Source organism: Sander lucioperca, chromosome 8, assembly GCF_008315115.2.
Source record: "Sander lucioperca isolate FBNREF2018 chromosome 8, SLUC_FBN_1.2, whole genome shotgun sequence".
In the NCBI taxonomy this organism is placed as follows: Eukaryota; Metazoa; Chordata; class Actinopteri; order Perciformes; family Percidae; genus Sander; species Sander lucioperca.
In genome coordinates, this window is record NC_050180.1 from 28416767 (window position 1) to 28560945 (window position 144179).

The 144179-nt window shown below is 40.1% G+C and overlaps 1 protein-coding gene and 1 long non-coding RNA gene across 6 annotated transcripts; one reads left to right on the plus strand and one right to left on the minus strand.

The window, feature by feature from the left end:
- The first annotated feature begins 1970 nt into the window (after positions 1-1970).
- dscamb (Down syndrome cell adhesion molecule b) lies at positions 1971-121077 on the plus strand. Of its 5 annotated transcripts, none has more exons than XM_036004320.1 (33): positions 2126-2941; positions 19900-20217; positions 21125-21271; positions 76592-76738; positions 77327-77605; positions 78729-79004; positions 80024-80320; positions 81446-81718; positions 83671-83949; positions 84217-84336; positions 87115-87294; positions 97304-97500; positions 97950-98046; positions 98325-98453; positions 98596-98763; positions 99592-99662; positions 100308-100551; positions 101578-101724; positions 102503-102658; positions 103074-103207; positions 103464-103617; positions 103858-103975; positions 104126-104292; positions 105702-105800; positions 107245-107433; positions 107885-108175; positions 109779-109955; positions 111388-111418; positions 111664-111779; positions 111939-112103; positions 114023-114223; positions 114539-114841; positions 119642-121077. In XM_036004320.1, exons 1-33 carry the CDS (start codon positions 2899-2901, stop codon positions 120187-120189), a joined length of 6261 nt encoding a protein of 2086 aa, XP_035860213.1. In that variant the 5' UTR covers positions 2126-2898; the 3' UTR covers positions 120190-121077. The 5 variants fall into 5 exon arrangements, with proteins under 5 accessions (XP_031146707.1, XP_035860213.1, XP_035860214.1 ...); XM_036004321.1 differs by having other exon boundaries at positions 2127-2941; positions 111939-112088; XM_031290845.2 differs by having other exon boundaries at positions 2128-2941; positions 119639-121077.
- A 7137-nt stretch (positions 121078-128214) lies between these two features.
- LOC116043887 lies at positions 128215-132317 on the minus strand. Its single transcript, XR_004103566.2, has 3 exons — positions 132169-132317; positions 132131-132134; positions 128215-128226 (listed from the first exon to the last, which is right to left on the minus strand). It is a non-coding gene; the product is annotated as an uncharacterized LOC116043887 (long non-coding RNA).
- Positions 132318-144179: the final 11862 nt, after the last annotated feature.

A 144179-nucleotide genomic window follows, 5' to 3' on the forward strand; every position in this document is an offset into this window, starting at 1 on the left:
TAGGGTACGAATAGGCTTTGCATGAATAGACTTTGCCCTTGAGCATGGCACTTTACATTCACTTTCCCCACTATAATTGTTCAGTGGCAGTAGAAGATAAAGGTTTCTACTACAACAGAGCAGTGCTGAAAAGCGGATTTGGCATCCTGTTTTTTTAACATCTTGTTTTTTTAAGATTATTCTTTGGGCATTTTAGGCCTTTATTTGTATAGGACAGCTGAAGACATGAAAGGGGAGAGAGAGAGGGAATGACATGCAGCAAAGGGCTGCAGAGCGGAGTCAAACCTGCGTCCACTGCGTTGAGGAGTAAACCTCTATATATGGGCGCCTGCTCTACCAGGTGAGCTACCTAGGCGCCCGGATTGTGCATCTTGTGAGGAAAAACCAAGGTCTGAGCCAGGCTGTTATTGCATCCTCCCTCTTACATGATCATATCTCACAGTCTGCTGCTGCTAATCAACTTACTTGCCCGTCCATGCCAAGAATCCAGAGCTGAAACACAAGCACAGGGCTCCTAATCCACTCTAAATGACAGGCTCTCTGACCTACTGCCCTGATTCACCCATGTTTTCTCCTCAGCGCCACAGAGACTTCAACTTGTTTGGGTTTAACTTACGGCTTAGGGAAAAAGTAAGTAAAAGGATCCTCTTACTCAAGTAAACATATATTTTGGTGTAACAGTACAAAACGAGGACATCTGCGATTAAAGAACAATTTAATGTGGGCTATTGCTAATACAAACTGAAGTAAATGGAAAATAAAGAGCCATACCTTTTTTTCTTTAAGATAATTTTTTGGGGCTTTTCCACCTGTCATTTTTGACAGGACTGCTAGGTGAGAATTACAGGTCGGATTCGAACCCTGGACGGAGGACTTGGTGCGCCTGCTCTACCCACTGAGGCAACCCGGCCACAGAGCCATACAATTTTAAGGCAAGCTAGAACAGTGTGTTCTGGTGCAGACTTCAGCAAATGCAGAGCAGTGTTTGTCTGCTGCACTGAAGTGAACACTGTGAGATGAACACTGTGAGAGAGACAGGCAAACAAGTGGACAGATATTGTCGACAAACAGAAATACAGAAAAGGGGCTGATCAGAACACCAGGAGAAGGTAGAGCCATCTTTCCCAAACCCACATAGATTAGACTAATTAGACAAACTGTGTTTTCTTTTTTCTTTTAGACAAACATATACAACTACACACAGACATAGACACCTGAGCTGAGCATTTACATCACCAGGAATAAAATTAGGGCAGACTGAGTATGTAATCCACACCCACATCATGTATTGTTTTTTCTATTTATTTTCATTGTATACACATTCAGAATTGTAAAGATACTCTCCTCAGTTCTGATATAAGAGCAGAATATTAGTATCCTGGGGTAAATAAACAGGATTTCACTTTCAATATATTCTGTCATGTGGAATAGAGAATGAAATGCAGACTGCCCTGCTGGTTATATCACATTCAGTGTAACCGGGTTCTGTGGACAGGCCCACAGGCTTCCACTGCCTACTACAGCTACACCCTTGACTTCAAGGCAGGCATTAAAATGGAGGGATGGTGGTGGATTACGGGGTTGAGGGAGGCATATAGAGTGTTTGTGTGCGTGTGTGTGTGTGTGTGTGTGTGTGTGTGTGTGTGTGTGCGCGCGCCTTTGGGGTGGGGGATGCTTTAGTTTAACCCTGTATTTTCTGATTTTCTGCAACCACTGGCAAAATGTTGCATTTTCTTTGTTCTATTCACACAATTGTTAAACCACTTCAATCATTTTTAAAGTATGATTTAAATTTAATCAAACAGAAAAGCCTCATTCATGTACTTAAATGAACACAAAGCATGCGTCATTGGATGTCCTTGATTTCCATTCCTTCAGGGAACTCTCGTCTGTTCTTATCCGTAGGAGAAATACCCTATTGGTTTAATTCAAGCCAGATCTGGTATGTAGTGCGGTAGACTGACTGCACCTGCACACCAGCAGACAGCGCTTTCTGTTTGAGCCGGTATCTCCGTGCGTAAAATGTTATCCTAGGTGCCTCGGTGCGTCAGGTGCAGCTCATTTCCTTAATGCAAATGCCCCACTCACTGTGTGCTCTCACACTCTCACCTCCAGTAGTACCTTGCCCTCAGGACCGACCGGTAACCGCCTCTGCTCCTTTAAGGCAATGAGGAATTAAAGCGTCTGCAGGGGCAGGGATAGGGTTATTCTCTGTAATGCTCAGAGTCAGTGTGGTGCGATTAGAGAGCGGCAGCGGGGAAGATGCGCTTGCTCGCCTCTTGCTGGACGCTCAGAGGCGATGAAGATGATCTGACTTTGGAGTCTCAGAAAAAAACTGCTTTTCGTTCTTATTCTACCACCCTCTTCCCCATGTTTGCTTCTTTGCTGTTTTAGTTATTTTTATTTTCTAAAATTTAAATTTCCTTCCCTCTAAGAATGATCCGTCAGTCAGTCTTACATTTAGGAAATCGGAGCTTTTTTTAAAAAGATTTAGTTTAGCCATTTTTTTTTTTTTTTGCATTCATTTTTGTTTCAGGATCCGGTCGTACCCGGCTCTGACTCAGCATCACACACACCTGGGCTTCACCCCTTCAGCATCCTTTTGAATAACAGGGAGAAGCAGCAAGACGCGGAGCAGAGGAGGAGAGTCTGAGCACAGCTCTCCCCAAGACAATCACAGGCGCATTTATGTTCCAAGCGCAAAGACAGGACTCAGAAAAAAATCAGTGTAACGAAAAAGTAGGAAGGAGATATTAAAAGTAGAGACTTGGAACTGTTTGCATAAAGACAGTGGCAAATGTTTAACCTTACCCCAAGCGCACAGAAGAGAAACCCAGGGAGGCACCGGTCGGTGGAAGAAGAGAAAGCATAGCTTGGGGGGATTGAACGGAGCAGGGCATGTGGATATTGGCTTTTATCTTTTTCCAGAGCATCTTGAATGGTAAGTTTCACCGGCTCATCTTTTTTTTTATTAGTGCTCATTACCTATTGCAGAAGGCAAATCACCAGCAGACAGCTAAGTGACTGGAGAGGGAGGATGGAGGTCACCTGTGACCCACATGAAATGGATTTTATATGGTTGTCAAAAGGCTGACACCCTTGATAGAGGGAGAGAGACGGGCGAGGCTTGAATTGCGTTTTAAATCCTTCAAGCTCTCCAAACCATTAGACACAGCTCTGGCCTTCAGATATACATCCTGAGCCAGATGAAATAAAACGGGTAAATGATGTTTGTTGTGGGTTGGAATTCAATTAATTGGTTTGATTGTATTGATTGGATATGATTTTATAGGTTCAAGTTTACATTGTTTTTAATTTGCATCTAATTAATGTGATTTTGTTTCTTTTTTTATTTGATGCATATATGATACTTATTCTGTCACAACCTTGCTCCACTGTGGCCCTTAGTAATAAGTGACGTATTTGATATAATGGACATTTGGTTTAACCCCTTCCCCCTCCCCCACAGTGAACATATTCTTCAAGTTTAAAGTGGCCTAAATGAATATAATGCATTAAAATGGTCAATTTACACACATATTTCAGAATCAGTAATCCATATTTTCATTTTGAACCTATTGGATGTAAAATATTGAATTTTGTTTATGGCTCGGTCAGAATGTTTCCAACATCTCTACTTTCAATTTTGTCACTAACTTGAACACGGCTTTATGTTATTTACCTTTACATTTAGTTTGTTTAGAGAAAATTAGCACAATTGGTACAAATTGTTCATGTTAGTAATAAAAAAAGTGTAATGTTGTTGATAAGACACATTCCAAAGAGGTCACAATTTTTACACAAGTTCACAAACACACAAAAAAAGTAAAATAAATGTTCCATTCAAATAGCTGAAATTCTCATTCTCCATTCAATTACTGTATTCAAACAACCAGATTTGGTTGTGCGTCTTGTCTGTTTTCTTGCACATGTGTGTTTGCGTGAGTGCATGTTTACCAGCGCACACATGCATGCACCTGACACCATGCAGGCATATTTGTGTGCTCATATAGTGTATCTATAATACACAGCAGAAAATTGATACCGTTTATTGCATTCACTTATTGGCTAGAGCCCGTTCTACAGGGAGGGATTATGGCTGACTGGGTGTGTACGAAAACAGGGGAAGAAAAAAAGGTGGAGTCGAAGAAGGAGAGGTAGAAAGAAAGAAAATGGAAACATGTCTGTGAGAAAACACATTAGGGTGACAAGATAAGGATTGTTCACACATTAAAACAAAATCAAGCCTGCGGTTGGCTGCATTTGTATTAAAGGGTCAAGAAAATCTGAGTTCACAAAGCAAAAATTTGGGGATTTACAGATATAAATTCATTTAACCACATCGAGGGGCTGTGATATGATATGGCGTGTCCACAAAAAGGATTTTCCCTTCTGGCTGGGATGATAAAATAAGGCTTCGAAATGGATTTTTGTTTCTGTGTCGTCGCTTGTTTAGTGCCGAGGCAACCCTCAGTCGGTGCCATTTATTGACACTGACTCTATATAAAATGGTATCTCCCTTAGCCCAGCTTGTGCTGAAACTCATAAAGGAACAATAAGGAATCCTCATTAATCATAATCATCTGACTCTGACATTAGATCAACTGCTATGCAAGATTGTGTCCGTTTATTGCATAAGGGATTATTGAGGAGGCCTGTGGCAAACAACTGATAGGGATTAAGCAGTAAGACGGCGTTGAGTGTAGACATTACACTTTTTGTGTTCGTCATTCACGCCGCAATCATGGAATTTTTATCACTTGCTCTTGCCTTGTCATTTGATTTGGTTTCTCTATCCCTTTACAGGAGCATAGCTATACGACTTTGTCCTCTGCCTGTTGGATGTTTTGTTGATTATCATGAAAATGAGGTGTTCGTCAGCTGAGCAGGCGTTGTCAGAAGAATGAATGACCTTGTAGATAGAAACCAGCACAGCGATTGGATTCTAGACAATTCTTGCTGTTTCAGAGTTAGGCCTATCATATGCTCGCTGGCCTGTCTCTATGGTAACCTCCTAATGGGTGTCAGGGGCTGCGTCCGAAAGCGTTCACTTATTCACTCTATATGGGGGTAGAAAACTATATGGTGTGTTGTTGTCTGGTGGCAAAATAAAATAACATCAAACCTTATTCTGATCATTCAGAATCTATGCTGGTTGTTGGTTAGTGTCTGGTTCTCGTTCATCACTTACTGCATTGTATGGTTTTTGTCCACTTATGTTCTAAGACAACTCGGATACCACTACAAAATGGCAGACCCAGGAAATAGTGGACTATATAGGGAGGATTTTGGACATGGAATTAGGAGTCTGGCTCATGTCAAAAGCTGAGTTGACCCAGAAGTACTTCATTAGGAGCTAATCGCATCCTGTTACATCATTGTGTCCATCCATAGGTGATAAGTGGCCAAATGGCTTTTCCACATTGCATTGTGGCCATTTTGCTGTACTTACGTTATCTTACTGAATTTAGCAACCAATTGAAAAAGAAAATACAGTAGATACACACCTACACAATATTTACAAAATGGCAGGTTTACATTGCATTCATCATGGAAATCATTGCAAGTTACATCAAAAGGTAGCCAACCACAGATTCATTCAACATTTCAATTAAAAATGTTAAATATGACATGTTGAACAGCCAACAGGCACATTTATTTTTTGTATTCTATGAAAAAAAATGCCTATCAAAGTAGAATCTATAAATTCAGTCATCAAGTACAGGAGAGAAAACATATTAAATATATCTCCCTGAAAGCTGCCTCTAGGCAAAACCACAGCAAGCTAAACTGGCCTATTCAAATTCTCATTGCAAATATATAACGAGACAAGGCTTCTCGCACACTCCCCACAAAGACTGCAGTGATTTGTAGACATACACGCGGGTTAACCTGATGCTCGTGACTTAAAAGGGCTTATCTCGTACATCTTCAATAAAATGAACATTTACGCAGAGGTCAGGGGATCACGCAATCAAATTTTGATCTCAATTAGCTGTGACATTTCTCGGGGTAAAGGCAGATCCACTTTGAAATAAGGAAGCTCTTCCAAAGCGTCTAGCACAGTGTAGCTTACAGTATAGTAAATAGCTGCCAACATCAGTTAGCCTGCCAATTTTACATGACCCTACATTATTAGCAACCTGAAACACTGGTTGAAAATGCTACAGGGACCGGGATGGATAGATAGATTGAACTTGGCTGCGAGTAGAATTGGGGAACCGGATTTTTGCATGGCAATAAATCTACATGAAGGCAATGAAGGCAGCGCACTGATGAGAGCCCCATTTGTTGGAGCTGTGAGGTGATTCTCAATCCTGTGTATAGATGTCCAAAGATCAGCGGCCTCCCAGTGCGGCCACAGTGGTCATTCACAGGCCCCGTAAGGCAATGGAGTGAAACCTGACCAGGCGTACGCTGCACTCACAGCCATTAGTCTGTTTACTAATTACCAATTAGGGTTTGGTTGCAGAAGCGGTATCACAGCTCATGAAATTAAATTACCCCTTGAAAACACGTAGTGTACAGTCAAGTGATAGATCATCCTGTGCAGTCTTACTCTGATATGAATATCTAATAGGCTAAATTAAGTTTACAAACCCACTTAACTCTTGCTCACTTGTGTGAGTTATAAGAGGGTTTGTTGGGTTACATTTTGAACTCAGTGTGTGATTCCAGTTGAAAGGGCTGCTAATGTTGGGTAATGGATACCCTGATGTGTGATCATAATAGATATCTCCTAGTTCATACATCCCAGCTGTATAATGAGGGCTACTCTACTGTACCGTACCTCCTCGAGCCTGTCTAGCTCTCTAATTAGGAGCAAGCTTTGGCGACTGGTGTGTGTGTGTGTGTGTGTGTGTGTGTGTGTGTGTGTGTGTGTGTGTGTGCTGCGTTCCACCCAATGTAAAATCTAATTACCGATCACACTGTGTCTGTCTGGATAGCACTGAATCAGAGGTGTAATTGCGCAAGCCCACATGTAAATGTCTCTTGCATTAAAATGTTAACGATATCATTTAGCATCTGCAGGGAAGAGCAGAAAAGCCCTCAGCACCCAGATGTAGGTGTTTGATCATGCGTGCAAAGTGAGGTTGTACATGTAGTACATCTGGCGGGGGTTTCCCACTCAGACAGGGTTCTCAGTAGAGAGGATGTTTTTAATTCACTCAGCACCTGTCAAAGTGACATGTTATATTACTGTGCTGCACTGCACAGGTACTGTAGCTGAGGAACCAGTGTAAAAGCAAAGTCAAGAAAGAGGCACTTCTGCTCTCCTATGCAAGAGAGATTCTATTTTGAGTTTTAGTTTCAAGATTTTAGGAAAAAGAGTGTAGAAGTTTAGAATTATTTTGTTCTAACTGTAACAATATCAAGATTGTGGCCAACCAAATAAGGTCTGTATTGACAATACATAATTACAAAGCTTCAGCATGTTATCAATACGTACTGTATTGTGAGATAATACAAATTCGATCTTCACTGAGACAGTGTGTACATCCAGAGATATTAAAGGGATAGCTAGTCATCTAAAAAAGACACTAACAGCTTTGATATGTGAATTTTCAAATCAACAAGTCACAGAGCTCCAAAGAGGCCAAATCATCAGAGCCCTATCTGCCGGTGCATCGGTAAAGTAACCAAAAGGAATATGATTGACATACACAAAATATAGGGGGTTTATAAATACCTAAATTAATAGGACAGTCCTTCGTGGCATTGCTTAGAGTGGTGATGGATTCACTTCAAAGTTCAAGTCATTAATTTATTTTGTATATCTGCTGAATAAGAAAATCCTTTAAATATGCGGCATTAGAAACGTATTGCCTCAGCACGAGGAAACATTGTTAATTAACATATCTGCCAAATCATAAAACGTTGATTCTTAACATATCTGCAAATCATTCACTCACAATATGCCTTATGTTTTCCAACAACACATACTCATAATAAGTAAATTGTGATTACAGATACGATCACAGCATTTGGTTAGGGTATGAGAAAGATTGTGGTCTTGGTTAAATGTTGATAAGTCAATAGTGACTTAAAGGAGACACATCATGAAAATTCACTTTTTCAGTGCATATACAGTACATTTGGGTATCTGGAGTGCAAAGATGCCTTTGCAAAGGTGCACCATATTTTTCTTGCAAGCCAATCAGAGCAGAGTCGGCTTTTCAGAAAGGGGACTTAAAGAGACAGGCACTAAAATTGAGCGTTTCAGACAGAGGGTGAAATATAATATCCAAACAGACAGTATGACAAAAATAATGTGTTTTTTGAACATTAAAGTATGTAACCATGTTCCATGTTGTAGTAGAAACCCAAAATACAAGTGTGAACCTGAAAATGAACATGATATGTCTCCTTTAAAGGATGCAACAAGCTTTCCCCAACTTTAACCAAATAGAGGTTGTACATGCACACAAGATCCTGTAGTCCATGCAGTGTACCCTCTGCTAGTATGTGTTGTACACTGCACACTAGGCCCCAGTCCTTGTGTTGAGCTCCCCGCCAGAGCTTTTTTTCATTGTGGAAGACAGGTGGCGGAGGTGTGATGAGTTTGCTATCCATCACCTACCAAGACAAACATTCACACAGGACCTCATAAATACTGCCTCTTAATCCAGTCCTCCACATACCAGGGCCAGGCTTTTAATTCGACACACTCCGAGGCCCAAGGCTGAATTGATCCCTGTGACTCTGGCCTGGGCATGATACATGTGTCTGATGTATTGTGGCTCACTAACATGTTGACCGCTCTGTCTCTTTCTTTTTCTTCCTCTCATATTTCATGGACTTCTCTTATATATGGCGACCTTAAACAAAAATCACACAGCATGTCTCTTCGACCTCTCTGCAGTTTCCTAACCATTGCATCTTTGCTGGATTTCACATCCACATCTCAACCAGATTATTCAACAGGAGATATTTCACCATGTTTCTGATGCTCCACAGTCTGAATATTAAAGTAGGCTAAGGGATAACAGAGGAGGCAAAGCTGGATAGACAGAGTGACAGTAAGACAAATGGGTCCAGCTTGGTTTCTCGACACTGCTCTTTATTTTTAAACCTGGCACAGATGCTAAGATTTAAGACCAAGTTTGTGGCGGTTATTTTTAGCCAGCCATTTTTAAAGCACTGTCATCTTGTTGGAGTTGAGGTAAGGTGTGTGAGAGCGTGTGCATGTGTGTGTAAAGTGGTTGCTTTAATGTGTATTTGCGGGTGTTTACATTCAAGTACCTATATATATGTGGGGAATTGCGGGGTTTACAGAGTGTGTGTTCTTGTATGCATGCATGCTCGCCCTGTGTTTGGCATTTAATTGGGGATCTGGGTGGGTGGGTTAGGGTGTGACATGGAGTGGAGCCACAGGAGTCTGATTTATGTCCTTCTAGCCACTCATCGATCCCCCAGCCCGGTGTGAGACTGAGTGCATTGTCAATAATCTTAGCACTTTGTGGTATTCCTAGAATTCCCAGACCTCTTCTGCTCAGACCACGGTGTGATGCTGCAGTAAGCCATCTTGTCCAAGATCAAATAAGCGGGCGCAGGGTCTGGCAGCAGTGCATTTGATTGAAGGTAGCCTAGCAGTGAATAGATCATTTTGCAGTGGCTGCGCTGTTGAAGGAAATAGAGAATTGGATGGATTGTTCGTACAAAGGGAGGTAATTTGGACAGAGTCCCGCATGGGTCCCTGGAAGCATGTAGCTGTTTACATGTTGCTAAATGACCCCGTACAGTGTTGCCAGGATGAGGTCTATTATGTGTCACTCTGTGTCTCTCAATCCAGACCATCCATCCCCACAAGTGATTATGGTAATTAGTGTTTGATCAGATGATTAAATTTAAACTCAATTCATCCAAAGTACTAAATGCTCAGAATACATTTATGTCTGCTCGGCTGCCTGGCTTCATACAGGTCCCCCGGTGTCCTAGCCACTGAGGGAAAGGATGACCGGAGAGGTGAGGAGGAGGAGAGGGAAGAAATTGTACAAAAATACCTTTTAATTCAGGCAGTGGCACATAGAGAAGGAGGGTTCTAATAAAGCAAGCTGGGGGATGAGGGAGTGTGTGTGTGTGTGTGTGTGTGTGTGTGTGTGTGTGTGTGTGTTTGTTTGGCGGGAGTGGGGAAGGGGGGGGGGTGGTGGTGAAAGGAGCCGTGCTGTGGTCCCCTAAGTGTTGAATAAACATGCTTGGTTTAGGGAAATGGCTGCGATAAATGTTTAATATGATAAGTCCATAAAGACGGTCAAATGAGTCTGGAGTATTAAAATGAGCATGGCACGCAGCAGCAGCTTTAAAGGAGGAGGAGGAGGAGGTGTGTGTGTGTGTGTGGGGCCTGATAATGGCAAGCAGAGCTAACAGGATGAGAGCAGCCAGCTGCTGTGACATCAACATTAACACACTCCACCAGCTGCTGGTCACAGACGTCTCCTGGACAAAACAGGGATGGCGGAATATCTTCAAAGGGTTGCCATGGCCATGACATTATTACCTGTACAACATTAGTAGTAAGTGCAGCATATTTGTACAGCATTTTGAAAATAAAGTCAAAACTCCAGTGAAAAAAAAGCTAGAAAAAACAGACTTGCACTGGTAGTTCAAATCAAACAAATGGCACATGTAAGAGAAATTACAAAAAGAAAAACTGGATACAAGAACATTTTATTTGGAATATACAATATTTACAACCAACCAAAGAGCAAGCTGTCATTTTGATATCAAACAGCTAAAACTACAGGGATATTATCCTAAAGTCACAGTAATACCTAATAGTAATACCTAATAGCAGCCCTGTCATCAAATTACGTTCATATACACTACTCATTTGCAACAGCAAATGCTACCTGGACTATTATTTCAATCCAGCAGTTTCAATTAAGGTATCTGGAAAGTCCCTAAATGTTCATACTGAACGTATCTGTAAATATTCACTGACAACATATTTAATTTGTTTTTCCTACAATATCCGCTCTAGCGAAACAACATCTGCTTGCAGTGACTAAAGCATGATTAACGGTTGTTATGGTTGTGTTTTGTCACTCACAACACTTGGTTAATGTTAGGGAAAGATCATTTCTTGGTTAAATATTGAAAAAGTCCAGACTGAACCACATTGGACTTAAACCCCAAGCTTGGTGTCAAAATCCTGCATTTTGTAGGGCCATCATCCTCCCCAACCATACAGTATTCAAACTTAGCACTTCCTCTACTTGAATAAATGTTGCCACAGGATATAATCCTAGCAGCAATTACATTTCCCTCAAAGCTAATAGCTACCACAACATATAAAGTAGATTGAGGCAAATCTTAATTTCGTGGACTTTGGCCTGTAAGCATGCAGAAAAATAAAATTCAGCACACGGTGACAAATTGAGTCACCACTTAATAATTCAAAATATATAAGAATAGGGATATAAATGCAGAACTTTAAGTGAAAAAGTTCTTTTTGCCACCATTCCACAAAGGAATGTTGTGCCATGGCTAGCTAACAGATTCAGGTAACACAAGTGAAATAAGATCCTTCAGGGCCAAAGGCCATCAGTGTCACATCATTCTCTTCAGCAGCCTCTCGTCACAGCTTGTGTACATTGAAACCTCCATGGACATTGCGGTACCTTAGCTGGCATGCAGGTGGACAGCGGCCATGTTAAGACACCATCATCAGCAACTCTTTTGAAGGCCCCTAACCTAAATGTTAGGTGACATAATGAGGGTGGTCCAGTATGTGCCATGTCTACTTGTTTAACTGAGGTAAGGCCTCTGCGAACAGGCATCTGTGCAATAAGAATGCTGCTGCTTAATCGTGTTATCAAGAGAGGCCGTGTATGCATCCATTAGATTAGTTTAGAGGGGATTCGATTATATCCACTCAAGTCTCAATGAGCCATGTTTAAGTATAATAGTAAATTACAAGGAGAATCTTAAAGCATAGAAGATTCTGATGCATTGGCCAAACTATACTTGTCATCCAAAATATAGCATATGTCATAATGACATAAACTACTGCATTACTGACGCGGCCCACAGCAAAACTGAGCTTGAATCATAGCCATGACAAAAGTTTGAGAACAAGATAACTCATTAACAGGTAGTATTTGTTGAAATGTGTTTATGCTGCATAAATAAGCACATGAACGCTGGACATTGTTATTAAATCATATAGAGAACTCCATCCATTCATTTACTATGTGTTCAGCAGTATGCAAAGCGTGGGTTGTGTGATGATTCTGTATTATTGTGATTTTCTGTTAGTGGAATTATGCCATGGCAATACATTTATGTTGTCTTATATGGTTACTTAACCACTTTACCTTCAATATTCTCGATTATTCCAAATCATTTTATTGTGATAATCTTTAAGATTGTTGTGATCTCCACCATACATATATCAGACACATTTTAAAGCTACTGCTTTTCTTTTTGGCTGTCTCTGTGTTACCACCAGTGATGCACCTCACAAGAATAAATCTACCGTAAACAAATATTTATAAATATATTCATGCTGTTTGTCAGAAGGATTAGCATTAGTTTTCTATAAATACAGTTTTCATTCTTGTTAATTAGGTTGGGGAGAGGCAACACCACAGTGCTGCTCTCCTCAGTTCTTGGTAAAATGAGAAAATTATTTTAATTCATAGGTATGATTGCAGGTGTTGAAATCTTAAAAACTGTGTAAGTTCCTTCTAATTGCAAAGGCTGCTGTAGATCAGTAGGTACGTTTTTAGGTCCAAATTCATAGTAAACATACAATGAAACTGAATCTAAGTGACACTTCGAATGTAATCTTTGTTTTACTTACTTTATTACAGACATGAGTTTTCCTCAGGTTTCCCTACACTTTCTAGTGTGCTGGTTACATCATATAGAAATATTAGATTTGTATTAGTGGACGTTTTTATTAATCATCATCAGCAGCAGCAGAGGGAGCTGCTATAGTACAATATAATCCCTCATCAGATCCTCTCTCATGCACTCATCATCAGCAGCACTAGCATAATTTAGACATCACTGTCTTTATTGCTCAGTTTTACTGAAGTGAGAAACAGTCCAGGGTCTCTGGCCTCCCCTTGATGAGACAGGCAGCCACTCTGGCCCATTTAAGACGTGAAAATAGATCAGGGAGAAGGAGGCTCATCTGCTGTGGGGGCCTCGTTTTAGCGTTGCCCGCCCCTCATAGACATTAGAGGACAGATCTGTCGGTGTGGATCAGCAGCTTGCATACAGCCAACCCTTTCTACTGTCACAGCACTGCTTAATATTCATGAGAGCAAATTGGAAGACAGTCATTTAACTTCTGTGCATGGTGTATTGCCTCTGGGCAGATCAGATCAGTGGGTATGCTTACTCATACTGGACTGCCTGGCCCGGAAGGGTTGTTGTCTGCCTGTCTCAGAACGTCTAGCTGACATATAATGGCCTTTAAGAGGAATTAACTTTGGTAAAAATAGGATTTTTAAATTATTTAATTAATTTAAATGAAAAAGAAAATACCTGTACACTGTATTTCAAATTTGGGTCATGCACAGGTCAAAGTCCTATTTTTAGCTGCTGTTAACACAGCTTGATCAGATGCTTTATATCATACCAATGCTGCTATCCACAAATCCACTAAGTAGGAATAGGAATGTGTTAAGTTGGAAAATTGCTGTGGCTACTGTGAGTCTTGAATGTGAGGTATGAGCCAGGTATGATCTCCACATCCCAGGCAGACTTGCCCTGGGGGCACAGAGCAGAGAGTTGCTTTAATTACCCAGGGTTCCTGCTGTCACATTGTCACTGTGAAGCACCCGGTGCCACGCTGCCATGCATTGCTGAGTCCACCTACCGTGGCGGCTATGATAACTCAGACAATGGCTCTGCTTGCTCAAAAGATGCAAGTGCCCTCTGACATATGGGAAGCTGAAGCAATCCCACTGTCTCTCTGATTCTCTCTTTGCTTCTTCTTGTTTGCTCTCCGCGGTTCTCTCTTCTGTCAAAGAGAGTTCATGAAATAAGTCAGTGGCTGCATGAAAGATAGAATATGTAACTATGGAATGAGAGTTAATAGGTTGTCACTTGTTTCCCATGTTGTCACTAAATGCTGCAGGTACATGAGATGGTGAAAATCACACCAATGTGACTTTTACATGCTTTGATCAGGTGTTCTAGTAGTAGTTTCCCCAAAACATATGGCTGTGAATACAACATTGAAAATGTGATTTTTGTGGCAACATCTTTGTTGTTGTGATTCTGCAAAGAGCCAGTTAGTGAATTCATCTTTACCTGCTTTTCGCTCCCATCGGCATTGATTGCACGTTTACTTAAATGAAGCGCCCCAGTGGCTCTGAAAGCACACTGTCATGGTTGGTTACACCCTGTCAACTAATCAGCTCTGTTGTGTGAAGGATCACAGTCCTGTGATGATGCTGAACCATAGGTGTTGTTTGTCATGTACAGTAACTCTGTGAGAACGCTATTGCGGCTGCTTTCCAAAATCACATTTTAAATAATAAATCAGTGTAAATATTGTGAAAAACAGCTCAATTTAGGAGTTCACACCAGATTTTTCTTCTCAAATAATAATTAGTCTCTTAATATTTTAAAACAAACAACAGATATACTTTTGCCTTATTCTGGTCCAAATGACATAAATGAGTCTGCTCAGGCTTAAGTAATCATTCTGTTTAAAAGTTCATAAATACCCAGCAGTTACAGTATGTATTTACAGTACTGTACAGTTGTAATGCAGCATTCAGTTCAGATGATGTAAAGCCTAAGATTCTAATGCAGATCGGCACAATTGTTAAAGAGTCCTGGCATCTACAAAAAGTAAAATATATTATTGGCCGTTGGATTATTGTAATGTCTTTAGAAACCCCAATGCAGATGTCGAAGTGCTATTAAGCAAGGCACTGTCTTTCTTGAACTAGTCAACCTTGAACCACGAATGTGTTTACTGTATAAATATGTAGCAAACACGCTCATCCAAGGCTCAATAGTTAAAAGCTCAGAAGTAGTACCACACTGTCCTATTCTATGTGGATAGACAAGACTGATAAATTATGTTTCAAATGAAATACTAGAAAAGGTTGCTTTACTCAATATTTCTGTATATAATGTGAAGGGGTCACCAGTGATGAACCCACAGAAAATGATCAGCAACTGTAAGTCATTATAGGTCTTTTTGCATCTTGTACCTGATTGTTTTGGTTTTCTGCCCCACAACTTTACTGTTTTGGTTCACTTTCATTGCTCTCATCAGTGTTGTTTTCAGCTGCAACAGGCAAAAACTTACTGTACCAACGATTAACAGACAAAGTTCGCAACTTTGCAAGCATTTAGCAGCTAAAGAGCTGGATAGTTCCCGCAGGAGTTGGTGGAGACAAAACTGAGCTAAAAAACTGTGTAAATAACCCAATGTCCATTATGCAGTTGCTGCAACTGTATGCACACTGCAAATGGCAGTAGTGCAAAAGACAAATAATGTAGTATCTCTACACTAATGGTAGTGGGTGCAATTTTAAAATATGCTAACCTAAAAGTATACCAACCAAAATTATGACAATAAAGCCCAAAAACAAAACAGCATACATCTTAAAAAGAATAAATGGAAGAAGAAACGTAGTTACTTGTTACACATGACCCAGAGTCATGTGTACTCCCCACCAATGTTTATACGGTTGGTATTTTTGCATTCCAACTCTTCTTCTGGCCCTGAAACAGAAATATTAAAATTAAACAGCTTTTTTCCTTCTTACCTTCTTTAAGATATTTAAGATATCCCATAGAAAAAAAAGTCATAGTCAATTATAGATGCATATAATGCATTATTGAACAGTGTCATTTATTTCACCTTTACAGTTGAGCTCATGAAAAATTATGCCAATTACTGATTTTCTCTCGGGCAATGTAGTAGTCTAAGTGGTTGGGCCCTGAGGCCGTTTGTTGGGGCATGACACGGTGCTCTTTGTGAGGTCTGAGGGGGTGATGTACCTGCGTCACTGGACCATTTGTGGCCGGGCTCCTGAGCTTAGTCAATTAGGAAAACGAGTAGCGCAGTGATATGCACCAGAGTCCATTTCTTTTTTTAATTAAATCAATCTCGCTATCACTCAGCCAGTCTAAATTGAGTTGCTCTCATGTACTTTTCATATGTGAAATAGACGAATATCAAAACTGCTATGACATAAATCCTAATCCAATTTCTCCGATGCTTGCACAGAATAGAAGCTTTCCAAGCAACCACACACTTCTTTGATCTACTTCTCTCCAGCCGTTGCTATTGTGGCACTGTAACGTTCAAAGTATTAATTAACTAAGTACCCAAATTGTATTTGCAGAAAACTTTGATGTGTCCCAGTTGTGTCTGTCACATTTTTTTAATGAAGAAAATGTTATTTTGTTTTTTTAATGTGCAAATTATTTTTGCAAAACAGTCTTTGTCTTCCCAGAATCCCCACCATATGATTATACAATATCATCAAAGTAGGATCTCAGACAGTGTTTGGCTGACATATTACAATACTAATACATAAGTCACATTTACAAAGAGTCTTTGGTATAATCAGCAGAACATTTTATGTCTTATACACAAAGAAAATGTCTACTGAATGTAACATCAGTAAAGGCTGTGTGTTCTAAAAAATATACTGTACATGAATAATTTCAAAGTGTCTTCTCCTTCTCACTAACCTTGAGCACTGTCCATGAACAGGTAGGGTTTTGATCTCCCCCCCTCATGGCTCCAGTCTGTATTATCAACAAAGCACTGAGAAGATTGATACTCCCCATGCCAGCTGGAAAAAGGAGAATGAATCAGAATTTAATATGACTTTGATATATTATTTTCATCTTGGCTGGTGCCACAGACCCACTGAGAACCCAGCACACGATCCCACCACATTTTAAAAGATTACAATTGGCTAAAACTTTCTTTTTATGTAAGAGACTGTACAGAAGTGTATACAAAAGTTCCTCTGCTGGGAGTATGTATACTGTACTTACTAATATTTTATTGAAGTCAAATTGAAGTTAAATAACCAGTGTGTTACGTGAAATTCACACAATCTGCATTTACTGTATGGTTGTCAAAGCACAACACACTATTTATATTGTTCATTAACAAATTCAGGAGAAACAATATTTTCCTAGTAAAATGTTCAGTTTTCAGTGATTCATTCATATTAGAAAACATTTTTCTTATAAACAGATAAGAAAAAATGCACCAAAACACATCCAGACTTGCTAATAAACATTGCAAGTTGTTTGCAGTATCATGTCTATAGATTAAACATCTAATGTTTAAAGCTATATCCCAGTCGAAGAGTAATTTTGTTACAAGGCTACAAACAACTGCATAAGTAAACACAGTCTCAATATCTGATATTATAAGATTTTGTAAACTTCCAGTATGCATCATTTCCACAAATTTTGAATTAGGCCTATTATAATTACAAGCAGTGTTTTTGTACTGTATGTTAATAATTGCGTAGCCTGTGTGTTGTTGTTATTGTTTTTGTTTTGTTTTTTAATTATTTGTTGGGCTTTTTTTTATTATAGTGCAGATAGACAGGAAAGGGGGAAGAGAGAGGGGATGACACGCAGCAAAGGGGCCGCGGGTCAGAGTGGAAACCGGGCCGCTTTAAAAATAAAATTGAAAAAAAGCAGGCTGCTTCCAACGACTCAGCCTACATGGGGCGCACACCCGCACCCCAGAGCTGAAGGTCGTACCGACTTCAGAGTGACAGAAATGCATCTTTCAGCAGCTGCTAGCTAGCTAAAAGAGGAAAAACTAAGGGTTTGTTGGTCGTTTTCACTTATAGCTAGCTAATGTTTTGTAAAATCTAGCAGATATTTTAAGAGACGCTAAATACAGCTAATGTTAACATGTAGCTATACAACAAAAGTCAGCTAAGTTCAGCGCAAAAGGTTACAGCTTATATTTCCACCATCGAGCTAAACAGTGGTGGAAGAAGCACTCAGATCACCTTTACTTGAGTAAAAGTAGTAACATTCATTTTTACTAAAGTAAAAGTACATAAGTAGTGTCAGCAAGGTGTATTTAATGTATCTGAAGTAAAAGTATAAATTATGCAGAATCCCGTCAGAGGTGATATTATTCTAACATTATATATTATAGTATTGGATTATAGTAATATTATTAATGCAACAAGGTGTAAGCAGCATTTTAAGTTGCAGTTGGTCCAGAAGAAGCAAAAAATGGAAAGTAAAGTACAAATACCTCAAAATTGTACTAAAGTAAGTACAGTACTTGAGTAAATGTACTTTGTGACTTTCCATCACTGTAGCTAAATATTGCCATATTGCTAGCAAAACAACAACAGCACCTTTTCTAGATGTTATGGGTCACTTTGGTATACCAAATGTCAGTGTGTCAATGCATAAGTTTTACCCATATTTAACTCTGTCAATACAGGACTTAATGAGTACAAATAATTGTGCTAATATCTAAGATATTGTGCACATCCTCCATCTTGTGTTTTTCCCCTCTAAAAAAAATCTTTAACTATACCAGCTTGAAATGTTAAGCCCTAGCTAGTGTTACACACCATGGTAAATCTACACAGGTGTTTCTACTCATGGCTGATTAGACCTGTTTCCAGGCCTCCTTTAATAGTTTTGTTGCATCTGTCTTACAGTAGCCTATACCTTTCTCAATGACCTCAATTATAAAGAAAAATAAATAAATACATTGTGTGATATATTTTTTCATAGCCAACATTAAAGTAGTTCACAACATAATAATGCATGTGGTCAGACATCAGTTATTGGACATGGCTACAGCTTCTTTCATGTGGATGAAAACTCCCCACAGTCAGCCCTCATTATCTAAATAGGTTTACCAATGCATACACCAGTTTCTGTAACACAGAGAGTGCAGACTTGTTTGCATTTCAGAAGTGGTGCAAATGTCCAGATATCCAATATGTCAACAAAGAATTTTTGAAAAATGCTGCAGTATTGATCGTTAGTGTGCTAATGATTTTGAATGAGTATTCCTTATTTGTAACAACAAATGAGTGTTATGTGGATGTGCGTGTGTACATAAGCATGTCGTTGGAGTGTCTCATTGCGGTTGAGAGCTGCTGAAGCAGAGAAAAGGATGGAAAACGTCTGCAATTTGAAACCTTGTTAGAAATTTATGAAGTGCTAAAATGTTTTCTCCCCAGGGAGGGTCCAAGCCAACTGCCAGTGCCACTGTAAGCCATTTAGTGCAGAGCCTCTGGGCTTGTCACCAGGCTGAGATGGAAAGCGAGATACATACACAAATACTGTATATACAAGTATTCGCCTAAAATACAAACACTACAAACTGACTTTCTCTCACACAGAGAAGCTGAGATTGCAACATATGCTGGCTTTATCACTCTGAATCAAACAGCTGTAGATTACTATAGAACTAATTGGTCCAACATTGACATTTATTACCCTCCTCTCCTCTGGAGAATGGTCCCGCACAAACTGAATTTAACGTCAGTCTCATTTCTGTGATGTTGGCTTGAATTAAAGCTTGAACATGATCAAGGCAGCTGACCTTATTTCATAATTGATGGTAGTTTATGTTAATTTAATGTTCCCGAGGTCCCAGAGATGGGAATACAGTGATGAATCCTAAACTACTGATCATGTTCCAAAATAGAATCACTTACAGTGACTGACTTTAGAGGAATACTAATTTGTGCTATCTAATTTTTGACATTTTCACTAAAATACCAAACAATCTGAATATAAAGAAGAACAAAAAGTACATGTTTGGCCAAAAGTCTGTGCTCTCTGCTACAGATTTCTTTTGAGAACTTCATTCAATGTTTTGCTTCCAAACTATTAACAGGAAAAGGGATCAAATACAATACATGGTTGTAACAGTGAACATCTTGTGTTTCTCTCTTGCAGTTTTCAGTGAGGACCTACATTCCAGCTTATATTTTGTCAATGCATCTTTGCAAGAGGTAGTATTTGCCAGCACCACAGGGACCTCTGTGCCCTGTCCTGCTGGTGGCGCACCTCCTGCCTCGTTGCGCTGGTATCTGGCGACCGGCGAGGAGATCTACGATGTCCCGGGCATCCGCCACGTCCACCCCAATGGAACCCTCCAGATCTTCAACTTCCTGCCATCCAGCTTCAGCAAGCTGATCCACGACAACACGTACTACTGCACTGCCGAGAACCCCTCTGGCAAGATCAGGAGTCAGGATGTCCACATCAAAGCTGGTGAGTCCACAGAGGAGGGCTTGGTGTAGCAGGAAGAGCTTGTAGTAATGGTGGTGGTGAGGGAAAGAGCAGTATCACTAGTAGTAGTAGTGGTAGTAGTGAGAGCGAGATTAAAGAGTGTCATGTAGTTCTAGTAGCAACACTACTAGTGGTGTGATGCTTTTTGTAATAATACATTGGTAAAATCAAATACTTGAAAGACAAATGAATGTGAGTGTATAAATGTGCGTTGTACAAATGAATTAAGTGCATGTTTCCAAAATTATATCACATGTCCCTTTGACAAAGAGCAAAAGCTCAAAGCATTTGGAGCATGACTTTAATTAATTGATCTGAGTCTGATTGATGGATATCTTGCTCCAGATAAGTGATCGTAAAAATTGTCTTTGTAAGAGCATATATTTAAAAAAATATCTAAATGCTTAAGTAGGTCGGAGACATCAAATTATTTTTAATTACTTGAGTGAACTGATTCAAATTGCACTTAAATCACAATTATGAACAATGTGGTTTTTCTCATCGTATGGTCCACTCAGTATCTACTATAGAGCTTTCCGTTGTATATTCCTCAGCAGATGGAATTGTAGATTTTCATTTTTTCTGAGTACTTTAAGGACTTCTCGTCCATGTTGGCACAAAAATTAATAAAAACTTAATAGTATTCCAGTATAATGTTGCATAATTGTACACTAAAAAGTAGTATTGTGAGTCAATGCCCTGGTGCTGTGAGGGATTTAGTTTGCTCAAGGAGACTCCAGCAGCTTTGAACTTTTCTAGATGAGAGCTTGATACTGTGTCTTAATCGGGACACCAACCCTGTCACAAAAAAATGAAAAAGTAAATAATAACGTAGTTGGTCTGTTATGAATACGACTTGTCATGTAATTTTATTTTCACTGATCTACAGTTTCACGGGAACCCTACACAGTTCGAGTAGCCGACCAGAAGGCTATGAGAGGCAGTGTAGCCGTCTTCAAGTGCATTATCCCTGCTTCTGTTGAGGCCTACGTCACTGTTGTATCATGGGAGAAAGACACAGTTTCACTCAGCTCAGGTAAGACAAGTAATACTTTGTATAAAAAATAAAAATAAAAATAAAAAATCAAGCCAAATGTGTAATATGTAACAGTAAAATGCCAGTGTTTATATTAAAATGACTGTATAGAAGGTATTTCAGTTATTAAAGAGCACACAGTGAAGCCCTTTTGTGCCAAAACTGCAAGATTGAATGTTTGACGAAGGGAGAGGTGTGTTGCTTTTTGTTTGGGGCTGTTTATCCCTGCTCTGCTCCGCTCCGTGCTCTTCGGACACTATGTTCTGTTTCACTGTGAGTCATCTTCTTACCTGTTTTCTGTCGTAGTCTGCCATTACTGAGGCTCTGCAGCTCTGCACAGCCCTGTCCTCTCACTAGCCAGAGGATGTTGATAACTGTCACATTGAATCACTGAGCTTCTCTCTCCTATACACACTTCACCTCAGCCTTCTCCATTTTGAGTCCAGCAAGGGGAAAAGTGGAACAGTTTACATAGCGTCATTGACCTAGTTACCCTTCTTGTTTGAATCCAGTGGCACAGCATGATAACGCAAGACACCAGAATGTTCTGCGGGTTGGATTTTTTTCTCAAGTTAAATGGGATGCTTATCTCTTGATTGCTCCATGTACTGCCCGCTGGCTGATTTCGCTTCATACTGGGGTGTTCAGGGACCTGTAAGTGAGCACTTGATGTCATTTGACTGAGGGCAGAATCTGGGACGGTGTTTTGGTGGCATTTTAAATGTGTCTACTCAAGCATGAAGATGTGTCTTTTGATCCATGCCAGCGACTTATTTACTTGAGGTTACTCGAGTTACTCGCTGCGAGCTACCAGTTGAAGACATTGCCTAATGTCACGGACATTGGACAAATATGCAGCATGCAGATATGATTACATTCTGTAAATGAAATTAATCATGTAGACAAGACTCAGAGATGATGTTTACCTCATCTGTTGCTGCAAAAAGGAGTTCATTATGAGGATAAAATGCTTTCTCTCTAAAAAAATCTCCTCTACATCTTTATCAAAAGCAACGGTCTGTTAGCTTGAATTAGGAAAAACAGTAAAACCATTTCTGTGAATTATACGTGTGTGTGTGTGTGTGTGTGTGTGTGTGTGTGTGTGTGTGTGTGTGTGTGTGTGTGTGTGTGTGTGTGTGTGTGTGCGCGCGTGTGTGTGCATGTGTCATACCTTTACATTGACAGCAATTATTGCCAATCATTTCTTAAATCAGCTCTTATTGTAGTGTCTACAGTGACGTCTTTCCTGTTTTTTACAGCAGGTCTGAAGGCTTTTAGAACATGCAGTGAAGTTTTGATAGATTATATTGTATGCTCAGTGTTCTTTTGAGTTCTTTCGCAAGCGTTCAAAAGAACAACGATATTGGATTGTCCGTGTTTACTCCAATAAGTATTGCAGCAGGCGAGTGCTGTCAAAAGCATGAGCACACTGTCAAAATCACTGCTGCTCTGTGATAAATATTTGATGGTCGATTCTGATGCATGAGCGGATTCACCTTGCACTGTTATGGAGAGGGTATGTTTACTATAGGAGCGAGGGTTAGAGGGATGTGTGTGCAAGTGTGTTAGTGTTTGTGCGTGAGCGAAAAGCACGAGAGAGGCCATAAGGATACCAACAGGGCTTGACAACAGCAACTGGGTGCAGTTCTGCTTCTCCGCCCCCCTTTTCTTCTCTTTTTTTTTTCTTCAATTTTTCATGAAAGAAGATTTGGTCTCAGTGGACACAAAATAAAGCTATCCAACAGCCACACTGAATTATTAATCTTAGGTTTTTTGTTGGGAACGGTAAGATCAAGCGCACTTTCCTACCCTTGCATTGTGCATCAGAATGCGAGAAAGATCAGTCAAGGCTCCAGATATTTCTCGACACCAGGATGGTGTTTTTGAACAATTTAGGTGGATGATGTCACATAATTATTAAGCAAATGATGAACATCAACAGTGTACATACCCTGAAACATCTAAATCTTTGGTCACTACTGATTATTTGTCTGCTTGTTTAATAACGTCAGGTGTAAATGTGCTTTTTGAGATCAGTAACTTGCCCGTAGAGAGGAAACTGGCTTAAATCACTGCCACTGAAATCTTTGAATATCCAGTGATTCACATTAGGGTCAAAAATAGATGCATAATTACAGACTAGGGCCTGTCTTAATTAATCAGCTGTGATTGTAAAGTTAATTACAATATGAATTACCTCTCAGAATGAGGACTGCTTAGTAGTCATTTGAAGCCGCCTGTTTTCAATGTGAATGAGCACGACGCAAGCTCACTGGGTCCTAATGTTGCCAATAATATACCATTAACCCGTCATGAATTTTAAAATGGATCTCGCAGCACGACCTTTCAAATGCCCGGCTCCGATCGCCTCCTTTGCTGCTTTTGATTAACAATTGACAGAGCTAATAGAGAGATGAAAGAGGCAAAAAAACCAAAGAAAGTAAGTAGGGAGGGGAGGAGTCGAGCTGTGTCCTATTGTGTTGCTGCCAGGATTTTATATGGTGGACCTTTATTTTAATGCATGTGTCTGTTGTCACATGCACCTTTGTGTAACAGTGTGCACATGCTTATGTCTGTGTAGTTGTGGCTTTTTTTTTTTTTTACATGCTGTTTCAAGTTACCATGCTTTTGAAAAGGGATGGGGCTGGGATGGTGTGTTTTTTGTGTTTTTCCATCTACCTACCTTTTGTCTCTCATCATTCATGATATGAGGCAGCGTAATGAGGCGGGCGGCCTTGGTTGCAGAGAAGAGCTTCAACAAAACCAAAAAAAAAGTGCTTAGATATGGAATGATCGTTAAAGAACATGCTGTCCCTGAGACATTGCACTCTCCTTTAAGATGCATACAGTTGTATGTTGTGCAATTTGCGCATAAAGTCTTCTTACAGTAACATTTTGGCTGTTTTGAGTCGTCCTGATGTGCGGTATTTGTTGTAATATATGAGCTCAGAGCTGCTGCAGATGATTTTTCTTCTCTACCAAGCATGTACAATTGGGTGTACATCACCCACACAGTGAGTTCTTATTGACTTTTCTTACCTTCTACAGATATAGAAGCAACATTAGCACGGAGTCAACATAATCTCTGTAACAAATGATACACACAGTGCCGCTGTGCTTAGAGAGCTTTTTATGCATGTGTCAACATTTGCATCCATTCAAATCTTGTTCTGTAAGTGTAGGCATCTTGCAAATTTGGAGACCAGTTTAAATCCAATTGAAATTAATTATGGGACAATACCACAGTATAGTGAAAGCTGGATGTTATTATGTTCATCATCTTGACCCATACAACAAATGTTAGTGAGGAATAGTTTATTAAACACACTTTGGTTTAGCCTAGGTAATTAAGGCGAGGTGTTAGTCATATTTAAACAAGAAACACATTTTCTCAAAATTGATCATCGTTTTCAGTAAAAAAAACATCTTACGTATGTATTATTTTAATGTCATATTACTAGCTGTTTCAAGTCATTCTTAGTAGGAAAACGTATTTCTTTTACTTTTCTAGAGCTGAAACAATTGCTCAATTAATGGATTTGTTCATCGACAGCAAAATAGGCAACTATTTTGATAATTAATTGTTTAAGTAAAGATGGCAAAAAAGTGAAAATGATTCAGCATCTCAAATGTGAATATTGTTTGGTTTTCTTAGTCCTCTTTGATTGTAAACTGAACGTCTGGTTGTTGGACAGTTGATCAGACAAAACAAGACGTTTTAAGACGGGGCTAAGATGGGAACTGCAACATACACTCTTCATGCAGAGAGCACCTATTTGATTCATTATGTTCATTTCATAACATTTTAAAAACAACTCATCTCGGGCTCATCTCTTGCTAACTGTGCTAAATGCTAACTCTACCACCTTCATTCAGTCGTTCATCCAGTGGGACGCCTGACACAGCTTTAGATACATATCTGATGGAGACCTAAGACTCCATTAGCCATTCCTACTTCCTGGATGTGCTTCCATCTTGCTATTCCATCCTCTTAATTGTATGCGACTATTTATCACTTTTTCCCCTTATGTTTAACTAAACAATGGGCAATATTATGATATATGCTGTTAGGCAATATACAATTGTTAATCGTCGACAGCTTTATAGTAATTTGTGATTTTATATGAACATTTTTGCATCCATACTTTGATTTGTCTGCTTAAAACAGACAATATCATGTCTGTGTATTTTATTTATGATCAATTTCTCCATTGTTTTTAGAGATAATGTATTATATCATGATATATATTGATGCTATGGTATAAAATACATAATTATAAAAATATAATATATAAAACATACCAATGTAAAGTGATATTGGCTGCCCCTAGTTGGACTTAACTCACACTAAATGTAGAGAGGTTTATATTTTTGTGTATACTGTACATAGGATATCTGTTTTATAATATATGTCAGACGCTGACATTGTATATGTTGCATTTACATTGAAAACAATACAAAGAGATCAGTAAGTGCCTCCTCTTTTCTCTTCCACTTTTCTTCTCTCCTCTCCTCTTGCTTTGTGTTCTTCTTTTGTTTCTTTTTATTTACTCTTCTCTTCCTTCAGTCCTCCATTCCTTTCCATCCTCCTCCGCTGGCCTTGACTATCGGCCTTCTCTCCTCTCTTCTCACCTCATTGCATAACCTGCTTGGCACAGCGCCCCAGTCAATTTCCTCCTGCGTGGAAAATGCTGTTTTTTTATTTGCTTTATGCAAATAAGTCACTCCAATACTCACAGCATCAGTAAAAAAAATCTCCAGTTACATTTTTCAGTCACATTCATGTCAGCGGATTCCCAACTGTGTGTTTAGCATTTAAGTGATGAAAGTGCCTCTGCACCCTCGTATCTGCTCATTCCTCTCTCATGGGTTCTTATTGAGTGCTTATAGAGGATAATTAAAGATTTTGCTTGCTAATAGAATCACAGTCTTAACCAGCCACCAGCCCAGTCGCTGGAATGTTAGGATGTCTTCTAAGGGGCTACTGTAGGTGTTTGGTTTACAAGATCACTGCTCAGCAGGAATTTATCATGCCAGTGATGTGCCACCGCCTCCATTTTTCACTGAGATTGACAGTGAGGGCACTGAGAGGCAGGCGGAGACAGGGCTGTAAATTCAACACGCCCAAAGTCAGGCCAACCTTGAAAGGAGGGCACAGTGATAGAATTGAGCTTGGAAGGAAAGAAGATGCAAGGAAATGTTAGAGGAGGAGAGGGCAGATTAGAGGAGAGGAAGTGAGAAGAGAGTTGGGAAAACAAGAGACTGAGAAGGAGAAGATTTGAAGGCAAGAGAGGAGAGTGGGCGAGGTTTTTTCTTTGGTAAACAAGGGACTGCGTCACATTAGCCACATGATCTTTTCCCTCTGCCTTCTTCCCCTTCCCACTTTCCTACCTCACTCACTTTTCCTTCGCTCTGTCTCTGCCTCTCATTCTTCATCTCTCTCTAGATTTCTGTCTCTCCTTGCACAAACATGGTTTGTTGATCTTGTTTTTCAGGGGCTAGAAAATGGGTGATCCCTGCATGTAACCACATAGCAATTCACAGCAATATCTAGGTATTAATATGTACTGGTACCAGATCACGCCTGCAAATATACATGTGTCTGAGTTTGTGGGTGCATGATGTGTTTTTTTTGCAAACTACTCCACCCATCCTGCAGTGAAACCCTATGAAAACAACACAGCCTATCATTTTGCTCCCCCCTCCTCCTACACAGATCAGCAGTTAGTGAAATGCTGACCCTTGTCTTTCGCTGCACCCCTTTTCCCAGTCCACTCACACACAGCTGCCTGAAAACTAAGGAGATGGGGGGGCGTGCTTATTGTTTGTACAGTGTGTGTGTGTGTGTGTGTGTGTGTGTGTGTGTGTGTGTGTGTGTGTGTGTGTGTGTGTGTGTGTGTTGGTGCGTCTAAAGGTGCTGTAATATTCATTGTCTATACATGTGAGTGACGGAGTGCAAGGTCTGATTCTGTCAAGTAGGAAGTGTTTGGGGGTGGGGTGGGACGGGGGGCACTCTCCTGAAAGAAATAAAAAAAAAGAGCAAAGAAAAAAAAAAAATCAATATTTGTGTGCATTAATCACGCTGCTGCCACAGAGAATTATGGGAACATGAGCTGAAGGATGCATTTTGTGCATTTGCAACATATGAGTGCTGTGTGAAGGAGAGTTTGGGGAATTGGAAGAGGACGAGACAAGACCCTTTTAGTAAGAAGTGAGGTTAGAGCAGAGATAGTTGGGGGGTTGTTTTCTTCATGTATTGTGTGCACAGTGTGTCTCTCTGGTGCATTTTGTAGCATACTAAACCTACTGTCTTTTGTAAAGCTCGCATTAGGATAGCATTTATTCATTGTTATTTTGAAAGCTTTAATGTTATAGCTTCCGAGATTACATTTTTGTTTTAAAGCTTTTGTTTTGGGTCCCATTTTTAGTATTACATTATTATTTTGGTTTCACATCTTCCCTCTGCTTTGAAATTTGCCATTTGGAAAGAAAGAAACCAAGCTCTTCTTTGACTTTCTGTTTGAGCTGTTGCTGTTTGAAGTCTCCATCTTAGCTGCGGTGAAGGCTTGAGGATGTGATACATATTTGATAAGGATCGATAGAAGGGTTACTGAGACAGAGATGGAGGCAAATCGATCTTGGACTGGGCTTCCCAAAAGCATCTTAAACCTAAGGTCATCTTTGGAGTATCCTTATGGCTCAGCGGCTGATGCACACACTTGTAATTCGTGCCGAAATACAATGCACATTTTAATTCTACCTTGCTTTTACAAGGTATAATTTTATAAGACATCAGTAGAACAATCTAGTGAAGTAGAAATACCAGAAGAAGGACTGTTCTCAGCTTTCAGATTTGTTTAATGCTTTACGGTTAATGTATTATATTATGCCATCTACTGACATCCTATTCACTATGCACATAAAACAATAAAGCGATCTGTTTAGTGACGGGAGACTGAACAGCAGACAACGTTCTGGCACGGTAGCTGTGATTCCCAGCTGATACTCCATACGGATAGACAAAATCAACAACTGTTGAAGCGGGCACTCTTCCATCAGTGTTTACTAATAAACAGTAGCAATATGGCAGCCATTAGGCTGTTTAGGCAGGGAATGATTAGGGTGGTGATGGCTGGGCGCATTGGGAGACTAAACATGCTCTCATCTTTAATAGGCAATTTGGCTTTCTGTGATGGGGATGCCCCTTTGTTTTCGACTTGGATTGAAGACAGCATCTTAAATAAGCACTGTTTTGGTAGAGTGTGCTATCATTATACTGCAGGAATCTGGTTTACAGTAATGTCCTGAATTTGTTTTTATAGTTTTGGGCTGTCTGTGCATGATTCAGAGTATAATATCAAGACTACATTCAGTGTTACTTTATTGTGGATCTTACACAGTTTGTTATGCAATCAGGACAGTAAAAATAGGACTGTGCATTTTTAGACAATCCGATACAGTAATAGAAAAAGGTTAATATGAGGACTCGTTGACAAAAAAGTTAGAAATATGTGTTTATAGTTGAGTAAAGCTCAGTTAGTGGAACGGGTCCATCCTGCCAGAGCTTATGGATTACTGTAGAGCAACACTGTGTTGAAAATGGACTGGAGCCGGGCCAGAACTGGCCTGGCGTAAGGCCAAGACACAGATTAGTAATAAGCATGGTGTGAGCTAATTACAGCCGGAACAAGCAATTAATTTCTGTTTATAAACTCTCCTGGTTGTGGGCTGTTGGATGACTGTGGCTGTGTAGGTGCAAACTCCCTCTGTACGCGTCTGCGTCTGCGTGTGTCAGTGACAGGTGGCGTGGTTCATGGAGGAACCTTCCCATATGTTCCCAGCTGAAGCTCTGGGGGAAATGGAGACAAACTGGTGTGCTCAATCACATCCCATAATGCAACAGTGTCTGATCCCATCTTAAAAGTGACTGATTAGAGTAAAAAAGGCACTTAATAACTCAAATCACTCTGCTGACCTAATAGGGATTTTTCACTCCATTCTTTCTCTCCCGTCTTCCATCCAATCAAGGATTAATACATGGTCTTATTCTGCTCCCAGGGTGGTTAATCTGGAAAAATACAGTAAATCATATTGAGCCTCTTTAAACTTTCACACAGTGCCTTGGTGCCTGTGCCCCCCTGTGGGGCATCTGTAACACTGATTAGACATGATCATGGTTTTAGAGCACCTGCTGGACACCAATCAGAGGAAGAGATTTAAGTGAGGTTGTTTTTTTTTTAACTTTGGACTATGGATTTGTCTCAGAAAATGTTATCTTAAAATGTGAAAACCACCAATTTTACACAATAAAGTTCAATTTACATGTCACAAAGAGTACTATACAGTCTAGCAGTAATGAACTTTTTTGTCAACCAGAAAAAGAAGAGTCCTACAATTTTTTGTTCCACGATCTTTTGATCTTATTGGGCAGACTGTTGGTGACAGTAACATCTGAAACATGAATGAAAGCAAATTAGTTCATCAAATGTGGGCTATCATAGTAAGTGAGCTTTGCAAACATGAATTGGATTCTGATAAAATATCATAATTGTGGTTTTTATTCTAATATTTTTATATACTGTACTTGTATGGGTCCATGCCATTAGTCCATCTGTATTAGAGTTTAGATTCTCGGCCCAAGCCCGAGCCCGACCCGAGCCCGACCGGACCTCGGGTCGGGCTCGGGCCGTTATTTTCCGCCACATCCTCGGGCCGGGCCGGGCCCGGGCCGGACCGCGCCTGGGCCGGACCCTTGATCAAGCAATATCCATTACCTTATTATCCTATTTGGGTGGGGAGATAGCTATGCCATAATCAGAAATATTATAAATATATATATATAGGCTATATAAAAGTAACAAATGTGTACAAAAGTTAGGCTGCAGTTACAAAATGCAGCACTTCATGCGCGGAGTCTCCTCCTCTCGCTCGCATCACACCGGGAGCTTGAAGATGTGAAGAAAAAATGAAAAACAGGAGAATTAACTTTGAGCAAGTGTGGAGGAAAGTCGGAGGTATGGAAGCAGTTTAAACAAGTCGTGGGCAGTGACAACAATATGTTGTTCATCATTGTTTCTTTTTTTTTTTTACGTTTCTTCACTCGGATCCACTTGCGATCCGTTCCATTCTAAACAAACAGCGCAGTTTACATGCTTCGTCCTTGTTGTATTATTCTAAACAGATTTCTGCAGTTCAAACAACTCTGAATTGTAGTTGAGAACGTCAGTTATTACGGCCCACGTATTAAAAAATTGTCGGGTTTAAATCGGGCTCGGGCTCATAATTACAGTTAATGTTTCGGGCCGGGCCGGGCTCGGACACAACGTGCTCGGGCTCGGGCAGGTTCGGGCTTGATTTTTTGGGCCGATCTAAGCTCTAATCTGTATCAAGTTGAGCTGAGATTTTAAAGACTACTGTTGTTGGTGAAATTAGCACTTTTAGTACAACATGACAATGAAATATACTTTGACTATATTATTTCCTATCATAAAGTGCAGGTTGACTCCATATTCTGTCTATCTGTTTGAAGACAAAATTGACCAGCGTACCCAAAGCAATAGGGCTGGGTGAAATGGGTAAAATCAGTGTCAGGATATTAATATGAATATTTTTCCAATATTGCAAAATTACATCTTAAACATACACTGTACATAAAAATAAGAACATTTACGGGACAGTCTTACTGCATCACATCAGTTTCAGTTGACTTCTCCTGTGATTTCGACAAATGGTTCTCCAGGTTGACTCCTTCAGTAGCAAATGACCAGCTGACTTCACTGCAAGGTGACCCTCTATCTTTTTCATGATGGATGAGGCATCAAGCATCATTATTTTTCTTCAAGGCTCGTTTTCTCTCCTCTTCTTTGGCATGAGCCTTGAGAACACATACAGACAAACACAGACACTGAGTATACTTGCAGCCTGTCTTTGACCTCACCTTGCCATTGTACAGCCAACGACTGAGATCCAAACAACACCCAAACTCCCTGAAGGCTGCAGACAGTCAGTTTCTGTCATAACTTGAGTGTCTGTTAGATGGTCAGAGCTGTTCTTGTGGGGCTATATGTCTGATAAATTTATGATTATGTTGTTAACATAATTTAAAAATGTGTCCTGCATGCCTGTCGATGATTGGTTCTTAAATGTAAAAGGATGTGTCATGCAGAAATATTAAAGGTGGAATGATCTCATGTTACACTGTGAGCGTGGCCAGTCAAACTGTCATTTGCGCCAGTGACGTCACAATGTTACAACCGTGAGCAGAGTGGCCTTTTTGACAGACGCAGCCTGCAATCTTCACATCAGCACAGTGCGATGAGCCAGCCAATCAGAGCCACACGCCCATCGCTGCACACACTTATCACCTGCATACAGCTGCTGTTGCCCCTCCGAGGGAGCGAGTGAAGAGGAGAGGAAAGAAAGAGCAAGAATGAATAGTGTGCCTGAGACAGAGGGTGATTTGTGTCGAGTCGTAGCACATTTATGCTTGCTTCTTTCTTTTATACAATTTCAGAGGTGTGCGTGTTTGAAGATATCTTTTTCTGGTCACTATAATCCACATTTGCCATTTACGGGGAATTAAAAGAAAAATCATTGTGTTAGTTGTGATTAGTGCTGCATCAGCCGGGCAATAGTTAAAATGTGATTCAGAGTGGAAACGTGCCTTGTAGCCCTTGTGAAATGAGAAGGGAGTGAGAGAGAGGGAGAGATAAGCTCAATCTGAATTGATTTTCCTGTTACTTTCTGCTGTACTTGAGTTTCCATAGCAACGTGGTCAGGTTCCCTTGGCCTCCTAGGGCAAGTATAATTGTTGTCTGTTCCTCCCAGCCAAACTCTCCATTTCTCTCTCTTTCTCTCCTTTCCTTCCTCTGTCTATTTTCTCAACAATGGAAATGTGATGAGATTCTTTTTGGACTTTTCTGCAGTTGGTTGAGCTAATATTAAGCACTTTCAGCAACCAGCCACATTAAAGCACATCGCAGACCTTTATTTTTACCATAAGCAAGCTTTGCTTATTGTTAACCAATGTAAAGTGTATGTTTATCCAACCAATGTGGCTGAAAATTATGGCTGTATTCATTATTGGTAATCTCCATATGATTTGTACAATTCATCAATTGTTTGGTCTATACAATGTCAGAAACTATTACAGTGTCCCAAGGGACATATTCAAATATCTTGTTTTGCCCAACCAACCATCAAAAACCCAAAGCTTACTATATATATATATATATATATATGACAGGACAGCTGAAGAAGTGAAGGGGGAGAAAGAGGGGGAATGACAGCAGCAAAGGGCCACAGGTCGGAGTTGAACCCAGGCCTGCTGCATCAAGGACTAAATCTCTATATATGGGCGCCCGCTCTGCCAGCTGAGCTATCCGGGAGCCCAAAGCTTACTATAATTAAAGAGGAGATAAAGTAGCAAATCTCACATTCGAGAACCTAGAACTGGAGAATGTTTGGTATTTTTGCTCAATTTGTGCTTTGATAAAGGATTAATTGATTGTCAAAATAGCTGATCTTGTCTGTCTAAATAGGTTAAATTAAAAGGCAAATGCATTTGATTTCACAATTATATTCTTTATGATGCTTGTGATGTATTACTGTGTCTCAGTGCTCGTCAGTGGCCATATGCTTAAAATCTTTGCAGGTACAAAATAAAATGCTGCTGTTGTCCCTGGCTGATGCTCACAGCACAAGATCTGCTGAATCTCATGAAACTGCCACACTCTCACATAGTGCCATGCACATATCAGATCAAATGAGAAATGTACAGTATAATGAAGAAGAATTTACCAATAGGTAGCTCATTATGTGTAAAATGTTCTTAGTTACATGATTATTTCAGAAGATCAGAACAAGGATAATAATACAGCACAAATCCATTTTAGTTCTAATAAAACTGTATTGCAGAGGTTTGGAGATAATTAATGCAAACTGCTGTGTCACAACTTTTACTGGGATTTGATGGTAAGCACAAAATGTGTGTCGAACAAGAGATTTTAAATGAGGCCTCCTAGCTTAGACACAGACAGGAAGAGAGAGGAGAAGAAAGCTAGAATATTCCTAAATTGAGTTTGCCGCACATACAAAGATGTCAGATGGACCCTTTTTTATCTGAATTAGATATTACCAGCTCTCTCTCTGACTCCAATGATACACTGCTCTGCGCATAACAAGGCATTCACAGCTGTTTGGAGCCTAATGGCTCAAAGATGCCTTGCCTGCTCAGCAAGAAGAGATGGACTGCATCTTGAGTCTGCGATTAGGACTGCTGATCTAGAAACATTTACATTATGGCTTTTAGGTCATTACAGAAGAAAAATGGTCAAAAGGATCCAGGTGAGATAGCCTAGATCAGCACTATGACCCTGAGTAATGTGCAGTATATTCGAAACAAAGGACTGAGCAACAAAGAAAAAGTTTGATACTAAAATGTTGATGCTTACTCAGAACATACTTGTTGATATCAAATCGAAACTGGAATATTTGGAATATTTGATAAGTAAAAGAATAATTCTTCATTTGTAAAGCAAATATGGCAAAATGTCTTAGTGTTTATATTTGATTGCATAAAACCTGAGAGTATTTTTTTACCTGGAAATTGTTGAACTCATGGTGCATTTCTTTGGATCCAGCTGTCAGTTAGCTGCCTAAAATGTAAAATGTAAATGTATTCTGTTCTGTATTTCAAGTAAGCTCCTGTATCTGTGATAGCCTTGGACCTGTCCCAAGCTGCTATGTGTTTTCTTGCTCCAGATCAATGCTAATTAATACACATCTCCCTTAGGGAAGGCGGGGAGGCCACGCAGAGAATCAGAAATCGCCATCATAGGCTGGGCTTGATCTGGACCGTATATGGGAAAGAAACCTTCAGAAATATTTGCAATGGGGAAGCAGTCGGAGCTTCACCTCATGTATTTCAGTTGTAAACTGTAAGGCTCACTCATGGATGCTTGGTGGACAATCAGAGCTTGTCCAGTTGCATACTTGCATGCTGATTGGTTATTTAGGTGGTGGGAGTGCTATGTCTAAACATGTGCTTTAAAGGACAAATCCAGTGCAAAATGAACCTAGGTGTTAATAACACGTGTATACAGGCGGGCGCCATCTTGGGAAAACAGTCACAACCAGTCGAGCGACGTGCTTGAGCTATGTTACTGGTTGCATGGCGTTCGTCGTTCGACTGGTCATGACTGGTTTTCCCAAGATGGCGCCCGCCTATATACATGAACAGTACTGTATTTCTTTTTTTTGTTATGATTTTTTTTTTTATGGGCATTTCCACCTTTAACCCTGGACCTTCTGCATATATGTATATATGTGCGCCTGCTCTACCAACTGAGCTAAACGGCCACACACTACTGTCTTTCTAAACTATCTTTTTAATAAACTGTCTGTACACTTACAAAGTTCTCAATGCTTTGGTTTACATGTAGGGACCCTCATTCTGCTACCGTGGAAGTGTGGTGCTATTTTGAGCCTTGTTAGTGGTATAGAAATAGCGATTTCTTTTTACTTTACCCTTGCCCCGATGACTAGCGTTATAAGGTAATTAGCGGTTTGCGCTAAAACTGGTCACATTCGATTAGCATGAAAACAAATCCCAGAGAACAATCGACTCGGTACACGTGTTATTAACCCCTAGGTTCATTTTGTGCCGGATTTGTCCTTTAGCAAATCCAGTTCAGATGAAGTTCAGCCACCCTCTTGTTTTAGCAGCCATATTCCAGGAAAACATGCAACACCTAAATGCAGAGTTGAGGACACTTGTGGTTTTCTAAACAAGCCAGAATGGCTGTGCCCATACATATACTACAGTATACGTGTGTTTTGTGCTTTGTGTTTTACTCTCCTGTTTTTCGTTCTCCTCTTTTCTCAACATCTCCCTCTGCACTGTTAAAAACGTAAAAAAGAAAGAAAATGGGAGACATGTTTTTGTGCATGCCTGGCGGACAGATAGGCGCTGCATAACTAGCAGTTTCCTCTGAAGTAGGGAGAAATCTATTTGCTTGTAGAAGCTGCTTGCTTAATCCTTTAGTTACACTTGCCAGCTGTGAGCAAAGATATGGCGCTGTGGGATTTGGCATGAATATCATTGGGAGGACAAAGAAATGAAACTGATAAGTGTTTGTGCACAGGGTCCTTTGCATAATCCAGGATAACCCATAATCTGAGTTCTTTAAAATCATGCCCAAATAGATGTGGTGAGAAACCATTAATGAGAACATACTGTTTGGACAATTTGGTTTGTCCAAAAATAACTCGAGCATTTGAGCTATACTCTGAAATCAGAGATCAGGCTTGCTTTGTTTTTTTTAAAATGTTTTTTAGCATCAAATTTTGAATTAGAGAATTGCTGCTGAGTGAATGACGGTGAATTTAATTTCAGAGAAAAGCCTTTACTGAGAAATGTACAAGGTATTTTCATGGCCATACTACTTTGTGTGTCACATTTCCATGTAGTACAGTCTGGCCTTGTTTTGGTTATTAATTATATGAAAGGATGTTATTCTTACTGAAACACACTTCACCTACAGTATCTCTCTCTTTCTCTCTCTGTCTCTGTCTCTGTCTCTGTCTCTGTCTCTGTTGCAAATCTCTCAGTCAACAGTATGCACAGCAATAACGAAAAAACATCACTCAACAGCTTTCAATACATCTGTCCTTTCTCTCCCCACCTCTCAGTGTGTTTGTTTGCTCAGCCTCCTCAGCCCCGCAGCCTGTGTTTTATACCTCTCTCGATGTGTTATCGGATGGTAATAGACAGCTGTTGAAAGCTAGCATGAAATACCAGCATGCTACGGTGTGTGGACCCATATTGAATAACACAGAGCTCTCACAAGTCCAAAGAATGTAATAAAACAATCTCAAGTTATCACTAAAACAAATAATTGTAAAAGATCATTTGATGTATGGCACCATAATTTAGATCCATCCATAAAAATTCAATATAACAATGAATAAGCAACATGTCAGTAACAGGAGGTAAATAATATTTTGTCTGCAAAGGTAAAATTGTAATTGCCACACTTTTACCTATATTTGGAAGAACAATTAAGCTTAGATGTTTAAAATGAATTGTCAACAAAATAGTCAAAACAACGGACATAGGTAGCATTGTTTTATGTTGTCTCTTCTGACTTCCTCAGCCAACCCCAAGCCCATTTGTTCCTACTGAAGATAGATCTTTAAAAACAAATCACAAATATATAGTGTCATTTTTTTTAAAAGGCTAAATAATTTCATTAAAAAAGCACTGTAGATTTATGCAGACTTTAGTCAAACAGGAGTTCCTTTTTTTGGGGCCTATTTTCAGCTGTGCAATAATACGTTTGCTGCAGTAGTGAGTATTTACGGCAGCAGTATATGAGGGATCCACACAAAGTACACTACAGTGCTTGTGTTCAGCGTAATAAAGGAGTGTGATTTAAATAGTTTTTAAACAACAATGGAGCTCTATGTCACAGAGGAATGAGATACTGTATAACAGCCTTTGGCTACACAGGCAGTACTTTGATTTTGCATCTGCAGTTGTCCCTACTGTATGTACTGTAACTATTAACAAAGTGTCCACTTCAATAGAGTGTGTCCAAATCAAAGCAGCTCTCAAGTCTTGATTTTGGTACTCTTAGAGAGGATCTGCCCATGCAGATGGCCTTAGTTTTCTTGACTTTTGCAATTTAGCTGCCATGGTTGTCTTCAGCCTGTGTTAACAGCATGCCTCTCTTGCTCCCAAATAACATTAACATTTCATTATCCAGGGGAAACAATAGAAATGTACGAAAAAAAGGGGGAAGTCTCCGCATCCAGGAGGGCTAAAATATTGATGCAGTTGTGAGGTAAATGGCTCCAAATCTGAGCAAGAGGGTCAAAATGGGAGCTATGAGGAGAGTGAGCAAGGCGAAGAGGGGAAGACATCACTTGTAAAGCTGGGCTCTGAGGGGCTTGGGCGCATAATCAATGAAGTGAAGTGTGTGTTGTATCTGTGGTGTCAAGTCGGCTTCACAGAAGCCAATCCTATTTTTACAGGGAAGACAGGTCTGTTGCTATGCTCTTTGAGAAGGTCTCCTGCAGCTTGAAAAAGACAGGGAGCATCCACTCAGGGGTCGTATCACACCTCAGGAGTGGACAGAAGGAAAAAGAGCGGTCACAATGAGGGGAGCTGCTTTTGCTAGGTGACACATTAAATTGATTATTGATGATTTGAGCCATTATACACTCAAAGGAACGTGTTGACACAGGCAGATATAGACTCTGTATTTATTCATTTCTTTTTAAGCAGAGGTGTGAATGCAGTGAGACACATGCCGTCTGGCAAAAGAAGAGGTGCATATGAGTGTGTTTCAACTATTTATTAACTATTTCATTATTTACAATTTAATTATTTACTTCCAAAATGTCCCACTTAAAGAAGTAACATGTTCATCGGCATGTTAAAAAGATAACAAAATAATTGAAATTGAAATAATTTGATCAAAAACCTAAATGCCAGACCACCACTGCTATGGGTCCTTGTAAACATTGTCCCAAAGACAAGATAACATTTGTCTGTGTTGTTTAGTGGTAAACATGCGGATAAATTCATGCTTACAGGAACAAAGTTACTGTACAGACAAGATTATCGTTCCCAAACAAGTCAATCAGATTGTCTCCGGGCAATGTTTTCATCTTGTCCAGATGTCGTCTATTAGACGTCAGATTAGGAGGAGTGGTGTTGGATTAGCCAATCCAGAGCAGAATCATTTTAGATTAGATTAGAATTACTATTAGATTATAGTATATGGACATCTGGGTCGCTCCAATGGCTCTGCTCTAGCAAAATAACATTAAGTCAGTGCTGCACAGCTAGACAGTACACAGACTGTAATCAGCAGCCAAGCAGAAGGTGGATGACAGCATTAGGACATAGATGGATGAAAGAATCCTTTGGTTTGTACAACTTCCCAATTACAGTATGCCGACACACTGCACAACAAAAGCAGTGGTGATTCTAAATGTCCGGAAAAAAAATCAAAATTACAAGGCAAAACAAGAAGGGTGTCATCTGATTGCACGAAGCCCAGAACCTCTGAGTGTGTGTGTTTAAAGAAGGTGATCAGGCCTCCAGTGCAGACAGCCTCGTCTGCTAATAATAATGGTTATTTTCTCTCTCTCTCTCTCTCTCTCTCTCTCTCTCTCTCTCTCTCTCTGTGCTCAGCGTTTGTGCCCAGGCCTCCTGGCAGATAGATGTGCAGAGATTACACCTTCTAATTGTTGCTGGCATCTGTGGGCCGGTGTAGTTTAGTGTATTTTAGAGCTGTGTAGACTAGTTTTTATGTAGTGTGGATTTGTAATAATAATGATAATGACTGTAGAATGGTATGTTTGTAGTATTGCAGTGAAATTCATAAAGCATGTGGTCAGGAGAGGCTAAACAAAAAGAATGCATTGTTCCCATTAGTCATTACTTTCCCATCAAATTTAATTTCAACTGATTGTTGATGCACCTAATCTACTCTAATAGGTAGAAGCAAGAAGTCCATATGTATATATCTATCACTAGAGAGATTAGTTTAATTTAAAGAAAAGGTACAGCATCCTCCAGCATATCACTTTTTTAAGGGGTTTAAGTCTGTTAATAATATGCTGGGTATACAATACAATTACACAATACTTGAGTTTCTGAACCAATACTCAAATGTTAAATACTGACTGAACACAAGCACCTGTACAATAATCTAAAATACACTCAAAATACAGTCTAAAATTAGCAGAATTATGATTTTAACCAAAGAATTAGGCAACAAGATTATGAATCTGACTGGAAATTTAATGACAACTTTCAGTACTTATTTACTGCTCGGCACCTAAAGTTTGAGGCTCGATACCCAGCCTTAGTTCACACACACACACACACACACACACACACACACACACACACACACACACACACACACACACACACACACACACACACATATCAACACAAACAAGTTAACTCAGAATATGTCAAGTTTTGTCTCCTGCCTCTGTGCGTTCTTTAAAGCTTCAGCAGTAGTAAACTCTGCATAAGAATGAATCAAGCTGAACAAATACCTGACACAACCCATATGAAGAATGATGAAGTTGTTAATGTGTGACATTATTGGAGGTGATAGTGTGATCTGGTCTCTGGATGATGATGCAGTGGGCCTGGCTATGAGAAGGCATCCCTATTTCAGCTGTGTGCATCAGTGGCTTTCTGTCTCTCCCACAATCCGGAGAGAAGAGAAAGAAAATGATCTGAAAATTAAATATGACGTGTCATTTTTTTGTATTTGATGCACATTTTGCAAAGGGTCCCGCAATGCCCGTCTGCAGGAAAATGACGCCTGCATGCACATATCCACACAGTGTGTCTGCTGTAAGTCATTTGTGCATACAGTATGTGTGTGTGACAGTCCACCTCTCCCTGTGAAAGTGTATCTATGCGAGTGTATGATTCTAGTTGCATTTGTCACTCTTTTTTCCTGGGGTGTGTGTGTGTCATGTCTGATTAAAGTTAACCCCTGTGAGGCGGCTGGTGCACCCTTCCTCTGTATCCCCCATCCCCCCTCTCTATCTCTCCTTCCACTCTCCCTCCACTCCACCCTTCTATCACTCCATCCCTGTCCTCCTTCCTCCTGGCACTCTGACAGCACAGGAGAATATGCTCCCTCAAGGTCCAACCCTCCCTTTCTGGCTCCCGCGGGTGGTGTTTCCTTGGAAACAGTGTCAGAGTTGACTGGGTGGGTGCAGATAGATGGCTGCCCTTTATCGGACTACACCACTGGTCCATTAAAAGCAACCACACTGGACCTGTGAGCACACTTGCACCCCTCTGCTCTCACCCCGAATGGACCGTTCCACCTGACACGCGTGAATATTAGCTAGATCCAGGCTGAGGGTGTGTGTGTGTGTGTGATCTTTTTTGTGGTGTGTGTATATTGAATGTCTGTGTGTATTCCTGCCTATGTGTGTGTGTATGTGTGACTGATCGGCAATATCTCTCATTGAATTGGGCATATTTGGGGAAATTTTCTGTGCAAGTGTCTTCCTTCCTCTGTGTCCTTGGAAGTGAAACAAAATGGAGACTGGTCTTTTCTCTGCTTTGTCTCCCTCCTCCCGAAATGATGTAGCAAAGAAACCCAGATCCCTCCACAGCTAGCTTTTGTGAGAGTGAATTTGACCTATCATTTTAAACAACTGTATTACACTTTCAGATATATGACTACAGTAATTTTCTGTTGAATTATTTAAATGCAAACAGCTACAATTGGCATTGAGGCCACACATCACCAGGGAGCAACATGAACAAACCAAACACAATTTTGTAATACAAATAGGAGCTGTTACAAACAGTTGTTGGTTGTGGCTATAATTGCTGGCGATATTAAAGCAATCTACCATACAGCAGATATTGAAAAATACATATTGTATGAGCTTTATTTGAGTGTAAATACAGTGTTGTTTAACACAATCTAAACACTAAATACATTCAGACATAGTACATAAGTGAACAGATTAAATATATTATATATAGAGTTATCATTTTTCCAATCTTTATTTATAAATCTGTGTTATAGATCAGATTATAACATAGGCATCACTAGTGGAAAACACAGTGTTTTACTAGTTTTCATGTCACCTTCACAAGCTTTTCCAGCTGTAAAACTATAGCCTATGTCTTTCAACACTGGTATGATGGCTTGTCAGTAAACACTAGAAAAATAACAAAATAATAGAACAAAACATTCTTCATGTTTCCCATTATGTGCTTGTTCTCTTCTTTTTAACCTTGCTATCCTATCCTAAGTCCTATTCAGCATATGATGTTTCATTATTATTTTTTAAGTATAACAAACACAGAAGCAGTTGATGTGGGTTACTTTTCTAAACAGGATGTTTATGTTTCACTCAGGTAGGACACACAGGAAGTTTATTTTCATAGTGTCAGAGTGGTTTCAAACTGCTACCTGTAGTCAAGAAAGGTACACTAGTGGAAACTTTCTTTGAGGTAGTAAGCTACCTTTCAAAGGGGACAGAGTTGTGGTTTTGACCCAAATGTTTTGTCAACTGTGGCAGAAAATAATCACAATAACTATGATATTGCAATATCATAGTATTAACACAACAACCATCATTTAAATCGTTCAAAATCAACTGTGCTTAGGCATATTATTGTCAAATTCATTAACACATGCTATTTGGTGCAAATGAATAACAATTAAATACTACTAATCATATACCATAAATTATTGTTTTTTCCCAAGGTTTTCACATTGTAAAATATATTTTACTTCAAAATTTTTATTATTATTATTATTATTATTATTATGTTTTGACTTTTTCGTAATAGCTACTCTATGAAATGTTTGTCATCCTATTAAAATATTCAAATATGTTTTAGCCAAATGCAGTTCTTGGCTGGTGAATACATTTAGGAGAGAGTAATCATCTGCTCATGGACACATGCTTGTCTGTGTTTGCATACATGTGGTTGGCCTCATAGTGAATGTTATAGCCTGCGCCGGCGCGTGCATATAGGCAGACTAGGCAACAGCCTAGAGCGGCACTTTGGCAAGGCGGAAAAATGTGGGCTTATAAAAAATATCAACAGTTTGGTGAGAAATGTGTCTGTCAATCAAAATCACCAGTCAGCGCCCCTGCCCCCATCCCAAGTTTTCACAAGGTCAGGGGTCGGAACACTAACTGTACAGTAGGCTACACAAGGTGATGAGGATATGAAGGATACACTGTACAACCAAAGAATTATTTATTGAAATATATTGATCCCAGTGGGATCTTCAGCCCGGAGATGGGCGTAGCCACAAGCGCTACAGGGAGTGACAGTGACTTTGAGGCCACTGAACATATAACATTAGCGTCGCTACCTGTACACGGATCAGGTGAGGAGGATATAAAAGAGCCCAGCAAATGGCCAACAACAATAACGCAAGAACTAATAGACATTATGACAGAGAGAGGACCATATCAGGTCAGAGGAATTGATTTCCCCAGGTATGATGCGCACAGAAAAAACAGTAAGTTCTCTAGTGGTTTTAAGTTGTGAACCTGCTATAATGCGCCTTGCTGCGCACTTGTGTGTATGTGTGTGTGTCCTCGTGTTTTACACACAAGGTTTTGTTTATATAAAGATTTGCAATATTATTGAAGTCGCTATTTAGATTAATTAAAATTTGATTATTTAGAAAATAGTTGTGCTGTTATGACTCTGCTGTAAAGGGGTTTGGAACCTATTAGATTTATTATGCTGCAGACCTATTGGTGCCGTTGTTGTCATTGAGATATATGCATATGCGTTATGCGTCGGCCTACTTATATTTATTGACACTTTGTGTGTTGCACTTGTCTATTTGCGTGATGTGTATATTGGCATTTGTGTTTTTGCTGTTTTTTGCTTATGGCATAAATTGGCTGTATGTTATTGTTGGTGTAGCCTATTGTACGTTGCAAATAGAGGGGCGGCACAATTGTATTTGGCTTAGAGCGGCAGAAATGCACGCACCGGTCCTGGTTATAGCTGTGCTAATCACTAGGGAAGTCTACATTTTACTACTTTTTACTATTTGTTTGCTATATTTGATAGTCAACACATGAGAGAGTGGCAACAGGCATTTTTTAATGGCTAACAGACCTAACCAGCACAATTGTGTATATTCATCATATACACAGTAATGTTGACCTCTGCTTGCAAAGTAGTGCACACCAGGACTGGAATACTGACGAGTCCACCTCTCACTTAAACATTAATGCTGTGGACAACGGTCTGTCAGAAACACACACACACACACACACACACACACACACACACACACACACACAGTATTATGTATTTAAAGTAATTACCTCAGGCCTGATCCAGACGGAGTTTAGTAGCATGTGATAATCCATGTAAGCAGCATATGGGAGGAGGGGAATTAGAAGTCCAGAAGAAAATAAATAAATTAAAGTGTCCTGGTGGCTGTCTGCAGGAGGGAATATAAGGCCTCTCCATGACACTCAAACGGTGGGTTGCTAGGAGTGTGTTGGAGAAGTGTGATGATTTGTAATTGTGATGGGACGTTTTCTGGATAATTGTGATGGGACTTGTGCATGTCCGAATAATCATGTGTGTGATCAGCATTGAGGATGGAGAAAGAGGGAACGGAGGATGTTGCGTGCCATGTGTCAGACAGATGGTGTAATTAATGACATCACTGGAAAGTGCGTGTGGCTTTATGCTGTAAAAAGGGTCATCATAATATCATCAGAGGAAACCTCAGCTGCTTGATAACAAGAGGATAAAACTAAATCAGCTCCATATTGTCAGAATCACATACTAATTTGGATAACCTCCCCCGCAGAGACTTTGTAAATTGATTGAACTGCCACAGAGCCCATACTTCGACAAATTCTCATCCAATTTCACCTCCTGTTTTTTTTTGGCACCAGGGTATCTTTTCCTGGTTGATTTGCATCAATAAACCTCAGTAAGCAAGACATTGTAATGCCTAATTGGGCGGTAATGAGCTGTCGCATTATGCAGAGTGCTGAGGTTCAAGCTTATTAGTTGCTTGGTTGCCCATAACATTTTTCTGTCTTCCCTCTGCTACTTCAGTGTTGCACGATTGTCAATGCAATCTCCCTTTCTCTCTCGCCTCCTTTTCTCCCTCTCTGCTTCATCCCTATTCTTCTCAGCTATTTCTCTCAATCTCTCTCCCCCCCCTCTCTCTCTCTCTCTCTCTCTCTCTCTGCCATTCTAAAAATAGTCTCCTATTATCCAGGAGGCCGGGGCCATGTACAGTGAGGCAGCAATCAGCATGGCGGCCATGCACATCAAGATTCACAATAGCTGTCATTTTGCTAACGCTAGCTAATATAATTCTCTCTACATTACTCAGGGCCCTGCTGGACTGAACGGAGGGTTATATTCCAGGCTAATCTGAATTAAAGGTTCCCCATTTTTTAAACAAGTTATTACTATTCCCTGAGCTTTAAAAAAGTCTCTTAAGTGTTTAGCAGAAAATACCTCATGAATCCATCATTTTGGTGCCTGTCTAGTCCTTTTGTCTTTCCCTAGAGATGGCTATTTTGTGCCTGTCACTTCAAATGCAGATGTGGCACTGCCTCCCATCCAGAGGCGTGTGCAGAGGCAAGGAACGTTCTACTCTACCTGGCCATAGTGAACTCTGCAGTAAGACTCTACATGTTTAGGGTGTTACTGCGGTACCTATTGTGCGTGGTAAGGATTAGTTATATAGAACTACATGTTAACGCTCATGCGTACAGAACTACTTGTAAAGTTATACATAGGCCTATAGGCAACATCACCTCCTTTGGGCCAGAGCAAAGTGGTGACCCAATGGTAACCAGAGCTATCTCCTTGGCACAGGGTTAGTGGGCATTCAGCTTGAAAACAGCACTGCCCTGAAAACGCAAGGGTTAGAGGGGGTAGCTCAATGCGAAGCACAACCCCCTGTTAACTTAAAAATGGGCTCCAAATCCATACAGCTTGATGAATCACATGTCTTCTGACACAGGAAACCACAGGATCAAGGCAGATATATTCTCATTTTACATGGGTTTTACATGGGTAAGTATCAGCAACCCACATTTACATGCATAGGAAATAAAACATTTCCCACAATATAGGACTTCCTGGAAATACTTACTAATACTAATTAGACACAAATCATTTTTTTACTCTACCCCATGTGGGATGCAGGTTAAAACACTGTGGACTAATGCCTCTGAATCCAATAATGTTGACAGATGTTAACTAAAAAACATTAGTCATCCACTTCCTAACCCAGAAGACACCAGCCAACAAATTGAACATTTCTCTAAGCGCCCCATCCGGCTGCCTCTTGGGGCCTGCAATTAGCACTGTAGGAAAGAGAGTGTTTGTGTGTTAGGGTGGCAGTGGAAGGTGGGGGGGGGTGAGGGGTGGTGGGACTGTGTGAAACATTTTCATCTTTCAATCTGAATGCAATAAGGAAAAAAAACGTACCCTGAGGCAAATGTTGACGTTGCGTTCAGAGCCGCTCTGTCCTGAGCTCCTGCTCGGTATTGTTATAATGTATTTATATAACGCTGCTAATCGGCAAAACCTGTTCCACATACATCTACATAAAGCAGTAATGTATTGCCTAAGGGTCGAAATAGACATGCACACACACAGACACGCAGATGAGATCGTTAAGCAAAGCCCTCCCATTGCTACCCCCAACCCCTCAACACACCCGGCATTCACTGTTGATTCCCCTGCTCACTTGTCACTTGGGATTGCCAAAAAGCAAGGCACCATATGCCACTCTGTTTGTAAGTGCGACCACCCCCTGTGTCATCTTAAATACACACGCATACGCACACATACATATGCACAGAAACACTCAGACACCGCCACATACACCTACATTTAATGAACACCCATATGCACACACACAGACACACATACGCACTACTGACACAATTTTCCTGTCGCAGTCAAAGACAACGACAAAGTGCAATTCCCCTCAGCAAACGACTCTCAGATGATGAAAGTGAACGTTTTCTGCCTCTGATTTTTGATCTGCAGCGTGGATGTGATCAGAGAGGCCTCACATTGCCACTCTCTTCTTTCCCTTTTTTTCTCTTTCTCTGCATTATGCAGTCTATTCTATTCCCCCCTGCTGTAACGAGAAACACACACACACTAGACAAGAGCAAACAGTTTCCAGCTGCTTCCTAATTCTTGATCTGTTAGTCTGGCTAGCAGGTGTTTTCCAGGAAAATGTTGGCTTTTACCTATCAGTGGAGGGTCAAACCCCCCCCCCATCCTTTTACTGTAAAAACATTTTTTACCAATATTGCTGGCTTCTGCAGCTTTATTCCCAGTTGACCAGTTTCAGTAAGATGAATCTTTTTCACGTTGTCACATTCTAAACTGTCTGTAAATGGTTCATCATTATCATGCTGACTGGCAAACTGACAGCAGTCACTGATTACAGTAACATATTGACTCCAATTCACTGTCTGGCTGGCCATCTAAATGACTGACTTCAGTGGAGACTTACCGACCAGCTTACTAACTAACACAGCCACATGGCCGGTTCACTGACTCACTAATTAACTGACTGACCCACTAAATTCCTGACTCTTTGCTGACTGACTGATTGACTTGATGTCTGCAAACCGACCAACTGACGGTCGCCCTGACTCATCTGTCACTGGATGTGTTTTCATTGCCGTGGAAAGAAAAACCCTGCTCCTGATATCGGCATGACGACTGTCTGACTGACAGGCACATTTCCATATTTTCCAATCAGCTCTGATATGGAAAGAAATGGGATGAAATGAAGAGATATGAAAAGAGTCTGGGAAGAAATAGACTGGTGGCTGTGTGTGTGTGTGTGTGTGTGTGTGTGTGTGTTTCTAAGTTCTATCTATCTTGTTGCATATTTGTCTATAATGTGCAATCAGTGTAGAAAAAAATTCGGAACAAGTTGCTGATATTGAACTGTTGCATGATTTGCCCATTCAATTTCTTACTCGCATCCAAGCCTAATTTTCTAATATTTTTAGATTTAATTTAGATTTTTTTTTACATTGTGATGTATTTTTCAATGATAATCTTCTGTTTTTTATCAGTTTCAACTTTCTATCACAGTTTTGGCATGGAGGGGTTTGAGGGGAGGGGGCAAGGAGAGTGTGATTTACATATAATCTGCATACTAAGGAGAGAATGTCTTCTGGACCCACAGCCTGCTCCGAAGCCCGGCATCACCACTTCTACTTGAACTAGTAATTCTTCAGATTGTGGGGGGTGGGAGGGGGACCTAGCATCCATGGGGGACCTATATTCACATGCAACAATTTGGTATTAGTGATTTACATTCACTGGGAATATTTGTGTGCAGTATAGAAAGTAGGTATGAAGTTTATATAGTTCAGCAAAAAGTAAGGGTGTGGAGGTTTACAAGGTGAAAGTGTTCACCTTTGACACACACACCTCAACTTGAAAATTGTTAATATTTACATTAGTAGTATGATCTATCTGCAAAAAATGCTGGCAGTTTTGCAAATGCAGAATAGTTCCTTAAAAGATGATGGATAAGTTCTTGTGTATGTGCATATGTATTTACAGTATTTGTGTGTGGACATATGCTTGTATAAGTGTATGTGCGTCTGTGAATGTAACCATGCATGCGTGTATGTAGAGACTCATAAACCATGGTAACGAAAGCCGTCTGTGACAGCTGCTACATAATCAGATTACTACTGGTTCAATTTGGGCGTGTGTGTGTGTGTGTGTGTGTGTGTGTGTGTGTGTGTGTGTGTGTGTGTGTGTGTGTGTGTGTGTGTGTGTGTTAATGTCTGGTCTTCTTGACTCGACCAAGCTCTGTTAGTATTGTATATATTAAATACATAATACTGTGTGTGTGTGTGTGTGTGTGTGTGTGTGTGTGTGTGTGTGTGTGTTGGAGAACTGTGATGATTTGTAATTGTGATGGGACGTTCTCTGGATAATTGTGATGGGATGTGTGTATGTCCGAATGATCATGTGTGTGATCAGCACATATGCTTACGCTACATGTTTGTAGGTGCAGGTTGGTTCACAGAAGGTATCTGAACTACAACTGCGGAGCTTTAAAGGGAGCGTAGCGTTGTCAGTGTGTCACACAAGCTGTGCTTTTACATATTATGCTCCATTTAATGCAGGCACACTAGCCCTCTCATCTTTTCCTTTCATCTTTCATTTTCCACGTTCCTCCTCTCACTCTCTGATTCTTGTTGAATTCTCTGAAGCTAATTAATGTTGAAAAGGACATTTCTTTTTTAGCAAAGTCCTCCAAATGTTTTTTTTGGCTTTCCCTTGGGGTCACCTTATCACATTTAGATTCTCATTTTTCGTGCATTAATTTTGACTTTTTTTTTTTTTTTTTTAAAGTTCTGTTCCTTCAGTAACATGGTTTCTTTTTTACTGTTGAGTTCAGTATGCGTGTACCCAGACTTACTGTACTTCACATATAATTTAATTCTTGTCAGGGTACAAATCACGTACCTGCATGCGCAGCAGAAGATTACTTTTTCACACAAAGCTACTGTAACATACATGTATTGATGATGGTTCAATGCACTCTTTCTCTGTATAACACAAGGTCATCAACAGTGCATTATAAGTGTTCTCCGTGTCTTTCTTCAAAGTGCCTCAGCATTGTTGCAAGGCATCATATATTTAATGCCAGCTAACTTCCAGCTGCCATGTCTGACCTGGAATGCACCCGGAAAATTGCTACAGAAATTTCACCAGTGACCTCAGTCAAACTATATTTCTAGGCCAGCTTGTTGCCCCTGTGTGTGTGTGTGTGTGTGTGTGTGTGTGTGTGTGTGTGTCTCCAGTGTGGCTGTTGTGTCCACCAATATGGTATTTTGTCATCTCCCAGCTGGTCTTATCAGAGTCTTGCAGAGCTACGTGGCGTTGGAAAGGTCATCCACACCACAGGAGGCAGCATCCACCCTGCAGACTCCCCACAGTGCTGTTTACTCTGTCTCCTCGACTCCTTACAGGCCTCAAAAGACAACATGGACCCTCTTTCTTTGGTTTGGGGGTTTTTATGTGTGTTTTCACTAGGGAAGGGAGTCAGCTGAGGTCAGAGGTCGATGTCACAGTCTCAAGGCGTGACATTTCCTTGTCTTTATTTCCACTCCTGAGCAAGAAGCAGAGACGGAGAGTGAGTAAGACGAGACAGAGAGGAAGGATTGCACAGAATGTCCTCAACTTCCTCATTATCTCCTTGGCTGCTTATGCCCTCATGTAGAGCTGGCTCACTCTGCTTCATTACTGTAAGGAGACTATCTTAAGGGAGGAATGGCAGGCTTCCAGTTGGCTCTATCAACCTGTCAATCACTCTGGTCTAATCTTAGCCTTGCCCCTCAGTGCTGCCCATCATTTCCTGGCACCGTGGAGCGGCAAGCAGATTCTGTGTTCCTAATTCCCCTGAAATAGATAAGGACTTTAATGGATGGCCTACTCAATTATGCAATGATGTTTTGTTGTGTTGTATCTTGTTGTTTGCTGTGGTGCTCCGTACTGCGCCACTCTGGTCTGCTCTTCTCACCTCTTCTGCAAACATATATCAGTTCAACTACTTCAGTGTTTTTTTTAGACAAAATAAGTGGTATTCACTCCTGAGCTGTAGCCGACTTCCAAGATTTTATTTTGCATTGCAAGCGGCACAAAATAGTCACCTTCAGGGACATATACTGTGCAATAGACATTACAATGAATTGAATAGCTTCTTGCAATCACACATACACATCTGCACACCAACACATGCACACACTGCTCTGCCACTCTGCCCGTCATTCTCTGCTGTTGTCACAGTAACCATCTCACCTTCCCTTCACAGTCCCACCCTAATGAGACCACTGGAGGACAGAGAGAGAGAGAGAGAGAGAGAGAGAGAGAGAGAGAGAGAGAGAGAGAGAGAGAGAGAGAGAGAGAGAGAGAGAGAGAGAGAGAGTGAGTGTAGCAAGGGGGTGGAAGGGAGATGCAGACACAGAAAAGCAGAGATATATCACAGGGAAGATAGGCAGCATGGAGGCAGAATTGCCATTGTCTTGTATCTGCTCTTTGCACATAAGGAAACCCACTCTGTCGACTGGCCAGGATCCTTCGAGAAACAAAAGCCTCTGCCCTGCTAGCAACAGCCGCTGATTACTGTGTGTGCTCATGACCACACCACAAGTTCGGTTTGCTGCCTGGGCATTTCCATATAAATCCAACAACGTTATCGTTAATAGATAATTACCCTGCACTGCATGATTTTTGACCGCAAACACAGATTAAAATTCAATTAAAAGTTAAAGTGTGTGCGGGTGCTGCTTGTTCTGCTTTGCTGAGTAGCTCCATTTAAACTCAATAAAATCACATTTGGTGTGTTCGTGTATGTCATAAGACTAAACATGTGCATTTAGTTGATGAAAGTCAAATATAAATAAAACTGAGTTTTATTATCAGGATAATGTTATATGACTGTCTCACATCAAGGTTGATAAACAAATACAGTAGATACAGCATGTAGAAATAAAGACAAAGAGAGAACAAGGCAGAGCAGACTAGTAGTATGATGTTGACATCTGTTCCTTTATGTACTTTTAAAGTCTCTCCGTCTGCTGCAGCACCATAAAAGGCCTAAATGAAGTGAACGAGGCCTCTGGGCTCGGCACAGATTGGCAATTATACACCTCAACATTTCAGGAGACCTTTAGTGGTTCAGACCTGAGTATTTCATCTGGGAAAACACATCTGCCAAATGTTAATAGGCAGGCCTCTTAGACATAAATATAAATGTGTGCAACAGGTTAAGAGGCTCTTGGTTGGATGTGTACATTGTGTGTACTCGTCGGAGAACAAATACAAGGTGTATAAGGATACATTAGTATTTTCAAATTTATGAATATATGACGTGCGAGAAAGCTGCAGTGGTTGCGATTGAAACGGCGAAAACAGAACTATACAAATGTAATTTATACATGTGTTTTTTTTTAAATAAGTAACACCACTACTGTAGTCAGATAGTGAGAAAATAAGCCGGTAAATATTTTGTTGGGCGACAATTGGTGGCAGTAATACTCTGCCCGACTGCAATTTACCATTTAAAAAAAGAAGAAGAACAGTCTTTTTCGGTCAGTGCATTACGGCTGTGCGCGATATGAGACAACATTACCCTGTCAAAATGTACACACTACACAAGTGAGTACATAGTGTACACAGTGTAAGTGTACTCACGGAAGTATCCAAATTGAGACACATCTTCTTACACTCAGTTTTATTGCACCTGTTGGGCGGGAAATAGGTGGTGCTTGGACCTTGGTGACATAGTGAGAAGTCAAGTCAAGTCAATTTTATTTATATAGCCCAATATCACAAATTTCCCTCAAGAGGCTTTACAATCTGTACAGCATACAACACTCTCTATCCTTAGACCTTGATTGGCCCTTAATGCCTCATAACTTTCTGCGTCCAGAGCTTATCGCGCCCAAGACAATTGTGATTGGTTTAAAGAAATGCAAACAACAAAGAGTGTTTTTTGGTCTGGCAATGCAAGACTAGGTTCACACCTACACATACTATGATATGTAAAGATAAACATCATACATTCTCATGTTACAGACACATGGTTGTATTTGTAATTTACAACATGCACACTGAAGTGCACAAACAGCCCACATACAACGCACACATTCACATCATCTGCGTGATGAATGCCCTGACATTGCTTCAGCCCTAACAGTCCTCACCCTGTGATACTGTTCGCTCCCAATCAACTTCCCTTGTCAATATTTACTATCATCTGCCTCCACCGTTTCATCAGCTGCCTTTGCCGTGCTCTGAATTCTCGCCGTCAACTTAATTAGTCACATCTCTCGGTTTAATTACATCAAGTGGAAGGAAGTTGCAATCTCAAGTAGATCAAATTAAGCCCTATGCAAATCCTGGAGTGTCTCATTCCCGGTCTCTGTGGCAACAATGTCTCTATCTCCCTTATTTCTGTTGGGAGGAGTCACACGAGGCTTGTCATCAGTTGCTAAATGAAATCTTACACTGGAAATCACCCCTATTAGGTGGTTAAGTGGTTGACTGTCTGTTTAAGTTCCCAGTGAGAAGTGACTAATCTCCCTGTGTGTGTGTGTGTGTGTGTGTGTGTGTGTGTGTGTGTGTGTGTGTGTGTGTGTGTGTGTGTGTGTGTGTGTGTGTGTGTGTGTGTGTGCGTGTGTGTGTGTGTGTGTGTGTGTGTGCGCCTGTGTGTGTGTGTGAGAGAGAAACAGAGAGAGAGAGAGAGAGAGAGAGAGAGAAAGAAAAGAGAAAGCAGCTTGATTTTCTTTCTTTTTTAAGATTATTTTTTGGGGCATTTTTAGGCCTTTATTGACAGGACAGCTGAAGATATGAAGGGGGAGAGAGAGGGGGAATGACATGCAGCAAAGGGCCGCAGCTCGGACTCAAACCCGGGCCCGCTGCGTCGAGGAGTAAACCTTTATATATGGGCGCCCGCTCCACTAACTGAGCTATCCGGGCACCCAGGCAGCTTGATCAAAAAGTCATACTTTATTTCGATAATCTTGTGTTATTGATATACTGATTTTCAGGCTATTCTCCTAATGTTGTAAAAGAAGCATACAAATATAAAAAAATCTAAACAAATTCAAATATCAGGAGGCACCAAGGTAGCTTCTTTGCAGTAATTCTGGATTACATTTTAATTCACCTTCCTTACACAGGACTAAGCATGCCATGTAAAGGATTTGTAAATGTACGCATCACATCATGTATTGGGCTTTAATCTGCTACACATGCTTTGCATTAACAGGGAGATTTTCAATTATTCCTTATTCATTTGTAGAGACTGTTATTTTGTGTTTTGGTGGACATGTAGTCCTCTATAATCCCATCACATGAAACAACTGGCCATTGCTCACTGGTCACCTGGATGATCCCCAATATTAAATAATACATTATGAGGCCAGCTGTACAAAACAACTCAGGGTGTACCCCACATAGCACCAGAGATGTAGTGGAGGGTAAAATTGTTTACCCATCCTTTATTTTGTAAATCTTAGGAATGACAACAACAAAAGTAACAATCATAAAAACAGTGATAGATGTAACAATTAAAATCGAGAAACAAATTGAGAAATTATACTCTTAGTGACCGTAAAGTGTCATAGTGACACAGAAATGAATGGATATAGTATAAAAACACTGATGTGATGAATAGATCATATAAGTAGAATAACCAAAACAAAAGAAGACTATACAGTATACTGCATATCGTTTGAAGATGATACATTTTCCATATTCATGTATACATACATGATGGTATCTGGATCATCTCCAGCTGTTTTCTCCATGTTCCCTTTAGCATTTGAATCAATTATGTCAATGCATTAAGGAATACAAATATCACTACAAGCCTGTATATTCATATTTATTTGGGCTTTCTATGGAAGTATAGTTTGGACTGAAATAAAATCGCTTTCTTCTTGTGTAGTAGTGTAGCATTGGTTGACACTAAATGGCTCCATTAACGATCAAATAGAGGTAATTTGTGTCACCATCTGACAATAGTGAAGGGCTGCATCTGGCTGCACCCACTCTGTGTATTCAGATGAGCCAGGAGAGGCTGAGGGAGGGTAGACAAGGAAGGAGGAAGGGTGTCAGGCAGAGGAAGAGAGATAGTGTGCAGCTTTCTCAGACAGCTGGGGATGTGCAGCTGTCTAGGAGGCTGGATTACTCCCTAAAGTCTGCCCTCGCAGGGAGATGTGAGGAGGGAGAAGAAAAGAGTGAGAGAAAGAGAAATAAATAGAAATGAAGACTGAAATGGGGACAGAGAATGTGAGGGATGATGACTGTGGAACAAAAGGGATTTGGGCAGGCAAAGACAAGGAAGGCAGTGCAGAACAGCAGAGAAACAGATGTGAGTTATTGAGATAGAGGAAGAGAGTGAGAGAGACATGAGAGAGGGAGAATGATGGTAAAGATCATCTAAGATTAAGAGCAGACAATTAAAACTCATCAAAGCAGGCCTGCAGATGATAATCTATGAATATTTTTAACCTTCTGCATTTAATGTTTTGAAATTGTATTTCAGTGGATTTACACTTTGTTGCAGCAAATTTATAGTTAGTTATATCAGTGTTCAGTTATCTGTCTTAATGCGATGTAAATGTGTTTTATTATGATTATGATTATGTAGTGGTCTTACTGTGTTTGTTTTTACTGTGGACTTTGCAATGTCTGGAGCACTGGACCAAACAAATTTCCCTGTGTGGGATAATACAGGTAATCTGAATCTGAATGTAATTATTGTTTTTACTGAGATATTATCAGGATATTAACTCTGTTATTACCATGGATTAACCCAGTGTTAACCATGTTGTTATTAAGATATTACTCCTTTATGGCATTGTTGTTGCCAAGCTGCAATCTAAAGAACTACCTCTTCTAAGTTTGAGGGCTTCATGTTCGTAATAAAATATAACACACCAACACATTAAACCATCAGTCTAGTTGACCCCGGAAACAGTAGTTTACAAAAACAATTTCACCATAAGGTCCATTAGTAGCTGTTCTGGAGCTTTCGGATGAATCACACCATTTTCCTCAGCAGATGGAGTTGATGTTGAAATGATTCAAAGTTCCTCTTTGAGTCTGGAAACAGCAGTTGACAAAAACAGGGTCCATTTAGTAGCTGTTTTAATCATATCACATGAGCTTCTTCAGCAAATTGATGTATCTTTGTTCTATAATATCCTACTAACCAATACATGTAGGTAAATACATGTCTAGCAACTTTGTACACCAAAGACCAAAACATTGAAACAATATTATTTCAAACTCCCTTTGTTATTATTGGGTTTCCAGGCCTACAGCTTTATAAAGGCTAATACATGCTGAAGATAAATATATGCATGGTCCTGAGTATTTGAGCTTTGTACGGTCATTTTGCTATGTATGCAAGCTTTTTTCTTTGAACCTTCCATATCAGTAACTCAGTGAGAAATGTCTTCCCCAGAAACACCAATCGAAACACTGCTCTACATGGAGTCTGATTCTCAAGCGCCATGTCACTAGGAAAATTTCCTTTGCCTTCGTTGTCAGTTAAGATTTTGATTCTGATCAAAGTGAACATGAGAGATCATGAGATGGATCTCTAGCTCAGAACATAACAGAGGAGTGTGTGAGGCCTGTACCGGCTGGAGATCAGTAGCAGATGCTGCCAAAGAACAGGAACAGTAGCTGGCTGGCTGGTATAATAATCAGACTGTCTTCTGACCATGTGTTCCCCTCAGACTGAACTAATATAGTTTTTGCTGGGTAATGATACCGAGACGCAAGCTCACATTCCCTCGTAATTGATCCTGCCGGCTACCGCCACAGACTAACGAGCTAAACGAGGAGGAAAACCCTCCTAGCAACTGGAGGATGAGAGCAGTAGAGAGACACAGGGGGAGGAAGAGAGAGAAGAGGGATGTTTTAGACAAGCAAATAAATGCATGTGAGTCAAACTAAGGTAAAAAGACAGGGAAAAGCTTCTAATACAAAGACAGTGAGATTTTGATCCGTTGCTATGACGGCGGCATGCTGTAAGGAGATCAAAGCAGGTAGTGTAAAATGGTTGAAGAGTGCAGGAGCTGCTTGAGTATTCACTTTCTTTTTTCTCTCTATTCCAGAGAGAATGAACAGAGAGAGAAAGAGAGAGAGCAGTGCGGACAGAGCACCAGTGCATGCTACCTCTTTCATCTTTGACAACATCCATGGGGGGATTGGGCTATTGTGAATTTGGAGTGAAATATTTCAAAGGGCTGTTGGAGTAGAGCTGGGGCTGGGCTTCTTGGCCGGGTTCAGGCTGTGTTTCAGAGAGATGAAACACACCTGGTTCCCAGCCTTTCCTCTGATTAGACAAGGTTTTGTAGCTCATGCCACGGGCACTCACTGGTCTTTATTTAATGAATGACTGATAGTAACATATAAAATTCTTCAAGCACATTTGTATCTGGCAAATTCATTAAAGGCAGACCTTTTGATGAACTTGTCGTTGTTAACCTTTTTTTTCATATTTATTCACGTTATTTGTTTTTAGAGGCAATGAAGTAGCCTAGAAATCTAGACGCACCCTATCGGCAGCAAATGTAATTTGCAGCTAGGGGCTCTAGCAACTATCCGTTGGCTTGCGAGCTGGAAAAGCCAAACTCTAGCCGGGCCAATCACATCATGTAGAACATCAGAGTCGGTGGTCGGGCTTAACATAATGACGGCAGAGTTACGACGGTTCCGCGTGAATTCCCTGCTACTTGAAAACAAAGAAGATGGCTGCTGCTGCTGGCGAACAATGGTCTTTCGAATCGGCTTTGGCCGCGACTCTGGAGACTTGGAGTTAAGCTTTTCTTTGAGAAAAGAACAAAGAACGGCACTGAAGTCATTCTTAAAAAAGGAAGATGTGTTCGGAGTTTTGCCGACCAGATACGTTTAATCTATCAACTAGCGTTGCTCTGGTTGGTTGTAGCGCTATCCTATTGCGTGCAGAGGGAATTTGAAAGACAACCGTTTATCCCGCCCCTCGGATTGAGCCCTGCCAATGGTGAGTTCCCAGACCCAACATCTTGATGTGGGTCTGGCTTGTCAGGCTAGCAATGAAGAACAATTTGTGTTAATCAGGATTTTGATCAGTTGATCTCAGTGTTAAAGGTTGCATCCTTTGGATTTATCTTAATTACTGTTGATAGATGGTGAGCACACTATAATGATGTTTTTCAGCAGAAAATTACAAAATCGATATGCCTGTATACTGTATAAATATATACCACCACACACTATACATGGTCATGTTGTATTCTGATACTGCAGAGCACACATCTAAACATTTGTCTCTCTCTTTCATGCTTTCCTCATCACTTTCTTGGATACAGGTAAGTCTTATTGATATTCTTAAGTGATTTGGTGTCCGCAGATTGGGCTAATATCTGCACATTGTGAGAATGGCAGTGGTGCTTCTCCCTTGGCTTTTAATCAATATCTCTCAGATATACTGTATATTGCTCATACTGTAGCAAATAAGGGGAAAGAGACAAACGAGCTAAACAATGCCCGTTTTGAAAGAGTGGGTGCAGGCCCTGTCTGTCTGTGTGTGTGTGTGTGTGTGTGTGTGCGTGCGTGCGTGCGTGCGTGCGCGTGTGCGTGTGTGTGTGCGTGTGCGCGCGTGCGTGTTTATGTATTTGTGTGTTTTTCTCTGCAAGTGTGTGTATGCAAGCAATTGCATGCATGCGCCTACTGTTGTCTGCCGAAACGGAGATGGAAGCTGCTGAATATTCATGGTGTCTGTGCTCGGTTGGGGCCGAGAGATAAGACGTTTATGTTCTTGCAGCCAGAGAAGGAGAGAGGGTTTGTGTGAATGGGGGTTGGGGGAAAGAGGCCAATGGGCGCAGTGGAGATGTGTCGACATCAGTGGTTTAATGGTTTGAATCTAACTTGGGCCAATTAAAAGGCATGCCGCGTGCACCGGGGTGGGCTCCCATTCATTTCGGGGGAAATTGAGGTTGAAATGAGCCATTGACGGGCCACGTGGCCACTGTGCATACTGAGTGGCAGGCCTGCAATGGCTCTCTCCAAAATGGTAGATAGAGGACAGAGGAGAGTCTTTGACTGTGGACAAGGAGAGGCAGTGTTTGCTTTAAGAAAGAGAGGAAGGAGAGAGGATGCACACACAGAGACAGGAGCGAGGGATAAAGTCAGATGCGGAGAGACAGAGGGTAAAAGGAAGAAGTAGGGAGAGAATGACAGGAGGCCAGAGAAGAAGGCACAGAAAGAATGACAAGTATATAAGAAAATAAGAGAGAAATGTACAAAGAAAGTAGAGAGAGGCATAGATGATGAAAGAGGAGGGGGGTATAAGAGATGTAAGGAGACAGCGAGAAAGAAAACAATGGAAACTGATATCAAAAGAAAGGGAGACAAGAGACGGAGAGCAGAAAGAGAGAACCATATGGATGCATAGATCCAGAGCTTCTTACATGGCTGTGGATGGGGTTGCCTGGCTGGTTGGTACAGTAGCTCTTGCCTTCCTGATGTCAGCTGGACAGCACATTGTGGAAGTGCTGACTGAGCCCTACACACACACACAAGAAAAAAATGCCTGCCAAGACAATGTCTGAAAATTGTACATCACAGCATATCAAGTGTGGTGTGTGTGTGTGTGTGTGTGTGTGTGTGTGTGTGTGTGTGTGCGTGCGTGTGCGCACACACGCATGCGTGTGCGTGCGTGCGTGCGTTACAGACGGGGAGCTCCAAAATAACAGATGCCCTATCAGATCCCATACCCAGATAGCACAATTCCTGTCTGTGCCGCCACTCTCTATCCTCAACGGTTTGCAACAACGCTCCCAGATGAGTTTCTGACTGCTAACAATCCCCTTGTCAAATAAAACAACCTTACATGTTTCATCATCATGAGTCCTCAGCATCCAGATCCAGATTTGAGCTGCCAGAGGCGATTATGTCACAATGCTGTCCAATCGAGAAACAGATCCACACCGCTCGGTGTGTATCACTTCCTGTTTGGCTCCCCTTTGTCCGCCTGCGTGATTGGATGATAGCGCATATCCCTTTGAGGCTCAGAGACATGGCGGCTGTGGAAGGAGTCTACATGCGACCTTTGGTTAATGTCAGACGTCGCAGACTTTTATGTTACAACCTGATGACAACGTGACATGACAGGAATCTTTAGTGACTTTTGTGTGTGTCTCCTTCACAGAATGCAGGGCCTCATGAAGGATAATTCAGAGCAGCGCAGCAACAATAATTATCGTTGTTAGTGATCTTGATGGAAGAAGGGCAGTAGTACACAAGCGGCAGTGACTGTATATTTATACGAATGTATGTGTGTGTGTGTGTGTGTGTGTGTGTGTGTGTGTGTGTGTGTGTGTGACCCTGAGGATTACCGTAGAGAGCACTGATGGAAGAAAGGGGAGGTATCTATAAATCATCACTCAAAGCACAAAGAAAGGGCCTCCATTATAGGAGTAGCACAGCTTTTGACTGTTTGGTAAACAAAATGGACACAGTGAAGTCTACTGAAGTTCACAAAAAAACAGCATTAATATTTCAAACCTGAAAACTTGAAAAAGATGTATATGATATTTGTTTATGTTATTATAACAGTTGTCATGTAGATGGATGATAAAGCTTACTGAGACACTATTATCGTTGTATAATGGAACATTTTCTCTTTCCAACTTTAACATACAAAGTAATTATGGATAGACCTTTTATAAAAGCTTTAATACAGGTAGTAGCATGGCTAATTTCTCCTGTTACATTTCTGTAAAAGAATTACAAAATTAGCAAATTTAGCTTGGCTGTTTGGGAAATGATAAACATTTTACGAGTGGAACAATTTCCTTGTCGTATACTGTGATGATATCATCTGTAGACATCACAGACTTGCCCTGTCTGAATCTCCTGCTATGGGAGAGGGCAGGTCCATTCCCCATAATGAGAAGCATAGTTGTAAGTGTTTGCGGTACATGAGGACTTGATCTACCATATTGTACAGTATAAACTAGACAAGTTTTACCAAGTGAGGGTTTGTTTTCCAATAGTTCTGTAATTTTTGTACTATATTCCTTTAATTAACATGAAGTTGTAAAAAAAAAGCTAAAGTGCCCATCCAGTCACTGGTGTTACAATTAGCCAACGACCAGTGTGTCTCTTGTTGCTTAAAGCTTAACACATCGGATTTTACAGTTAGCAGAGACATTAAATAGAGCGGAGAGGTTAGAGACAGCCAGCTTCTTTAGAAGCTCATATAGACCTTTTTCACAGCAGACATGTTGACATGTCATAGTAGGAAAAGCACATGTGTATTCAAAACCATTAATGATGGATGCATTCCACGTAGGAGAGGCCCTGGTATTGTACATGCTGACTCACTGAAATAGCTTACTGGGACACTTGAGGGAATTGAGCCATCGTTGAGGTTATCAATTTCAGCTGTGCTTTTCCTACTATGACAAGTCAAAATGTCTGCTGTGAAAAAGGTCCAGTGAAGGCCCACCCTCACAGGTGTTTCACCTATTGTGCCTGATTAGACCCAACAATGTTTTGTTGCACCTTTTTAATATGGGAGAGGTTAAACTTTTATCAGCCAACAGATATTTTTACTTGTCATAGTAGAAAAAGCACAGGTGTTACTAATAACATTAACAATGTCCCCGTACCCATGACATTGTAACAGTTTAGCCAACACGCACAATACCAGGACCATGAAACTGAAGCAGCTAAATGTCCTTTCACAAGATTTCACAAGTCAAAATGTCTTCCAAGAAAAGGGCCCATTGCTTCACAAAGTTTGGTGACCTCATGTAATTCTAGCATAGCTCTTCCCAACCTGAGCAGAATTAGCAAGAATAAGTGAAAACACCTGCAATAATATGCATAATTACATGGTAATAAAAGTGTATATAAAATGCATTGTTTACATGGAAATCTAGTATCTATTTTTGCTGCTTAGCTCCACCTTCTGTGTGTACTGTGCATATCTGTAAAAAGAGACTACATCCTGCTCATAGTACAATAACGTGCCTCAGGCTACAGGTTGTGCTGCTTGAGTGAGATCCTGCACGTTGTGTGTCATCTGTTTCCTTGAGCTCTGATATTCCTGCCCTTCTCCTCTATCCCCTTTCTTCCTTTTTTGATTTGCTCTTTGTCTTTTTGTTGTCTTTCTCGCTCTCTGCAAACACTGACTTTTATTAGCAGCTGCATATAACACAACACACACACACACACACACACACACACACACACACACACACACACACACACACACACACACACACACACACACACACACACACACAGTAGTACTCACTCCTGTCATGTCTCCCTCTCCCTAACACCCCTGTGACCTGCTCTGTCAGGTAAATTAGAGCCTGAATCATTTTCCATATAAGAACAACAGGGCTGCTTACTGAAATGGGTTTTATTGTTGCTTCAGTTGCTTAATATGGAAGCACAGACATGATAATTTCGCTGGGGGCCATATCTGTCAGAAGTGTGATATGCAGTAATGTGTTTTTTTTTAAGTTGCCACGTACTGTACAGTACTGTAGGCCAGATTCAGCCTAGCTTCTTAACAGGATCATTTGTCTTGTTTCACTCTGTTATTGCTCAGTAAAGTTGGGAGATGAAATGGCATTGCTGCATGGATTTTTTGATCAATGACATAGTATTTTGTATCTTTTTTTTGCGTCCAGCAATAATGAGATCTTAACAAAAACAGAAACAAAAACTACATCACTTGCATTAGAGTGTTATTTTTCATTGTGATGAAACTGCATACAAGCCTATGTAACTTCAGTTTAGAAAATCTTGTTTAAAATGTTTTATTAGCTGTATGGCTAAATGTACAATAATTAGGGCTGTGCCACTCATTCAATTGTATCGACTAATCGATTAGTTGATTTAATCGACAAATCTGTAAATCTGAGTTTCTCCGCAAAGAGTCATGCAAAAGCACCACTTTAATTCTTGTGTTTACCAGAGATGTGCTCGTACGTTTCTTGGAACTAAGTCATTCAGCATAGTAGTATGTTGTGATTTTAACAAGACTGCATATATGCTGACCTTTTCCCAAAAGCTTTTAAAAGGGCAACCATTAATACTGATATATTCTCCAATCTCAGTTTAATTTATGACAAATGCTGTCAATACTTTTGAAAGCATGTCTTTTCTCAGTGAAACAATCAATATATATATATTTATATCTTGTTATTCAGGGTTCTTTATGGCACTTTTGCAAGTATGTAGTGGAGGGTAAACCTACTACAACTTGAATTATGATTTAGTTTATACTGGTATTTGTTTTGTGATGACCAGGGACTGGGATACATAATTGAGCCATCCATGAGTTGCAATTATGCTACGGCCCTGAGAAGGGACAGCATCTTACTCACTGAGGACTAAAGCTATTTTCCATTAAAATCTATTGTTGGCATGGATTTGAAAATAATGGAAGATTGTATCAGAGATTGTGTTGTGTCTTGCAGGTGATTGACCCACAGCTTGATAGTGGAGATATTTGAGCAGAGTGTGTGGACGGATCGATGGTATTGTTGCAGCTTGGGGCAGACTTGCTGGGTATGACATTGTGTGTGTGCTCTGTAAAGACCAAGATGTCTGCATGCTAAATCCCTAGCGGGCCTGTTTTTGTAAAGTTTGGAGCAGAGAGGGCTCCAGTCTTCACAGGGATGGAACATGATTTAAAAAGAATGGTGGATGGCCACCAAATTTCCACTATGAGTAGAATACTGTAAATGTAAGGCTAAGTTATTCATTGATTTATTTATACATTTTAGGTTATATTAGGCCTTTTTCACAGCAGACATTTTGACTTGTCATTCGTAGGTGTTTTTTTAGTTTTTGTTGTAGTTTTTATTCATTTTCATTGCAAATACAATTTTCAACAACTAGGCTTTTCTTCAGTGATATGTAAAAATATCTTCCATGAAAAAAAGCCTATCCTTTCATTGAAAGGTTTCCATTTTTTATACTAAATATGGACGCACAGTTTATTGTTATGCCATAGGAAATGATGCAAGCAGTCATTGTTGACCGTCTTATTTAGTCTTCTTTCTTAACATAAAACAATGTCAAGCTATGAATTCTCTCAGCCCACGTACTGTTTGTTTGCCTGTGCTGTAAACACATCAAAGAGTTACTCATCAAAGTAACTGCAAATGTCATGTTCACTCACACTCGCTATTTTGAAATGACACCAGGCATGACATCTTCAGGATTATAACTTTATTGCTTTTTGTGTAGCATGATGATATAGCACATGTGGGCCTAAATCTGTAAATTCAGAAAAACTATAGTTTTCGTCCAACTAAGAGAAAAATATGACCACTATAGTGTGAAGCTCACAGCTTAGGTTTTCATACAGTCGTAAAATGTTTCGTGCCTATCGAACATTGTTACACTTAAAATGTGGTCAGAAGATGAGATTTCACTGAAGCACAATAGTTTACTCTGCACAGCCTAATAGTGTATAAATCGCTAATGTGGATTCCTTTCAGAAAAATGCTCGATGAGATGGATTGGAGGGTCAAGATCTTGGCGTTGGTCGTCTCCCCGGCAACGAGTTAGACCTGAAGTCCTGTCTCATTAGTGCATTTTTTACCCTTGCTACCCTGCACTCTCGCAGAGTCACAGGGTAGCAAGAGGTTTGTGAGTGTCCGCTAGTCCACATCTCAGTGTTGGAGCTGTTGGCAGCAGTTCTCAGTCGTGACATTGATGTCCAGTAGCTGCTGGACAAAACTTATCATTTTTTCAGGTGGTTTGTATATGTTTTGTATGTACTGTATGTGAGTGTTTATAGTGTGTGCTTGCATGTCAGTGTGTAACACTGCAGTACATCCAGGTGCAGTGTATCTTTATTATACTGTATGTGTATATCAGTATGTCATAGTATGTGTGCTTTAGCCTGTGCAGAGCAACCCAAGGAATCGATTATTGAGGGGGCCTGACAGCTCTGCTCGCCGGATGCAGTAGAATACATACTGTAGCAAGGGAGCGCCATCAGTTGCCCTGACAACACCAGTGCCTGTCAACACCTCCGTCTTAATAGTGACAAATTGTACTTATTACATCAGCGTTAATTCCCCCCGATCTCCCTCAGATGAAGATACTTAGCCCCGTGCTGATCAAATTGTGTCAGCATAATTACTGGGAACAGAACCCTATTAAAAACCAGGGCCTCAGACGCACTGTCCAGACTCATCCACAGGCCTATCACTCAACATGCATCTCTGCGTAGGAAGTAAGGGGTGGGGGGGGGTGGGGGGGGTAGAGGAAGGCAGCCAGATGGGAAAATGAGGGGGCTGAGAAAGGAGGGAGGGAGAATGTTATTCTGCGGCAGGTGTATGAACAAAAACTGCTGGAGTTGTCCACCTTTAACATTTTTTGACTGATGCGCTAGGGCTGCATCCTTAAGAGAAAAGTCTTCAAAAAACGCTTAATAAATCTTTCTCAACCACAAACAACAACAATGAATAGAGGTAAAGATCAGATATGTCTTTAGATGAGCAAGAAATAATAATTACAAAATGGCATATTGTCTCTGCTGAAGATCTTTAAAGCTGCTATAATCAATAATTTTATATTACAATGACTACTACTAACAATGGTTTTATAATAAGTTGCATGACAAAATGGTCTCTGGTAGTGATTAACCCACAAAGAATTATCACCAAACTCTAACCCTCAGCTCCGCAGAGCGTTTAGCGTCTCTTAGCCCATTGTTTCGGTTTGTTTTTATGTTTTGGTTCACTCTTGCTGCTTGTTGTTTTCATCTGCAGCAGAAGCGCTATTTTCATGGAAAAAGCTATAAAAACCCACTGTATGCTACCTGTCCAGCACCAAATGACAGAAAGACAAAGTCAGCAATTAGCTGGTGAACATAGTGGAGCAATAAGCAGCCAGATACTTCCCTCAGGAGGTGGTGGAGATCCAAAAACAGAGCTAAAAGAAGAGTGAATACTGGACTTATATTTGCCAGGTGACCAGAACACGATTGCAAATGAATGCAAATGTTGCTCCGTCACTGCTGGATGTGTAAAATGAACTAAAAAGGTGATAATATATCTGTTGTGCTATTGTGGGTATTTCTGAATTGGACATTTGTAAGTTAAGTAATTCATTAATTTATTATAAATAATCATTGTTATTATACATTTCCTACAGATCTACGTTCATAATATGTAACACTGCAAAGCTATACACTTAGAGGAATGAATATTGCCAATATGGGATTCTCCTTTCCCCCAGAGTGAGAGGAAATCATTGTTTGATGAAACAATTCAATTTATCTGTCGGGGAGAGGTGTTTTATTGGGAAGTCTGATGAGGAAACATGGCGTCCCTCGGGGGAGAAGTCAGTAAATGTGGACTATACAAAAAACAAATGATTAAAATTTTAAATTTCATTAAAGCTTCAGCCTAGTTTTACAATAACTGCAATTACCATAAGCAATTTTCACAGGTCTATAGATATAGATTTAGCATTGCCAGTAGCTCAACAGTGTATTTAGTATGTGTGTGTGTGTGTGTGTGTGTGTGTGTGTGTGTGTGTGTGTGTGTGTCTCTCTCTCTCTCTCTCTCTCTCTCTCTCTCTCTCTCTCTGTGTGTGTGTTGGTCCTGAATGGTGTTGGAATGGAATTCACAAATTAGTGTCGTCTGATGGAAATGTGCTAATTGCTGTTGTTAAGCTGTTGCAATAATTAGGTTATGATGGCACACTGCTACACACGCACGCACACACACACACACACACACACACACACACACACACACACACACACACACACACTGCTACACACACACACACACACACATACATGCACACACACACACACATACACGCACACACACACACACACACACACACACACACACACGCACACACACACACACACACACACACACACACACACACACGCACTCGCACACACACACACACACACACACACACACACACACACACACACACACACACACACACACACACACGCACACACGCACACACGCACACACATACACAACCGAGCAGCCCAAAGCCAACATCCTCTCTCCAGTATGGTTAAAATAGAAGGCTAGATTTAATTACTCATTTTACAATCCGTCTGTGAGTATAATTTTCCAGACATAGAGTCAAACACAGAGTGCAACAGTTGACAACAGTTTCTCCTGTGGGTTAGGGAGATGTGAGAGATGTTCTTTTTAATTACAGTAGACTGTAATATAGTAATGCTAAGTAAATGATTAGATTAGTTAGCTTGCCATTTGGCTGTGGAAATATGTGTGTAGCAGGATAACAGAGACAAAGCATCGAGGCAGGACGATACAAGTTGGTGCAGTATGAGATGCTTTTTTTTTCCTGCTTGAGACTTTTCTTTTCAACAGATAAACCTTTGAGCCTATTTCCATACAGGTAACCAGTCTACTAAGAACACAGGAGCCCACTATGAATTAGACAACAAGATTTAAATATGTCTCTGCTGTCTCATCAGGCCTCGGCCACTCTGCCTACAGACCAACACGACTTTCCATAATGTACTGCGTAGCAAAAAACATGCTAAACAAGCTAAAAACAAGCAAAATAAAGTGCTCCATTTGATGATGATGATGTTGATGATCTGATGGTCCGAATGGGGAACATCTGGAACTTTCCAAAAGCAACAGTGCGAGGGTAGGATCTGGTTGTGCAGTAGAAGAGAGAGCACACCAGTGCTGAGGCTGTGGGAGTTGGTCCGGTGTTATTTGTGCCTACCCACCTGCTCCTGGACTGTACCTTGAAGCCTGCTGAGTTGAGTGCTGAATCTTTCTCTAATTTGCTTTCCTTCTTGCTTTCTCACTAAACTGGTCAGGAGGTTGGTTTAGATAACTGTGGTTGGTTTAAGAATTGATAATATTAAATGAAATCCCCATCACCAGTGTGCATACCAGGTGTGACATATATTCTGCTACAGAGTTGACTGCTGAACACTTAAAGTGAATACCTTTGGAAAAAAAGCATGTGAAAGCAGGTGAAACACATCTTAAATGTTATCTGGTGTTTGCACTAGTGGTTATTGTCTCTTTGACCTGATAATATCATGTGTTTCCTTGCGTTAAACTTGTTTTGTTGTTTTGCTGCTGCTGTCATGGCATTTTCAATGCACAGACCTGCTTAGCAACATGCTGTTTAATGGCTCTGGACTTCAGCAGAGATTACTGGATTGCTAACCTCATCAAAGACATCAACAACCCACAGACTATTTAACCTTGGAGACCTGACTCTCCTTTTCAGCATTTTTTGTGATGTGTGTGTGCGAGTGCATGCCTGCAGCCGAGCTCAGCAAGCTACTATACATTAATGTAAAATGAGTCCTCTCTCCATGTGCTCCTGTACGAGGGCTTTGTCCCGTCGCGACATAAACCTCTTTACACATGTTCAGTGTTACTCTTCCTTTAGCGCTCTCGTTCACTGTAGCTTTGGACTCCATGTTGAGCACAATGTTGTTTTTGGCAACATGCATTGCAGGTAGGGTTGGGTACCTTTCGCATCTGAACCAATACCAGTACCGATACCGGTACCTGAAATTCGGTTCCCGGTACCCAACGGTACTTTTTTCAGTTCTTTCCCTCTGTAATTACAAAAAACTTATTTCAGTTGTAAAAATAATTCCAAACCTATTTATCCTATTTACTTACAACATTATAGGGCTGGTCCGAATACCATTTTTTGAGCTTCAAAGCTTCGGTAGTAATGAGCATCGAATATTCGAAGCTTCGGAGAGAGGGGGCTGAACATATTATTATCTTTAATAACGGCAAGAATCTCTATGTGTCTGTCTGTTTGTTTGCATTTTGATTATTTTGAGAACCTTTCATCCAAACGACTTCACAAGGGAGTGCAGTGTCGTATTTGGTGCAATATAGATAGACAGGCCAGACACGTTCAGAATTAATAAACTTTTAATAAACTACAGAACAGCGCGAGCAGGAAGCAGCGCGCCTCACGCGAGCAGGAAGCAGCGCGCCTCACGCGAGTAGGGCTTATATGCCCCGAGAACGGAGACTTCACTAATGATATAAAACACACACACACACACACACACACACACACACACTTCTGACCATGCAAACTGCGCTGTTCTGCGCTCTAGCCAGAGAATACTCCCGTTGCAGGAACACTTTAGTAGTCCAAGAAGAAGCAAATATATTTATTAAGTATAACGAGGTTGGGTTGTCCATCCTATTAAAATGGCTAGGCTATATAAGAAAATTGTAAAAGAGAGTATTATATTTCGAACATATTCAAGCGCGAATGAGAACCGTTTGGAGGGGGATGCCAGGTTGTGCAAAAACAAAACAAAAAAAACCCGAATATTCGAATGTCAAATTTTCAAATTGAATACCTCTGCGGGCGCGCGTGTGTGTCGGACCTCTGCTCTCTGTCAACATGCAGAGAGGACAGATAAGCTTGTGCTTACTCTCAGGTACCGAAATTTGGCACCGTTTGATTTTGATTTTTTGATTTTACGTGAACCAATACTCGGTAATACCAACGTGATTCGGTCGGTACCGGTAAAAGTACAGGGTTCAGTACCCAACCCTAATTGCAGGGCTATGATCTATAGGTCATTCCTTGTTTACACTCCTTTCACAAATATCAGTGTTCAGTAAATGCATGAACATAATTACAAAACTATATTTAGAATACCAGTTGTAAGGGTAATAGGCCATGCATATACTGTTACAATTAACTAATATTGCAACATCTAATAGAAAGAAAAATAATAAAATGTAACAGATATGGCCAAATGAAATTTTTAGGGTGCACGATTACATGCCTTTGTGTCCACTAAATCTGTATATTTCAATATTCTGTAGCAATCTGTCCAGGAGCGAGCAAATACTACAGGGTCACATGATTTATTAAGATGACATCTTTCACTTGCTCAGTTGTTTATTAAATATGAATTGTTCATCTCATGGCAGTTGGACATTTTTTGCATGGATTACAAGGCTCAAATTATTTATGATGAATAAAAACCCATTTTTTATTTAAAACAACGGTGGTATAACACTGACAGTCTGTGCATTTCTCTCTTTTTCAGAACTGTTTCTTCTCTAAAAAATACCTTCTGAAAAAATAAATATATAACTGCATGGCATTTAGGAGTGTGCAAAAAAATCGATTCATATTCGAATCGCGATTCAAGCTCTACCGATTCAAAATCATATTCATAGAATTCCAAAAATCGATTCATATTTTATTTTTATATAGGCTGGATGTTAAAATGACAAATAACAAACAAATCCACATGAATAATATGAAGAATAAAAGATACTAAATAAAAAATCCACATGAATATATAAGATATATATATATATATATATATATATACATACACATGGGAAAAGTAACTAGATACTGTGAATCGTTTTTGTAATCGAGAATCGTTTTGAATCAAAAATCGATTTTGAATCGAGTCGTGACATTTTCTGAATCGTGCACCCCTAATGGCATTTGAGTGTTTTGTTAACAGATTAAGTGTGAGTGATGGATACAGACTAATGGCACAAGGGGTGGAAGCAATGACAAAACACATCATTATACTTAAATGCACATTTGTTGTTGGCGCTTCAGTGACTCTTAGTCATATAATTGAATGGGTAGATTTAGAGATTCAAACACAGGCATGTTTTCAGGGCAAGATACAATAAAAAAACTTCTCTTATTCTCTGTTATTGATCCAAAGAGCCTCCAATGGCAGCAGTTACATATATATATATATATATCCCTAAAATCTAAAAGTCTCAGCATATCATTATCTTTCTATTTAGTAATAAATATAATATAATAAATATAAGATTTTATATTATAAAACTAAATGTTTAACAAAGGTGAAATATATCTTTTGGGTTAACGTCTAGGTAAAGTGAGGTGTTTACTCGAAATGGGCGTTTGCGACTGCAGGATTTCATTGCAGTGTTCTGACACAGCCAACCTCTGTTTTAGCATTCAGGACACAGAGGAAGAGACAGAAAGGGAGAGAAAGAGAGAGACCAAGTATTGGAGAGAGAAGAAGCAGGAGAGGAAGTAGAATGAGCCAAACAGGAACACAGAGGTTTTTGATTCTGAATAAGAGACAGAGTCTCTGATGCCAAAACTTTCACTGAACCAAGGATGCCTTCTTCACTGAGGCTTCAATGGCAGCTCTGTCATTTACTTGTATTCCTAAAATCTATTCACACAGCAGGTGCATTGAGAGAAAGACATTTTTATAGGTGACTTTTTACTTTTTTATTTGACCTGGTTATCATATTTGAAAGCTAATCTGCATTTGTTGTTGTCCAATCTGCACCATATTGTTTATTCTATACTATCTCAAATGTGATGTTTAAGTCACACTGATCGGCCAGATGATGGCACGATAAAAGTAACTTTATATTTTAACTGCTAACTCATAAGCTATATTATGTAGGATTGATTTCTTTTCTTCGGATTTCCTGCCTCAAGACAAATTCACTGTTCACTCACTGTTTTTCATGATTTTCTCACCACTTACAATATCATGCAAAATCCATTTTCATTGTTTTTCCCACCAAGTTATTAGAAGTATCTTGAAAGTTTAGACATGACAAACTGCCTACTTGACAGCAATGTTGAAAATTCATATTGTTTGGCTGTGACACAGAGACAAAAGGATCACAGACCACATTTGCTTCAGATCCAGAGCGTCTCCAACAGATCAGCCATGCTAAAGGGCATTTTTCCTACAAAATGACTCACTCTCCACAACACATTTCCTATTTTTACATTTTAGCTGCTCAGATTACACCTCTACAAGTTGCCCAGTGCTTCCACCCGTGACCAGGAATTATGGCCCATCCTTACATACACTTACTGATAGCTAGCGGAGAATGCAATCAATGCAATCACGAGGAAGCAAATAATACACTGAGTCGTAAACATCAGTGGTCACAATACAGCACTGACGGTGTTTAACTGTCTTATAACTAATAGTTTGACAATTTCTGGAAATATGGTAATTCGCTTTCTAGCATTGAGTTAGATGAGAAGATTGATATTTCATGTTTGTCCATTCAGTGTACTAGCCGGTTAGCTTAGTCTGGCTCTAAGACTTGAAACGGGAAAACAGCTAGCCTGGCTCTTTTCAAAAGTGACAAGATCTGCCGACCAGCATCTCTAAACTTCACAAATTAAGACGTTGTATCTTGTTTATTTAATCTGTACAAAAACTGAAAAAAAGTTTAAAAAGCAGTCGTTAAAGATGTTTTCACTGTTTTCCTGTCAGATCATTTATCCTGTGGTAGTGAAAGGGTGAGACATTGTGTCTCTGTGTTTCTTTAATCTCACTTACATTGAACACATTTTTAGTTGCGCACTATGAATTACAGAAAATACGTTAGTACCCACAGTACCCCCAGAGTCCTACTTCACTTTATTAATTGAAGTGCGTTGTACACTTCTCTCAAGCTACCAAAAATACGGCAAATGCGTACTGTAATGTGACACAAACATTAAACTGGCACCCTTTCACCAAAAATGTAATTTTTTTTCTTCTTTCTCCTGGTGTTAAGTATTATGTTGTTTTTCCATTACTGTACTGTGGCATCAGAGAGGTTGTATACACTGATTTAAAGAGTGTTGCAGTAGTTTGACCATTAGCATGTATCTTATTGATTCCAGAGTCATCATGTTAATTAAATGGATCCGAGAGAGAGCCACAGTGTCTGCATTCACCCGATGGTCTGCTATGTGCAGTAGCTCACCTACAGTACACTGTCAGGTTTAGGCTTTAGTTCAATGTGATATACAGTAGTTTCTTCAACAGTGCATAAGAGTCATTAAAATGGCTGTTGATTATAATGGTAAATCTAAATAGTTGGACAGACACATGAACAATAGGTATTTCATGGTTTGGTCTGCAGAATAGTCATATACTCATTTCAGTTTCTTTGCATGCAGCCCTGAAGAGCTATGCAGTGGAGAGGTCAGTCCTGCGATCTGACCTCAATCAGCTCAGAATAAAGCTGTGATCAGACGTCTGGCCCCGCACGCCCTGTTTCGCGATGCAACGTACCCCCGACTCTGAGCAGGCAGAAATGAATCTAAGAACACTTCGTTCACTCCTTTGACATTACCACCACAGGAGTCAATGCAGTGTTTCCTCTTTAATGTTTTTGTAGTACCCTAGAATTGTATCCCCACCTCTGATAAGAAGATAGAAGATAAAAACACTTCATGGTAGTATTGTTCTGTGAGGGCCCACCACTGCAGGATTAATCCTCTGTATCCAGGTTAACAGCACACAATTATCAGTACTAGCAGTTTTAAGCAATAATTTGAGCTAAAATAAAAGGTTATGTATCTTTTAAACAGATGCAGTGTGCAGTAAGCCCATGATAGACAGCTATCTGTTTTTAATTTTAACTTAATGTCTGAAGTGACTCAGGAGAGTTGAAGTGGGCCAGAGAAGTTACTAGACAGACCTAGCACATTCATAAGCCCATTTATCTTCTCTCTGTCTCTGCTGACCCAACTAGAACTGGGTCCCTCCTCACTGTCTGACTCACAGTGTACTGAGAGCCAGTCCCACCTTCCTCTTTAAACAACAACAACTCTGACTCACCAACTCACCCTTTATAGAAGAGATTTCTCTGCACTAAACATTTTCAATCTATTGCATTCAAGCTGTACTCACATATGGTGTCATATATTTATTGTAATATCAGTGTTGCCTAAAATAAACAAAATATGGTCTTTGTATGAAGTATAATTCATCTGATAAAGTTCGTCTTGTTGAATAATGCAGCTTTTGCACTTATCTTGTGAAATGTCTCAACATCTACTGGATGGATTGGCGCAAGTTTATGATTCCCAGATGATATATCCCAATGACTTTTGTTATCCTATGACTTTTCCTCTCGTGTTCAATTTCACATTTGTAGTTTCGAGTGAAATGTCTGAACAACTATTGGAAACTCCAAAAAAAATTTTGTTCGGACAATCATTTTCCCCTCAGGATGTATTTGAATAACTTTGGTGATCTGACCTTTCACTTGCCAACATCTGATCAAGCTTTTAAATTAATCAAGCTGAATGATGACTGAATACCTGCAACACTAAGGGCATCCCATCAGCCTCAGCTGTACTTTGTGTTTTTTAGTGCTAATTGACAAATATTAGCATGCTAACATTCTAAACTAAGATGTTGAACATGACAAACATTATAACTGCTAAAAACCAGCATTTTAACATTGCATGATACTCAGCCTAACAGCCTCATAGAGCCAGTAGCATCTACAGTATTTTAAACCATTTTCAGATTCACTATGCCAGCAGATCATCAGCACCACACACAATTTCAGATGCAAATTAAAGCTGCAAGCAGCGTTGGACGGGCCCTTGCACTTCTGCGCACGTCGGGGTTACTGGCGTACACCGCTCCATGTAGCCAAATGTTGTAGTTTTGACTGAAGATATTCATTTTGCATTGACGATTGGAATAAAAACATTGGCAGTTTATGCACTGTAATTCACTCTCGTCCAATGCAGATTATCAGCTAAGATGTGACCACCTCGGCTCTCATTTAAATTACAGCGACTTCAGAGTGTCTGTTGGCAGTGAGGATGCTGTGACACTAGCTCATCTGTACGTCAAGGCTTATTTAGCCTGCTGAGAGTGAGAGCCCGCTGTTCGTATTAGATTCTATCTCTGGCAAAGTGGGGATGATTAGATAAAGTGTGTGTGGCCGAATGGAGCACTTTTTCACTTTACAGTAGCAGTGCCTGTGAATGAATGGAGGGATGGGCTCCACTTTCTGACAATAACACAGAAATCTCTGTCCAGAGGATGTTTAATGCATCTGGGAACTGAGGCCTCAGTTACTGCCTTAATTAATCCATGGCAGTTTATACACTACACAGCAGTACACTACCAGTTTACCATTCTTACTATTCTGCAGTTTCTTACTTGACATACTGGCATTATGGACAGCAATTACTCGTAAATGCTGAGGCAGTGAGCGAGTTAAAGACAAAGCAGTGGAATTAAAGGTAGCAGGTCGCCGTAGCAGGTCGCCGAGAAGAAATACAATAAAATACAATTCAGTACAATAGCTCTTATTTTGAATCCCCTCCGTACTGGAGCGTCCCCTCTGCCTGCACTTCATTCTATCATAACACAATAACTGAGCTCTGACGTCTTAAAAAGGCATTGCAAGAGCATAGAGGTGCTTGAAGAGAAAATTGCAGCAGCTCACAGCGGCTGGAGTGAAATACCATTTTGTCTCACTCAAGATGGATTCCACAGCGAGATTTCAGAGGACCAGTACAGAATCAAAATGGAGAAGCCAGAAGAGAGGAGAGAAAAAAGGAAAAAAGAGGCAGTATGTGTGGAGTGGACAGCTTTGGACGAGATGTCTCAATTTTGTTTTTGCTGCTGCTTGATAATCCATATTTTTCAGGGTTTTCACCTTTTACCGATATAGTGTTATTTATTAGTAAGCTATTTCTATTTTTTTGTATTGCTTATGGTACTGATCACCGCCACATGCGATCAGTAACAAAAAAGTAATTAATAACAATATAAGAAGCATTAATAACAAATACTGAAATACAAAGCTATTCAAAAAAAGAAAACAAATGATCTCTCCCTCTGCTGTTGTAGCTACAGATGTGTACAGAACCAGTGAAGAAAAAAGCAAAGGCGATGATCATAAACAGCAATGCTTTCTTTTTCTACATCTGGCCCCCTCAACCTCTGAGAAGATTTCCTCCCACCAATTGTCTTGCACACTGGCATGCATGCATGGCTGCCGGCATCTGCACACACACACATACATGTACACACTACACTGTCACACCCTCCTTCCTTCTCTCCCTCCCTCCCTCCCTTTCTTTATAGATTCCACTTGCTGGTTGCCCATCTAGCAGCCCTGTATGTAAACCAGTGAAACCCCTTCAGGACATCAAATCCGTGGAATCTGCTGTCGGTTTTATCTAGGTCAACGCTTACAATAGCTGTGCAGTTTTTTCTTCTTCTCCCGCCTCTCTCTGTATTCCCCCTGTTTGCTTAACCCCACAAGGTTGATTTTTCTTTGCATGTATAAACATCAAAAATGCATATGAAATGTAAGCATATTATGCATGCTTTGCTTCTTTTATACATATTAGTCTCAAGTGGAATATTAAAACATGTAGCGGTTTGATGTTAACATTAGTGTAAAATCTAATGTTTAAAGAAAATTACATTTAGGTTCTTTCTCATTAATACTTGTTGAGTTAATTGGTTTGGACTGTGCCGTTATTTTGTCTGGTAACACTGCAACTTAACACAGCACTGCAGCATGACATGTAGGAGAAATACTGCATTTATAACAGCTGTTTTCTCTCTGATCTATAGGGGATGGGGTTACGTGAACTAAAGGAGGTGGCATCTTATTTGTTAACCCGCACAGAAAAGAGAAACTTCTGCATCTGCTTGTCCATGCATTTTTCATAGGATCTTGACATGTCTATTTGAGAGGCCATTTTGACTAAAAGCTTAATAATAAATATTCTAACAACACCATAAATAATCAGAAATATGTGGAATTCAGAACCTTTGTTTGCTATTTTCTTTTGCTTTTGTTCGACAGACTACTTTTTTATCCTAAATCTAAAAAACCCATCTTGCATGTTAACTGTCTCTGTTTTAGAGAAAAATCACAAGAAAACCCACAGCTCCCTTTGTTCAACTTAAATGAATTACACACTGTTAATCTGCTTTAGCTGCTGCAACACATCCCCAGTTAGTTATACTTTTGGATAAATTGCTGATATGACTGCCTTCAGGCACAGGGTGCAATCAAAATCAAATATGCAGAAATAATTTCTGTCAAAAATGTAACCTGCATCAGAGTCACCCAAGACTATACCAGTGTTGGTGCCATCTTCTTAATTATCTTCATGCACTGTCCAAGTAGTTAGATGTACAGGTATATTGTAAGACCTTCATAGCAAAACATTTGCTGCCATTCATTCTTGCACAGTATAAAAAACAACTTCCACGGACATAAATTGCCAGAGCTTGATAATCCATCACAGTAAACACAACGTCTTGATTTGTTTTTGTTTAAGTTTCCCTGTTAATCGTAATGTCATAATGCCAAGTTTTCATATTAATGTGCACATTACGATATGCCCTGCTTACTGTCAATCAATTCACACAAGCAGGAAGAAATAGAAACCTTCAGGAAATAATCCCACCTGAAACACGTCACCTTACAAACTATTGTCACATCCAAGTCTTCCCCTTTTTTAATCTTTTATTCGCTTATAAGCAGGTTATTTAAAGCTTTCAAAATATTTGTCATGTTAAATGATGACGAATAAGTAAATAATTTTGCTCTGTGTTTTTTTTCCACTTCCCATTTTGTATTAGAAGTTAGAGATGCAACGGTGATGTAGGCTTTTTCTTTAAATGTGTTAAACTATAACCTGCACAGCAGTATTTTCTGTGTATGTTTTTCTTCTGGACCCTGTTAACATTAGCTGTAGCTGTTACAGGGCTGTTTCTCCTCGGGCCTGTAAGGCTCTCTAAGCTGCCTCTGTCTTAGCATGCCCACCACTGTGCAGTGAAGACAATCTCCTGTAAATTGCTTTTTCGATCAGTTTTGACATCAATCTGCTCCCATGGGAATGTGGGCATTCATGTGATGGCAGAGAGGAAGGTTTCTTTCCTTATGGATGTTGACAACCCCACTCATCCTGGTTTGATCTGCAGAATTAACATAACATTACCCTACATACTGAACTGGCTGTGACAGCCAAGGAGGGATTGTCTCTCTGTACCAGACATTGGCGCCAGTGAGGTTACTGCAACGGCAGAAGTCATAGACAAGACAATAAAATCTGTTAAAGGGCGAAGATTTCATATGCAGATCTGATTTCATGAATACAGTTTCTGTGTTTCTTTTTTATGGATACATTTTGTGTTCTGTCGTCTAGGTGATTTTACCACAATCATGTGTTGTGTGCTGTGAGATTCATACTTCCACAGATTTACCGTGCACTCTACAAACACCCTTTGGAGAAAGAAATCCTGTTGTGGCGGAGTGAATAAATTCTTTATACTGTAAAAGATGTTTTGATCCTACATAACAACCACACAACTGCTGCCTTTCATGTGTTTCCACTCCACTCTTTTTTTCTATCTTTTCCAGGACAAAGATATCTCATCACATCCACAGGAGCCTTGTATATTCTGGACGTCCTGCCTGAGGATGGGTTGAATAACTATCGCTGCACCACACGCCACCGCTACACCGGTGAGACTCGTCAGAGCAACAGTGCGCGTCTCATTGTGTCAGGTCAGTATTGCATTCAAACTGGAATCAATTTAATTGCAAAGACCATACATGCAGGACAAATACACATGTATATATTTTAGTGGATACTTCCTGTAGATAATGCCAAAGATTAACCTTACATAAACTTACACTTTCAAGTTGGATTTGGCATTATAAAACTGCAGACATCAAAAATGATTTCCACTGTAAAAATGTTTTCCCATATGAATTATGGGTCCTCCGCAGACATTTTGATTGATTTGCAGGCCTGTAACGCAAGACCAGTGAATGGGCTGGAATAGAGTTTACAGTCCAATCCTGTCATGCAGGCCGATTTACTCTAAGGTCAACAATGAATTACTATATGCAGCCCTACTTCAGGCCAGTCAGTAACAAGTCAACAACCATTGAAATGCAGGCTGTACTGTGATGTAGGTTCAGCTGTATATTGTAGCATAGTTCAGCATTGTTCTCTCTTCTTTCCCTCACATAACAAAATATACAGTATATAGAACTGGATCTTGACCCCAAGAATCAATATTGGATTACACTTTCAAGCGCCTGGCAACGCTCACCACTAATTAACACTAAATTCTCTGCTCCTTCCAGACACCACCAATGCTGAGCCAGGCATCTTGGATGGCTTTGACCACCGAGAGGTGATGATTAATCATCGGGTGGAGCTGCCCTGTAAGGCTTCAGGCTACCCAACGCCCAAATACCGCTGGCTGAAGGACAACAGCCCTTTGGAGCCTGACAGTCGCTTCCGCCAAACCATCACAGGGTTGCTGATAGAAAGCACACAGCCCAGTGACTCTGGGACGTACGTGTGTGAAGTGTGGAACAGTTATGGCAACACTGAGGTCATGGGACGCCTTTATGTCAAACGTAAGTCTTTTTGTTTAAAAGGAGGGGATGTTACCTGTTTAAACTACAGCTGAAATAATTAGTTGGATAATTGATAAGTTGATCAACAAACAATTAAATCATTTAAGTTGTTTATCAAGCAAAGATGCAAGACATTAACTGATTTGCTTCTTCTCTCTCTTTATATAATTAAAAAATTGAAAATACTTGAGTTTTGGACTGTTGGGTGGGCAAAACAAGCATTTTGGGGACTTGTGATGGGCATTTGTCAATACTTTTTAGACTAAATTGTTAATCAATTCAAATGTATCCTAAACGAATGTGTTAAATCTTTACAATTGTTGTTAGTTACTAGCCTGGCTTCGCCCTCCTACGTACTTCCGCTCAATTTTCATTTTCCTTCACTACTCCGTCTGGGTTTGCGGTATATTCTTGGGTTTTCTCCGGTCAAATATTTGGTGGTCCAATCAGCGAACAGAGGGAGTGGCTGAGAACGATGACGTTGAGGACGTGCACTAGAAAGATGCGAACGAAGCCACTCGGTCCGTTGTGGCAACGCTGCTGAATATCCAGAAGTTAAAGCCCGAGCAAGAACAATCTTTGCTGAGTTGTGTTGGTGGCCATGATGTTGTTGCCCTCCTCCCCACGGGGTTCGGGAAAAGTTTGATTTTCCAGCTCGCTCCGTTAGTGGTGAAGGAGTTGGCTAAGGCTAACGCTAGCGATGCTAATGCTAAATATAAGCCAATAGTTGTTGACGGTCTCCCCTCTTGTTGCACATGCGCATGACATACGTCATGACCAAACGTTAGCGATTGGTTATGGCAGATCCAGAGTGGCTCTGGGCAGATCCAATAGTTTTAAACTTCAACAGAGTACCCGCCTTCAAGGAAGTTAACACTTGTCAATGGAGAGAGGCCAGACTCTCTGTACAAATGAAATGTACGAGAGTCTGGTAGGACCAGGCTAGTTGGTTACAACCTTTTCCTCTGAAATATTATGTAGTCATGCTGCTCAAATCTAACCTGACCTTTCTCCACTATCTGCCCTACTGTCTTCCTATCAATCTTACTGTCATTAAAACACAAATGAATCTTTGAATGTTCCTTTAAAGAGGCAAAATATCTCTTATTTTTTGTGTGCTTAGAGCCCTTGAAGGCAGTGGTGAGCCCTCGGAAGGTGAAAGGCAGTGTGGGTAGCAAGGTGTCTCTGTCTTGTAGCGTGAGCGGTTCAGATGAGTATGAGCTTTCATGGTACCGCAACGGAGAGATCATCTACCCTGGCAACAATGTCCGTTTCACTGGGCTCAACCGGGAGAACCTCATCATGGAGGGGATGTCGAAGAGCGACGGTGGAGCCTACCAGTGCTTCGCCAGGAAGGGCAAGATGTCTGCACAGGACTTTGTGCAAGTCATCCTTGAAGGTAAAATGTGTGCATGTGGTTTGTAGGGTGGACCATTCACACAAATGCTGACCAAAAGCCACACTGTAGCAGCTGTCTTATGCATAATCAGTGAGTTACTAGAAACAGATTTAGACCTTGGAGATTAATATAGGGTTTATGTGTTAATGGCATCCTGCTGTGACTCTCTGCGATAGGCCACCATTGGAAAGCATCATCCCAGACTTCACAAATGCATACAAACATATACATGCACACACACTCCTGAATCCAATAGCTTACCTTGGCAGCGTTGCTCAGGCAACTGTCTCCTGTGGCCAGGGAGCTGCAAAAAGAAGATATTGATAATCTATAATCATGTGGAACAGATCTAGATTATCAGAGAACAGCAGCAGGCAGACATAGACATTTCAAAAACCAACCACTCTCAGTGTCTGGAAGAAAAGCTCCTGGATCACTGTTCATAATGAAAGAAAGGTATAAAGACTTGTCAAAAAGTCATGACTTTTCCTTTCCCTGTATTGCATTATTATTATTTGACACAAAAAGGGTTGAAAAAGATTGACCCCTGACAGCAAATAACACATCTGTTCACACATCCCTAACTGTCAAAGTCAGATTAACTAAACAGGCTTTAACTGATCTTGTAACTAAACATTTCACTCATTACAAAGTGAACTACCATACATACAGATACTGTAGGCATTTGGATACTAGGCCCTGGTTGGTTGATGGTAAGCCAGGTGTACGGCAGGATAAGTATAATATAAGTGCACCACTATAACTGGCTAACTTTAAAACTTAAAGTAAACTGTAGGGTGCCCAGTTAGCTCAGTTAGTAGAGCGGGCGCCCATATATAGAGGCCCTTTGCTGCATGTCATTCTCCCTCTCTCTCCCCTTTCATTTCTTCAGCTGTCCTGTCAATAAAGGCCTACAAATGCCCCAAAAAAGTAAACTGTAAATCAATGCTTTTCTAATACCTTAACATCACCATTGTATTCCTGTCCCCAATCCTGTCCCACCTTGTCCCCCACCGCAGATGGTACTCCAAAGATCCTATCCTCCTTCAGTGAGAAGGTGGTAAACCCAAACGAGCCCGTCTTCCTGGTCTGCAATGTCAAGGGCACGCCGCCTCCCAGGTGCACCTGGTCACTGGACGAAGACCCCGTCATCAAAGACAGCCACCACCACCTGGGCCACTACGAGACCCACGAGGGCCACGTCGTCAGCCAGCTCAACGTCACACACACCCAGGTGCAGGACGGTGGGGTGTACCGGTGCACGTGCAGCAACTCGGCCGGGGTTGTGTACCACCAGGCTCGAATAAACGTAAGAGGTGCTTGTCAAATCAGCTCCTCCAAGAACAACAATACACATACCTGTCTGTCTCTGTATGTCTGTCTGTGTCTCTCTGTCCAGCTGGCTGTCTTGTAATTGCAGTACATGAGCACTGGTTGTTGTTTTCGTCGAAAATGTGGATTTATTAGGATTTTTTTTTTTTGGTTCTTCACTTGTGATGATTTGATTCTTTTTTCCCACTTAGTTTTTCTTAGCTATTTTTATAGTCATTTTTAGTGCTAGTATTAAATATTTAATCACAATTACATTTCCTTTTAGGGTGTTCTTCACTGATTGGTTTTGGCTCCATTTGTTGTGTTCTTTTTTTGCATTATTTCCTTTTTCTCTACCGCTTGTATAATATTTATTATTGTTGCCTCGTCTCTTTCTCTCCAAATTGTTTCTGTGCTCTTCCAACGTGCCTGTATTTTAGGTCAAATGAATTATCCTGGTTTGCTGCACATAAGCGTATCTGGATATTGGGTTCCAAAAATGGGCTGGTTTGTAAATAGCCGGAAGAAAAATATATTTCTTCTGTTTGCATGAATAGATTTATCTGTGATTTGCTTGTGTGTGAGTGAGTGAGTGTCTGTGTCTGCGTGTGTTTATTACTCAAGCAGCCAATTCAACTCTTCACGATTAGATGTTAAAGCGATTACTCTGTTTCCATCTTATGAGACACAGAATGTATTACTGTTATGTGGGTGAGCAACAAGAGCAGAGTTATCAGTAAATATCAGTAGTGCAGTGTTATCTAAATGCTCTGTTTTCCTTCAGACGGTTAGCACACTTTAATCTGGTCGTCCTTTCACTGCATTCTACTTAGAGTTAAGACTAATATCTTGTGGTAAAACAAAGAAGCTCTAAACAACAGTTGCTTTATATATCTAAGTATTTTGGTGGCAGGTATATGTAAAGCTGTAGAGAAATATGTTTCTGTTTTATGTTCTTTGTCAAGCAGTTAACCTTTTCTTGTTTAAATACTACAGAAATATGGAATGGCATGAGTCAGAAATATAGTTTTATTTACAAAAACACCAAAAATAATGCCCTAGTTATTTGTTGTCACTATCCACTGAATGTCTTTAAAGAGGATCCTTTCTCATTCTCTGTCCCTCTTTAGGCCGCGCCAGCATTCGTCCAATGAAAAACATCACAGCGATTGCTGGACGGGATGCGTTCGTTCACTGCCGTGTGATTGGCTACCCTTACTACTCCATAAAGTGGTACAAAAACTCGGCACTGCTACCGTTCAACCACCGACAGCGAGCTTTTGAGAACAACGGCACACTGAAGCTGACCAACGTGCAGCAGGTGGACGCTGGCGAGTATAACTGCATGGTGATGGTCCAACCCAACAAGATGGACTCCCAGAGTGTCCATGTTCTTGTGAGAGGTTAGTCCCATTGAGTTGTGTAGACAAAGTAAATTGAGCTTAATATGCTGCACAACCTTGAGATGTTTTTTTTCCCCATGCATTTTGTGCATTAAGTATTTAAAAGCTTACATGAAATGTCAAGATACCATGCAGCTGGTCAAGAAACTTATTTTGATATTAATGTTCTGTTGGTAATTGTAATATACTGCAAAAGATGAATATGTAAAAACTCAAAAGCTTAATTTTGTTCTTAAAACTTAAAACATTTTCCTTAATTCTGTGCAAGGATACAATTTAGTTTTTACAGCTTGAGACAGACAGATATATGCTAAATATAGAGCTGATTTAATATAACTCATCAATCAAACCAGTCACTACAGTGTTTTGTTTTATTTGATGAACAATGCAGTGCTGTGGTTGTTATGCAAGACATCATCTACTGTATTTGTCATCACATGTGTTTTTTTTGTTCAAGGAATAGGTCAACATTTTGTGAGATGTGCTCATTTGCTTTCTTGCTGAGAGTTATATTAGAAAGTCAATACCACTCTCATAACTTCCCGTGAAGTACACTACCGGTCAAAAGTTTGGGGTCACTTAGAAATTTCCATTCCACTCCATTATAGACAGAATACCAGCTGAGATCAGTTGCATTGTTTTTTTAACCAGGGCAGAAGTTTTCAGATTACATTATGTGCTTACATAATTGCAAAAGGGTTCTCCAATGTTTTCTCAGTTAGCCTTTTAAAATGATATCAAATTAGTAAACAGAATGTGCCTTTGGAACATTGGATGAATGGTTGCTGATAATGGGCAATGTAGATATTGCATTAAAGATTAGTCACTTCTTTCTACAACAGTCGAGAACCGAGGCAGACAGCTATATCATAGATCTCACCAGACTTCTAAATTTATCTGATATTCCATCAGTATATCAGGGTACCTAATGAAGACTGTATCAGTGCCACTGATATTACAGAGCTGAGTGACTGATCCCCACTGAGATCTTACAAATAGGTGATATGAAAATGGGCTTCCCCATTATGCCCAATTTCTTTCCCTCTGTACAGTATGCTAGGTTGTTGTCACTATATTACACTTACCAATGGAGCAAGAGAAACAGAGGGAGAGAGAGAGTGAGAACTAAAGAGAGAGCGATGATATAAAGTAACACTTCCCAGTGGTGCTATAGTGAGCGAGTGCATTTGTTAATTTACTCTGCTCATGCTTAAAATGCGGAAGTGTCTTTGGGGATCCCTGGAGTCCATTATCTCCACTTTGTTGTGAATTAAATAAGGTGCTAAAGTGCTGCTTATTTCAGTGTTATTTGAACTCACTGGACACTCAAACACAGATGACTTGTGTGATGGCTGGAGATTTCCCAGAGAATAGAGTGCAGGCAATTTGAATAGATCTTATTGTATAACTGTGTCATTATATTATGCAGCCAAATTGACTCTGATCACTTGTTTTTTTTTGTTTTTTTTAATATGCACTAGTCCTGCAATCAGGGTTTTTAGATGGGTGGATAAAAAAGAAAATAGGAGATTGATTGTAGTAGCCAGGCTTGAAGATAAGTAAGTATGGTTAGTAGATCAATAGATGATTATTAATAGACAAAGAGAAAAACTTCAGGTTCACTTCAATTTCTTTTTCCAAGCAACCTGAATGAGTCACCTCAAAGTTCTTTTTGTTCTGTTCCTGTGTGCTCTTATAGCTTCTTGTGCTGAAAGGACTAAATGTTCCAGTCTGAGATTGATGGGGAATTATTGCAGAATGCTTTGCTATTCAGGTCTTTTATGTTCCTTCAGTGACCTCTTTATAGGATGAGGAAGATAGTTAGAAGATTGTAGGATTACTCTGAGAAAAAGGACACAATACCTGCCACAGAATCCAGGGAATTAAGATGGTCTTTGAAACTCACGGCTGAAATCACATTTGATCTTTGTGTCTCTTTCCTCCTCTATCAGTCCCTCCCTACATTCAACCCTTTGAGTTCCAGCGTTTCACCATCGGCCAGCGTGTCTTCATCCCCTGCGTGGTCATGTCAGGTGACCGCCCGCTAGACATCACCTGGCAAAAAGATGGACGGCCAATCCCCATCAGCCTGGGTGTGACTGTGGACAACATCGACTTCACCAGCTCACTGCGAATCTCCAACCTGACGCCCGACCACAACGGCAACTACACCTGCATCGCCCGCAACGAGGCTGCTGCAGTGGAGCACCAGAGTCAGCTCATTGTTCGAGGTGAGAAAACACAAAGGAACATAATATATATCTAATGGCACCTAGTGGACTACTATAATCTGTAGTATGTGTGCAGGTTTTCATTTTAAGCAATCCCTGCAGTGCCAAACATCACTTATTAGAGCCTCCTGTCTGGCTGAATGTAAAATTGACTGGTGTAGTGTTTGACTGGTATGAAAACCTGCATACCTCAGCTACAAGCATAATAAAGACACCCAAAAAAAAGTAATGAATCAATGTTGACTGTTACTTTATGTGTATGTACAGTTCCTCCTCAGTTTGTGGTTCAGCCTGAGGATCAAGATGGGATCTATGGGAAAACTGTGACTCTGAACTGCTCAGCTGAAGGCTACCCACCACCCACCATCGTATGGGAACACTCCAAAGGTACATTAAACACAGCATGAATTATCATTTGGAATTAAAAGCAAATTTCACTCTCAAATTTAAACTCACAGAATGAGAAAGCAGACTTTGGTCTCCTGAGTCACCAGGATGCTCTGCAATAGCTCCAATATATTGGCTCGTAATAATACAAAGTGCTTGTAAAACAATCAAACATGGAAGTTCATCATTTAAGGTAATTAACCCCAAATGTAATGGATATAGTGGTATAATTCACAGTGTTATAATTCACACTATGTTTAACACTCACAAGACAAACTGCAATAAATTTTCAAGAGTTATCATATGACGATAATTTTGCCAACTACAGTGCAGCTTTGTGTGCAGCTAGCAGGGCCATACCTTGGTCTCAGGTTGTGTTCCTTAAAGGTGAGCTGAAAGTGAGTGCTGTAGTAGTGCATTTGAAGGAGAGTGGGTTCCATTTGCTTCATCCCTAGCCAGAGCATCGGTGTGTGTGAATGCATAGACATACAAGCACACACACAGCCATCTGCTCTGTAAACCGGGGGTTGGAGGCTTGCAGGGTTTCACCTGCATGATTAGAGAATCATCAGAGAGAGAGAGAGAGTGAGAGAGAGACTCAGGCAAAAACAGACAGATATACAGATAGAGTGTTAGCAGATGGACACGCACGCAGGCAGGGAGGCAGCAGGTGAGTTTAGCCACTAGAGCAGGGCAGATGAAAAGGGGCCCCATGTGTTTGCTCCCTCATCCATATAACAAGGGATGAAAGCTTCCCCAACAGAAGGACAACAACCAATGAGGAGTGACGCGTGAGTGTGTTTATTTGTTTTTGAGTGTGTGTGTGTGTGTGTGTGTGTGTGTGTGTGTGCACTAGGCCCGGTGATCAAAGGAATGAAAGAATCAGATGTGTTTTTCACCCTTTGATTGGATTTGTGTGTGCGGGCGTTCATGTGTGTGTTAGAGACAAGCAAGCCTCATGCCTGATTAGTAATGTCTGACCATTACTGATCAGTACAGAGCGATTAGGCTGAACAGTGTGTGTGTGTGTGTGTGTGTGTGTGTGTGTGTGTGTGTCTACCCAATCATAGTTTACCTATCCAGCAGGAAGTGCCCCATGGTTCAGTTGGCCCGGCCGCAAGTTGGATTTGTGTTTTGTTCGAGCCTTCATCACATATTTTTACCACCGTTTTTCGCATCTTTCTTGGTGCTCTGTAATATGTTGGTGCACAGGATATCAGTCAGAGCAAAGAAGCAATGAGAATGTATCCACGGTAGGTGGCTTGGTATAAGCTATATTCTAATTTGTTGTAAGCCAGAGTGCAGTTTGTCCAGAGAATGGCTGTCTTCTTCTGCAACAGAAGTTGAAGACAAGAGTCTCCCTGGGAGATATGGAACAGTAAGTAAAGGTCAACTGCTGTTAGCATGACTAGCACCATTTGGATATGCAAATATAATAATAATTCATGGAAGAATTCTCTCTCTATCTCTCTGTCTCTCTCTATCGTTCTCTCTCTATCTCTCTCTCTCTCTCTCTCTCTCTCTCTCTCTCTCTCTCTCTCTCTCTCTCTCTCTCTCTCTCTCTCTCTCTCTGTCAGAGCCAGGAGAGCAGAAAAAAAGTCACCACTTGACCCCTTTGCTAGCCACGGCCACTTGACTGCATTTTAATTAAATAGCAAAAATCCACAGCTCACTAAATAGCCTAATCTCTACACGCTAACTTTAACACAAGCTAATGCAATGTCTGGCTCAGTTCACACGTGTTTGATACTACATTAGCAAGGTGGAATACAGCGCTTTCATCACTATAAGAGCAGACTGCGCTAAAGACGTTAGCTTTATTATTTATTGTTAGTGACATTTCCTACAGATTTAAGGCCACCATTGCAGAATGAGATACTGTATTGTTTGACAATAGAACAAGAGTGATTATATAATTTTCTATTTAAAAGATAGGTATTAATTATGTGCAGGCAGCAGGCCAGAATATGTCAGAGATGCCAAGTCCAATTATTTCAACGATGCTTCAGTGATGGATATATATATATATGTGTGTGTGTGTATATATGTATATAAGTGTCAGTTGTATTGGACTTTTAAGAATTGAGAAAAGACACGTGCACAGCATTACTCGTCTTGTTCTGAAACCAGACAAATCCATTCCTTTAGGAGTAGTCTGTCCTCGACCAAGGCCATTTCTTCTGGATCTAGTATTCAACAAACATAAATGCAAAGAATAAATCCAGAGAGTTGACACACACAGGATTAAATAAAAATCCACCTCTAGCTACAGTTAACATCTTTGAATCTCACTGGCTCATCTCAGTGTTGAAGGCCAGCAGCAATGCAAGGCCTTTCTGCTTTGCTCTCCTTCTGCCTGTTCTTCTGCATCAATCTGCTGTCTTGTTAAACATGAGCATTATGTCTGTTCTGATTGCATCACACCAGCAGCTCGGCCTGCTTCACTGTGCTTAGCAGCTGTTTGGTGGTTTAAGGATTTAGGCCTGGTGTTAAAAAACATGTTTACAATCCTCCCTGAATCTGACAGGCTTTGTCATCAAATCTGTAAACACAGATGAATGGTCAAATGAATGCACGCACACACACACACACACACACACACACACACACACACACACACACACAAACATACACACTGGAGGTCAACTCACTGATAAGCACTGTATCAGCATTATACATCTTTTTCTCTACTGAAAAGTACAGATCATCATATAGGCACATGTGTACATTTAAACCTCTTCCTCTTTCTCTTTCCTTTGTCTTTTCTTTCCCTACCAGGTGCGGGCGTCCCCCAGTTTCAGCCTATCGCACTTAACAGCGGCTCTCGTGTGCAGCTGCTAAGCAACGGTTCACTGCTAATCAAACACGTGCTGGAGGACGACAGCGGCTTCTACCTGTGTAAGGTCAGCAACGACGTGGGAGCTGATGTCAGCAAGTCCATGTACCTCACTGTCAAAAGTAAGAGCCTGCGTCTGATGCACGATCAATAACAGCTGATGGGCAGTAATCATTGTGTATTTTAATGTCTGGGCTGCTGCAGCCACAAGCAGCCGTTAAAAAGGATTCCCAGCTGCAGGATTTTACAGATCGCTATACTCCTCGTAAAGTTGATTGGCCAGACATTAACTTTGTAAAAGAATGGAAGGAAGGAAGATTCACATCAGCAAATTCAATAGACAAGCTGCGCAAATGATGAACAAACTGAGTCTGAGATTTACAGATGATGAGCTTCAGCTAAATAACACATCATAAGTTAATTCATAAGTTAAGCAAAGCATTAAAGGGGTCATGATTCCGACCAAACCTTTAGTACATCTGTTGAAATAGTGGAGGCATGTCCATGCTCATAGTAACAGGACCAGGAGTTATTGAGCATTTTTCTGCACGAACCTTTCTGTATGCACACAGCTTATTCTCCTGTTTCTGAGTATATGTAAGCATGTTACTGTTTTTCTGTCAGTCGTCGGCATGTTAATATCCCCGACCACAGGTCTCCTGCCTCCAGAGGGCATTAGCATGTAGCTCCCCTATAGCGCTAGGAGTGGCTCCTCATGGTGCTCAGATGTGAGTGGGGCTTATTTTTCCTTGTGCTACTGTTTTCAAACTGGAGCACGAGGAGCCCTCTCTGTCTCTGTCTCCCTCTCTTCCTCTTTCTGTGTCCTCATCAGCCCAAAGTCTGAGACATAGAACACAAATGTGTAAAACATGTACATATACTGTACAAGAACCTGACCCACATTTACAAGGAACACACATTAAACTTGCCATTTTAAGTGATGAGATGAAAGTTGTAACTGACCCTGACTTCTGACCTCTCTGTAAAATGGGAAGCCAACACAATATTTTTTGTAGAACTCTCCTTCTGGATAAATCAGCACTTGTTATCATTAATATCAGCTGGCATACCATGGATATTCATGTGTCACTGTAATTAAGCTTCGCAGTGTACAAGGTTGGGAGCTGCCACTGTGTGAAGCCGTCAATGCTACAGCGGCAGGCTCAGAGAAGAACATGCTCAGAGAAGAACACGCTCTCTGTGTTTTCATAGGTCAGTTTGCTGACTGTAGCACCCAGTTGCTATGCAGTTGACCTATGGCTGTGCTAACCTTTTTTTCTTTCGTTTTCTACCAAGCAGAGAACAAACACTGTGGCTGCATTTACATTAGACTCAACTCCCAGTAGCATATCTAAGTCCAAACACTGAACATTGATTTTTAAGAAATGTTGAACACTAAACATTGATTTTTAAGAAATGTTTGATTTTATTTTAACTTAACTTAAGTAAAGTACAAGCAAACAAGGTATTGTGTCATACATATTGTCTCCTTTTCTCACTGACCTTTTTGTTTTTGGTCCAGTAGGTCTTTTGGTCACTTAGTGATGTGATCTGGCTGTGACAGTCCCCTGAGTGTGGGTTTTGAAGGACATGAACTCCAAAATATCTATAAAGAGCAGTGGTTTATGTATATATAGATTTATTGGTGTACATCTTGTAGTGATGTGGTAAATGGGGGCGTGTGAGAAGTAAACTGAGATTGCACGCGTAGTTTCAGTTTCATTGCTCTTAGTCAGTAGTATCATCTAACATAGTAAAGGAGAGAGAGAGATGTGTGTGTGTGTGTGTGTGTGTGTGTGAGAGAGAGATGGGGTTTGACCCACTGAACGCACTCTGCTGTCGCTCTAGTCTTTAGTTTCATGCTGTTCTGGGCTCTATCAAAGGGAATTTTTACAGCTTTAGTGCTAAATAATGTAGGCATACTTCTCATAACTAGTAGTTTCATTAACTTGAATTATTTATATCAAAGACATGCTCATGCTTTTTTTCAAGTCATTTCATGAAAATTAATTGAGTTGTAAGTTTTAATTGCAAAATTATTTTTTTCTTACCACAAGTTGAACATGGTTATGTACATAGTAAGTGGAGTATATTAACCCATAAACTATAGTTCCTTGCGTGTCAGTTACTCTTACTGCTGACAGAAAAATACTGAAATTCTTATATAACTTTTCTTTTTGCTATTGAACAATTCTGAGATACCTGCACAGAGCCTCTTCTTCTAACCTTACAAATGCCTTCAGGAAATATGCAATCGTACAATTACATTACAAGTAATATTGCCAAGAACTTGTAATTTTTCCCAACATAAAATTATCTTATTCAGAACTACTGTTATCTCAATACATTTGGCCTTAAATGCACAATTAAAACACATTTATTTTACTGAGCCTTTGTCCAATTTAATGCCTGCTGTTAAAGACTTCTGAATATCTATATGAGTTAATACACTTTTCCTGCAGCCACGCTATTAATAGGAAAATACCACAAATTACCATATACCAAACTCCAAAATGTGTTGGTAAATCTGCTGCAGGTTTAGTAATATTTTGCCAAAGTAATCACAAAATCTAACTTTAGTGCTTGAGTATCTGGTTGGTTGTTTTGCAATTAACAATGCCATCATGACATCCCCAGAATATATGTATACATGTGAGTACAATTCTTTTTTTACACTCTGACCATTTACTCCCAAATTACATTTCTCTTGCAGTGTCATTTAAAACCTTCAAGTCATTTATGATTCAGTTAGCATTGACGTGTCATCTTCACAGCTTGAATAATTCACATTACAGGAAACAGCTGTAAGTTCATTTGGCCTATGATAAAACTCAGTGCTGTTCTTCCTTCATTACATGCTGGCTCAGCCACATGCTTGTCACTCATCAACAGATCACATTTCATGCCCTTTAAACCCCAAACTGTAGTCGTTCACTCAAGATGCTTTCTGTAAAAGTGTACTTACTCGCATGACTGGTTTAAAAAGGGGGACCATTACTGCGCTCCAACACCATAATGTCCATTTCTCTATGTTTGTATGTGTGTTTGTGTGCACATTTCTTTTCATGTTTAAGCATAACAAACTTTAAGCATATTTTATTTTTTGCATGTGTGTTTGCAATTACATCGGTTTTTATTTGTGTATCCATTCATGGTGTATTGTGTTCAGTCTGCTTGCATGCACCGTGTGTGATTTTGTGTGTGTGTGTGTGTGTGTGTGTGTGTGTGTGTGTGGGTGGGTGGGTGCGTGTGGGTGCATGTGTGTGTTATGAGTCGCTGGAACTCTTGAGTGCATTTCAGCCTCATTTAAATCCGTCAATACTTCAATTAGAAGCCGACGAAGGGGCTCAAGGGAAGAGCAGTCCGCATGCTTCTTTTGTGCATGCGCTCGCTGGCTGTCTTTGTTTCTTACATTTCCAGCAATGAAAGAAAGATTAAAAAGTTAAATAACACATTATTTGTTTCATTTTATACCCTTGTTCATTTGCTGGCAGCTGTGTAAGTCCTCCAAGTGTCTAAATCCCCCACTGCCAACAACAAAGCCTGCATTTATTTACCATTTACAGATTTTTTTTTTAGCTTTTATTGAATCTTGACTCTTGACTCTTCTAACAAAATAGTCTTAATCTCAGATGAATATTACATTTAAATACATCAACCTGTGCTGCTCCTCCGCGTCTCTGTGCATGTTTTGCTGTAAGTCCTCTTTCTAAATCATTCACAATGTCAACATAGTGAATCCTGTAAAGTGACAAAATTGTTCTGCTTGTTTGTGTAAGGGGGCAGGGTTGTGTAATTATCCTCTCTAAAAACCAAAAACAAAAGAGCAAATGTGTGTGGAATGGATTAAGCAGTAGGTGTACGGTATCTACTCTAGCGTAACAGGGAAAAGTGAGCATGTCTGGACAACTAGCTTGCATGTGGCTTTAGCATAAATCTTTTAGCATCATATCATGTACAGTCTGTAGCCATCAAGTGCTAAGACATCATTACAAGGTTCTCATTTTAAAACGAGTCAGCTGAAAACATTAAAAACTCAGACATTGCATTTGACTATTAATGTAGTCAACGTTAGCTTAATTATCTAGCTAGCTACAACTGATCAAATCTGCCAGCGTGTCACTGTAACCGGCAGATTTGATGTTCGCTGGCTGTAAATGAGAAGCTGCTTTTGTCTACCTCTGTTATGGGCCGTCAAGAAAAAATAACTTGACAGGCATATCAACACATTTAGCAATTCTGCTTGAAAAATGATACATTCAAATAATTGTTTGAACTCTAATTCCATCTGCAAATGCTTAAGACAGTTCCACCACCAAGGTCATTTGGTAACTTGGAATTGTATTATTATACAAGATTTAACCCGCATGTCTCTGCTGAAGACCCATCTTGGTAAGAGTAAAGCCTCCTCCACATTGCTCAGTCCCTCACCTCCTGTCTTTGTTCCCCTCCTTTTCCCCCTCAGCTTTCCCTTTCTCCCTTCTCTCCATTCTTCCCACTCACACTTTCTCCTCTACCCACCGTGTTTTATTACCAGGACCCTGTAATATTGCTGGATATTAAAAAATATACATCAACCGAGCAATTATGGGCTATCAAAAAGAATAGGTTTAGCCCGGGGCCCTGCAAGTGCTGCACGGCAGATGCATAGAGCTGAGAGGAGGAGGAGGAAGCAAGTGAGTGGCCTCACCTCAGCCCGGGCCACTGATGCACGACCAAGATCGAAGATTTTAGATACTGCAATCTACATGACATCTTAAATACACGGACATTTAGTATGTTTCATTCACACATACGCACACACACTCACAAATACAAGGTCACAGGCATATGTATTCATATATGCATATTCATATAGACAAGCATGTGCTCATACATCAGAACATAAATGACGAATATTCTAATACAACACGATTTCATACAGAAACAAATACACACATACACACAGTGCTGTGTCTTGCGTGCTGTCATCGCGTGCCCTTTCTCTTTCGATGAGCAAACACAAGCTTTGTCGATGTTAACTTCCACTGCCAAGGCCTCAGATTTAGATGGAAAATAGCCCCTGTTAAGGAGCAATAACATTTAGAGAAGGGGCTGGGAAGACTCTTTTAATAGGACTCACTTAAAATTCATAGTTGCCATGCAAAATAAATCAGCGATTTCCTGTGCAGGGGCAGTGGGAAGGGGGATGATGGTATGGGGATCGAGGGAGAGGTAGGGGCTGCGAGTGAATAAGAGATTAGGTTTAAACGTTGGCAGTCCCCAGTCTGACACATTTCATCATGTGGGGGGTGGGCGGGCATTGAGGGTGCACATACGCACAAACGTGCACAGGCCTCATATGTGTACACTAGCACACATACAAGTATAGCAGCTCCCCCTTGATTTTTGTTGGCTGCATCATAAAAGGAAATGTACTGTGAGTAGGGCTGGGCAATATATTGATATTATATTGATATATGAGGCTAGATATCGTCTTAAATTTTGGATATCGTAATATCCTGATATGACACAAGTGTTGTCTTTTCCTGGTTTTAAAGGCTGCATTACAGTAAAGTGATGTAATTTTCTGAACACACCAGACTGTTCTAGCTGTTCTATTATTTGCCTTTACCCACATAGCTATTATATCAACATAACTGATGATTATTTATCAAAAATCTCATTGTGTGCATATTTTGTGAAAGCACCAATTGTCAACCCTACAATATCGCCACAATATCGATATCGAGGTATTTGGTCAAAAATATCGGGATATTTGATTTTCTCCATATCGCCCAGCTCTAACTGTGAGAAAGAAGTCAGAAACATGTTGAAGGAGTCTGTATGTGTTCATTTGTTTGCGAGGGGGCGTTGCTGTGTAGGATTTGTGTTTGTGTGTGTATGTGCTCGTTAACTCTCTTCATTTTAATTTACAGCACACATATAAATAAGAGACCGACTGATACACGGCTGATATTATTGTCAGATATTAGCTTATTACAGATATAATAGTATCAGCGTTAAGATATGTTTGAGCTAAGCCACGCTAGCTTCATGGTAAACATTAGACCTGCTAAACATCAGAATGTTAGCATTGTCATTGTGTAATCACTCAACGAAGTCCCGACTGTTCACTGTCCTGGCTCCCAAATGGTGGAACGAGCTCCCCATCGATATATATATAGGATGGCCGAAAGCCTACACATCTTCCGCCGAAGGCTAAAAACACATCTCTTCCGACTACACCTCAGATAAAAAAAAAAAAATAAATAAATAAATTCTTGAACCTGCACTTTCATATGTCCCTTTGTAGCTTTGCCTATTTAAAGCTAATGTATTTGCACTTACTACTTGTTGTCTAGAGTTTGAACCTTCACAGTTGAAAGCACTTAATTGTAAGTCACTTTGGATAAAAGCGTCAGCTAAATGACATGTAATGTAATGTAATAATAATGTAATGAGCTTGTTAGCAAGCTGATGTTAGCATTAAGCTCAAAGCAGTGCTAAAGTACATCACAGAGCTGCTTGAGCAGCTTCAGACTCTTGTTTAAACTCTAAGGGCCCTGACACACCAACCAGATGGGCCGACCATCGGCAGAAAAGGCAGTCGGACTGATCAGTCGGGTCCCTGAGGTCCAAAAAATGCCTCAGAACACACTGAGGCGACGCCGACTTGAGCATACGCTCTGTGCGTGCGCGAAACGTAATACGTCTCCATAGCAGCAGGCGGCGCTGCTCTGTATTGTTTCCATTAACAGTCTGATTATTTCCCAGAAAATGAAAACCGGCGAACGCGTCACGTGGTTCTTTTTTCTCCGGAAATTCACAGCCAGACTGTCATGTGTGTTCAGAATACGACCTCATATTGTACTAAAATAGTTCACCGAAATGTGTTTCTGAAAACATTTTAAGCGAGAAATAGGCCATGCAGTTGCTGAATCTGTCTTCATTTCAGATTGACAAAGGTCAGTTTAAAAGATTTTCGTCAGATTTTGAGAGGCTCATCCGCTCCCCATTTCCGGGTGAGTCCCAACTGCCCTGTCTCCCGACTGAACATGTCGGGTCGGCCAAAATAAAGGCCGACGGCTCCTCGGACGGCCGACGGCACTGGACACACCAAAAAGACTCGAGTCACGGACCTCGCCAGACGGCCAGACGGCCAGACGGCCCGACGCCCGATTATCAGGCTGGTGTGTCTTCTCTATAAAACATCGGAATGAGACTTACAAAATCAGAATCGGTTAGGCTCTAATACAAAAGTGTGCAGATCTTGTACAATGTAGATACATCTATATATTGTGTACCATTGAAATAATAAATAACAACAGAGCAAGAAATAATCAGTAGCATTGTGCTTGTGCTGCAGAATGGGTATGGTTTAACACATCAGGGCAATTTGCCATTCACACCAGTACACAATAACAAATGATTCATTATAAATTCAAGTACTTGACTAATTGACTCGTGATTGTCTAACCTTCCTGGCACTTCTAGTATGAGCAATATGTACCAGACTAGCGCCTGTGTGAAGCCAAAACAAATGGTTACAAAGTTTGCTACAAATACTGTTTTGACCCAGGAGAATGCTGTGTGTGAGGGGAGGCATGTGTGTATTTCTAAATAGTGTTTTGGTTGTTTTTGTGTGCCATTGCTTCTGTTTTGGTTTGCATTTGTTTGTGCATGTGCATCCTTATGTTTTTTTCTTTATCTTCTCAGTGTTTCTACAGTATCTCTGTATTTGTCTTTGTTTGTGTATTTCAGAATGTGCATGGATGTGTAAGTGCGTCTGTCGTTATTTGTGCATGTCAGTATATGTTCGAATGTGTGTGTGTCTGTGTGAGACAACAGTACGGCCGGTGGACTTGTCTGCTGCGTATGAATAATCAAAGTGGTCTCTCTCATCATTAAATCATCGCTGTCCTGGTGGGAGCCTGAGGAGGGAGATGGAGTGAGAGAGCAAGGGAGAGGGATCATAGTTAGCGCTGCAGGGGTACATGCTCTCTCTCTCTCCTCCATCGTGTAGTGTGGCTGAGATGTGTCATGAGCACAAGTCTTTTCCGCTCTCTGTGCTCGCCCACTTAGCTCCCCCAGACACAGCTGCTCTCATGCACTCACATTCATACATATGCACGCACAGTATAACAGTCATACACATGCACACAGACTTTATTCAGGAGTGTACAGACATTCAAACACTGACTCAAACCCACAAATTTCATCTCTTCTTGGAAGAGAGGGCCTCCAACCTCTACTACACAAGTATCTGCCACATGTAGCTGCCACTACTGTCCTTTTCAATGACACAGTATTCACCATAGCACATATTTACATATACTGGAAACCTTCTAATAAACATATGATACTAAACACTGGCCTGTCTAATGTAAATAAAAAATAATTGACTGATCACATAACATAGTAACAATGGATCAAATGGCTCATATTTTATTGCCGCAGCTGGTAGCTGTTTTGGCAAAAAAGCAATAAAACACACTGTACATTAAACAAAGTAAAGTAAAGCTGGAGAGACAAACATTTCACTCAGGAGTTGGTGGAGACCAAAACAGATCTAAAGGGAGAGTGAATATTGGTATCACATTTGTCAGGTGGACACAAAAAATAACCACTCCAAAACAATGATAATGTTGCTCCAACTGTTTGCTAACATGTTCCATATCAACTTAATAGGGTGATAATATGTCAGTGTTGTGTTTATAACTTGGTTCCACTGCCCCCAAGTGGCCAAAACGTCAATGTAGCTTTAAGTTATTTCTCAAGCAAAAATAGGGAAATCATTGTAAATTGAATATCTTAGCGTTTGGACTGTTGGTCAGATTTCAGGAGTCTATTTTGGCTGTGATGTTTTTCACTGTATTCTGGTGATTGTTGTCTGCTAACAAATGCATTCCTGTAATGAATTAAAATCTGGTTTGTATAAAAAGAAATAACACATTAGTAGATTATTATAGTGACCATTGTAATTTCACTCTTAATTTTTCTGCATTGTAAGGGAAACATTATTGGATTTGTTAATGTTGAAATATGTTCAGTTACTGTAATTTAAACTGCCTGCCTTTTTCTGACCATCTTCAAAGGGCATTGAGCTTTGAATGGATTCCTACACATTTCAATTAGCTTTGACTCACTCAAATTGCCTCAAGTTTATAAGCCAGCTGGCAGAAATCAGATCATTTGTATTGTTTTACCTGCAATGGCTGTAATAATAATTAAGATAATGTCCACATTAATAAAGATTAGCATTTTCATTCAGTCTGCTCAAACTGCAGAAGTTAATATAGAGTATTTCCACTCAGGAGCTTCACACTTTAGCGATAATTATACTGTGAATAGCACCTGAAAGTCTCTGTGAGTGTCATAATTGGGAGACGGCTTCATGTAGTAGAGAGAAAAGGACAGAATGAAAGAAAGTGTGAGTATGACAACAGTTTGAGTGTGAGTACAGACTGTGAGTAGTATCGGTGAGAGACATTTACAACAGATACTGGTTCTGCAAAACGACACGCACACACACACACACACACATGCACACACACACACACACACACACACACACACACGCAGGCTAGATGTGTTGCTAATGAGCCTGGTGTGCGGTTACGGCATAGAGCCAGACTGGCTCCACGCTCAGACTGCTGGGAGTTCAGTCAGGAGTCACCACTTTCTTCTCCGTTCCTCCGCCTCAGCCTCAGAAAACAGCACGTTACCATTCACTGTCATAATCAAAGCAGGCGCAGGCTTACCTGAAGGGCTCAGTTTCAATCTCTAAGTATTGTGAGAGACAGGTTGACTCAAACATGAGTTCCTGATGGTCCCAGGAGTGTTTAAATGGTTGTCATAATTGTCAGAAAAAAGGAGTTTTCTCAGTATAAGACAGGAAACAGTTAGAAAATGCATATGTGCTATGTTTTTCAAAATATGATTTTATTTATTTTATTTTGGAATAAAACGTTTTACACATGGCACAATGAAAGAAATTATTCCAAAGTGGTCCTTGGTGGAAGGGAAAGTAAAATACTGTTTAAAAAAGGTAATATTTGATGTTATTCTAATAACATCTTCATTTGCATCCGTTGTTTTTAATCTTGCTCTTCCTACTCTCTCCCCTAAACCTCTGTCCCCTCCATACAGTCCCAGCCATGATCACCTCCTACCCCAACACCACTCTGGCTACACAGGGCGAGGAGAAGAGGATGAGCTGCATTGCTCACGGGGAGAAACCCATAATGGTGCGCTGGGAGAAAGAAGAACGCATCATCAACCCGGAGACCAGCCGATATGTGGTCACTGTTAAAGAGGTGGCTGATGAAGTCGTCTCTACTCTGGTGGTGAGTGCTCAGTTTCACTGCCATGCAAACATGTTTTCAATCTAGTTTTAGTGAGCGCACAACCTTCAGTCCTTTTTATCTATTATCTTTAAAGATGGAAAGCAGAGAGGGAGAAAGAGTAGGGTAGGCATGGTAAAAGAAAAAATGGCTTGAATACTCACATCATCTTAAAATCTTCAAGTAGAGTACAAAATATTAAAGAGGTTATTTTCAGTTTAATTCAATGCTTATTAAAACACAGTATGAATGAATACATGTGTAATGTAGTATTGTAAAGGAGTCTGTGCTTTCTGATAAGTTAGTAGTTAAATGTCCATCATGAGTCAGGATAAGAATATTGAAGTTGAGTACACTGCCTGTCCTCCTTTTTGAAAAATCACTGAGCATTAAACATAATTTTAGATTCTCTGCCCACCCTAATGTTCTGCATATGGTTTGTCTCTCTGTAGATTATGCCAACCGTTCGTGAGGACTCTGGTTTCTTCTCCTGTCATGCCATCAACTCCTTCGGTGAGGATCGAGGCATCATACAGCTGACAGTGCAAGGTAAGACTCAGTTCAGCGCATGGCTTTTTCAGTGGGTCTGTTTGGAAGAAAATTCCCTCCAGGAGTAGTAAAGTTTTCTATCATTTATTACTTAATTTATTCATGTATTAATTTAATTTCTGCACAGTGTAACTCCTGCTCTTTGCAGAGCTATCCTTAATCTCCTACTGGGGAAATCACAGACAGAGTAAAACCAATGCATCTGTCTGGTCTGCCTGCCATCCAGTTCTCTTTCATGACTACTGCTATAACTCTGTTGTGTTCACACTTTGTCTCAGAACCACCCGACCCTCCAGAGGTGGAGATCCGGGAGGTTAAAGATCGGACCATAGCTCTCCGCTGGACCATGGGCTTTGATGGCAACAGCCCCATCACAGGATATGATATTGAGTGCAAGAACAAATCAGGTAGACACAAGTTGAAGAGATAACCTGTTATGTCTATGTTACAATTACTGAGTTACACAGCAAACAAGCAATCCAGAAATAAGAAATGTGAAATGTTACTATCCATTCCTAACAGTCTTTTCTCCCCCTCTGTTTCTTCTAGCGTCATGGCTATCAGCCCAGGTAACCAAAGATGTATCACCGCAACTCAACCAGGCCACGATTATTGACCTCCACCCTTCCTCCACTTACAACATCCGCATGGTCGCCAAGAACATCATCGGCAACAGCAACCCTAGCAACGAGCTCACCATCACTACTGATGAAGCAGGTAACTGAGCTTCTCATGAGTCCTGTGGAAACACTGTCATATGACATCTTAAATGCATTTTTCACAGTTTTTCCTAATTTGAGTATAAAGTCTATGGTAACATTACAGTAACATTGTTACTGAAAAGGATCTGAACACTGCAAACAATAAGGAGGTACATGTAATTAGTCAAACTATGGTGCAGCTGAAATTATTTTTCCTAGTACAAAAAAAAAATTCCACTTCCTTCAAAACACACATTTTAATACTTTAACTCTGCTCTGTAGAGAATTTAAACTGTCCGAATGCTGGTTTGGAAATAAACTCCTCAGCTTTTGTGGCAATTTCCTCCTCCTGGCCCTCAAACCTGTTGAGTCATCTTGCACATAATTATTTTATGATTGTTTGAAATGGAGGCCATCATCTTTAATATCTGGGGAAACAGATCAGTTCACTGTTGCTTTTAGTCAGCTCTATCAGTGTTCACTTATCTTCTATTGCCTATAATGATCCCCCCACAGACATACCGGCACATTAAAATGCCCCATTTTACTAGATTCATTGCTAAAATAAAGTCATAAACTTCTAATTAAATAAAACATGTATCATTTCTCACATTATTTTAAAGGTTAACGTTGATGATTAAACACGTTTTTTTATTTTTTTTATTAAGTTGAGGTGGAAACATGGTACTGTATAAGAGTGTGAAGGAAAATACATTCTTAACTCAACACCACCATCTAGTGAAATTGAATACAATAAAAAGTGACTTGCTCTCTCAGTGGTGGATCATCTCTTCAATTTAAACACAAGCATGCAGTCATATTGAATGATGTGCTCTATTTGCAGCTCCTGACGGGCCACCACAGGATGTCACTCTGGAGCCAACCTCCCCACAGAGCATCAAAGTTTCCTGGAAGGTAAAGTTTAAACTTTGTGTATATTGCTGTACTGATAAGCTGCGGCACTGAAATTGATATTATGAATTAACGGGTGGGAGAAACACAAAGAAATGTCTTTTATGATATAAATGTGTAAATAGTTGTAAAACTGAGGCTTGGGACTGCTAAACCTATATTCTGGATTAGTAGCTACAAATATTGCTGTATATATTTATATGTTTATTTATATATTTTTTATTTAGACTCCAAAAAGGCTATCAACCACTTTGTGAAGGCTAATCAGGATCTCAATAAAGAATAAATAAATAAGCGTTATTAAAGTAGCTAAAATGTCAGTATATGGTTAAAGACAAGCAAGGTGAGCTTAAGAAGGAGCAACAGTGACTTATAGCTATGTTATATAGTTATGGTTTATTTTATAACCTGTAGTAGTTGATGATAATTATTTGGTCATGATAGTTTATGAATATATGAAATGGACAGAAGAGAAGTAATGATATTTCATATGTAATATATAGTCAAGCTGCATTACCTTACATACACATCCAACATATTGATGCTCTATTTGCTTTAGATTTAGTATTTAATGTTTGAATAGTTTGTCTAAGTGTCACCACAGCTTATGAGTCGGTCTTCTAAGCGGTTTCTCTCCTCATCTTGCAGCCTCCCTACAAGTACCTGCAGAATGGAGTGATCCGTGGCTACCAAGTGGGCTACAGAGAGTACAGCCCTGGTGGGAGCCACCAGTTCACCATCATCAGCCTGGACACTACAGGAGACACCACAGAGAGCATCGTGCTGGACAACCTGAAGAAGTTCACTCAGTACAGCGTGGTGGTGCAGGCTGCTAATAGGGCAGGCACCGGGCCATCCTCACAGCAAGTCGTCACCAAAACACTGGAGGATGGTAAGGAGGGGGTGCGAGTGGATCTGATGTGTTATATATGTGTTACTGTAAACATCAATGGGTCCAAGTCCATGTGTCCCTGTTGTTGTAATTAGTTTATTGGGTTGTTGCTTTAAGTTAATATAACCATATATTTCTTATTTATTTTGTAGACTACTCGCTGTTTGACTTGATATTTTGAACCACATCTCTTCTGCCTAGGCCGTTTTAGATACAATGGCTTTAAAAAAAAAACTCTTAACATATTCTTGTGGAAAGGCTCCCCTCTACTGGACATTTGTAAACTTACATCTGACAAACAGAGGCTTGAGCTTCAGTACTATTCTACCAAAGTCTTAAAGGACTTTTAGGCTTATTTTACAAAATATAAAGAGTCCCTTTTTGTTTTTTAAGCACTCATTTTTTGTAATTAAAAACCTCTATCCATTATTCACAACAAAATAATAAATTGGATGGTTTGGTTTAAAAAACAAAAATCTTCAACTAAATTGACCTGCTTCACAAAAATACCATATGCTTCTGACACACGTAATGAATGTTTCTGGATGTTTTGCATTTGACATTAATATATCTGGTTTTGCAAGATCTTTTACTCCAAATAATCGTCTGGAACTTTGAGGATAAAGTTGTCATTATTTACAAAATATTATACAACATTCAACCATTTGAGAATTAAACACCACTTTTCACTAATGTCTCCTCTAGTTATAATAAGATTTGGTTTCCAAATATATATTTCTGGTATCCAAACAGTTGTTCCATGTGTAATATATATATATTTTTTTTTTTTGGCAGTTATTTGTCATTTGTGGTACTCAGTGAACTGCCTACATTCATGTTTTACTATGTTGTCTTGTCATATTATGTCTCACCACCAGGGGAAGTGCAATTGAAATTTCATTGTTATATGCAATGACAATAGAGGCATTCTATTCTATGAAGGTACCTGCACAGGCAGCCACTAGTATTGCCACTCCATAAGCCTCCATTAAACCTTCAGTTTTTCTCGTCTCTTATCTCTGGTAGTGCCATCTCGGGCTCCTGAAAATGTCCTGGCCTTAGCAAAGTCCCCAGAAGTCATCTCTCTCTCCTGGATGCCTCTGCCCAGAGAGGCTCTCAATGGAAACCTGCAGGGATACAGAGTCATCTACTGGGCCAACCTGCCTGACGGAGGTATTAACATCAACACACCCAGACAATGATATGATTTATTGATCGATGCAGTTTACCTGCCATTAAGTCCATACATTTTACATAAGCTGGTTTGTCATCAATGCTTTTTTTAATTGCTGTTGCTTGTCATGGTTCATCCACTAGAGGAAGCTGTAGTATTGTCATACTGTAAGATGCTGTTGTGAGTTGGAGAGGTAGTGTAACTTGGATAATTCAAGCTGTATTGTGTGTGTATTTTTGCAAAATCTTTAGATATGTTATTCCAACTGCAGTTGATCTCAGTATGAGACAATTGTAGCACATGCACTACTGTATATCTGACTCTTATCATTTAAGTGTAAGTGTAATTTTACCGAACTTATTTGCACTTACTGTATATAGTAGTATACATTTTTGATCTACATTTCATTTTACATATTTGATGAAAAATTTAACAATTTGTGCCACATTGTAGTATGAGATGATTATAGTGGAAATACAAAGTCTGCATTGCACAGAGGGAATATCTGTGGTTCCTGGGTTTTTCCCTTTAATTTATACTCGGCTGTATAGCAGCAACCCTGCAGTCTTGCTGGTCCCCATCAATAATTCAAAATGCAATAACTCAGTGAGGCCCATTGCCTCAGCTCTGAGTGACAGGACATGAGGGAGTAAAGGAGAGGAGAGCGGAATCAGAGCAATAATAAAAGCAAAATCCCTTGCACCATGCACCATTCCATTGTAGTGCGTACCCATTTTTATACCTAGGCTTATATATGTGTCTCCTCTCCTGTGTCAGAACTGGGAGAAATCAGGAACGTGACGACCAATCAACCGTCTCTGGAGCTGGACGGTTTGGAGAAGTACACCAACTACAGCATCCAGGTCTTAGCCTTTACCAATGCTGGAGATGGTGTCCGCAGTGAACAGATCTACGTTCGCACTAAGGAGGATGGTATGATACATTACCAGATATAACAGAAACAACATATGTATGTTTACCCTACTGTAAATCGTACTAGTGTTTGCTTTACCATTATCATTTTCAATGCTTTTTCAAGTTCATGTTCTGAAAATGTGCCAGTACAGTTAAGTTGCTTCTAAAAAAACATGTAGCAGAAAGACAATAGACTAAAGTCAAGGTTATAAGGTGCTGTGTAGTGGAGGAATACTTATTTCTCACTTATAACATGACATTGTCATGACCTTTTTCAAGAGTATTAAACAAACTGGGGATATTTGGTCTGCTTATGCTTCACGGTGATAATCATTTATACATAGAGCAATACATACTAAAACTACATATGCATGTATATTCAGTATGTTTATCTTGGCCCCGCTGAACCCTACACTGTTCTCTTCTTCCCCAGTTCCTGGTCCCCCAGCGGGGGTTAAGGCTGCAGCCTCCAGCAGCTCTGTGGTGTTTGTCTCCTGGCTGCCTCCGCTCAAACTCAACGGCATCATCAGGAAATACATCGTCTTCTGCTCTAACCTGCATCCGATGGTAATAGCATTTGTATACCAAAAGATTTTCAGTGATCTTTTTTTCCACCCAGTTTGTCAAAGCCAATCGAAGGATTGTGGTCTTGAGTAGCTCAAACATTAAAACGTGGCATGCTGCTACATGAAGCTTTGAGTCAAACCATCTGTATGTTATGAAAAGCCAACATGATAGTTTTCTGTTAACAAATGGCATTTCTCTGGACTTCACTGGTGCTGCCCAATGATACATTAATCTCTCCTCTCTCTCCGTTTTACAGGTGATGAGCGAGTTTGAGGCGTCCCCAGATGCCTATTTCTACAGGATCCCCAATCTGGCTCGAAACAGACAGTACAGTATCTGGGTGGTGGCTGTGACGGCTGCTGGTCATGGCAACAACAGTGAGAAGATCACAGTGGAGCCTCTGGCCAAAGGTACAACAGCCCATCCAAGATGGCCTGACAATAACCTTTGATAGGGTTTAGATTTATACAGTTATTGTCATCCAAAGCATAATTATTAATAAGTTGAGTGCATTTTTGTAGTTGAATTGTATAAAAGCCCTGTATGAATGTTTATTGTCATTGGTTTTCATCAAGGTCTAAATACATAATTTAAAAGTGAACAAGGTTTGGTGTCAAGGTCACCAAAGTGTGTGTTTGTGTGTGTTTTAGCTCCCGCCAGGATTCTGACCTTCAATGGGACAGTGACCACTCCCTGGATGAAGGACATTGTTTTACCATGCAAGGCTGTTGGAGACCCTCCTCCTACCATCAAGTGGCTCAAGGGGAAGTAAGTCGCACACACACACACACACACACACACACACACACACACACACAGTCATGAAGTGCTGCTCAGTACAGATAGAACATCAAGCAATTGTAATGGCTTTTCATTGTGGCCTTTAATAAAGTAAATAACATTGTTTTTTGTCTCCAGCACAAATGGAACTCCTACACCTGTCCTTGTGGATGGTCGTCGTAGTGTCTATGGCAACGGCAGCTTCATCATCCGCACAGTGAAAGCAGAGGATTCTGGGAACTACAGCTGTGTGGCCAGCAACAACTGGGGGTCAGATGAGATCACACTTAACCTGCAGGTCCAAGGCAAGTAGTTATAGAGCACACATTAAAGAGCCATATTGTTGCACTGGGTAACAGGTTTCTTTCTCAAGGTGAACACATCCAGTTTGACAGGAGTGGGATTGGAACTTGAACAGCTGTTATATGATATTTCTTAGCCCACCAAATCTCCAAGCACAAAGGTTCCTTCCTCCTACTTTTGATTTTGCTCCCAAAAGCTCAGGTAAAAAAAAAAGTCAACAAAACATCCTGACCAAAGGGTCATTGTCCGGGAGTGTGTCCCAACAGGGGACACCATATTGCTTGTTGCAGATTAGGCACAGAAAGACATGAGGCAGTATTTTTTAATCAAGATCTTTTTATGAAAGGTTTTACAGTATACCAGAGGTGCAGTAGTGAATGATCATTACAGAAACATGAGATGAACATGTCTATATACACTATCAACAGCAGCTAGCACCAATACACTGTACCTAGGATAAACATGGACTACATAGATATAAAGTGAAAAGAAGGATGACAAAAAAGTGCAAGAAATAATAATACATGTGTGGCCGGGTTGGCTCAGTGGTAGAGCAGGCGCACATATACTGAGAGGTTTATGCCTCGACGCAGAGGTCCAGGGTTCAAATCCGACCTGTGACAATTTCCTGCATGTCTTCCCCCTCTCTCTCCCCTTTCTCACCTAGCTGTCCTGTCAAAAATTAAAGGTGGAAAAGCCCAAAAAAATAATCTTTAAAAAAAGAAATAATACACAAATAAAAAAAGTAAATAAAATAATCCCTCACCAGTCACTGCCTGTGTATTAGACATAGTATAAGCTCACTGCCATGCCTGCGCTAGGAATGAGTGAAGAGTGTGCAGCGTAGTAAAGCTGCACCTAGTGGTCAAGCCTTTATAGGGTCTGGAATGCATTTAGAAAAGTGACCCCACACTTTCTGAAATTTCCCATTTGATTGTTGAAGAGAGTATCTAATTTTCTCCAGTCTTAAACAGAACACGATGTCTTCAAGCCATTGTGCGTGAGTGGGAGGGGAGGCATCCTTCTACTTGAGCAGGATAGCCTGCCAAGCAAGAAGGGAGGCAAAAGATAAAGTGCATCGTTTTTCTGTAGTTAACTCTTCCTCCCCTTCCATGACCCCAAAGAGAGCAATCAAGGGGTTTGGTTCCTTATTTGATGTTTAACACCCGAGAACGTGTATGTAAGATGTATCTCCAATATTTATTAAGGCTCATGCAGGACCAGTACATGTGAATAAAAGAAGCTTCAGCGAATTGGCATTTGACACAGCATAGGCTAAACAGAGTACATGGAATATAATTTTGCTTTTGAAATATGAGTCCTGTGTACAACTTTGAACTGAATTAGACATGAGGCAGTTTAATACAAATACTAACCATGCAGTGAACTTTGATTCTTTATGTGTCCTCAGTCCCTCCTGACCAGCCACGCCTCACAGTTACCAAGACTACCACCACATCAATCACATTGTCATGGATACCTGGAGACAATGGAGGGAGCTCCATCAGAGGTGAGAGCGATGCAGTGGCACACACACACACACACACCTCAAATGAATCTGAATCAGCACAGTGGACAGTTTCATCACAACTTAATGTGTACACAAATGTGCTTCAGCTAAATACATTATCCTTAATATAAAATTAATCACCCTTCAGCTCCTTATGATAACCAGTGTCACCTCCCCCTTTACTCTAACCCCTTGGTCTAACATTCCTGTTTCTCATTATCTGGTGGTTCAGTCTGAACACTCGAGTCCTAAAAGGTAGATTAAAAAGCAGCCGGGAAGATTAGGTCTGTTTAAGTGAAAGATTAAAGTGCTCCATCTTGAAGAAAGCACAATCACAGTGAGACTTTTTGCGGTGATTCATCATTGCTTCTAATCATATGCTCCTGTCTTTAGAGTTGCAGTCACTATAAAAGCTGTTCATGATGCCTTCTCTGCGATATTTGTTTTGCTTCCCTGCTCACAGCGTCATCCATCACCAAAATACACACACCTAAGCTTCCGATTGTCTATTTTTAGCCAGGCTTGCAGTGTGCTCTAGGGAAGGCAATGTTGGTCGGTCGGCCTAACATTTTTGTCCCTATAACTGTAACTGAATAAATGAATGATTGGATGGATTGCCCTGAAATTTAGTACAGACATTCATGGTGCCCTGAGGATCAATCTTAATGATCTCTGACTTTTTATTTTGTGCTACCAAAAGGTCAACTTATTTGCTTATTTACTTTTACTAAAACTAACGACTGTATTCCTGTTAGCAGCTGTAAACGATTATGAAAGATTTCCATGCGTTAGTTCAGCTACATTTATGATAAGTAGACTTGATATTGTGTATGCATTTGCCAAATGTAACAGTTGGTGAATGTACTGATATGATATATCCATGGTTGTAGACACTTTCATTTTATCCAGACACTTTTATGCTACACTACATATTATTCAGCTCCAAGTCAGGTAAAATAAAATAAATAAATTGGAAAAATACATTTCCACTTATTATTACCACTCAGATTTTGATCAGAATGACAAGTCAGAAACTGGTAAATACTTTAACTTTCATTAGGAACAGTAGCAGCATTAGTCTTTTCGATGAAAGCTGAGTCACGCTTGAACCTGACAAGCGCTATCTGAGATCTAAAATGGCCAGTGTGTAGAAGATGAACATGTTTAATTTCAACAATAAACTTTTCTCTGGTGACACTCGCAGGATCTAAAAATTGCAAAGTTGTCTCTCCGTTTTTCTACATTCTAATGAATTAGAGCCTCACAGGGTTACATTGTACATGCTATAGATTTTTAGTCTAGTTATTCTCTCTTAAGTCCTCAAACAAAACGTTGTCTTACATCCACTAATAATTCATTATAATTTATGTGTTAATAAAAGTGAAATAAAACTACAAATCTTCTGTCTCCCCTTTTTTTCCCTTCTCACCAATTGCCTCCCAAGGTTACATCCTGCAGTACTCAGAGGACAACAGTGAGCAGTGGGGCAGTTTCCCCATCAGCCCCAGTGAGCGTTCATACCGTCTAGAGAACCTGAAGTGCGGCACCTGGTATAAATTTACTCTGACGGCCCAGAATGCAGTGGGGCCAGGGCGCATCAGTGAGATAATTGAAGCTAAGACCCATGGGAAAGGTAGGGAACTGAATTTTGAGTTTTCTGTCTCAATGCGGCGCTGTGATAACAACTAATCATGTTGTTGAACATCATTCACTCAAGGGGGCCATGTTCTCAAACCTATATTGCAATGTTCTCTAATAACTCCATTGGTAGAATCAATAAAAGTAGGTAATGGAACATTGTCTTTTCTCAATGATTTTGTTTTCATTGATTGTAAAAAGTCATATCTTAAAACTCACTAATGGTAGCAAGTTACTGGGGGGTAAAAATGCTTACATTCCTCTATAACTCATATTCCTTAGAGGATGTTGACTAGTATCAATGTATTATTTGACTTTCTTCATGTCCTCAAAAGTTGTAATGTTGGTCTACTGTGAGACATGTTGCCAAACTATGATCTTAAACTGTGAAACATTGGTAATCTTTTCCAAGTTGCAGCTTCACCCTCTCTCTATCCTATCCTCAGAACCACAGTTTGCCAAAGACCATGAACTCTTCACCAGCATTAACTCTACCAGGGCCAGGCTCAACCTGGTTGGCTGGAACAACGGAGGCTGTCCAATCACCTCCTTCATACTGGAGTACCGAGCAGTGGACTCGGCCACCTGGACCACTGCCCAGCGCACATCGCTGACCAAGAGCTACATCCTGTACGACTTGCAGGAGGCGACCTGGTACGAACTGCAGATGAAGGTCACCAACAGCGCTGGCTCAGCAGAAAAGAGGATCACCTTCGCTACTCTCAATGCTGACGGAAGTGAGTTGGGATTAAACAGATTGTCACAGAGTTGCACAGATAGTAAGGATCATTGGATCAGGATGGAATAGCAACTCAGGGGTAATTTAAGAACACTTAAAAAAGTAATAAAACATCTCTCCAAACTGAAAATATGGCCAAACATGTCAGTCTAGTTAGCCCCCTCATAACATTAATAATATGAAACAGGAAACAAGTATAAAAACAACTGAAGAGGGTTTTGAGGGCAGTCTTGTTCTTTGATATCAGATCTCATCCAGTTTAAGGCGTTATGAGACAGCGTTACAGTAGCTCTATCTGAAACAGGACACCACTATGTTTCACATCAGCACACAATCAAAAGAAGAAGGAAAAATTAGACAGAGCTTAAGACCTTTTATTATTATTTATTATATATATATATATCAGTTAAAACAGTGTTGCATCCTTTATTGCCACTGTTCAGGGCAGTAATACTTTAGCATGAAATGCCACTCTGCAGTTCTGAATACACTACGTGCTTTAAGAGTATTTGTGATTAAGACAGTTTTGTCAGCCTTTGAGCAAATTGACAGTTATTCTGACGGCTCAGCTGAGTAAGACAAGGGGGGCGGTCTTCAGATTCTCCACGGGCCATGGCGTAGCTTTATTTGCCTTGGGCTACAGATTGTGTCAGTCATACACAAAGGACGTTATAAGCTGTAAGGAAGGATAGGAGGTGGTGAGAGCTCTGTGGTACACTCCAGACTATTAATTATTTTCCTTTGAAGGGTATTGCATGTTAGCTGCCTGTTATGTGTGAGTGGATGTGTTTTTGCATGTACTGTGTGTGTGTGTGTGTGTGTGTGTGTGTGTGTGTGTGTGTGTGTGTGTGTGTGTGTGTGTGTGTGGGCATGTTTATGTGGATGCTATTGTCAGTTTGACAGTGGGTCTATAGCTCAGCTTAGATGCTGAGCAGCAGCACAGGAGACTAAAAGCATATATTCGGTGATTAGGAAAATTAGGAAACTTTAACAAAGCAGTGATCCAATTCCTGTGGACAACAAAACAATCAAGCAATATCAATAAAGCAAAGGTGAGCTTAAGTCCACCGACCGATCGGGGTTTGCATGTGAATGTGAATGTGTTTATATTTCTATATGCCATGTGTTGGCCCTCCGATGAATCAGTGTATTCAAAAAACGAATGGATGGATGTCTAATAACACCAATATTATCAATAATAATCATATACACGAAGCTCAAGTTAGAGGCTAATAAAGGACCTGAAATATGTTTTTATTGTATTTAGAACAGCCAGAATAGGTTTTTAAAATCTGTGGATGACCTAGAAGAAATGCAGCTTATGGGATTTCTATCTTTTTTTCAGAGTTCAGAGATTTTAACAAAGTCTGCACATTAATAGCACTCATGTGGAAATCAATATTTCAAAATTGAATTACTAAAATTTGTCAATCCTATAATCTTTGATTGTTGCATATTTTATTCAGCCCTTTACTTACAGGAATCATTGTTTTTCACCACAAACAGAAGGCTGAGTCAGGTCACTCCAGATGAACATTCAGCTGAGGCTCCCAGCTGTCTGTCTAATTCCTCATAAACGTCTGAATGTCTTTATTTCCAAGGTACTATCCCTCCCTTGCTGAAAACAGGAGATCCCATCTCAGACAACATGTCAGGCAGCGGGGGTCTGAAGATGGTGGTGACCATCACCTCTGTTCTCGTGGTAGCCGTACTGGTCTTTATCATGCTCATGGTGCTAAAGAGGAGACGGAGGGAGCAGAGGCTCAAGAGACTCAGAGGTGGGTTGAAGCTCAAATTATGGTTTATTTTGTATGAAGTGCATCTCATTAAGTAAAAATGCACTTTATCTGAATAACAAAAAGACATCTACACATTATTTAGTCCCTATGCACATGAGGATACTGTATACACACATGGTGAAACACCTACACACACCCAATCTACGAGACTGGCATGTAATTAAAATTGTTTTATGCTCTACTAATAATAATAATAATAATAATAATACATTTTATTTGGCGGACGCCTTTCTAGATACACAAGGACAGCTTATATGTTTAAGAGGGCATAAAAGAAAAAAAATACAATAGAATACATTTAGCTTCATAGAAATATATTTAACAAAATAGACAACATCTGAAAAGTGCTAAGAAACGTCAGAAAAGCAGTATAAAAGTGTGTTGGGAGGGTTTCTATGGTGATGCAGTACTATGAAGACTTAAAGATTAAAAGCTTTCTTAAAAAGGTAGGTCTTGCTTGGGAGGCTGATCACTGGCATGTATTTTGGGAATGCCCAAAGATTAAAGCATTTTGGGCAGAATTTCACAAGATCTTATATATATATATATATATATATATATATATATATATATATATATACTCAATAATAAAGTACCTTTACAGTTTTCCTCTCTTTTTTTGGGGAATTGTGAGTTCTTGGCTAGAACTGCTGATAAGTATTTATATGCCATTCTTACATCTGCCTGCAAAAAAGCATTTACAAGACATTGGCTGCTTCCTGACCCTCCCACAGTCTCAGAATGGATAGATATTGTAAACGGGATATGTAATGGAAGCAATTACCTTTTTTCATTCGTCTAAAGAAAGGTAAATTTGTTAGTCTGTGGTCCAAATGGGTCAAATATGTAAAGCCCTTAAGATCAGACTTTGTAGAGGTGCTGAATTAATGATCCTGTGCTTTTTATTTATTATTTTTTTTCTCGTCTCTTTTATGTCCCAAACAATGTAGTTATTTGTAAATTTTGTAAAGTTTTTTTTTTTTTTTTCTCGCTAACTGTTCAAAGTATGTATATGTTCTGTTAAAAAAAAACAGCAAATGGACAGATACTATTACTACTTGTATACTGTAATTCTATTTTGCTGATTGAAAATAAAGAATTAAAAAAAAAAAAAAAAAAAGGTAGGTTTTTAACATTTTTTTACATGAATTGACTGTGTCTACTGTATCTGAACCAGTTAAACTGTGTCAAACCAAAACTGAGGTTAAACTTTGCTTTTATCATTAAAAAACTTCAGTAGTTGTCTCTTCAGGACAAATGCCTCCATGTTAATTTTTCCAACTCTCTAACATGCTTTCGTTGCCTTTTTATAAGTGGAATTATCAGTGATTGTACAGTATTGCCACCGCTGTAGCTTATCAAGTAGGACAGTACTATTATGGTATTAACTAACTCTTTGCTGACTTCACAGATGCCAAAAGCCTGGCAGAAATGCTGATGAGGTATGTATGCTTAATTTTAATTTATGCCCACTGTTTTTCTTTAAGCAGCGGCCATAAATCACAATGTAGCCCAGAGTTACAGTAGCTATCAGTAAAAATCTAATATATTACCCTCAGGATATGCTGTCCCTCTTGCCTTCTTACAGCTACTTATCAACTTAAATGGAATTGAATTAGCATTTCTGCGATACAATGCAAAAGCACGCAGCTGAAAAGTAATGCCATTTTCTCATTAATCTCCTCAGTAAGAACACACGGACTCCCGACACAGTGAACAAGCAGCAGCAGACCTTAAGAATGCACATCGACATTCCCAGAGCCCAGCTCCTCATCGAGGAGAGGGACACCATGGAGACAATCGGTAAGACACTTAAAGGGAGACCTCGATATTCTCAGTCACCATATTCATTATGCTTGTGACTGACAGAAACTTTTTTTTCTATCTTTATCTTTTGTTTTACTGCTTTGCTTTCTTTTGTTCCCTCCTGCCTCTCCCCTCTTGTATTTTTCTGTCTCTTAGATGACAGGTCCACCGTGCTGTTGACAGACAATGACTTTGGGGAGACAAATAAGCAGAAATCGTCCACAGTGACCCACACAGTCCACTACCAGTCTCTGTCCCAGGCCACTGGACCACTGGTGGACGTGTCCGATGCCAGGCCTGGAACCAGTGAGTCCCATCACCGTCAGTGCTCATAATTTATTTCCTTTACTACTAATATTAATACTAGTCTTTTGTTACTAACAATAACATAATGCTGAAAAAGTGTATTGTGGTTTTTATTTGGTACAGCCATGAATCTTGCACTGCTAATTTTCCTCCGGAATCTACATTGTTGTACTCTCGTAGATGGATGTCACTTTAGAAGCAATTTGCCTTAGAACCATAAAATACAAACACTGGTTATAGCATTCCATTGCCCATTCATCTGAATTACACACAAGGCAAATAGCTTTTCTACCTTGTCTTAGCTTAACCGTAGACTACCCCTTATACAGCATGTGAGCCACCTTCCAGCAGTGAGATTACAAAGACACGGCAGCCCTGCTGCAGAGCGGCCTCTGGGCTTCTGGTGTTCAGCTCCACTGAAGCAGAACAGATGAAGAGAAGCGATCTACCTGCCTCTTCTTGAAACGTCCTCACCTGATTGCCCTGATCCAAGTGGCCAGTTGGACCTGAGTGCACACGTGCACACATACTGACATGGACACACGAGCTGAGATTAGTGGTGCACTGAAATCCAAACCAAATTGGCCAATACAGATTCGGATACCATTACTAAGATTTACTTTTGTGGTAGTTTTAGTACAGATAGACATGCAGCACATATCCTGTGCTAATTTAATGGTATAAATGTTAAATTATGTTGCTAAATTTGCAATAAAGTTGCACACCTAGAAATAGAAGCACAAAATTTCAGTTATGTCACGATTCACTCCATTAACATGCCATGCTTTTTGTTATCTGCTATTACCTACAGTAACACACACACACACACACACACACACACACACATGCACAAGGACATAACATGCACAGAACAATATCACACACACATGCTTTTACACACCAGCATACTGCATAGTCGAATGATTGGTTCGTTTAACCTGGCCAGTGGGGCATGAACCCAGTTTGCTGACTCATCCCCATTTTCTTCTCCTCCCTGCTGTTGGCCAAACACCTCCATCATTTCATCCCTCCAACCCGCTGATAGGATTACTGTCTGACCTACTACAATTACAAGCACTATTCTTTTCTGCACACATCCAATCCAGGCCTTTTCTAAAGGCTCTCACTCTGATTTGGTCCAGTGGTGCACAGAGCAGCAGCCTGTCTGGGTCAGGCTGAATATGATACTATTTATATGTCTATTTGGAGACAGTTAGATCTTAAGATGGATGATCATTGCAGGGAGCTGTGGGATGGTAATGTTCAGTGTTCACTGAAGGGGTGAACTGTAGATTTGTACCACGACACTGCGGAAAAGACATATATTCCCCTTCTCGTTCTTAGGTTCCAGCTATAAATCATGTAGTTTTTGGTTACTGATTAGCCACATCTAAACAGCTGTTTGAGTGTTCACAGGGCCACTGTATGAGTGATCCAAAAACACTGTCAACTGTTAACTTTGTCTTGCAACTGAAGGTGGGGGAATTGGATTGTGTCTATCAAGAATTAGGCCTCCAGGTTCTGAAGGCAAATGTGTCCCTGTTGGCTTAAATGTGCTTTTTTGATGCCATCTCTAAAGAAGTCATTTTTCTGTAAAATGATGACAGAAATATTTTATTTCCATTCTATTAATGAGTCATTTAGAAATAAAAATACTCTAACATAATTCTCATTAAATTTTTAAAGACAAATTTGAAAGAATGCAGTTTATACTATTCAATCCCAGGTGCACATTGACTCTTTCAGTAAACACTGATGTATGCCTATAAATGGAATAATGAAATACTGTTTTTTTAAGCAAGTTCAGATCCTAGACCAAGAGAGTAATTCTAAATAGTAAAATTGCAAGTAAATGTTGTGTCATTCAACAGAAAAATGGAGTAGCTATTATTAGCTCTGTTCACCAACAATTTCTCCCGTTCTCTCCTCACCAGATCCCACTGCCAGACGCACTGCCAAAGCTGGTCCTGCCGCGGCACGGAGCCGCTACGCCAGCCAGTGGACCCTGAACCGGCCGCACCCAACCAGCTCCTCACACACCCTGACCACCGACTGGAGACTCCCTACGCCACGTGCCACTGGATCTGTGGACAAGGAGAGCGACAGCTACAGTGTCAGCCCCTCTCAGGATACAGGTAGAGTAGAGCAAGATGGAGTGTGACCATCACAGATTTCCAGGAACAACATGGGCCTTTTTTTTTTAAATTAGGGTTAGAAAGTTGGGGATGTGTGACAGAAATCTTGTTGCTTTTGTGATATTATCAAGCGTGATGGCAATCTGCATGGCTTTCACATTGGCTTCTGTGCAATCCAAAACACAAGGGTGAATCCAACTTAAACCTACACCATTGCCCTTTTTCTTTTCCGTACTTTTTTTTCTATCACTGTATTGTATCAAACCATATAAAAAAAATATATATAAATTTCACCTTCTGACGTTTATTTCTCAGATCGTGCACGAAGCAGCATGGTATCAACAGAGAGTGCTTCTTCCACCTATGAGGAACTGGCCAGAGCCTACGAGCATGCCAAGATGGAAGAGCAGCTCCGGCATGCCAAGTTCACCATCACCGAGTGCTTCATCTCTGACACCTCATCCGAACAGATGACAGCAGGGACCAACGACTACACTGACAGCCTGACCTCCAGCACGCCATCTGAGTCAGGCATCTGCCGCTTTACCGCTTCGCCGCCCAAACCTCAGGATGTCAGTCGGGTCATGACCATGGCCGTGCCCAAGGCACACAGACCTGGTAAGGAAGTGGAATTACAACACAACTCATTCAACCTTGTATTTCCCCTACAATCATTGAGCAGCCCCTTTGTTCCCTTTGCATTCCAACCGTACATTATGAAAATCATAATCTAGCTTTCATGTTTATTTTATACAGCAAACCAGTGTAGGATCACTGTAGAGTAATACTAGTTGTAGCTTAGCGAATATGGCAAGGTCTGTTTGCCTCTGACACACCTGTCTCCCCTGTGTTGTTAGATCAGGAGGTGGAGATAAAAATGAATACATTAGACCTCAAGTGCATTCTTTAGAAATGTTTTTGCCAACAGCCGCTGTTACATACAGTATAGTCACATTAAACAATTACACAATACACAAAGCTCTCACTGGAAGTGTTCCAGCTTTTTTCAAGGTCTTCTTTAGGTGTAGCCACCTGTTTTTCTAAGAGGCACACAGTAAGCAAGCCCATCACACCTCATGAGATTCAGTTTTTCCAATAGCACCCCAGGTATGCCTTTTATTGTAAGAATTCAGAAATCTTTTATACTGGTAAATTATGTTATTTTTTAAACTACATGAAGACTCTGTCTCAAAAGTCTTTCATTACATCTGCAGTTTGAGGAAACCTGCTGTGCTGTCCTGCACTCTCCTTTCAGGTTGTAGTCCTACCTTACATGACCCTCTGCTCCTCCAGGAAGCCCTGCAGATCAATTACAAGTTCTGGCAGAGCATGCCCACGAGCTGCAGACCACACACAGTAGCACAGACATTCAAACAGACAGACACATCTCATCCCATCATCCCATCTGCTGTCATGTTAGAAAGAAGTGTGTGTGTGTGTGTGTGTGTGTGTGTGTGTGTGTGTGTGTGTGTGTGCTTGTTTAACTATATTCGTGGGGTCCAAAAACCGGGAGTCCAGTATACTTGTGGGGTCCCGACAGCTTTGTGGGGCCAAAATGCTGGACCCCACAAGTTTAAAGGGCTGTTTGAGGGTTAAGACTTGGTTTTAGGATTAGGGATATAATTAGGTTAGGGTTAGGGTTAGGGTGAGGGTAAGGGTTAGGGTTAGGCATTTAGTTGTGATGGTTAATGTTAGGGTAAGGGGCTAGGGAATGCATTATGTCAATGACGGACCCCCACAAAGATAGTGCCACACACTGTGCGTGCGTGCGTGCGTGCGTGCGTGCGTGTGTGTGTGTGTGCCCAAGGGTACACTTCTTACAATCCTCAGTTTAATCAGACAAGGGTTGAGGCCATCAGATCAGCTTCTTAAGTTTCAGACCTCATTATGTTTTGAACGTTTGTGCAAAGGACAGAAGACTCATATCACCAGTTCACTAAGGAATGAGGGCAACTAAAGGCTATCTGTCAACCTTATCTGAAGCTATTGTCACTTAGTACAAAACAGCACACCGCCACAGTGTGGAGTTCATTGTAATACCACACGCTTAGGCTGGTGTGGCATCACTAAGTGCTAGAGTCTGGTGTCAGTTACTTTGGGGGTTACATTATAGGCATAGGAATCAAGCTGTGTTGCCTCTACAGTTTCCGAGTCGGTTGTCGACTATTTGTAACAAGCTGTGTTTTGACATTGCACAAAAAAGCAACATATGCACTCATATAGAAAGTTTGGTTTAATCAGGAAAATGGAAGCACATTTCTTTTGCCGTGACTGAGTCAGACCTAAATGTGTATTACATTTTTTTATTAGAGTATTAGCGTTTTCAGCATTTTAGCTGTGTCAAATGTTATGTATTTCAGCTGACTCTACAGTCAGTGAACTATAAAATAATAGGAATGTTGTTTTAATGAATACCCATACAGCAAGGTGCAGTTGGATTTACACATATTATTTTAATCACAGGATTGCTGACTTTAAAGATAATAAGCCTTTGTAAATAGCTGCTCTGACCAATGTTTATCCTCATTGTAAGAATTTGTTTCTGCATATGAAAAGGTTGAGTGTTTATTTCTTTTAACCAATCATACCATGGTACTAAATGGCCAAAATGACAATGGCATTGATATGATATAAGGAAAGCCCTTTCACATTACATATAGTCATTTGACCCAGCATTCATATACATTTGTGAGTGCAGCTTTAAGATAACCCGTTACTGGTACAAAGGGGCCAAGTCCAAACCATGAAAAACAGTCCCAGACCAAAAGTATGTGGACAAGGGGAGTTCCATCTTCTTTTTTACAGGTATGGCTATCAGTTAATCACTTTTCACCTTCATATAGTAAAAGTAAATGTTCTCTCCACACTTGTAAATTCTAAGTAGAGTATATTACGTAAACTAATCTGTTGAAACCCAGACCCAGTGCGGGGCAGTTTGACTGACAACTGGTGAATGACCCAGCTTCAACTCCCTCTCTGTCTCTATTACATCTGACTAACCTGAACTGGCCTCACCTTCCACCTGAAAGGTCAAAGGCAGCTTCTCTCATTCATCTGTCTCATTTCATGTGACCACCCTCACCTGATAAACTTGTTATTAGAGTAACAGTTTGTTTATGGGTTGACCATTGGGTACGTGTCCCATTACAGCTTGTTCTACCGCACTTTGCTCATAAACGTTTACAGCCGTGCTGGTAATAAGGGCTACAGGCATTATGATAGGTCTGTAAATATGTTGCGTGTCACCCTTCACAACAGTACAGACTGATCTGAAGATGCAACACTTACACAGATTAATGGCTTGGCAGGGAGTTGCTGTTATATTCTGGTTACACATAGTGTCCCATTACTGTACAATCTGCAATTTACTGGCTGATTAAAACTTCAAACTACATTTCTAACGAGCTCCTGCAGAAACACTTAAATCTATATTTAATTCAATTAACACTCCTAGCCATTCATCATCTTTGCTGGCACTAATAGGGCTTATTATAAAACACAGTAAATTATTCATTCTCCCCGTGAACCCAGGAATCCATTCTCCAAGGTCACATCTGCAGAGAGAGACCTCGTCTGTGCTGGCATTAACGCTGAGTAGCTGGCAGGGAGCGCGTGTGTGCGTCCATACGCCATATACTTACATTTGTGCATGTGTGGGCTGTGTACATGTGAGTGTGTCGCCACGTGTGGGGGAGAGAAAACGTGTTGAAAAGAGATTTAAGCGATGAATCGTACGCCTGTAAATGTCTGTTGATCTATGGTCCTCTGAAAGATGAATGTGAAGATGAACTTTTCACCAACAACCTTTTGTGAGGGACTACTTTGCTCTGTTAAATATGTAATCCAATCAGTAAAAGGGATACAATAACAGTAGAGGAACCATAAATGTACTGAACCAAATGAAAGTGTCTCTCCCTCTCTTTCTCTACCTCTTATCTAACACTTCAGACAATTACTTAAAGATTGAAGAGACAGCTTTTAATCGTGCTTTATCACTCAGTTAAGGTATTAAATCTGACCTGGTTTATCTTGCTACTGGCGTTTACAAGTGATTTTGTTTCCTAATAAGACTCCAGTTCTTCCCTCCTACAGTGCAACTGAACTTGCAGCAGAGAGGGGGTGTGATAACTACCAAATGCAAGCAAGAATGTATGTAGTATATATAGACATAGACATATTCCATCATTTACCTTCTTCACAGTAAGAAAAGATAGCTCAATAACTTAATCATTGCATCAGTCCCTGACAATGATAGCAAAGATAGCATTGTAATATTCAGCTCCCTGTTACATTATATTCTGCACATTTGTCCTGATAGCAAATCAAATAGATTCACATTTGGTGGGAAATTGGTATTACATTAAAATGATAGTTTTGTGAATTATAATCGCAGAAGCCCCGAGGTGAGCAAATGTAACAGTGTGAATGTGAGATAAATGTGAATTTTCAACTCTCTATGCAGTTAATTTAAACCGAGAGGAAAGAATAATACAAATGGAGTCTGTGGAGAAACTCAGATCTGTTAGGAGCACATACTGCACACAGTGGGAATCCCAGAGAGTCTGTGGGGGCGAGCAGAGACTCTCTGGTGAATATCTTCATGGAACCAAGCTGACCCCATTTGCAAAGAGCAAGAGTGGATGAGGCCTCTTTAGTCTGTCGTACTGTTCTTAATCTTTCTTAAAGTCAGACTATAAGCTAATGTCAAAGCATTTTTTTTTAAATATATCAAGTCTTCATTATTTTTTTAACATAATTATGAAAATGGGACACTTGTTAAGTGTTAATATCTTCATCAGAGGGGAAGGAGAAAAACGATATGCATGATATTCTTTTGCAATATCATTATTTACATGCAATTGATGAATAATTAAAGCTGCCATACAGTAAAAACAATGGATCAAGTGAATACCTGTAATGTGACATTTGTTGCTTGTAGTGACAAACCAAGATATTTGTCATCTGACTCTGCAGTTCCCCTTAGCACAACAAATCTTTTTAGCACTTTCAGCTCATTGTTTTGGTTTTACAACCCACAACTTAACAAACACAGCATTAGGTATTTCCCCCAGGAGTTTGTGAAGACCAAAAACAGAGCTACATAAGCAACTGTTTGCCAACATTTTCACCGTGAAAACCCTTAAGTTGACAACATGTCAACATGATCACATTGGGCTACAGGCTTCATTTGTCTGTAGTGACCAATCACAGCCATTCATTCATATCAACGTAATAGGGTGACATAATCGTTGTCTTTATAGCTTGTTCCGCTGCCTCCAAGTGTCCAAAGAAATCAATCAAAGCTGCTTTAGAGTATTTTCATTCCTGTCCAACAACACATAAGAATATCACTGTGCATGATGACAAACTGTTATTGAACTAAACCTTAATTGTCTATTTCCTGTACCCTCCCAGCAGGAGAGCTGGTCCACTTGCCGCCATACCTCCGTATGGACTTCCTGTTGAACCGTGGCGTGCCACTGGCAGCCCGAGGTGGAGGGGTCAGCAGCAGTAGTGGCAGCAGCAGCAGTGGAGGAGGAGGAGGTGGTGGAGGAGGTGGTGGAGGAGCAGGAGCAAGTGGAGTTGGTGCTGGTGCTGGTGCTGCAGGGGAGACAAGAGGAGTGGGAGGAGGAGGTGGAGGAGGAGCCATGGGCCAGACCTGCCTAGAACCCCAGAGGAGCCGTACATTGAAGAGGCCACCTCCAATGGAGCCCACCCCCATGGAAGTGCCGTCACCCAGGGAGGTGCAGCAGTGGCAGCCAGGAACTGCCTCCACCCTCCCCCACAGGGATGTCCGGGAGAGGGGAGAGGCCCGGGGTGAGGTCCGGGCAGAGGTCCCCTCCTCGGGAGACCTAGCCCAAGCACAGGCTGCCAAGCTCAGCACTTCCCAGGAGTCACTGCTGGATTCCAGAGGACACCTGAAACAGAGCAACAACCCCTATGCCAAGTCTTACACTCTGGTATAACACCGGGACACACACCGGACTGCTTCAGACAACAGGACTACTGCAGACACACTGGAGGAGGAAGGACAAGCGACAGACGACAGGCACAGGATGGACAGTTTACCACAACAGAAATTGTTGTATATAGAGCCGTTTCTGACATGCGTCTGAAGTGGATGCTTTTCTTTGAGTCTGTCTTTTTTTCTCTCACTCTTTTCTTTCTTTCCTCTCTCGCTCTTCTCTGTTGCTTTCACACTTTCTCACACCACGCTCCTCTTCTGATGAATTTTCTCTCACAGTTTTTATTTTCTACTTGAGTATTCTTTTATTCTAAAGTGACAACATATGAGGATTGCCAAAATGATTTATTTAAAATTTGAGAAAGAGAAAAAATACTATTGAATTTATATCAAGGACAATTATAGTCATTATTATTATTACTATTATTATTATATAAAAACAGAAAATATCTATAAAAAAAAAAAAAAAACAAGAAGGGAAAGGGAGGAGGAGGAGGAGGAGGAGGACTTTGGGGCACTCTGCAGGAGAACATTGCTTTCTTAATTTATTTTTATTTTATTGTTGCAGTGTGATGAAATCTGTGATTGGGTAACTGAGGGGGTTTTTAGCACTACGAAGAGCCAATAGAGGAGAAGAAGAATGACGCCGGACACGACCGCCAATGCTGACCAATCGTAACGTTTTTCAACCTTTCTGACGACTGCATGGCGACTGATCAAATGACATTAATAGGAATGGCTGGAAATCCAAAAAAAAAAAAAAAAAAAAGAGAATTTTTGTCACACTATGAAATTATACAATGTGAATATATATAAAGAGATCACTTTTATTTGTGGATATTACGGGGGAAATGATTTGGTTAATAAAGTCCTTAGTCATGTTTGCACACATCTGACTTTGATTCATATTGGTTGAGCCCAACATCCGTCCCTGTTCCTGTTTCTCTCTTCCTCCTCCTGTCCCGCTCTCCTTTGCCCTACTCTCTATATCACCCATTCTTCTCATGCTCTCCATTGAGAACTGTCATTTAAAGTAAAGCACAGTAGTTTCTGTTGGTTATTGTGATTAGTCAATCAACAATCAATCAACATTTATTTATATAGCACTTTACAGCAACCAGCAGGTATCCACAGTGCTTTACGTGAAGTTACAACAATAAAAGATAACATACAGTAAAATCAGAAATGTCAAATTAACTTTGGAGTTAAGATGTAATGTAAGTCAGTGGTTTCCAATTTTGGCTTTTGTCCCCTGAAAACAAGCAATATCTACATGTGACCCATCTTCACAGGTTTAATGGGGTGTATTTGTGAGTAATATTTCCCTTCTCAGATTGTTAAATTCAAGAAATAATTTTTAGAAGCCAAAGTATCGTACGTAAACGCATCCAGTATTTCACAATAAAATAGCATAGAAAAGCTTGAAATATCAACATAATTTTATTTGATTGTATTCTATCCCGTTAACCACATTTTTGTTGTGACTAATTTGTTTGGGAACCACTGATGAAGGAGGATGTTTTCCTCATTTTACCAACTCACTTTACTCTTTTTGTATCTGTAAGTGGAACACAATCTTCTCTGCACTGATTCATTTGAGGAATACAGTGACTAAATTAAGGTTATGTGAATCCATTTTCACATATTAGTGCTCATAGCCACAACACTCTCTAGTATAACCTGTCAAACATTTTTGACCCTCTTGCCTGAAGGGGGTCAACCCTAAAAGGACAGCTGTGGTAATCCAATACATTTAAAACCTGATATCCCTAAACATCACTAAACATAGTAGTGAAGAAAGTCATTGATAAAGCATCACAAGTGTCATACGTCTGTGTGATGTGTGACCTTATTAGATGAAAAATATCTTTCTGGAATATGGAAAGTTAAAGGGTCAGTCCATTAATTTATGTCAATTTACTAGTCATGCTGTCATCAGGGTTATTTCAGCCTGGGCTTGTAACCTACAGTACACATTTACAACAGAAAGCCTCAATTACATACTGGGGTCTCATGAAAGATGCCAGTCAGGATTTATCTACCTTTTCTACATCGAGTGATTATTTCAAAAATCTGATTCTCACAAGTCCTCCAACTCTATGGAAGGACGATACTGCTCACGGAAGTACTTTTAACAGCAGAATACCATGTCCTACGGAAAGAAAATAAATCTATGTATGTTTATATATACTTCAAATTCCCCCCCAGATAATTTAGCTTGCAATGCTGTTAATACATTTTAACAATAGTTTTAATTTATAAAAAGCTTTTTTGTTTAAAAGTAACAAAAATGTGTCATGCACAAAAAGTGGATTCAGCAATAAGCGTCTAAAATTTGTTTGAAGGGATTACCTTTAAGACTTTCATTTCTTTTGGTGTCAAGTGATTAAGAAGAGAAAATGAAATATTTTTATTTTCATCAACATACTACACAAACTGAGCTTAAGCACACCAATATATTATATATTATTATTATTATTATTATAAAACAAACCTGTCATGTTTACTGAGCAGGATTAGTCATGTATACAAGTTGTTTTCAAATGAATTGCAGCAAATGGAAAGTTATTGAGATAAGATTTCTCCAACTCTTCCGCCAGTTGCATCCACACACCAGCAGGAAGCATATAAAGGATTAAGAACAACCTTGGCATGGCGGGCGCCTGGGTAGCTCACCTGGTAGAGCATGTGCCCATGTACAGAGGCTCAGTCCTCAACGCAGTGGCCACAGGTTCGGTTCCGAACTGCATCCCTTTGCTACATGTCATTTCCCCTCTCTCTCCCCTTTAATGTCTAAGCTGTCCTATCCAATAAAGGCCTAAAATGCCACCAAGAAAAATCCTAAAAAAAAAAAAAAATAACAACCTTGGCATGGCACAAACATGAACTACCACCCTTAAAAAAGGCATCAAAACAGGTTTGTATTGATGCAGCTGTGTCTTGGTTTTGATCAACAGATGGCGCTGTGCAGTCACTATATTGAGTCCATTTGCTGCTTACAGGGAGTGAGCCTGAGGACTTTGAGCAGTGGAAAGGGATGGTTCAGCACCAAAACTATTTGTGACAACCACGAGAGAGACATCAAGGGCAACCCTGCAGTCTCTTCCAGTGTGTATCTTGCCATTTGCAGGAGCACACCACCAGTGAATTATTCAGTGAATTATTCATGCCAGCGCTGACACGGGAACCTAGATCAGGTTTACACTGTCACAATGATCCCCACAGTGCCCGAAAATGTGGATGAGACAGCAGAGGCAGAGAAAGATCGCATGTGCACAGTATGCATATAAATGCACATATACACATATAATAATCTTTAGGGAAATCAATGCCACTGATGTAGAATTGAGTATTTCTGTTGCTAAGCAGAAAATGAAAGACATTATCTGTTGTTTTCTAGATGGTGTGTGTCTGTGTCAGAGAGAGGAGGCAAATGCCATGCAACATAAAACATCTGCTGCATGTTTGAATACTGAGCCTGCTGATGCACCAGGAAAATGTCATGCAGTTACTATAAATAATTCCCAGAAAATGGTCACAGTAGAGATACAATTTACTGTGGATGGATTACAATAATTGCAGTTTCTTTTTTATCTGTGCACTCCCCTCACTGGTTTGAGGTAGTATAATGAAGATAGATGGCCCACCTACGCACTGAGAAGACTTTATGACTGTGCGGTTGCCCTCATACATTAGGAAGAAGCAGGATGTGTGGGACTCCTGGCTGCAGGCCATTATCACCCTCCCACGCACACAGCAGCCAAAAAGGGGAACTCTGAGATAGAAAAATGGGAAAAGGAGGTTTCAAATCTAATAAGATTGTCGAATGCGCCCCAATTTTTTTGCCTGATGTACCCCCACAGCCCTGTCAGATGAACTCAAGTGCCCCTTCATCGACACCATGTCGAAAAAAATGTTCAAAGGTGATTTTCAGGTGGATGTAGCACTACTGATTATGTAAAAGTCAATTTTGTTACAACAATAATATTTTTCTCAGTCAATTTGTCAAGTTTGCATTTATCTCTTGGAATGGCAGAAGCTGGACGTTTCAACCACTTATCCATACTTTTAACTAGTTAACTAACTATTTCAAGATTTCAACCGTTTTACTTTAAGCTATTTAGGCCCATGCCTAGCCAGATAAGGGATTGTTGTTGTGTTTTAATATGTTTGTATTTTTTAACGATTTGTTTTCGATCATGGATGTTTTCATAGATGTCGCTGGTATATTCTGGCCAATTAAAAGGCCTGAAGATCAGTGTGGGCGGAGTTGACCTTTGACCTGTTGCGTGTTATAAAGTTTGTGTGCGCTGTACGGTCGCTGTCGAGGTGCGTAAATATTCCGAATTTGCGATGAATTAAAAGCTACTAAATTATATGATTAAAATGCCAAAACAAATATCCATCCAAACAGTAGGAGGAAGACGTAAACCAAACAATTGAGGATTTGTCTTAAATGAAGCTAAAGCAGCAGGCTTTACCGCCAGCTTGTGTGTGTTAACGTTAGCTGAAGCTAAAATACAATAGGGAAATTCTTCATGGGGTCGTTGCCAAACTTCCAGTGACATCTTGCAGTGTGGAGAGACTTGTTTTCTACAACGAATAGGATTAAGACGTTTCTCCGGTCATCAATGAACAACTTAACTTTACTGTCACTGGAACAGAAATCGTCCCCATATTCAACAACAAGCTCCTCCGCCTGCACCTTGATGTGAACTGGCAGCCTGAAGTCACCCACTGTAAGATAAAAACGCTACTTTGATGTCGTGGGCCATGAATGACAGTAATGGTCATTATAAATATGCGGTCACTGAAGGTGCATGTGTCTTGAGATTGTTTGTCACTAACGTTATGTGTTGGCTTTGCGTTCAGAGCGATTAAGATTTCTGCTTGTAGAGGACATGTGCGTTGGTAAGGTGCTAGATGGTGTTTGTTTTGGTCTGGTTGGCTTTGTTGTTTAGGTCTGTCATTTTTTACTCTGAGAGTCTATCACAGTAACGCCTCCTAGCCTATTATGTCAAGCCTGTGCTCATGATCTGATAGTAAGTATCTGATAGGCCTAAATAAAAAAAAATTATCATGGAAAATGTAGACTTTGAAAAACAGAACAAAATACCAATGTCTGTTTTTCACATGCCTGCCCCTATAATGTTTTCTATGCCACTGATTCATCAACTACTAGCTTTTCACTTATGTAGCCTTCTTTTTGCTAACTATTTCAACCGTTTTTTTTCTTTTAGCTCACATTTTTAAGCTATTTATCCATTAATTTTAGCTTTCTGCCAATTTATATGTTATAAGCTATTTCAACCATTTATCCACTGAACCTACTTTAAACTGTTTAAGCTATTTGTCCTCTGCTTAGATTTTTGTATTGTATGTATGAGAATGAGAATGTATTCACATTTAGAGAACACACACTGATTAGGCTATATGTCATGTTGCTGTATCGTACACACCGTGTACATGTTATGTAAATAGGATCATCTGTTTTCACACAAGGATAACTTGTTGTTGCCATTAAGTTTTTACGCACTCGTTCTGGCTACAGCTGATTTAATATGTGGATATACAGCATTTCTAAAACCAAATTGTAATTTCCATTATTCAAATTAGTTGAGCTACAATATTTCCACGTACCCTGTCAACTAAGTAGCCCCGGGAATCAGTTTCTTTTAACCGTCCACTGAGGATACCATGGCGTGACGTAGAATGTCAGTGTGCAGAAGCAGGTTAGGAATAGACTAGCATACTCCCAACTGGGTTTCATAATGAGGTGCCTGAAGAGTTGGCAGGAGACAGGGGGGTAATTTAGAGAGCATGAAACGGAAGGATTTTCCCCCTGTGTTCACACAACACTCCCCTAATCATTATTTTTCTTCTCTACTCTGTTTTGACCTCCATCTCCATTCCCTCTGTCTCATGTTACTTTATTCATCCAGTATAGTCTGTCTGTCCTTCAGTGAAGGACTTGAGGAGCACAAGAAAACGGTTTCCCATGAGGTCATTTTCTCAGATAGGGCAAACAGCAGCTAACTGGTTACTACCACATCTGTTTTTCCTATAGAAAGTCTGTAAACTTAAGGCAAATGCGTATCTTTTTGAGATTGATGGTCAAGGAAACAAAGTAATCGAGGACAGCTTACACGTGGTATGATAGCTACAGCCTTTTTAAACGTCTATTTTCATTAGAGCTTCAGTCTTCAGTTAAGATAAAGACACAAGTTTACCTTTCTCAGAGCTCTCTGCTGTCTATTGCATTTCTTAAACCTGCAGACATCTTGACTTACAGGCAAACACAGATAATAAACAGCAATATAAGTGATAATCTTTTGAGTTATTTAAAAATGTGCTTATTCTGAGTGAAAGAGGACGCATAAACTTGATTATTTAAAGATTAAATCAGTCAACTCTGCCGTTTAAATTACATCCTGTAGATTCAAATACATTGTGCAAAAATATAGTAATCTAAAGGTAACTTTTCATTATAGAACTGAAGTAATTGCAATATTACAGTTACATGTTAAATGTTTGGACAGTATTGATGTATTGAAGGACAGATGTCCATGGACAGACATGGTCCCATGTAATGACTACAGTTAAATGATGGAGAGTCTTATTAAGAGAGGCTGATGTCTGAAGGGGCTGTTAATCCTATTTAATTGGTTATAGATAATTGGACACAGAATATGTTGAATGCATTGTGTCACAAACAGATAAGCTATTATAGCATGCTACATAAAAAGGAGTTAGCTTTTGATCTTTAATAAAGCTGTGTGTGGAGCAGGGCACTAATACAACCAGCGTCCGGGGGTTTGAATCTCACTACAGCTGCTGGATTCACTCCTGGTATTGTAATGTGCTTTAGATAAGCTTCCACCACCTGCTCAAATAACTGATCTGATTTGAGCTCAAGCTGTCTACAGAGGGACTTAGAGTGACCTATGTAGCTGGTATATCAAAAGGGACTTTTCAGTAGGACTGTAATACTGGCAAATTAAATAAGAGTAGATCTTTCAGAGTATTGCATCATATTTAGGAATGTAACGATATGCGATATGAAACCGAAATCGCAACACTCAGATCCACGAACCTGTGTCGCGGAGTGAGAAGGCAGAATTGCGACACACCCCTTCCAACTCCCAAAGTTCGACCTCGGCCAATAAGGAGTCAGATTGTTAAATGGGCGTAAAGTGGTCTCCCCATGGATGGAAGGGTCTTCCTCACATTTCCGAAGAGAGTAAACGTAGCGGTTGAATTAGTAACCAAGCTAAATGAACTTTAACAAATTACAACCCAGCGGCGAGACAAACTTGGCGCGAGCTCCGCTCACTTGTCTCATCTATCTCGTGTCGCGAGCAATGCTGAAGAAACTGGCCGCCACTTCTTGAACTGACCTCGGACTGATGGCTAGCGAGCTAACACTCGCTAGCTCAGCCTTTTACCGATCTTCCACAAAATAACTTAAAGGAGCAGCTGGCGAGGCACAGCAATGCCGCTCAGAGCAAGTTGTCTCTGGCTAAACCCAAAGCAGGGTAAGTCTACCGCGAGCTCACGATACAGTGAGGTAATAACACCACTCAAGTGAATGAGAAAGCATGTCCAAACTTTTGACTGGTACTGTATATATTAAAAATAATAAACATAATCCTCCCAGAAATGGCAACCAGCAAAGATAAACCAAAGACCTGGAAGCACAAAATGTCATCTACCCAAAACCTAAGAGTTACTCTCATCACTTGGATGGTTTCTTTTAGTTAAATCATCACACATAATTAGCAGGAGTGGCATGTATAGCTCTTGTAGTACTTTGGTCAAATAATACTGCCTTTACATTTGTAGTTTCTTCTAACCTAGATAGTACAGTATTACACCCATATATTTGTCAACTGTTAATATGATAACTATTATATTACATCAGCAACTGTTAATCTAATCTCTCAACTGATTTCCTGATTTCAATAAAGGAAGATTCTTTATTTCCATAAAAACAACAGCATTTCCAGCTATTCATCTAGACAGACACAACTGTTCTAACCTGTTAAGTCCACTGTGACTGTGTATATTATTTTCTGACCAATGATGGAGGAAAAATGGGACATTATTTGGAGATTATATTCTGAAACATTTCTTGACCTTTTAGGTTAATCCACAGTGTCTAACAAATGTCCTCAAAATGCCGTCCTCTTTCAATTATGTTTATATATTGTGGCATCATAATTTCTTCACAAAAGTATGAATTGACCTTAGAGATTTGCAACAAGTTACAGAACCGTAGTCAGGACCCAGTTTTTCATCCAGGCTGTAAGGTTTCTAGGACATTGTTCAAATCTGAAGATAAAATGAAAAATACACTCCATCGTCACACATAGAGTGAGATGGCAGATGGAAGGAGAGGCAAAAAGAGTTTCATTTTGGGCAGAATTAATCTTTCATGTGTTCAGACATTGGTTCACATTGGGTGTTTTAGTTTTAATACAGACATAGAATCAGTTTTCATTATAGCTTTTAATTTGTTTTTCAAAATTGATTGGTTTATTAAATGCTTAGGATTCTTTCACCCCTCACATGATCATCCTGCAGCACACATACTGTTTATGTTGACACTATTTCAGCATCTATCTTAAGCACTCAGAATGTGACAAGAAACATTAAGGTATTCCGATCACTATTTGTTATCTAAAATGACATCATCGTGCCAGCCTGAGCCACAAAGGAGTAGAAGCCAGTGACTTCTCATCATCGTAATCTGCCTGTCCTGCAGGCTACTAATTGAACTGGACAATTCAAGCTACCGGTAATCACCGTCACTCTCTCACAACACACACTCCCCAGACACACACACACACACACACACACACCCACACACACGCGGCTCGACGCACACACCAGCGCAAAAGTATGAACATCAGACCACTTAAGTAGGCTACGGTGAAATATCCGACCTTCCTGTTGAAAGCATATTGTTTGTGTTTAATCCAGGGTCCACTGTTTTAATAAAAAAAAAAAACAGTGGTGGCAGTGTGTTTTTCTTCTAACATCATTGCACGCCTACTGACTGATACACTGCCCTCTGGTGGACAGAACATATACGAAGTTTGATACTAATATAAGCCTTACTGAAGGCATTTAATGCTCAAAATATTATTAATAAATATTCGAATATATTCGAATATATTCGAATATTAATATTCATAAACAAACGAACTTCGAATATGATTTTTGAGCAAAAGTCAAAGCCCTACTAATGAGCAACTATAGGACGATATCAAACCTTTCATTTTTAAGTAAAATCATTGAAAAAACGGTTTCTCAACAACTCAACCTTTTCTTGTCACTAAACAACAGTTTTGATGCCTTCCAGTCGGGTTTTCGACCACACCACAGCACTGAGACAGCTCTTGTTAAAGTCTTTAATGACATCCACTTAAACACAGATAGTGACAAAATGTCAGTCTTAGTATTACTTGATCTCAGTGCTGCATTTGATACGGTCGACCATAACATATTACTAGACCGATTGGAAAACTGGGTTGGCATTTCTGGCTCAGTACTGAACTGGTTTGAGTCTTATTTAAAGATTAGGAACTACTTTGTGTCTATAGGGAATTATACATCTGAGCATACAAATATGACGTGCGTTCCCCAAGGCTCCGTTCTGGGGCCTCTCCTGTTTAACATCTACATGCTTCCACTGGATCAATAAAATAAGTTACCATAGTTATGCTGATGACGCACAAATTTATATAACCTTATCGCCATTAAATTAAATGACGAAAAAACTGAGGTGGTTGTTTTTGGAGCAAAAGTGGAACGATTAAAAGTCAGCACTCGGCTTCAAACGACAATGTTAAAGTGCCCATATTATGAAAAAATCACTTTTTCTGGGATTTGGGGTGTTATGTTGTGTCTCTGGTGCGTCCACACACATACAAACTTTGAAAAAAATCCACCCATGCTGTTTAGAGTGAGATACAGTTTCTGAATGTGTCCTGCCTTCAGTCTCTGGGTGAGCTGTTCAAAATCGGCACGGCTTGTGACGTCACAAGCCGAAACAAGCAGGCTAACCGCAACCATTAGCTCGTAGCGTTAGCATGCTAACGCTATGGCTAACGCTAGCATGCTAACGCTAGCATGCTACCTCGTTCTCAATAGCAAAGTACTGCTACAACACACAAGTTTACCATAATCTACAAAAGAACTACTTACATGTGCGCCCTCATTTAGAAGTCTCCCAGCTAATCCTGCCTTGTAACTGACCAAAGTTGTAGAAACAGCCTTTCTTTTACTGTCTATGGAGCTAGCTAGCTGACATGATCTACATCTGAGCTACTGGGCATGTGCAGTGCAATCAAAGATAGTACAGAAGAAGAAGAAAATAGGTCTCACTCTGTAGCTAAAACAGAGACCAGCTGAAAAGAGGATCTGCAGCAGTGAGAGAGAGCGGTGCAGTACAACACAAATATGGTGTTTTTTGAAAATTAAACCATGTAAACCTATTCTGGTACAACCTTAAAATACAATTATGAACCTGAAAATGAGCATAATATGGCTGCTTTAAAAACAACAGACAAAGCCAGAAATCTTGGTGTAGTCATGGACTCAGACCTGAATTTTAACAGCCGCATTAAGACAATTACAAAGTCAGCCTATTACCACCTATTTCACTCAGTGACCAAACACTTCTTTTCCTTTTTTCCTTCTTTTATTTTGGCACACTTCAGCAGTTCAATTTGAGTTATTGCTTTAGCCAAAGAAGGCATTTTTGGATTCTTTGTAGGACTTTACGCTGCTTAACAGTTTTGTCTTTTCTACCAGTAGCAGTAGCAGGTGGAAAACCTTCAACACAAAGAAAAGAAATACACATTTTTATCATATTTTTTTAACCATTTCTTAAACCCATTTTAACATTTTTATAGTATTTTTTTACCCATATATAAAAATAGTAATTAAACATTTTATCATACTTATTTAACATTTTAAAGTGCAATTATTTAAACCAACACCATACATTTTAAATTAGCTCATATTAGCTTTCACCATGTTGCTACCAACCCCGAAGCAGTATGCACTTTTAACAGTTACTAAACACTACCTCCCCATTATTTAGTTAACAAATATTTAACAGTATAACAGTATAACAATATCACAGTTAAAACACGTTTGAAATCAATATGGTAAGCAGACAAGTCTCTCAGGCATTAAAGGGTCAAGTGACGCTAGAGTCTCTGTATCGCTGCCGACCGTGTGGCTACAGCTAAGCTAACGTCTCTTACTGGCTGCCATTCGGGTGTTGTTGATCATCAATTCCGCTTGCTTTAGCTGGCGAACGCGACAGCTTTTTGGACAGTCTCTCCTTTCTATCCTCGCCGTTTGCCGCTTGTCAGCTTGTGTTTTTCTTTACTTCCAATGTCTCCTCTTTAAAGCCCCGGGCGAAACTCGGCCGGGCACATTGGTTCCGCCCACTTTACCAATTATCCTCTTCAAGCAGCTGCTTGGGATTTAAACAGTTTTTCTCCAGTTTGACTTGACAAAGACCAAGAAAGTGGATCACATCACTCCAGTACTGAAGTCTCTACACTGGCTTCCAGTGCCTCAAAGAATTGATTTCAAAATACTTTTGCTGGTTTATAAATCACTAAACGGTTTAGGGCCAAAATACATTTCTGATCTGCTACTACAGTATGAACCACCCAGACCTCTCAGGTCGTCTGGGACAGGTCTACTTGTTGTCCCCAGAGTCAGAACTAAACGGGGAAGCAGCATTCAGTTTTTACGCTCCACATATCTGGAACAACCTCCCAGAAAACTGCAGGTCCGCAGCAACTCTGTTCTTTTAAATCAAAGCTAAAGACCTATCTTTTTGATGTTGCCTTTCTTTAAATAACTGTTCATTTGTTATACTGAAGTTGCATTGATGACACTGTATGACATTCTATAACTGCTCTTTAATGTTTAATTTCTTATACTGCACTGTAACTTTTATTCACGTATTTTATCTCTCAGTTCTTTAATTTCTTATACTGCACTGTCAATTTTATTCTTGTCTTTTATCTAGTGGTATTTTTGAACAGATAACAGACATATTTCTGAGAATTTCTCCAACGCGGGTGTGACATAGATTAGAACTCAAAACACGGGTGTGACAATAGATTATCCATACAAGGACCACGTCTGTGAACTGGTCAGATTTAGTCTGTGAACTAGGTCAATAAGAAAGACGTCTGTGATCTTGTCAGATATTTCTGTGAACTTATCAAGAGACGGACTGCGAACTGTCCCGGATTTAGCAAGGTTTACCGAGATTAAACTAAGCTTTGTAGCGACGGCTAAGCGACGGAAAAGTAGAACTACTGCAATCTTGTAATTGGTAACGAAAACACCAAGTAACCGGAGTCAAAAGGACCTGTGGTCGGAGAAATGTTTTTTTTAAATCATTTTTACCTGCACTTTGATGTTTTAATTTGCTTTTTTTTTTTAATCGTTTTCTAACTAGTCTTTAATGTTTTATGTAAAGCACTTTGAATTGCCCTGTTGCTGAAATGTGCTATACAAATAAAGCTGCCTTGCCTTGCCAGGCGTCAGTGTGAATTCGACGCAGCGCCATCTATGGGAATGGCGAGCTAAACTCATTTCATGACAATAGTATACACGCCATTACAAAATATATATATATATATATATATATATATATATATAAAATTGCCGTGTTATTTACTTACGTTACTGAGGTTTGAAGTTTGAGGAGGTTAGCCTAGCCTACTACTGCTAGCGCTAGCCACGTGTGGAGTTAGGCTAGCCACCAGTTGCTCTGAGGTAAACATAAAGTTTGTGTAGTGAGAAACGTCTTGCTGAGAGATTTGTTGTAGTTTAAACGCTGCTCAGTTAGCGCCACAGGATTCCCGGCACACCTGTGGTTCCACTGAGTAGCCTCCGATGGAGCATCGTCACCCGGAAAGCGCCACTGGTGACCAGGGTAAAGCCAGTGGTTCCTCCGGCTACGAGGGAAAGCAGTGGATTAACAGCCATTGTTGGTCAGCGCGGGCCTATTGATCTGGGAACGCAGGGAGAGACTCTCTTTGGCTCACTTTGTGGCTAAAAGGACAGAGAGTACTACATATCAACCGTCAACACGAACTTTAACAGGCCTGCCGGCTTTTGTATGTTTTTATGTTTTTTTTATATTGTTACTGTATGTTAAGTTACCGGTTTATTCAGGGTATTGATATCCGTTTGCAATTGTTAGATAAATAAATTGAAATACTCTGTACCCACACTACGGATGAAAATGTTGATTAATGTTGATTATACGATTATAATACAGTTGTGTTTTGTACTACTGACTCCGGCTCCACTCACTGGTTAGTATAACCTTTATACCGTAGGGGCGTTTAAGCTACACTGATTATACAGCAGGCTTAACAGGTGAGAACCATACCCTAGGACCCAGGTTACACTAACACCCCTCTGAGGCAAAAGAGGGATATATATATATATATATATATATATATATATATATATGGAATTCTATGAATCGATTTTGAATCGGTAGAGCTTGAATCGCGATACGAATATGAATCGATTTTTTTGCACACCCATAATATACAGTAAAAAAATACAAAACCACCACAGCCTTATCTTACCTCCTTATCTAGAGTCTAGAGATGATACTCAGCTGTCAGATAACAAAAAGCAAAGTTGTTAACCCCACTTTAGATACAGTATATCTAGTTAGCTATTGTAGCTAACTGCATATGCAGTTAGCTACAATAGATATTTACAGTAGACATCTACTTCTTGGGGCAACTTGCTTGGCTAACCAAACCATAGTTATTAAAAAATATATTGAAAACTACCAGATTTTTGGGTACCGAATTCAATACTTTTTAGGCACAGAGCTAATTGCTTCTAAAGTATTGAGTATCGAAAAATGCCTTGTCATTCAATACCTAATTTCAAAACCTAGGAGTAAATCTCATCAGCGTCATTTAGCCAATAAGCATGCAGTATGCTTCTACCAAGATCTAACAATGATGGTGATTGGCTGTCTAATGTTACAAGTTGTAGAGACATGCAGGAAAAACTGTACGTTACGCACAGAGACGGGGCTCACGTAGTAGGAGCAGAAAAATAAATAAAATGATTTGTGCCGTAATGTGTAATGTTGTAATTTTTTGTTTTATAAAATTGGTATCCAAAAACGTATCATTTAGGAACCTGTATCAAAGTCACGGTAATGGTATCAGTACCGCTATCGAACATTTCTGAACGATACCCAGCCCTACTATTTACTGTATATACTCTACACTCAATATAAACTGAGAGGAACTTTGTGTACTGGAAATAGTACATTTTGAAAATACATTTAAATTAGAACTTGTTGTTGTTGTTGTTGCGCTGTACTTAAACCCAATTTAAAAACGACAGAAGTTACATAGAGCTTCTGTTCCTTAATAAATTACTTTAGACTTGTAAACTCTGTAAATAGTTTTTATTAGAGACTGATGTGAAGAAGAACAGCACAAAGGTGTGCTTCATGTGAAAACATTTAACTCCTCAGGCGCCTGTCTGTGTTTTTGACAACAAGGATGCAAATATGAAGTTTTAATCAGCTTCTGAAGTGATGGCAGGAATTTTTGTTTTGCTTTGTTCTGCACTGAGACAAGTACGTTTTGATTTAATCCTTCAACACTCAATTTCCTGTCTCCTCACTGCAGGAGATTTAACGGTGGAAAAACTTCATTGTGTGGGACATATTTGCTAATTGTAGGTGTTGATGAACTCAAACTGTTTTGAGAAAACTTTTACACTAAGTGTATAATAGAAGTGAAAATATTTTGTCTAATTCCAGTGGAAGCATCCGTCATTTGTAGGCACAGTAGGCTGTTATTTTTGAAAGTGAAATTCCTCACACCATACTCGCAGACACACACACACACACACACACACACACACACACACACACTCATTGGTTTGATCCAATTGATGTTATTGTTAGTGTGACAGGCCACCAATGACTAATGTAATTTTACTGAATCACACCTAGTGGAATCATCCATTTCCGCATCTGCAGTGACCAAGTCTACAATGTCAAACAAATCAAATAAGGCAAGAAGAATGCATGAGATGCTAGGTTTCCATAGACACGAAAAGAACCAATCTGAGCAGATATGGTTTTTATTTTTTTGGAAATATGTTCAAATGCACACGTCAGCAGCAGTGTGTGAACTAATCATGAAAATGTCTTCTATTGACAGAACAGATGGCACGCGATGCATTTTACAATCTCATTCTCAGTGCATGTGGACATTTTCACCATAATACAGTTTCAGTGCATAGATCAACATATCATTATCCCCAGAATGGTTGATTATCTCTGTTCCGAAAATGGTCTACCATATATCCCTGCTGTATTTACTTAGAACTAGGGCTGTCAAAATAACGCGTTCATTTTGATTAATTAATCTGAGAAAAAATAACGCGTTAAAAAAAATAACGCAGATTAATCCATTCCATATTGACGTTTGACCCGGAGCCATTCTAGCCACCATTCAACTGTAAAATGAAGGAGGGAGAAGAGAATGTGCTGCCTGGATCATTAACTGGAACATTTACTTGTAAAAATCTTCTTCCTGCCAACCCTGGCTACCGAAATCTGGTGACACTGATATGTCTGCGCTTCTCTCTGGTGCTCTGAAACAGACGATACAGGCAACACAAACACCGCTGCACGTGACGCTAGTTCACTACACACAGCAGCTAATGTTAGCCTACCGCTAGCTAGTAGCTGGATTAAAAACGGTTAAAATGCTGACAGCTAACGCTAAACGGTGTAAAGTTTGACTGTGTTTTACTGTAGAGGATTCAACACCGAGAAACAACACAGACGGTGCGTTCAATGAAACTGGTAAACTACAGCCTCATGGTGCATTTGAAGTTATTGTAAATGTCCTTTTCCCATCTGGTGGTTGTTTTTGTCGTTCAACAGCAATTTACTAGTGAAATAAGTTATTGTTATAGTTATTACATTATTATTAAATCATTTAATTTTGACCATATGGCCTTAGCAATAAACAAGCCGTTCTTTAATGTCACCAACTGTTGTTTAGTACCCTTTTTTTTTTCTTTTCTTTTTTTACTTTCTTAAAAAGTATTGGTTCAGGCACCGTTAATTATGTTATATTATTATTAATCACAGAGTATGAAATTAATTAGATTACATTTTTTAATCGATTGACAGCCCTACTTAGAACGTATTAAGGGTGTCACGATTTCGATTTTAATTCGGAATCGACCGAAATTAGTCACAATCTCGAACGCCCCCATGTCACGTCCGGTCGGCTTGTCAAGCGGAAAAAAACACACGTGTTGAAGTGCTGCGAGTCAAACTCCTCTAACTTAGCTACAGCCAGTCAAAAGATAGCATGGCAACTGTAGATGCAGGAGACCCATCGACAGAACTTGAACCCCCGCCTCTTTCACTGAAGTCACCGGTGTGGAAGTATTTTGGATTTCCAGTGAGTGATAACGTTCAATATCAGTGACAGCACCGTTTGGCTTAGTTATCAATGCCATTAGCATCATGGCTAACACTTGTGTTACTTTATTTTTTGACAAATCGTTTCGACTCTGCTTTCTAACATGATGTCATTGTGCTAACCGAGCAAGTAAACAGAGAGCGGCGTGTCGGAAATGCAATGCGCTGTGACGTAATACATCATGGATGTAGTTCCCCTTCAAGGCCAGGCTAATGTTGAAACTCCCTCTAGTGGACAGAATATGTAACAACAACCACATGCTTATAGTGGCATTGACAATGCATAAGCCTCAGTAGTGTAGTACATATTAATAACAGGCTGCATTTGAGCATTAAATTTTCGAATATTATTCGAATAATGGCATAGCAACCTGTGCTTAAAAATAAATAAATGTAAAAATCGAGAATCAAATCAAAACGTGACCTTAGAATCGAAAATGTAATCGAATCGCGGATTTGGAGAATCGTGACACCCCTAGAACGTATTAAAACGCACAAGGTAAGGTGCCTTGTTGACTTCAAAACTCTGCTCCAACCATTCACTTCAAAATAGTTATCTGTCTGGAGACTGTGGTGCTGTAATCTATCTCCAGTTTTTAGGTGAGATAAGTACACCTTCCAGTAATACTCCAGTGATTAAGTGAGCACCCAGAGGTGATGACACAGTTCACTGTCAACCTCCCAATCTGCCTCTCTACATCAGGTAGGACCAGCACAGAGGAGAATAGAGGAGAGAGGCGTGTTGTTATGCAAGATCAGAAGAAAATCTCCATATGTTAATACTTGATTTAAATTCTATTACTGTTCCACACACTCCCACAAAACACAAGGACCGAGACTAGCAGAGCCTCGAGAGGACTGTTATTCTCTGTGGGCCTTTGGATGACTTGTCAGGATTTCAGTAGTCACCTGGGTGGAAAATAAAACAAGCAGACAGGCAAACAAACAAGCAACAGCAGTGAGTCTTAATTTCCATGAGATAATGACCTTCACTGGAAATGTAAAGGTCACTGTGTTTTCTCTTTTTAGGGACCAAGACAATGGTACCAAACCTGCTTTGTATAGATTTATTAGCAGGAAAATCACACACAAGCATCGCATCGGTTTCATGGAAATTTAAGCTATATATAAAATATAATGGATGGATCAACCATCTGGCTGTGCATATCAAGGAAACAGGTAAACTTGTCATGGCAGTTTAATCCTCCCAGGCTTACAAAGCTGCTCTGCTGTGAGGATCAATTCCCTGGGGTGCAAAGGTCATCACTGACCCTGATATAATACAGTTCAGTGACCCATCCTTGTGCAGTGTCATGATCCTGATTGTAAGATAATCACTGCAACTTCAGCTTAGCCTTTGACAGTTTAAATTCCTGTCTTGTAAAATGTAAAACCACTTATTTTTCTAGATTAAGGTTATAGTCACATATATGTTGTTTAACTGTTGGTTCAAAGTTCTCATTGGAGCAGAATTCTTATTAAGAGTGATCCTAAATTAAAAAAAACTCAAACACCTTATTAGAAACCACAGTTAAACGTAATGTAAATGAATGCCCCTTTTTATACATTTATTTGGGGGATGGGGCATTATTAAAAACCTTGTTATCCATCACAAAATAAAACCTGTAGGTAGTAAGATTTAAAAGTGATGTGTTCATCCTGCTAATGTGGAAACAAGACAAGGAACACCAATGTATTGTACTAATTTAAATTCTGATCTAATGATGGTGCTACGATGAAAAGTTAAGGGTTGAGAAAAGTTATTTCAATTCCCCTGTGGGGAAAATTAATGAACCAAATTTCATGGTAATCCATCCCAAAGCTGTCAAGACATTTCACTCAAAATCATGAATGTCAACCTCATGGAGGCGCAAGAGGAAAGGTCACACATCACCAATGTAATTAGGATTCATCGGCTGGGATTCATGAATGTCTTTACAATAGTTGTTAGATGTCTATCAATTTGGACCTGCTGGTAATCAGTCCCTCCAGGATTTCGCGGCCTTTTTTTTAGATTGTTGCGGCCCAAAATGCCTGATTTCGCGGGAGCTTTTGTAAAACATTTCGATAAAAGTTGTGATGTCTTTTGTATGTTTGTTGCAATGAAGTTGCGGGAGACAGTGAAAGTTGCAAAAAAGTTGTGGTTTTTTTTTTTTTTTTGTATAGTTCTTAAAAAATAAAAAGGAAACTTGTTTTGGGGAGAATAAAACTACTCTGGGCTGAGATTTCCTAGTAACCTTACCAAAAAGGCTCAGGATGCTCTAAATGTTGGTATAATATGAAAATGGCTGGTGGATTTAAGACAAAAAATAATTTATTGAATCAATCAAATTTGAACATATCTGTCAGTGGCTTGTTGATCTTTACATTGTTAGTTATTTTCCTATCCTGGCCTGGGACACACATTCATATGGTTTGATAAAGTACTGACTTTAACTTATCATTGCTCGTACAATAACGAGTGTAGCTGTCCTCAATTTAGGTCATCGTGTCGTCTCATCTCCTTTTTCTCCTGCATCCACCGTGTGTGTGTTGTTTGTGTGTGTGTTTGTGTGTGTGCAAGCGTCAGTCGCAGGGGGTATGGAGCAGTAGCCCCACCCGCTGCAGAGAGAATGACAGCCAGGATGGAAACGGCAGCAACTTCAAGTCTACATTGATGTTAAAATGTATCGGACGGTCTGAAATGTTTTGCACGTTTTGCACTTTCGCTGTACGTTTTGTTGGTAAATGCGTCACACACACGTCTCGTCTTCATATCAAAAACAAGGAAATGATCAACCCGTTCTCACTCCCGATTGGTCATTGGCTCTCAGAGTGCACGTGGGACTGCTGTGATTGGTTGAAGTTGCGGGAAACTTCAGGTTATTGGTCAAATATGCGGAAAAGTTGCGGTGTTTGGTCAAAATTGCGAGTCGCGCCAAATTCGCGGTGATTGGTTGAATTCACATGAATTGGCGCGATCGCGACATCGCGAAATCCTGGAGGGACTGTAATGCTGCAGTAAATGAAAAGTCAGGGGATCACCATGGTCAGACTCTGGTGACCATGATTGTCTGTACAGAATGTAATTGCAATCTACCCAATAGTAGTGCTAGCAAATTATCTCTGTTGTTCAAAATGGTAAAATATAGATACATTTCTCCCTAGAAAACTGTGTTTGTATGTGACATAATATATGTTATGCTATGCTATCCCTTTGAAATATAGGACTTAACCTTCAGGCTGAAGCACACAGAATTTTTGCCAGTGTTTGTATGCTTTCTAATTTTTCCTCGTGCAGGCCAATGATGGAGACCACATAATGTTCCTGAGCAGTATACTGTATATTGTGCTTGCTCAAGTAGCACATATGACAAAATTGTATATTGATAGAAGCTGTCTGCTGTTCTGTAATAAACTTTGAAAGGTGTAAGGCTTGTTTGTAACTGCTGCCTTGCAGCCAAAATATTGACTGTCCAGTTATTTACAGCAGAAGGAAAGTCAAACAAAGTATGGAGCAGAAGCTAGGCAACAAGACAAGAATCAAATGCCAATGCTCCCTCAAATTTCTATGAAAAACTCAAAAAATACAGAATTAGCCTTTTCAAACCATTATGTACTCCATAATAAATATCAACCTGCTATATAATCCTGAACTAAAATATAAACTATTGATGCAGGTGCATGCTGTTGGGTAATTGTTTTCAAGTGCCAGAACAGCTCAGTGGGAATCAGTCAATCAGTTGGCTTGCTCTACATGGAGAAGGTCATCAAGCTGAGAGGGAATAGATTCAGCAGAGCTCATTCTGAAGAGGTTTCTATTTATAGTTTGTCATCATATATATCTCTCTCTCTCTATCTATCTATCCCACTGCTATCCCTGCAGATTGTATATTAATGCAATATATTAGACATACTATAGCAGCCACTTTTGATATGTAGCTCGAGGTGTGTGTCAAATTTGGGTATTTACATTGACTGTACACTTGTTCCACACAGAGTCTTTATTTATTCAATGTACACTGATACACACCTTGATAGTACCATGCGGGTAAGAAAAATGCCTCTGGGTGAAATGTTCTGTTCAGGACGGAAAGCTCTAGGCTAAGTTTCCTAAAACCTTCACTCTAACATCAGCTTTTGCTCCATCTAATCACACATACAGGTGTTTTTTGGAAACGTAGTCCTAAGCAGTACAGAAAGGGATGTTGCAGGTATAACTATTGAGGCTGGGTAGTACAAAAACATATTCTAACACAAACACCAGCTAGACTTCATCATACATGGAACAGAACCAGATTTTCTTTTTAACTCTTTCTGTTACTAATTTATTGATACAACAGTCAAATAATAAATTATAGTAATTATAATAATTAAGAAATCACAGACCTGTCATATGATAAACAAGCTATTGCATTCTCTCCCCCCCAACCCCATCACAACCCCTGGAGTTCCAACAGGTATGAATTTGTTTACATGCAAATGTCACACCATCGTCACTGTGCCATCGCTTCCACCTGCCGTCTCTACACACAGTGGCAGAGCAACGTGGCGCTCACTAGGACTTCTCAACACGCTTCTTCTTCTGGAACTTCCTGAACTGGGACTGGATGGCGACAGCCGCCTTCTCAGTCTCCGGGTTTTCCATGTCAATGTCAAAGTCTTCTGGGACGTCCGTCTTGGACGCATCTGTAAAGAAAAGGAAATGATGGGTCACAGCAGTGTACAAAGATTGGTCTGAGTCACATGGCCAAGTTCCTTCCCTTGGACAGCATTGTCCAATCATAACTCAGCAACCGTAACAAGGCACGGCAGTCCTGTCAATCTTTGGATTTGTCCAAATGCTGAAGTGGGAGTAAATTTGGCTCTAGTAAGAGTGATACTAAATAAAGACTTTGGAGGGTGTCTTTGACAGGGTGGCAGAACAGCAAAGTGTAAGGAATAGATTGGACAGTGTTTCTTAGCTCTAATGCAGGGGTCTTCAACCTTTCTTCATCTAAGGTCTACCTTAAAATAATGAAAGTGGCCAAGAGCTACTTTCATCACATTGCTTACATTTATTTACATAACGTACATAAGCCGAATGAACCTACTGTTTGCTGAAATTGCAATACCCAAAGCTTATGAAAAATATTAACTTAACATCAAGGTTCATATTTTACACTTACATTTTTACATTTAAACTTACATTTTAAGTTATCACATGTTAAGGACTAACTAGCTCTACAAAAACAAAAAATAATTTCAGTTATAGTTTCATTATTTGAATGTCTTCTACATGGATCATCAGCTGGTGAGGACGGTGACTTTGCACGAGTCATGCAGCTTCAGCCTCAGTCTTTTTTTAGCACAACGTCATGTATGTAGCCATGAAACGCATGTTTAAGGCAGCTCTTGCAGTTGTCTCCCTGGTCAAAAGCCAAAGCATGAATTGATCTCCAGTTCTTATTGCCCTCTGGAGCTCAGCCAACACTGACCAAGAGGACACAAATGTAATCCCAGTAAAAACTGATACGAGCTGGTTTCAGCAAGCATTAGGAAAGAAGAGTTTTTATTTCAGAGTACAGAAGAATATTGAACCTGTTGGAAAAGATCATTTAACCCTGAACTGACCTCAGAAAATGTATGTTTTACCTCTCTACCTGGACATAGTGTGATTATATTGTGACTTGACCTGGTTTAAAACAAGAAATATACAATATATGACTGTAGGTATTTTAAAAATGCATAACATGTAGGCTACATTTGTAAATATATGACATGTTTTTTTACGCTACGAAGGCTTGTTTACATATTAACATGAAAGCATCATTATCCACACATTATTTCTATGATGCAGGCGAATACAAGCAAAATATATATTTTTGAAGTAGGAAACATTTCATTAATGAGTAAAAGTGTGTAGTAATATACTTGTACATCCATGACCCCTTAATCTTTTACACATAAGCCAAGAACAGCAATTGTAGGAGCATCATGCAAAATACACCAATCGGTGGTGTTCCTGATATTCGTCTTTTATTGACTAAAATTGTGTAATCTGCTGTTAATTCTTTGCTGTAGCGCAGGAACATGCTGCTGAAAGGACAGCAACAGAGCTGTAGGCTATAATGAAGCAGGGATATTCAGTATTTTGAAAGGCCAAGACAAACTAACATTTACCCAAGCAGGTTTCACTGTGGCTCAAACGACTGTCTGCGACAGATAACAACCGGGAAACACGTGTTTCTCTGGCCTGGAGAAAACTGTGATCCTTGCACTGCTTTTGCAATATACAGGATGGATTATGACAGACTTATGATATATATATATATATATATATATATATATATAGTGAGGAAAATAAGTATTTGAACACCCTGCTATTTTGCAAGTTCTCCCACTTAGAAATCATGGAGGGGTCTGAAATTGTCATCGTAGGTGCATGTCCACTGTGAGAGAATCTGTCCAACTACTAACATGGCCAAGACCAAAGAGCTGTCCAAAGACACTAGAGACAAAATTGTACACCTCCACAAGGCTGGAAAGGGCTACGGGGAAATTGCCAAGCAGCTTGGTGAAAAAAGGTCCACTGTTGGAGCAATCATCAGAAAATGGAAGAAGCTAAACATGACTGTCAATCTCCCTCGGACTGGGGCTCCATGCAAGATCTCACCTCGTGGGGTCTCAATGATCCTAAGAAAGGTGAGAAATCAGCCCAGAACTACACGGGAGGAGCTGGTCAATGACCTGAAAAGAGCTGGGACCACCGTTTCCAAGGTTACTGTTGGTAATACACTAAGACGTCATGTTTTGAAATCATGCATGGCACAGAAGGTTCCCCTGCTTAAACCAGCACGTGCCAAGGCCCGTCTTAAGTTTGCCAATGACCATTTGGATGATCCAGAGGAGTCATGGGAGAAAGTCATGTGGTCAGATGAGACCAAAATAGAACTTTTTGGTCATAATTCCACTAACCGTGTTTGGAGGAAGAAGAATGATGAGTACCATCCCAAGAACACCATCCCTACTGTGAAGCATGGGGGTGGTAGCATCATGCTTTGGGGGTGTTTTTCTGCACATGGGACAGGGCGACTGCACTGTATTAAGGAGAGGATGACCGGGGCCATGTATTGCGAGAGTTTGGGGAACAACCTCCTTCCCTCAGTTAGAACATTGAAGATGGGTCGAGGCTGGGTCTTCCAACATGACAATGACCCGAAGCACACAGCCAGGATAACCAAGGAGTGGCTCTGTAAGAAGCATATCAAGGTTCTGGCGTGGCCTAGCCAGTCTCCAGACCTAAACCCAATAGAGAATCTTTGGAGGGAGCTCAAACTCCGTGTTTCTCAGCGACAGCCCAGAAACCTGACTGATCTAGAGAAGATCTGTGTGGAGGAGTGGGCCAAAATCCCTCCTGCAGTGTGTGCAAACCTGGTGAAAAACTACAGGAAACGTTTGACCTCTCTAATTGCAAACAAAGGCTACTGTACCAA

Excerpts from the sequence above, each read along its gene's own strand:
- dscamb (XM_031290845.2), top strand. The coding sequence starts at position 2,899 with ATGTGGATATTGGCTTTTATCTTTTTCCAGAGCATCTTGAATG. Across the intron at positions 81,719-83,670 it reads TGTCCATGTTCTTGTGAGAG|TCCCTCCCTACATTCAACCC; the intron begins GTTAGTCCCATT and ends CTCCTCTATCAG. Across the intron at positions 103,976-104,125 it reads ATCAAGTGGCTCAAGGGGAA|CACAAATGGAACTCCTACAC; the intron begins GTAAGTCGCACA and ends TTTTGTCTCCAG.